Source organism: Eschrichtius robustus, chromosome 3, assembly GCF_028021215.1.
Source record: "Eschrichtius robustus isolate mEscRob2 chromosome 3, mEscRob2.pri, whole genome shotgun sequence".
In the NCBI taxonomy this organism is placed as follows: domain Eukaryota; kingdom Metazoa; phylum Chordata; class Mammalia; order Artiodactyla; family Eschrichtiidae; genus Eschrichtius; species Eschrichtius robustus.
Genome location: NC_090826.1, coordinates 41,866,235 through 42,003,567, shown reverse-complemented (window position 1 = coordinate 42,003,567; position 137,333 = coordinate 41,866,235). Strand labels below are relative to the sequence as shown.

General features: G+C 41.6%; 1 protein-coding gene across 3 annotated transcripts; it reads right to left on the bottom strand.

Moving 5' to 3' along the window:
* Positions 1 to 21,617: 21,617 nt before the first annotated feature.
* On the bottom strand, positions 21,618 to 106,954 carry ELAVL4 (ELAV like RNA binding protein 4). 3 transcript variants are annotated; one of them, XM_068537962.1, is made up of 7 exons: positions 106,838 to 106,954; positions 69,799 to 70,039; positions 45,546 to 45,649; positions 29,960 to 30,113; positions 27,513 to 27,738; positions 25,820 to 25,858; positions 21,618 to 21,945 (listed from the first exon to the last, which is right to left on the bottom strand). In XM_068537962.1, exons 1-7 carry the CDS (start codon positions 106,952 to 106,954, stop codon positions 21,618 to 21,620), a joined length of 1,209 nt encoding a protein of 402 aa, XP_068394063.1. The 3 variants fall into 3 exon arrangements, with proteins under 3 accessions (XP_068394063.1, XP_068394064.1, XP_068394065.1); XM_068537963.1 differs by lacking the exon at positions 106,838 to 106,954 and having other exon boundaries at positions 21,618 to 21,987; positions 69,799 to 70,033; XM_068537964.1 differs by lacking the exons at positions 25,820 to 25,858; positions 106,838 to 106,954.
* Between the last annotated feature and the right edge of the window lie 30,379 nt (positions 106,955 to 137,333).

The window sequence follows — 137,333 nt, the reverse complement described above, 5'->3', positions numbered from 1 at the left end:
ACATGGGCCTTCTCAGTGTTCTTTGGACACACTGGACCTTTACATTTGCTGTTCCTTCTGTCTGTATTTTGTCCACTAGATATCCACTTGGCTCCCTTCCTTTTTCTATCACTTTCTAAGTGAGGGTTTTTCTGACTATTCTACTTAAGTTTCTAGCCCCCTCCCCACTGGCCCTCCTATCTCCTTCCTGCTTTATTCTTCTCTCTAGTTTTTATGACCATTTAACAGTGTTTGCAATTTATGTTTGTATGTATATATTTTTAATGTCCTCCTCTTCTTTCTAGAATGTAAGGTCCATGAGGGCGGAGATTTTTGTCTGCTTTGTTTACTGCTATATTTCCAGTGCCCAGAACAGAAAAGTGCCTGGAAAATACTCAATAAATATTTGTTAAGTAAACTAATGGATAACTCAAGATCCAAACTCCCCCTTTATCTTTATCCATTTGTTCCTGCAGTGAACTCTAGGATACGTGTGGGATACGGGTTGGAGAGGGGCATGTAAAGAGGCAGTCTGAACAATTAGGATGCCCTTCTGATTGCTGGGCCTTTGTTTCCCCATCCATAAGGCAAAGGGGCTGAGCAGGAGACCTCAAGAGACCCTTCCAGCCTCACCATTCTACAAATCTAAGAGTATTTCCCTGGCAGAAATACTTGGAAGATAAAATTAATCCTCTCCTTAATCAGCAGTTCCCATCTCTGCACGTGACTTGTCAGGGGAACTTTTCTCCGATGCTCACATGACACGAGAACTTGTCACATCTTCCATCTCCAGGAACATCCTCACCTGAAATTGAAAGGTAAATATTTCAGTTGTGAGTCTCTCTGTCATGACTCAAATAATTTTAAAATTGCTTAGATGTCTTTGCCTAACAATGTTCAGATTGTTCTAATGCAGGGGAAAACGGTAGTTTTAGACACAGTAATATTGATAGCAGCTAGTAATTTCCATGTATTTCTCACGGTTATTGGCGCTGTGAGGATTACCAGGGAGAACTTTTTACTTATTAGAAAGACATTCTATGTCGAGGGCCTAGCATGGTGCCTGGCAATAGAAGATGCTCACTAGGTGATGACTTTTGCGATCATTATTTTCATTGAGTTGGGTTAGAAAATAGCCATGCTTATTTCCAGGATGCTATTTAATGTCTGCAGGGATCTCAGATCCAAGGGATTTTATCCCCAGTAGACCCCTTTAGAAACCAGGACAGGCCCACTGCAAGAGTAGCAGAAACTTTGTAGGGCAGAAAAGAATTAAAGGATTGAAAAGTATTGAGAAGAGTTTACGACTAGGGGGTCAGTGGAAAGACAGCCCAGGGTTGGCGCAATCCTTCTCTCATTCATTCAGCAGGTAGTCTCTGGTGCCTTCATGAAAATCAAACTCTGTCCCTGCCCTCAAGCAGCTACTGATCTAGTCAGAAGGACAAGATAATGTGCTGTAAATATCAGTTAATGGGCCTCAATGCAGTGCTAGGGGAAGGTACAGAGCATTTCTTTGAGTCTTTAGAACATCAAAGAAAGCTGTTTAAAACTATACATTGAGGGAATTCCCTGGCAGTCCAGTGGTTAAGACTTGTTGCTTTCACTGTTGTGAGCCCAGTTTCGATCCCTGGTTGGGGAACTAGGATCCCACAAGCTGTGTGGTGTGGCCAGAAAAAAAACCCAAAACCAACTATACATTGAATCAAGCACAAGTTTTGTTTTGCCACTTTCACTCACCAGTGCCAGCAAAAAGGAAAAAGGAACTAATATAGTAAGCAATTATCACCATTTAAATGACTGTATTGTTTATTCATGTGGTCATTTTAATCATCTGTTTCCTTCTTGAAGCTAGATAATTTTATCTGCTTTGTTAACTGCTTTATCCCCAGCCTCTAGAATCATGTTGAGTGCATAGCAAATCTCCAATAAATATTTGTTGGCTGATGGACTAGACCAACCCCACTGCACAGAAGAAATAAAACTGGCCCCTGGTCAAGAGAGGAGGTGTAGCCAGATCCTGGAAAGCTTGAATGCCAGACCAAGCATCTTGACCCTGTGTTCTGAGGCCCTAGAGAGACACTGAAGGATTTTTTGCTGGAGTGAGGTCTTCTCAGACTCCTGTTCCAAGGCCTCTTTCTTTCCAAGTTCCTTTTTTGTGTGTTGCTTGTTTTATTTGACTAGGCGAGTCTTACTTGGGAGTTCCCTAACAAAAGTCTTTCAGCGAGTGAAAGGGACCTAGTTATCTGTTCCTCCCTTTCCCAAATTCAAGCCCACGTTCTTCCTGTAGTTAAACCCAAACTCCAGCTAAATTAGGCAAACATTTTTAAATGGCAACTCAAGAAGGATGTTTTAGTAATTGTGTGATGAAGATGTCAGATCTTTGTCATCTTATTGCAGCCTGAAGGACAGCTGGTAGGGAAGTTACTTTGAGAGATTTTAATAATGAGTCCAATTCTTGCTGTGTATAAGAATGATGACAGCTGGATGGCAGCTTCAGAGGATGGGTCAAGCTTTGGATTTGTGTATCTGTGCTACTTGTCATGTATCAGCGTATTTTTTTTATATTAACAAAACAGTTCATATTGACAAATATTTCTTAACCATCTACTAGGTTCCAGACACTGCCCTAGATGCTGGCGCCAGGGATTCAATGTTCACAAGAAGCCATGTCCTTGCCATCAAGGATCTTTTAGTCTAGTAGGGAAGATTTAACACACGGTCATAAGATCAGCATAACAAAAATAGCTTTCTTATCTACTATGTGTGATTGACATACATTTTCTTATTTAACTCTCACAGCAACTCATTAAGGTTAATACTTTTATCTCTTTTATTAGATAAGGAAACCAACCATTGCAAAGTCAGTAAGTGACCCAGTCAGGGTTTGAACTTAGGTCTGACCCCAAACCCATGCTCTTTCCACAGTGCCTGTGTCTTACCTTAGAGGAGAGTTAGTTTATATATGTGGGATGGGGCTGAGAGAAGGGCAGCTACGCAGCATGTCAAGGGTTCTTAGAAAAGACGAAGGAAGAGATGGAAACTGGCTAGGACAGGGAATGGGAAATTGAAAGGGATAGAAGTGTTGGTCTGCTATGGAGGTGGGCAAATCACCAAGTTCCAGGGGTCCTTCCATATGGCCAAGTTCTACCATGGCAGACTTCCTGACCCCTCCTGCTAGTTACACCTCACATTTCTGATTCTCTGCTTCTGATCTACCACTTCCATTCCCTTTGATCCCTGGGAGAGGCCCCAGTGACAGTTCTGCTTCTGTCACCAGTGCCACCCCAGCACACATCTCCCACATACCTCATAGTGGGCAGGTTTCACTGCAGGTTTCAGCTGTTCCTTCCAGTGATAGGAGAGAAAGTGCCACTTGCAAATGGAAATGCTTTTCTTACCCAGTGTTTGCAGGAGTAATTCTGCTGTTGAAATTGCCTGGCCCTTGTTGGCCCAGAGTTTCTTCTTAGGCACTCCCTCCCTCCTCCATTCATTCAGCAAGCATTTACTGAGGCCAGTTCCGTGACAGGCCTTTGCTGGGCTCTGTGGACACACAAGGGTATTAGACTTTGCTGCTCCTTCCAGGAGTTCACATTGCAGTGAGGAGACAGAATGACTCTAAGGCGTACGTGGTGGGTGGGGTGGAGGCCTCTTCCAGGGCCTAGAGTGAGGGAGGACCAGACCCTGAGCAGGTTCACTGCTGATGCGAGTGGGAATGTGGGTGGAGAGGGCCAGTGAGGAAGGAGCATCCCAGGCAGGGAAACCGTACGTACGAAGGCATAGAATTCCTGGGGTCTCATAACACTTTGAGGACTTTGGGGTTCCAGAGTGAAAGGGGCCAAGACAGGAGATGAATCTGGAGAGATAAGCAGGTGTGAGGTCACGGAGGGCCTTGAATACCAAGTGCGGTCATTGCTGGGGTCACCAAAATCTCTACGTGTTTCCTCTTCTTCCAGAGCACAGAGCTTGACTGCATTCCCAGCCTCTCCTGCAGTTAGAGTGGCTCCACAGAAACCTCAACATGTGATCCTCTTTCTCTTCCCCTGTCGGCTGACTAGATGCAGAGGAGTCCAGGGCCACAAGATGGAAGGAGCTTGGGTCTACATATTTCCACTCAAAGGAGAGCTTCCTGCCCATGGGGAACACCCATTAGGACTCTGTGTGAATGAGAAGTAAACTTCCCTGTGTTAAGCTACTGGGTGGGTGAGCTTATCTGTTACAGTAGCTAGCAGATACCTTTACTCAGTGATCCTCAAATTCAGCATACACCCCAATCACTAGCAGAGCTTGTCAAACACAGATTGATGGGCCCCACCCCAAATTTCCAATCTAATAGATCCTGAGATGGGGCCTGAACACTTGTATTTTTTATACAGTTTATCAGGTGATGCTGGCGCTGCTTGTATGGAGACCACACTTTAAGAATCACTGCCTTAACTCTTCTACCAGGTTCCAGGGTTTCACCCCAATGAGAGAGGAATAACCTGGGGTATCCTGAGCGTAAAGGCACAGCTGCATAGGAAGGGATCTTGGTTAGATGATGATGATAATGAGAACAATGACGATGATGATTAAGGTCAACATTTATTAGGCACTCACTGTGTGCTCGCCTGTGTTCGAAGTCATTAAATCCTCCCGACAATATGATAAAGTAAGTATTCTGAAATTTCCACCTTGGAGGGGCAAAGGCTTCTGTTGCAAAAGTGCCTTAGCTGTCCCCTCCCTCAGGCTCTGTGAGAGGAGGAAGAAGCAAATATCCTGGGAGAGGTAATGAGATTTAGCAGAAAGAGTACATAAAATTTGGAGTCAGACTAGAATCTAGAATCCCAACTTCTCCACGGACAACCTGTAGATCCTGGGAGAGTCACATGACTCCTCTGCATTTCAGATTCCTCACCTGTAAAGTGGGAAAAATACTATGTACTTCAAAGGGGTGAAAGAAGATGACAGAGAATGTATGAAAGCTCCTGTCTCCTGGTTTGTACTCAGGAAAAGGCATCATTGTTATTAAGTCTGCTCTGAGCTCCCAGACCCCATGCCTGGGCTTGGCCTGGCCATGTTAGTGTGTGCAAGTCTATTCCTTTTCCCTGAACTGCCTCAGTTTCCTTTGGGCACCTGTGGGCAACTGTATGAAGATGGAGGGGAGGAGCTGTAGCTACCTTTAGCCACCACCCTGTCCAACCGGTGTTGAGCTAGAACTCCAGCCTGGCTCCCTTAGGTCGCCAGTGCACATAGGTCTGGCCAGCCTGATTCAGATGTCCTAATCCTTTTATAATTCTTCTTGGGGCTGTCCTGACTTCAAGGCAGTTTCATTAGGTTTATATTTGACCCTCCCTCAGCACAGAGATGGGGCCCAACAAGTCTTTGCAGAGGGAGAAGTTTGGGGGTGAGGGTTAATGGCCAAGCCAGAGCTGGGGGTAGGCAAAGCAAGCCCCAACTTTGTGGCCTTAACAGGGCAGAACTCCAGGCTCCAGGTACTTTCCTGTCAGTAGGTCACTTCTCAACCTGCCTTCTCAAATGCCAGGAACATAGCTGGCATCTTGGCTGGAAACCCCCAGGCATTGCTAGAAAATGCCTTTTCACTTGCACCATAGCAGGACAGTCCTTGCTCATTTAAACTATATTTAACCTCTTTAAATGCAATCCATTTCTAGCTTTCCCTTTTGCTTGGTCTGTGTCTTTAACAATCTGGTTAAAATGTCCTACAAGCTCTGGCAATGACACTTCTGAAGATCCCTGGCTAATCTCACTTGAACCTGAAAACAATGCTACAAAGTAAGCAGGTCAGAAATGGTTATCCTGAGGGAGAGATACTTGGTAGAGGTCGCATAGAGTAAGCCTGGCAGAACAGGGATCCAAATCCTCAGGTCTTAATATTACTCCATACTCTTTATTTAGAAAGTTGACAAGACATATGAAGTCAGTGATCTTAGAATAAAATCCACAGTCCTTACTCGGGTCTGCAAAAGCCTGCGTGATCTGGCCAGCTCTCCAATGTCTTCTGGCATCTCTGTCCCTTCCCTCCCTGTTCTTCTGCCCTTCTGGCCATCTGTTATTTCCTAGAATCTATTCAGCTCTTACTACCTCCAGGACTTCCCACTGATGTTCTTTGCCTGTCTCTTTCACAGTGACTCCTTCTCATTCTTCAGGTCTCATTTCAAAGTCCTTTTCTCAGGGAAAAGACTTTTACCCTGCCTAGGTAGAGCCCCTCTGCTATTTCTTCCATAGTATTTTCCTTCCCAGCCCTTATCACATTCTGTAATTATTTTAATTATTGAATGAACAGATGGATTAATGACTTGGTACCCAAGTCATTCAATTCAATTAATTTAATTATTAGGCAAACATTTATTGAGCACCTACTAAGGGCCACTCTTTCAGGAGCTGAGGTTACAATAGTGAACAAAGATACAAGTCTCTGCACGATGGGGAAAATGTCTAGGGAAGGGAAGGAAAACAAATGGAGTTAAGGGTCACTCCAAGGGTTTTGGCTTGAAAGACTAGAAGGATGGTGTTGCCATTTGCTAAAATGGGGAAGAGAGTAGGTTGAGTGGATGAGAAGGTAAAAAGGAATGGTGTTTTTGGCTATGTTAATTTTAAGATGCCCTTTAGACAGTAAGGTGGAGATGTCAACTTGACAATAGTATATATGTCTCCAGAGTCAAGGGGAGAGAGATGGGCTGGAAATATATTTGGGAATCTTCTGAACATTAATTATATTAAAAGTCATGACCCTGGATGAGTGATTCTGAGAAGTGAATGTAGTTAGAGAAAAGGTCCAAGAGCCTCCAATATTTAGAGTTCAAAGAGATGAGGAAGAAATTGAGAGATGGCCAGAAAGGTAGGAATAGGAAGCAGAGTCTTCACTTGAGAATGAAGATGAGGGAGGAGGTATTGGAGGTTTGAAAGAAAGAGGAGAAAGCAGGAAGACATCATCTAGGAGCGAGAAAGTGTGAATGAACTAGAGTGCAGTGAAATGAGGGAGGGCCCAAAAAAAGAATGTTTGCAAGGGTGGGATTATATGTTTGATCATGGATTTAAACTGAATAGGAAGGGAATTGGGGGCATGGGGGGTGGGAGGGGGACGGACAGTAAAAAGTGAATTGAAGGTCCCAGTGGGCTGAAGGGTTATTTTGAGTCAGGGTACTAAAGAGAGTGGGATAGGAAGTAGGCATTGACAAGAGAATGCTTGAAATTGAAATTCAGGTCTTAAGGCCTAAGGTATGAGCAGGAAGGGGAGTAATGAGGGGGAAGGAGAAGCAGAGGTTGAGGAATTCAGAAGCTAGGATATTGTAAGCATCATCTATGTGCATATTGAAATCATCAAGAATTATGACAGATTAGTTTTGGAGAGTCTTAGTGTGGTTTTGGGGAGTATTTATGGGAGATAAGGTGGGTGCCTGGCACACAGTGGGTTCTCAATCAATGCAATTTGATCACTTATTTGCTTAATATTTATTCAGGGCGCTGGGGCTTCTCCCTCAGGTGCTTCCAAGGGAGGGCCCCGTGGAGGGTTGCGACATTACATTTCAGGTTGGGGTGGGGGTTGGGAGACAAGGTTAGGGCACGATCCTGGCCTCAAGGGAACCTGTGGGTCCCTGCTGCGAGGCTGCCCTGTAGTCTAGGGTGCAGGCCCTTCTGCGGGCTTCAGGCTGGACTCCCACCACAGCCGCATGCCTTCAGCTCCGCGGCGGCAGCAGCAGATGGTGAGAAGTGGGTGGGCTGGGGGTATCTGCAACTGATCCCACAGTCGCTGGATTAATGAGGCCTCGTGCCCGCCTTCTTTTCTGCAGTGTGCCAGCCGACAGTAGCTTCCTTTGCTGGGGTGGGTTTGTTTGTGGGAAATTTTTTGGCAGTGAAAGCTCAGCACCTGATTGAAAACTTCCTCTCCCCCTCATTTTTCCCCCTCCCCCAGCTCCTAGACTTGTTCTAATGTATTCTGGGGCCTCAAGCCTGCCCCCGGGGTTCTTCCTGGTATCAGACTGATGAAGCTAAGATCAGGTAGTCCTGCTCCTGCATCTACAAATGGGGAAACTGAGGCCTCAAGAATTTAAATATTCATTCTGTCACAGGAGGCTCAGGACCCTGCACATATTCTAGGCCCTTCGGGTGTCTAGCTGCATCCCCAGGTTACCACAGATCCACAAGTAAGAACTTGGATTGTTCATAGTTGAGGTTCAGAGGTATATAAGCATATCTGATGGATATTGAGATCGTGGGGAAAGGAAGCATTGGAAGCCAGATCACAATGAGGACAAGGGGGTCCCGAGAGAAAGCATCACTATAAGTGTGGAGGGAGGCTGGCACAGAGGACCAGGTTAGTAAAGTGGCTTGCAGATAAGGAGCACTAGTTGTGGGCATAGTGTAAAGCTCTTCTTAGCCCACTTTGGTCTGGCCAAAATACTATTTCAGTAAGACACTCGGGGTCCAGCAAAGTGAGATAAGAGAAATAAAGGGTGCACCCCTAATGATAAGCAAGAGTGAGAGAGCAGGTGAGAAAGAGAGATAGCCCTGGGGATCTGGAGGTGAGCGAAGATGCTGAGTTAGTGGGATGGCAGGGATTGAGGCCACACAGAGCATGAGAGGTCAAAGATAGGTCAGTGCCACTGAATGGGTAGCCCAAGAGGAGCCCTGTCTGCACGGCAGACTGATGCAGGCAGCAATACAGCAATGACAATCTGGAGGTGAGTTGGGGTGGAACTCATAGCAGTGGAGACAGTAGGGGCAGTGGACATCTGGGGTGAACCTGAAGTCCAATATAGGCTTCATCAAAGTGGTCAAACTGAGAGACACAGCAACGGCCAAGTGGGACAGAGTAACAAGCAAACTTAAACCGCTGAGACAAAGTTTTCTAATCTTTGTCACATAGTGGTGTATGTACAAAAATATTCATTTGTCCCAGTAGGGTAGAGAGACAGACTGTTTGGGGCCAGAGATAATTGGGGGTTGTAAGAGCCCAGGGCTTGGGTTGTAAAAGCCCAACCCCCTGGCTGCTCAGAGGGTTGAGGAAATAAACTGAACAAATCAATAAGAATGTGTTCACTGGTTGGGAAGCTCTGCAGTGAGGAATGTATTTTTCTCAAGTAAGAAGAGGTCTTGGGGAGATAATCCAGGGTTGCTGTAGCAGCTTAGAGATACCACTGAGGACCTAGGCACCTCATGTGCTTCTAATCTGTTGTTCATAGTTTTTGACTATTGCCTTCATGGTTGCAACAAGACACTTGCAGTTCCAGACATCACATGAGCATTCCAAGTGGGAGGAAGGAAGAGGGGAAGGAGGGCAATGGCAAACGGAAAACACTGTGTCATCTTTTAAAGAGCTTTCCTGAAAGTCTCACCAAGGACTTGTTACATCTCATTGGCCAGAGCTGTGTGATGTGGCCACATCTAACTGTAAGGAAAACTGAAAGGTGTTTTGTAGCTAAGCATTTTGTTGCCCCAATAAAATCAGAGTTCTGTTAGAAAGGAAGAAGAAATGTGGGTAGGCCTGTGACAAATGCTGCATGTATTCAGGGAACAGTACATAGTATTGCATAGTTGGACCACAAACTGTGAGGCAGGAAGAGGAGAGGGATGTGGCTAGTTGAGCCATCAGAACCTAGGTAATGCAGGGCCTTGGAAGTCATTCTCAGGCTTCTGGACCATATCACCTTGGTGATGGGACTCCACTGATGGGTTGTAGGCAGGGAAGTGATTTGGTCAGATTAGTGTTTTTGGCAGATCATTCTGGCTGAGGGGATGAAAAGAGTGCAGATGTTGAGGAGGGGAGGTCTCCTGTGAGGTTAGTACCAGAATCCATGTACATACATAGAAGGTCTCCAGTTAATCTCTGAATGAGATGATAAGACTTAAACTAGGATATCAGCCATGAGGAGGGGGAGGAGGGGAAGAATCTGAGAAATTTTCAGGGATAAAAATGACAGGGTTTGGTAAATGATTGTATAGTTAGGGGAAGGGGGTTGGAGTTTAGAAATACCCCTGGATTTCCCCCATTTATTAGGATGAGGAATACAAGAGAAAAAGTAGGTCTGGAGTATATAGTTGACACTTGAACATCATGGGTTTGAACTGCATGGGTCCACTTATACACAAATTTTTTTCAGTAGTAAATACCGCAGTACTATACAATCCATGGTTGGTTGAATCCGGCATGCAGAGGGCTGACTATAAGTTATGTTCAGATTTTCAACTGCCAGGAGAGTTGGCGCCCCTAATCCCCAAGTTGTTCAAGGGTCAACTGTATAATTCGTTCAAAATCTCACAGGATGCTGGTGGCAGAGCTGGGAACTGAATCCAGCTCTCCTGGGCCAGTGTTCTTTCCATTACTCTATTCTCCAACCTCTATCCTCTGGAGCCAGGAAAAACAGTCCACTGATGTCATTAGATCCACTGATTCTTCTCCCCCTTCTCTACTCACCAAGTCATGAGAGCCCAGAGATGAAGTTAATATGACGGTGGCCCCTTGCTCCTGGAGGGCCCAGCTTGACGAGGATGTGCTAAGGGGGTGGGCAGATGGGGCCAGCATAAACCCCAGCCCTGCTGTCACTGATGCTGGGGATCAGGGAGGGCCTGAACTGAGCATTAGCTTCTCCCCACAACTATTCTTTCTCTAATCCCTGCTTCATGGTTGGCTTGTATGTTAATTTCCCATTGCTGCTATAGCAAATTACCACAAACTTTGTAGCTTAAAACAACATAAATTTATTCTCTTATAGTTCTAGAGGTCTGAAGTCTAAGATCAAGGTGAGGGACTTCCCTGGTGGTCCAGTGGTTAAGAATCCACCTTCCAACACAGGGGACGTAGGTTCGATCCCTGGTCGGGGAACTAAGATCCCATGTGCCACGGGACAACTAAGCCCGTGCTGCAACTACTGAGCGCACGCGCTCTGGAGCCCGAGCAACAACTAGAGAAGCCCATGCGCTGCAACAAAGAGCCTTCATGCCTCAACGAAAGATCCCGCATGCGGCAACTAAGACCCGACGCAGCCAGAAATAAATAAATAAACAAATAAATAAATATTAAAAAAAAAAAGATCAAGGTGAGGACAGGGCTGTGTTCTTTATGGAGTCTTTATGGGAGAATCCATTTCCTTACCTTTTTCAGCCTTTGGAGGCCACTTGTGCTCCTTGGCTTGTGGGCCCTTCTTCACATCACCAGCACATTTTGCTTCCATCATCACATCTCCCACTACTGACTGATCCTCCTGCCTCCCTCTTATAAGGACTCTGTGATCACATTAAGCTCATCTAGATAATCCAGATATAATAATCCAGAATAATCTCTCCATCTCAACAGAATCACATTTGCCAAGTACTTTTGACCATGTAAGGTAACATACCCTTGAGGTCCAGGGATTGGGATGTGAACGTCTTTGGAGGGGCCATTATTCAGCCTACCACAGCTGAGCACCCTCATTCTTTTTGTGCTCAGCCTTGTGCCTGACAAATAGAGCACAATCCTTGCCCTTGATGAACTCACGGTTTAGGGGCAAAGGCAGAGAAGTCAATAGCAAATTACTGTGCAGGGTGAGAGAGGGAAGAACAGGGACTTTGGGAAGCCAGAGGAATGGTACATAACCTGGTGTGGGCGGTCGGTGGTGGGGAGGGAGCTCCAGAAGAGACAGTATCCATGCTGAACTTTGAGGAATGTGTAAGAATTAACCAGATGAATAATAATGATAATAATAATAATAATAAAAGGAAACATTTATTAGTTACTGCTATCTGCCAGGCTGTGTTTTAAGCACTTAATGCATATTAATGCATTTGATCCTCTCAATACCATGTAAGGCGGGTACTTTATCATCCCTATTTTATAGATGAGTAAACTGAGGCTTTGAGAAGATGATCCATCAGCTGGAATTTAGGTCCTTCCCACTACTCTTTTTTTTAAAAAAATATTTATTTTTTTATTTTGGCTGTGCCGGGTCTTAGTTGTGTCATGCGGGATCTTCGCTGAGGTATGCGAACTCTTAGTTGCGGCATGCAAGCGGGATCTAGTTCCGTGACCAGGGATCGAACCTGGGCCCCTTCCATTGGGAACACAGAGTCTTACCCACTGGACCACCAAGGAAGTCCCCCTTCCCACTACTCTTAAGGTAAATATCAATGTCTTTCCACAGCTCATGAGGCCCTTGGTGATCAGGTCCCTTCTACCACTCCCATCCCAGCCCCATCCCCACCTCCAATGCTGAGTCACTGGGGGCTCCTTTCAGCTGAGCCTCGTTCCTCTCCACCTCTGGGCCTTTGCCCAGGCTATTACCCTCTGCCTAGGATGGGACATACTCACCTTATCCTTCAGATCTCAGCTGAAATGCCACAGTATCAGGGCATTCCTGTCCTCAGCGGGCAGATGTCCTTGTTACTCACTGTCAGAGTAGCCTGCACTTAACCTTAACAGCACTTACCCCCTACTGTATACAAACATCTCTTTTGTCCCCTCATTGTATTCTCAGTGCTATATAGTAGGTGGTCAATGAATATTTGCTGAATCAATAAAAAATATAGGGGAAGATGAGTCTAGGAGTAAGCAGGGGCAAGACTGTCAGAGAGCACCTAGTCCAACCCTTTCCTTAAAGCTTTGGGAAATTGAGGCCCAAAGAGGTGCAGTGACTTGCCCAATGTCACACAGTCAGTCAGAGGAAGAGCTGAAGATCCTGACCCCTGGTTCTGGGTTACTTCCATGGTTCCCAGTGTGATGCACCTGACCTTGCCCCAATGCCTGCCTGTCCAAGTATGATTCATCCTTCAAGATATAGCTGATTCCTAAACATCTCTAGGATGCCTTTCTTTTTACACCTCAATTTCATCCCACCCTGCCAAAGTTAGAATTGACTGCTCTTTTCTCTGTGCTCCTCAAACAAACGCCCTCTGGCTTTGATCTCGCCCTGCGATGCTCAGCTTACCTTTTTTTTTTTGGGGGGGGGGCTGTGTTGGGTCTTCGTTGCTGCACGTGGGCTCTCTCCAGCTGTGGCGAGCAGGGGCCACTCTTTATCGCCGTGTGCAGGTTTCTCATTGAGGTGGCCCCTCTTGTTGCAGAGCACAGGCTTCCGGTGCCCTGGCTTCAGGTGTTGTGTCTCGCGGGCTCTGGAGCACAGGCTCAGTAGTTGTGGTGTACAGGCTTAGTTGCTCCGTGGCATGTGGGATCTTCCCGGACCAGGGCTCGAACCTGTGTCCCCTGCATTGGCAGGTAGATTCTTAACCACTGCACCACCAGGGAAGCCCTCAGCTTACACTTGCGCTCTTCCAAGGCAAGCACTGTGTCTGATTCCTCTGTACAGATGTGATGTGTGAAGTGTGTTGTGATACAGGAAAGCAGAGAGAGGTGGGAGTGTCCAGGAATCCCTAACCCAGCCTGAGGGTCAGGGAAGGTTCTCGAGAGGCAGTGAATCAGGAGCTGAACAAGCTGGATTAGCCACGTGGGTGGTACATGTGTGTTTGTGTGTGCTTTGAGTGAAATGGGGCCTGGTGGTAGAGGGCAGGGCATTCTAAGGAGAGGAATCTTAATATCTGTGAGTTGGGATAATGAGATATCCACATGGTGGGTGGGTTGGGGGGCAACCCAAAGCCCCTTTTCTCTGAAGGATTCAAATAAGGAGGTTGAACTGACTTCCAAGGACTTTCCATAGCTAACAAAGCAGGCAAGGCCAAGACCAACTGGGTGACAAGTTGGGGAGGGCTGCCCTTTACAAATAGTCTGATTGGATCATCTTGGGTGAGACAGAACTTATGACTCTTGTGCCTACAGCCAAGAGGAGTAGGGCTTGGGGATAACAGTCTTTTCCCAGGTATTTGCTTATGAATGGAAGTGCCTCATCCTCTGCTCCAAAGCCTTCTGGCATCCTGCTTTTCTAAAGAAGTCCCCTGCCTCAGCCTGAGAATTCAACTCTTTTTCTCTTATTCTGCTGCCACCCGCCCATCACTGCCTACCTAAGCTTCTCAGCACCTGCCTTCATCCCTTCACCAACCCCAGGAAGGCCTGTCTTAGTTCTACCTTGCCCAACCACTCCCCACTGTACTGCACAAGCTGCTCAAGCTGCCTGCCCTGCCCAATCCATTCTTTACCAGCGGGCCATGTTGTGTAGCACATGACCCCAGCCCTGGCTTCAGCTATTTGGACCAGGTTGGGCTGTGAGATGGCGAATTAATGGTACCAGCAACTTGTAAACACCAACCAACCGGGGCCAATCCGGTCCCTCTCTCTGGAATTTGAACTGTTTATTCAGGGAGAAGTGGACCTCTGGTAAAGAGAAATCATTGAAGAGCCACAGGGAGTAAGGAAGTGAAATGGCTGAGTCACTGTAGTGGCCAGGCTCCAGAGGACGGACCGATTTGTTCTCTGTTTGCTGAGGAGCAATCAGAGCCTCTGCTGGTGTGCGGCTGGAGTTACTGTATTTCAAAAGCAGCTTAAGTGCCATGAGACCAAGTGAGATTTCCAAGAGCTTATTCCCACATGCATCCCTACTATTTTGTCCCTCCTTTACTTGAGGGTTTCTCTGTTCTTTACATCCAGGGGCATCCACCAACCTGGCCAGTCGGCCCTGTCCAAAGTCTTTTCCTCTGGGAATCTTCCTGGCTACAGTTTAATTCCTACTATTCTTCACTGAGTGCCAGAGACTTGATGTATTTTATCTCTGATCCTTCCTTCTCTGATCAGGAATCTCAGAGACATTAAACAATTTGCCAGGGAATTCAAACCCAGAACTTTCTTTCACCAGAACTCTCCTCTTACCTCCAGGTCATAGTCTCTTCCCTTTCTGGGCCCCGGAATACTCCTTTCACTCCCCACAGATTTTATAAAATTTCCTGTGATTCTCCTTTCAGCACAGAAACTATCTGGCATGGCTAACTAATTGTTTCATATGTCTTGTCTTTGTAACAGAATCCCAAACTTCCATTCCTGTTTCTTGTTTGTTTGTTTTCTGTCATAGCCTACTGCACACTGTCATGCACAAAATAGGTGGAAGAAAAAAAAAAGGCTGAATATGTTTACTCATGTGCCCCTAGCTCAGTGCCTGGCATGTGGCAGATGTTCAGGGTAAGGATTCTAGTGTAGACAAGGCTTAGGTGGGTTTCTCCCTGCCCCCCACCACCCTGCCGTACCTCACAGGTAGGTGGGTGTTCAACTGATGGTGGTGGTCACATTAAAAGGCTGTCAGTGTGCTTTAGTGGAAAGACAGTGGATTGGAGCCAGATGGCATGGGTGTAAATTCCAGTTCTGCCACCTGCTGTACAACCTTGGGCAAGATACTTAACATCTCTGAGTCTGTTTTGTCAGATGTAAAATGGGGATTATGTTATGTGCCTCCCAGGATTGTTTTGAGGATTTGGGGGCAACACAGGTAGTGAAGGAGCTCCCACCACAGTAATACTGGTTCACACAATGCTTTAATTTGTAGGGAGACTCATAGGGCCAGCTCCAAGGGCAGCTAAGGTGGCTTGTAAACATTCTTACCTTCTGATCCTATCCTTGACTCTTTTCTACCTCAATGACTTTTGGTGGTTTAAATAGATCTGTCAACAAATAATCATGTTTTTTGGCACTGCTGAGCAAACAGTGTTTAAAAACTATTACTTTTAGTTTTTCTTTGTCAATTTGCTTGTAAACCAATATTGTTGGATCTGTTTTTCCATTAAAGATTTGGGGAGAAGGTTAGCCCCAGGCACAGGGCATTAATGTTATTTCCCTTGTTCGTTACATAACAGGACTCATCTCCACCTTTAATTGAAATGAAGCTCTAATTATGACAGAATTGGATCATAGCCAGGGTGGTATAACCGGGGGCTTTGGGGCCAGATAGGCCTGGGTTTGAATTCTGTCTTCACCACCTACTCACTTGCACAAGATACCAAATCTCTCTGAATCTCTTCGTGCTCAATGTTAACCGGTGATGTTACCCTTCACTGGGTCGGCAGAAGGACAAAATGCTAAATGTATAGTGTCTGGCATATTGGAAGGATAATAAATGCTAGTGCTCTTTCTAGAAACCATTTCTTAAACCTCGAGGACTTTGCTGGAAACTTTTTAAAATAATTACATGGCATCTTGCAGTGGCATGTGAATCCACTTTGTATTTGAACTACTAGTAGATCAAGCTGGACTTGCATAGGGAAGCTTTTTGGTAATTAACCCGGGGTTGGGTGATTTTTAAGCCAGTTTTCATTCTGCTGCAGAAACAAAAAAAAGAGGAGACTGGAGAAATGCTATTCCTTTAATTGAAGGAACACTTTTATGTTCTCAGGTCTATTTTAATCTTAAGTGCCAATTATGCATCATTCACTCCTGTTAACAGACACTTCCGTAAGTGATCTGCACAGAGAGAAATATGATTCTAACATAAATACTGTACCATGAGAAATTATCTTATTACCTAATATGCCAAAAAGTTAATAAGATAAAGGAACAGTACGAGCCATTTTTGGACAATATTAAAACTTGATTTTAGCTCATGGAAATAAAATGTAATTTCCTGTTATTATTCTCTTTTTCAGGTAGAACAAAGGCAGTGAAGGGTGTAAGGATATTATACAGCTGTGTTCTGTGAACTCTTGTTAAGGCTGTGGAATGGATCCAGGAAGGATGGCCTCAAATTAAGATTTTAATAGCTCTTCCATTTAGAAATCACACTCTTGCTTTTAATGCTGTCTTGTTAGATCTGATTTTTGACTTTGCAGGTGAAAGTAGAAAACCCCATTTCCTATTCAACTGTACAAATGTTTGCCTCTGTGTGTTTGCATGTGTATGTCTGTTAGGGAACAAATGCATTGTGCCTACAGAAAGTCAGGACAAAACAATTTCAAGAACTGAGAGTTTCCTGAATCATCTACGGTAAAAGGCAATTAAATGCCGAATTTTGACAAAGATAAAGTAGCCAGACCCAAATACTGACTGAGTAGGGGCCCCAAGAGCCTTTGTGTCAAATGTACTTTTAAATGTTATTCTTTGGGGTTTAAATGTTTTATTCAATAAATAATGATTAATCTTGATGAAAGAAATTTAAACAGGACTCAAGTGGATAAAAACTGCTGGCTGCAACCATCATTTGGTCAGTGCTTGATCTTTGGTAGTGGATGTAAGTAGTTTTGATGCTGGTGGTGATGATGTGGGGTGGTTACAGACACTAGCATGTTGTTTTTGGCCCTCTTCTCTTCCTATCACTTTGACAGAAATAACACTAAGTAAATGCCCTCAACCTTCTCTGGCATGCAATTCTTCATCCAAGCAAAACATAATGTACCTAGGACCTGAAAGAAATGTAATAATCTCTGCATTCTTGTGGTTTGTTAGACCTTTCCTACAAACACTTACAGAAACTATACAATGTTTGCCTGGAGATTTGAGGTAACAGGCTTACACTTGCAGCAAGACGGATTTTTTATTAGATGTTAGGCAGACAAGTTGTGCTGATGATGGGAAGTGTTGCCAAGAGAGTGTATGTAGAATGTCCTTCTTTGGATACTTTAAAGATCTATTGAAACACCTACAGCTAATTGTGAAACTTTCAGGATAGATCTGTTGGAGGCTGGGGAATGAACTACATGAACTGGTAAGAGTCCATCAACTTCCAATATTCCAAAATAAGTATCCATTTGTTTAAAGTGCACTAAAATGACACCTTTAAGGAGCAGGGGTGGTGATGATTGGTAATAACTATCATAGGTTTGGCAGCAACATTTTTAGACCCTATGTACACATTTGTGAAGCTCTGTTATTCCTGGGGGTAGTAATTAGTTTGAATGCCCATTTCTCTTCAGAAAAGGAACATAGCAGCTTGTCTTTAAGACAAAACTAAAAGGAGAGTCTTTAAGTATGCAAAGTTCAGGCTGACTTAGAGTTTTAATATTTAGCTTGGTTAATTAAATCCTATTCTTTGCCCTGAATTTAATTATCCCAACCATTGAGGTAATTTAATATAATAATAAAAAAGGAGCTAATGAGAAATGGAAGAGACTCTGACTATTCCTTCATCTGGATCAGTGGGGGCATTTCTTCTTCAAGTGTCAGTTTGTGGGTGGTGATGTGATGTTTTATGGGGTATTATGAATTTTCAATTAGTGAGAAGATGAAAAAGACAGGCGGTAGATCATCAATGAATGATCATATCAGGAAATCACTGAAAAGCTCATCTGTAAAGTTCAGGGCATATTTTAATATGACTTCATGATACCTTAGGCAATCTTTTCCCCCTAGGCTGAGCTTAAATCACGTTCTTATACGCAGTATGAAAAAGTCCTTGTTTAAGGTTTCTATTCAAAGGTAAGAAAGTCAGATATTTGACACTTCTAAGCAAAAATGAGCTTAAATAAAGAGGTGACCTTTCTTTTCACTTCCAGTACAAGATGGTCTGTTTCCTTACTATTGCGCAAGCTCTGCCATCTCAATGCTGAGGTGCTGTGCAGTTGTATCAGACTTGGATTCAAATCCCAGCTGGAAATTTGCTAGCTGTTTCAAGTTAATCTCACTGAGCCTCAGTCTTGTCATCTGTGAAATGAGGATAGTGCTATCTCCTTCTTCCAGATGGCTGCAGGACCAAGAGAGAGAACGCAGAGGGCACCACACAGCCTGTCTGACGCATAATAGAAGCTCCGCAAATAGTGACTCCCTTTCTTCTGCACAAGTCACAAGTATGCTTATAAATGAATAACAGACACTAGTGCATCACAATGCCAAACACAATGCCAAATCTGTCGGCTCATTATCAACCAGGACAGTGCTCCTCACACTTTAAAGTACCAGTGATTCACCTGGGGAGCTGGTTAAATATAGATTTGCATTCAGCCAGAGATTCTGCATTTTAACAAGCTCCCAGATGACACTAACTGCTGGTTGGAGACCATACCTTTAGTAGTGTGGAACTAGGGCAATGACTTTTGAATACTGAGTTGACTTTGAGAGACTGGGCTAAGTTGCAAAACAGAAATTTACTCTACCTTTTTTGTTTGTTTGTTTAATGGTAAAAATATTGGGGAAATCTGAAGATGCTACAGAAAAAAAAGTGTGAGTGAACACATTTAAAAATCTGGGAAGCTCAAATCCATTCTACACACTTTCATTTATTGTCTGGACAAAGTACAAATAATTCAAACACAACAAGATTATGAAAAAAAAACATTTACAATACTTTCCCTCAGAAATCATCTAAACTAGCAAGATTAACATGAAGTCATTCATTATAACTAAAGTATACAACTGCCTGGTCCTAAGATTTTTTTTCCTTTTTTTTTCCCCCCCAAGAGTGAACACTTTATAGAGAAGAGATTTTGGCATGCCTTTCCCACTAATGCTTAGCAAATGCATCAAACTTTGCCAGCAAACTGAGTTCATTCATAGCAGGTGATGTAAAAAGGTTTCCGTGAATGTTGAACGAGTGTTCTCTGAACTGAAATCTGGTGTTTTTTTTTTTTTCTCAAAACCGAAAAGAGGAAAAAAACCAGAAAAAAAATTTAAAGGAGGAGTCTATAATGCAGCCGTGGTTTTCGTTACCTCTCTACCACTACGGCTACTACTACAAAGTTTGCCTCTTCAGTGTGAAAACAACAGTTCTGTCTACATGCACTTAGTGGGTTCAGCATGAGAAAAAAACGCACAAAATAAGCACAAGTTATAAATAACCATAACGTTTTATTACCATTAAGACTAAACTGGTATTGAAAAGATTGTATATAACAAGACAAGAAAAGCAATAGCAAATTTAACTATCAACTAGATTATGCATAGCGAGTAACTGTTTCTATTACCCAGGGAAGAGCATGAACCCTTGTATTTTTTTGTTTTGTTTTTGTTTTAAATATATAACCGTACAAAGCACAAATATACTAAAATGATCAGTGCACTGGACGTGGGAGAATGCTCCCTCAGTCATTTTGTTCCCTTAGCTCTGTTTTGTTTTCCCCAATCTGAATTACATTAAAATAAAGACCCAGTTGTTTTTATTTTTCTACTGTGCAGTAAGAAAAAATATTCACAACAAACATGACAATATATCAAACAATAGTTCTACACAAGTTACCTTGATACCTCTTTAACTGTCACTTAAATATCATAAGAAAACATTTTAAGACATATACAAACAAAACTAGCCAAGTGTTACAACTTATAATAAATTAACCCAAAGAAAAAATAACTTTATATATATATATTTATATTGTATATACACATACACACACAACAGAATGACACAATAATATGCTTCTTCCCATAGTTTAAGTAAACAAATAAGTAGTCTAGCCAATCTAGCTATATTTGATCTCGGCCATAGGCATCATCACATCTGCGATTAAATAAATAAGTGTTTCAAGCAACATAAACGTGTTTCAAATGTACCAACACAGCCCAATTCTATCAGCATGGGCTACAAAGTGAATTTGAAAATTCCTTAATGAATTTAAAGCAAATGTAGTTTTTGTTTTCCTCTCCTAAACACATTACATTTAACTATGATACTAAGATATGTAAATAATTTCGTAGCACCTACTGCTCAAACTAAGGAAGTTTTAGATCAAAAGGAAAAATTAATCTTTTTAATTTTTGTTCTGCTGACATCCCATACTGATGACTTAAAGAAAAACTGTCTTTCAACTCATCTCCTTGCTTTTGGGTTTTGACTGTGGGGAACTGTGGTACCCTGGGTAGAATGAACACTCCTTTCCCCTAGTAATTAATAATTTTTTAATTATTATTACATGCTATGAAAAGATATGAAGATCATCTGTTTATAGCCCATCCTTCAAAAAACAGTCTACGAATCCAGTTTAAAACACACATCTTGATCTCTAAAAAGTTACCAGTGCAGTATGAACGCGACAAAGTTGTCAATTTCCCCTAAATTAGCCAGTCAAAATATTTTTTTCTCAAATCCAGATTCTCTTGTAAAAATTCTTTATATTTTATAAAAATAGATTTTTCTTGAAACCCATTTTCAGCAAAGAGACCACCTCTTTGGCAACGTTAATGTTATTAAATTGTTAATGTCATCAGGTATCCCCCTCGCCCCCATCCCCTAACAGAAGACTGTTTTAGTTCACATGATATAAAAGAAAAAAGGAAAAATAAAAAAATTTGCAAAAGTTTTTTTAATTTTTGCAATTTTTATTATTCCTCTTTAATTTGTGTGGGTTTTTTTTTTTAACCAATCTGATTGGATCAACATTTTGACAAAAAAGAAAAATCTTTTTTTTCTTTCTTTGAATCCCATTACTTTGTAAAAATTGTTTTATTTTTATTATTTTTTTTTTGTTTTTTGTTTTTCTTCTTCAAATGAGCGAATGGTCATCTTAAAAAGACCCACCTTCAAGGAAGGTAGTAAAGTTAGCTGGCTGGGTAAAAATCCCTGCACGTCGCTATCTATGTATATTATAGTCAACAACGACAGCTATGAAAGAACATTCAATGCATCAAAGGTATTTTTTTGTGTTTTTTTCTTTTTTTCTAAGCATTATAAAATCCTTTCCTGGTACACCTCAGGATAATCCAATGTTTTAATACTTAGGCAACACTGGCTTATAAAGTCCATGGTTGAATATAAGCCTTGAAAAGTTTGTTTCTCTCTCTTTTGTGTGTGTGCGTGTGTATGTGTGTGTGCGCGCGTGTGTTTTGTTCGTATATATTTATATATATATTTTAATAAGTAAGGATGGGAAATTCAGGACTTGTGGGCTTTGTTGGTTTTAAAGGAAACTTGCAACACTCGGTCTCCCAGGCGGTACCCGTTGAGGCTGGCAATGGCCATGGCTGCCTCATCATAGTTGGTCATGGTGACAAAGCCGAATCCCTTGCACTTGTTGGTGTTGAAGTCACGGATGACTTTGACGTTGTTCACCGCACCAAAGGGGCCGAAGAGCTGCCAGAGGACACTCTCGTCGGAATCAGGGGACAGGTTGTAGACAAAGATGCACCAGCCTGTTCCTGTGTGACCAGGGATGTTCATTCCCACAAGGCTTGTCATCCCGTCAATGGTGATTGGGGAGAACCTGGGGGGACAAGCAGAAGGGGGGACTGGTCCAGACATCAGTCTGACCGTGGATAACACACAGATGCACAGACACAGACACGGGGCAGAGGCCTGAGTGAGTGTTTGCAGGAGAGTCTTCAGGGTTTAAAAACCAAAATACAAAAACTAACGTCTGTGGCATTTCTTCTAATGGGAACAGACTGGCTAAGGCACGTATATGCCAAGAGAAAGGCCTAGGTCAACTCCTAAAAACCACGAAGAACTCCCAGAGCAGGGTTCTGTCATACTATCAATCAAGTATATGTTCACAGGGTATCCCACTCTGACCCTCACCCTCCCTCCCCACAATAGATCGTGAGCTCTTCAGAGAAGGGGCCCTACTTCATTCATCCTTTTGCTCTACTTATTTATTCAGTGGAGCCCATATGGGAATCTCACAGACATGACACATAGAAAACACTCAGTAACTGCTTATTGATTGAATAGGTGAATAACACTGGTGGATGTCGATGCTTGGGACATTTCATTTATTTTTTAAGCCAGTTTAGGAGATGGCCCTAGAAGTGCTCAAGTCTACCATCTTTGCAGTCCCTTGACTTCACGGTTGTCAAAGATCTCTCAGTATTATCAGGCATGGAGATACATGAGATCTCTCGATATTATGGGGCATGGAGATACACCCATTGTTATTAATCCAATGGGTGGCTTATGTTTCATTTAGCATTTATTCAAAAGAGTTCCGAAAAAAACCCTGAGCAATAATAATAAAGATGTATCACTCCTTGATGCTATATTATCTGGAATTCATTTCTAAGCGTCACAGGAGTGAGATTTCAAGTGGTTTGTGCACTTATATATCTTGAATCACTGTACATTAGAAAAGCAGAAAACTGTTATTTGTCCTATTACAACTACTTTTGTATTAGGCTTCAAAATCTTCTTAGTTTTCACGTAATCTTGAAAAGAAAAACAATCCTTTAGATTCTATTCACCATCTGATAAAATATGTATGTGATTCATGATGGATGCATCAGATGAAAACAATTAGGTTACCAGTGCCTACAGCAGAAAAAATATTTATGAACATTTTACTTTATACCAAACTCATACAGGTATTTTGACTCTATACACTGACTAGTATCTTGCTTTTCATGTGGTTAGTTTTTGTTTTTTGTTTTTTTTTGAAGTGGGGGATAGGAGGAGAGGAAGCAAAAACTGGGGAAGTGAACGGATAAAGTGTCATTTAGGAATGTTTTTAAATTACGCATATATTATTAGAGATTCAAAAGTCCTATGAAAGAATAGTTGTGTATCTAACTAAAATTTAGATAATCAAATGGCTGCTGAAGATACGCTAAACATAGCGACTCAACAGATATTATTTTTGGTATTGTTCACTACGTCAGTCTTCCCTCTTACTTAAAAACAAATAACAGGACAAAACCAAAAACATCATGGTACAGATTCTTAGCAGGGCAAACCCATGTCTAATTGTTATTTGCATTATTTCTGAACATTGTCTTCTCAACCTTCTCTCCTCCAACTGAGTCAACTGACCTCTTTCGGTTTACAGGTAGAGAATGGCTAAATATTATAAGGCCAACGTCAGGGCCAGCAAAGAGGTTTCAAGTAGAGCCTCAACTCTAGATGGTAATGTTACCTGGAGCACTTTGGTAAGAAGGACTCTGGATCCAAATCTGGGTTTAACAGGAAAAGAGAATGCTCTTATCAACTTGTGAAGTTTACTATGGGTGGGGAACTGGAGGAGACGGCGATACGCTAAACATAGCGACTCAACAGATATTATTTTTGGTATTGTTCACTACGTCAGTCTTCCCTCTTACTTAAAAACAAATAACAGGACAAAACCAAAAACATCATGGTACAGATTCTTAGCAGGGCAAACCCCTGTCTAATTGTTATTTGCATTATTTCTGAACATTGTCTTCTCAACCTTCTCTCCTCCAACTGAGTCAACTGACCTCTTTCGGTTTATAGGTAGAGAATGGCTAAATATTATAAGGCCAACGTCAGGGCCAGCAAAGAGGTTTCAAGTAGAGCCTCAACTCTAGATGGTAATGTTACCTGGAGCACTTTGGTAGGAAGGACTCTGGATCCAAATCTGGGTTTAACAGGAAAAGAGAATGCTCTTATCAACTTGTGAAGTTTACTGTGGGTGGGGAACTGGAGGAGACGGCGATACGCTAAACATAGCGACTCAACAGATATTATTTTTGGTATTGTTCACTACGTCAGTCTTCCCTCTTACTTAAAAACAAATAGGACAAAACCAAAAACATCATGGTACAGATTATTAGCAGGGCAAACCCCTGTCTAATTGTTATTTGTATTATTTCTGAACATTGTCTTCTCAACCTTCTCTCCTCCAACTGAGTCAACTGACATCTTTCGGTTTATAGGTAGAGAATGGCTAAATATTATAAGGCCAACGTCAGGGTCAGCAAAGAGGTTTCAAGTAGAGCCTCAACTCTAGATGGTAATGTTACCTGGAGCACTTTGGTAGGAAGGACTCTGGATCCAAATCTGGGTTTAACAGGAAAAGAGAATGCTCTTACCAACTTGTGAAGTTTACTGTGGGTGGGGAACTGGAGGAGACGGCGTGTGCATGCCGCACTGCAGTTGTCTTTCCTGACCTCATCTATGTATAAGCGTCACTCTCTTCATAATATTTGGTGCAACCTCACAAAAGTTCAAGAGGAGCAAAGGTATTGGACAGAGCTGGGAAAAAGTGTAAAATGCGTGGGAACAGGCAAGCAGTATGCTAGACACGTGGAGATAATTCACAGTTACCCTCATGGGGGCCGGGATTGAGATTCAAGAGGCTGGCACCCTGACAGTGAAGTCTGCAGTCAAGTTACTTTCTCCACTGCGTGCCAGTTTCCAGAGCAGGGTACCTACCATGCACAGCAAGTGGTGAAAGGCCTGCCTCATACAGGGAGTGTGACTTGGACTCTTCAAGACCACATCTCTTTCCCTTGACTGCAGGAAGGGGAATTAAAGGGTGCAGGTCTACAGAGCAGGATGATGAAGATGTTATCTCCCTAGCAGCTCAGTGGGGCTTATCAAAAGTACACGTGGGAATCTCATGGACACAGTGACATAAAGCACCCAACCTCCCGAGATTCAGTTTCCAGACTAGGTCTGGAACACCCTTGTGACTACATTCAGAAAGTCCCCCAAACCTTAACACCACAAAAAGGTTTTAAATAAAAGAAACAGCAAGTTTAAAACATACATACATATATAACCAAGGGAGGATTGCTAATAACTGCTAAAACCTGTAACAAAAGAAACCCCTGGTTGAGGTGCACACAGATACACTTCATTCTCAGGCTGGGCCCTGAAATGCACTTTGAGCTGGGGGCGGGAGTCATAAGGTCGTCCACGCACTTATTCATGCTTTGGCCAGGGCTGGTAGTCCGAAATCTAATTTTTCCACTGACAATCATAAGATGATTAGCAAAATGTTCTAATTTTGATTTGCTGGAATCTGCCCTCTTAACTGAATCTTGGCATTGCTAATGTAAAACAGTTGCTTTGCAAGTTTGCAAAATCATCTGGCAAAGAGTCACAGCCTTCCCTCTTAGGGGAGCCGCTCAGAGGACCAGATTATCAAAGGCTTGGTAGCTGTGGCACCTGAACCATAGGAGAAGCCCACCTGCAAATAAAAGAAAAAGTGAAACACACAAACACACTTTGTGTGCCCTAAAAGAAACAAAACCAACTGAGGTCTGAAAGTAAAAGAGAATTTGACATGCTGGTGGAAGAAAAAGGAAGAATTAAAAAAAAAGTAAAGTTAGTGAATTAAAAAAAAATTCTAGCCCCAGTCTGTGCCAACACGGACATCTGGCAATCTGTGGAGTTTTAATTACCTCTTTACGCCATAGGCCATATTAAGCAAATTGTCCAGCCTGCAAAGAGAAGGAGGGTCTCTGGGTTAATGCCTCACAGATGGCAAGATCGCTCAATGGAACTATTAATAAGAATGCTCCATTTTCAAAGAAGAAAAGCTCAAAAACTTTCCCCAGTGCTTAGGAGTCTATCCGCTGGTAGTTTCCCCTTTTCCTGCCTCCAACTAAAGTAATTCATGTTCAGGTCAATGCTAGAGTTTAAAGCAAGTGTCTAATGAACCTTCCTTTCTTTCAAGGTCTCAATTAATCCCACTCCCCCCACCCCTCAGAACATTTGTGAGGATTTTATTTTACGTTGTGCTGTGAAAATTTTTAAAAAGGGGTGGCATCTTAAGTTGTTCACCTTTTACTGTAATGAAATTTATGAATAAAGGTCCCTGCTCCAGATTAACAATATAAGCACACACATCATGCATATCAGAATGGATCTTTTCTCTTAGCCTGGCTACTTTAAATCTTCTTACCACACACATCTTTTTTTTTTTGATGTGGGGGGAAGTTTGAGGGTTCAGATTTTTAAAAAATTAGCTTACTATTTACAACCTGAAAGCACCGCCCAGCAAACTGCCATTTTGTTATAATCTCCTTCACCTTCAGTATCTTACTTGGGGATAAGCTATTCACATCATGGGGCAGTAGTAACCATAGTTTCCACCATTAGAAGCCTGTTGGAAAGGTTTTTTACATAAATACTGCATGTACTCTCACACAAAATAAAAATTAGATGACTTGGACTCTTCATGAAATCATTAACCATTTCATGTTCAGGGGGCATGGGAGTACACTCCAGAGGCTGATTTTTCTCCTCATTGTGGCTAGATGGAAGGGCCTACTATCTTCCCATGTGACGTTTGAAAAAGAGAAAGACCTTTTCATTAAAGGGAAGTTGGGACATGGGTGGAATAAAATAATTTTCAGAATTATTATGGGTAGGTCAAGAATATTCTTATCTCTTGCATAACAGAGGTCAGACTGCCTACATGGTCAAGGTTGGACTGCCTACATGGAGAGAAATCTGCCTTTCAGAAATGTCCCAGGAGAAGGGGAATGCCCCGTTGCACCTGGAGCTTCCTGGGGGTTGGGTACCCAGAGGAAACACTAATAAGGCTTGGACGAAGTCTTCCTCCTTGTCTTCCCGGAGTCTGCTGACAATGTCAGAGTAAAGGTAACACAGAAGAGAGGATCCCCTCTACCCCCACCAACCCAACAGAGTTACCGGCAGAGGAAGGAGGAGGGCAGACCAAACCATTCCCTCTGGCAAGGATGTGCCTCCTGGGCTGCTCTTTTCTTTGACTTTACTAAAAGCCACTGCCTTAGCTTTAAGTCTAAACTGCTGAATGTGGTCACTTATCTGTGATTAACTCTTGTTGAAACTGAACCTTCTTATTTGGTTAAGTGCAGAAATTTTGTTTCAATCAAAGAATCTGAAGATTAATCACGGTCACAGCGGTAGTTTGAAAGGGGCCTTAGAAAAAGCATCTGGTCCAATCTTCAACATTTTACAGCAGTGGAAACTGAGATTTGGGGGCAATTTCCCACAGTGATTCCTAGAGGCAGAGGTTCTCACCCCACCCCATGCTTCAGGGCCGTGGGCTTCCCTGGCTCTTGTCCAGCACTCGTGTAGCAGGGCTCTTTCCCCCGTGGGCACGCCTACCTGAACCTCTGAGCCTGGTGGTGGAGTGGGCCGGGGTAGCGCCGGTTGGGGGACTGGTAGAGCTGGGAGAGCAGGGCCTGGCTGGACTTCTGGCTGGGGTTGTTGGCAAACTTCACAGTAATCGGTTCCGTAGCACCACTGGGCTTCTGGCCATTCAGCCCTTTGATTGCTTCTTCTGCCTCAATCCTCTTATCAAACCGGATAAATCCCACCCCTCTGGACACTCCTGGGGAAAGAGAAAGAGCCTTGGTAAAGAGTGAACAAACCAAACTGGTAAACATCTCCAGGAAGAGATGCGCTGGGTCCCATGGATTTCCCTGGGGAGTCAGCCCACCTGTGGGGCCAGGGCTGAGCCTGGCTTCCTGAATCCTTCTCACCCACCAAAGTGCACCTGCCTGCATTTCTGCCATCATGGCCCTGGACAGTGACCCCCACCCACAGAACACAGGCATCTTTCTCATCTGTCCCTTCCAGCCCCCCCCGCCACCCTGCTCAGTCCTCAGGTCTCCCTTCAGTTGCTGTAACTGATCACCCACTGTCCAGTTCTTAGTCCTCCAATGTGTCCACCACACCTGGCAACCAAATAATCTATTTGAAAAGCAAACTCTGACCATAGTATACCTTTTAAAAACATCTTTTATACTTTTTCTGCACCTTTTCAATTTTTTACCTTGTGCATGGTACCTATTCCTCATTGCTCCCCACTCCAAACACAGAAAAGCAAATGAACAAAACCCACAAAAAAACCCTTCCATAGCTCCATGCTGCGTACAGATGAATTCCGGACTTCTGGGCGTGGCATTTAATGCCCTTGATGATCTGGCCCCAACCCCCTGTTGAACCTCACGTCAGCCATGCTGAACTGCCAGATATTCCTTGAACAGGTTATGTTCTTCCTCAACTCCACGCCTTAGGGTATGTCCTATCCACCTATTCTACAGGATTCATCCTATCCACCCAGCATGCTCTGTCCCTCCTTCTTGCCAGATAACTGCAAGTCATCCTCCAAAACTCTGTTCAAACATCACCTCCTTGATGGAAACTTCCTTCCCAACAGTGCCCACCAGGCACAGCACGCCTTCTCCTGAGCTCTCGTTGGGCAATGGACAGCCCTAGCAGGTACTCATCACACTGGAGTCTTGTACGGGCAGGACTGTGCCACCTTCATCCCTGGTCGCTGGTGTCCCTCTGCGCAGCGTCTGGGGCAGAGCTGCCTTCAGTGAGGGTTTGTTGCAATAGTCAAATGATAAACACATGCTAAATGGCTCCCAGGGGGTGTTTTAAATTAGAGTAGGTGAAAACCTTCTGTCATCAAAAATGCAGCCTGGGGGTAAGTGGGGGGAGGGATAAATTGGAAGATTGGGATTGACACATACACACTACTATATGTAGTACAGATAACTAATAAGGACCTACTGTATAGCACAGGGAACTCTACTCAATACTCTGTAATGGCCTATATGGGAAGAGAATCTAAAAAAGGGTGGATATATGTATTTGTATAACAGATGCACTTTGCTGTACACCTGAAACTAACACAACATTGTAAATCAATTATACTCCAATTAAAAAAAAAAATGGGGGCTTCCCTGGTGGCGCAGTGGTTGAGAATCTGCCTGCCAATGCAGGGGACATGGGTTCGAGCCCTGGTCTGGGAAGATCCCACATGGCCCGGAGCAACTAGGCCCGTGAGCCACAACTACTGAGCCTGCGCGTCTGGAGCCTGTGCTCCGCAACAAGAGAGGCCGCGATAGTGAGAGGCCCGCGCACCGCGATGAAGAGTGGCCCCCGTTTGCCACAACTAGAGAAAGCCCTCGCACAGAAACGAAGACCCAACACAGCCAAAAATAAATTAAAAAAAAAAAAAATGCAACCTGGGTGCCTTTCTTACTGACAGGTGGTGGCGGCGGTTGCTTTTCTTTATGATGGCCAAAGTATCACAGCATCAGATCCTGGGTTATCCCTGCACTGCTACTAACTAACTGGACAGAAGTCACATGCCCCACTTTGGACCTCTGTTTCCTCATGTGTGAAATGAGGCAGTTTGAGGTTGCCTCTAACTTTACAATGCTATCATTGGAGCCAGAGCTATACATATAAGCTCTTTTCACATACAAAAGTAATGTTATATGGTTGAGGGTTGAAAGAGACTTTGAAGGTCATTCAGCCCCACTCCCAGCCTGATGGCTGAATCCTCTTTACAACTCTGCCAAGTAGTTTAGCTGCTGCTGGAACAATTCCCACGATGGAGATCTCCTACTTCCCAAGATGGCCCATTTTAAATTTCGGCAGTTGATTGATAAAAAGTCTTTCTCTTAGGTCAAAAATCTGTTTACTCATGACCCGTATCCTTTTCCCCAAGTAACCACTACCTCTCTGCTCCCAGGGGTCACAAGGCACTGGCTGGTGACACTGAGACACAAAATGACGACAAAAAAATACTTAACCTGTGACTTGATCCACCAGGATTCGTGAGGTGATGATACGGCCATATTGTGAGAAAAGCTGTTCCAGTTCCTTCTGGGTCATGGTTTTGGGAAGGCCGCTAACGTAGAGGTTAGCATCCCTGATTGAGGCAGAGCTTGGACGGGCGTATGAGACCTAGGAAAAGGCAAGAGGTGCTAAATCCATTACAGGCAACACCCTCTGAGTAGAGACTGAGTCGACAACTGAGATGACAGCCCCGCGTCTATCATTCTAACTCACAGTGTAAGTTCAAATAACTCTGTAGTTCAGATTTTTAGCTACTTTTGTAATAGTAATGAGAACCAGGAGAACAGCAATAGAACAAAAGGAGAGTTGGTGATAACTTAAAACAAATGCACAGATAAGGGTCTCTAAGTGCAGAACAAAATAGCTACTGTATGGCAGCTGTTAAATGCAGAACTACCCACGCATGGAGTTCTGAAGATGTACCTCCTGGATGTGGGTGTATAGATGATTTACTGTATCCAACACATAATAATCTTTGAAAAAACCAAAAAAAACCCCATGAAATTCTGCTCTGCAGATTTCTTTCCTTGCCAACCCCACCCCACCCCCATCCCCTTCTTGAACACATAAAAGCGATCAGGTTCTCTGCAAGATTTTTTTATGTCCCATCCTTTGCGTTGTTCCAATCTGTTCCCACAAGGTCTGCTCTCGCTGAATGACAAAGTGCTGGTGAAATGGGGCTGAATGAACATCTGCTTGCGAAACTGGATATGTGACCTTGTCATAACATCTGCAAGAACCAGTTGCCTTCTAACTTTGAGGCGGAGCAGATGAAACCACAATAAAAAAAAAATGAGGGCAGGATGGAAAGGAGGGAGGGAGAGGGCAGTGGAGAGAGAAGTGAGCCTCACCGATGGTTATAATAAGTTCGACTTTGTAAATTTGTCCTCCCGGATCTCTCAACTGCTTTTTTTTTTTCCCCAAAAAGCTAACACAGAAGTGTAAACAGATCTGAAATTCCATCTGCAAGAAGCCAAATCTGTAGCAGTACACATAAGCAAAGCAAACCCCAGCAGTCATTAATTTTAGACTTTCATTTACTTATTTATTTATTTTTTAAGAAAACAACATCAGACATTTGAAATATAATTTACAGCTAGTCTAACAAAAGCACTTTCCTGCTAAAGCTATTTCTGGGGCGGTTATGGCTCAGAATAGATGATGAAAACAGTCATTTCAGAGCACATCTGACAATGTTGGACAGGAAGGGACCTATATGCCTTATTAGCATTTTTTAGTTTTATTTAATTTGTATAACCAATTCACAGGACCTGCTAAGACTATAGGGGTGAGTGAGTGAGTATGTGTATGTGTCTGTGTGCTCTGCATACACAAAAGCATGTTTGCAAAAGGAATTATACATGTTAAACTGGACTTTTGGCATTAGGAACTAAACCTCCAGCAGGGAAGGAGACCTTGCATCTGAGAATGGGTGTAGCAGCGGATCACGCAAAGAGGCGTGAAGGATGAGCAGACCCCCTCACCCATGGCACTCTCTCCCTTTCCATGCAGAGATGCCAGGTCCCTTTCTGGGTTCCACACCTAAAAATAGATGTTGACTCAACAGATAAAATGATGTGAGTGACTAATCTGCCTTGCTGGCCTCCTCCTGCCGATGGAGCAAGGCAGCCAGTCTGAGCATTTACCTCTTCTAGAAACTCATGGGTGGCCTCTGTAGGCTCCTTCTCAGCACATGGATGACATGCACAGAGGCCATTTCATGGAGGGTCCCTGTGTGTGTATCTGGGGGTGGGGACTGAAGGACCAAGAATCCCATGTGACTGCCAGGACAGGGCATCACTCTACACAAGGTCCTCCTACCCCTGTCCTTTCAGGTTATAACTTAGCAGAAGTATTTTTTAGGCACGAGGAGGGAGCGGTAGGGAGAAGGAAATAAAAACATCACAGTGATATGTCTATGGTAATGAGGGTCACCCTTGTCTCACCCCTGCCAATTACTGACAAATTAATTATCTGAATGATCTTCATGCTCCCCCAAAACATACCTTCCCACCTCTATGCTTTTGTTCATAGGGAATATTTTTCCACCTACTTCCTCAGGTCCTAATGCCACTCTTTTTAAGACCCAGATCAAATGCCACCTTCTCTAGACAGCTTTTCCCTAATCTTACCTCCTCCTAAAAATCCCCCTCGAAGTGCTCTCGATGAAGCGCACCCATGGTACTTAAGCCATCTGACCTTGATTTTCCATCTCTCTATCTAGTCTGCTGATCTCCTTGAGGTCATGGGTTGTGTATGTGTGTCTTATTCATCTCTGTGGTTCTAGCTCCCAACACAGAGCCTGATACTCGCAGGGTGCTTAACACCCACTGAAAGAGTGAATGAACACCCACGGATCATAATGAATGACTTGGGTATTAATGGCTCTTTGGGTTAATTGCAGCTTGGATTCCTCCACTTAAGGGGATCGCTGAGAGTTAAGCATTCTGTGTTTTCCTACTAAGTCATAGCTGTGTTTTCCTACTAAGTTAGGAGCTAAGAGACATGTTTCCCATTCTCCAGTATCTGGGGTTGGAAGGACTGAATCTTGTTCGAGAACTAGATTTAGAGGCCTCTCTTAGCAAGCATTTTCTGAGGATCTACTATGAGCCAGGCATCGTGCTGTATGCTGGGGATACACAACAAGCAAGAACAGGTGTGGTCTCTTGCCCTAAAGGACTTCCAAGTCCAACAGGGGCAACAGACAACACACAGCAGGTAGTCAATAAATAAACTGAATGGAAGAATGGTGCATATATGGACCAATTATCATAATGCCGCAAGATGTGTGCCATTCCAGGGCTGCACATGTGGGGCTGGAACATAGAGAAGGGGAGGCTAGTCTCCCTTTTAATTAAGGGTTAAAAGGGCCAGGAAGGAGACAGAGCTGAGGTGAGACTGGTGGTGAGGCAGGTCGTATCACAGTGTGTGGTGGGGTCAGGGAGCCATGGCCTGATGATAGCCCTCCTCTGTTGTGAGGACAAAAGAGATGACGAAGGTCAAGGGCTTAGTGCAGTGCCTGCCTGGCACCCAATAAATGCACAATGGGTAGTAATGACCTTGATCCCCTTATTTTTGGGCAGCTAGAGCTGGGGTACAGGGGAGAGCAGGCTGGGGACAGATCTGCTAGGGAAAAGGAGCTGGCACTGGAAAGTCAAAGACAGAACCAAAACCATTTCCCCAAAAGAGGATTCTGACAGAGGCAGAATCTCAGCGAGGGAGTTTTACTGTGACAGACCCCAGTCACTGAGCAGTGACACATCCCTAGGGTGAACAGCACCTCAATCATTCACCAAGCCTAAATCCCGTTTAGTTTTTCTCCTCTATTTGGAAACTTAGGTCTATTGTTCTCTTAGTTCCCTGTCTAGGAAACCTGCAGAAGTGGGAGTGGGCGAAAAACAACAGGAAAAGGATCTTCCCACATTCAACATCCAAATGCTTGCCCTAGTATTGAAACTTTTCAAGTTTCTTCATACATTTATTAAACCCTAACTGAGTGACTACAGGTGTCAGGCCCTTTGTTAGGCTGAAACATTTCTAAAACAATCGCTGACTTTTAGCCCCTCCAGAGAGTCCGCCATTGCTGGCTTATTAGCCCCGCTAGAGCCCGAGGCTTCCAACGCTGGAGAAAGTGCCCTAAAGAACCCTGTGCCTCAGACCATCAGGATCCTGCTCACTTCTTTCATCCAGAACCTCTGAAAACAAGACTGGTATTTCTACGCCTGCACCAATCTTGCTCTGGACCTCAGGAGCTGGAGTGAGGAGATGACCCCTTTCTCTCTGGGTAAGGGTGGCCCAAAGGCAGGTGACTGTACAAATGATCTTGATGGAAGATTTGCAGTCACTCCAAACTCCTTATCCCTCCCCATCCCTGCAGGCTCACAGTAACCCCTACTCTCCGCAAGACTGACAGTACAGCACGGAGCTTATAAGACATGGGCTGGCTCCAGTACTCACTAGCTTTGTGACCTTGGGCAAGTAATTTGATCTCGATAAGTCTGTTTCTTTACTGGTAAAAAAGGGGAACAATTCTCCTTTGATGGGTTATTGTAAAGAATTAAGACGACAGACTTAACGTGTCTAGCACATACCTAGAGTTTAGTATCAACTTGGTAAATATTATTATGTGATGCCTCAGACAGGCTTTTGTGGGTCAGTCTGGGACTAGCCCCCATTGGGACACGCCTTCCAATTTTACCACACAAGCAAACACCCGGAACACTACCAGTAAGCGCCTGCAAAGCACTGCCCTCCTCCATCGGACGGGTGGGGGTCTGGATCATCCTTTACCACTTCGCAGCCATGAACTTCCTTTAGCACATTCCTACAGATTCCACTGCCTCACATCCACAAAGTACTTTCCACTTTCCAAAATGACTTCACAAGGCTGCTCTCTGCGGTAAGGCAGGCACTGTCATTCATCACAGATGGGGCAGCAGGACCAGGGCTGGGGCTGCCCCTTGCGACACAGCACTCACAGGTTCCTTCACCGGCTCACAGCCAGGGCTTGGCAGGGTGGGAGGAACAGCACGGCCTGGGGAAAAGCTTTCCTGAGTCATCGGGCAACACCTTGGTCCTTGTCTGACCCGCCATGGTACAGAAAAAGAGAACAGTTGGAAAGCATGATAAAGACATGATCTTGGGTGCTATGAGGAGGGTAAGATGAGAGGAAAGGGGCTTCTTGAGGAAAACACTGGTATTAGAAGATGAGAGTTCATTCATTCCTCCCCTTCTTGAACACTTACTGTGTGCCAGGCCCTGTGCTGGGAGAGTTTTTGCTTTAAGGGTTCCACAGTCTGGTGAGGGAAGTAATCAGACAAGTGGAGAGTGTCATACAGAGGGCTGCTCCTGACAGGGGGAGACTCGTTTCCCATGCCCGGCGTTTCCTCCCATGCGGAGGATATGCCCCCTGGAGTAACAGTCCAGGCCTCTTGGTACCCCTGCAGCCCCTCTTCTCTGGGGAAGTGGAGCAGTGGCTCTGAATAGGCTTCAACAAGGGGGATGAGCATGTGGGCCTCAGACTCTGCCTGCTTCCTCCCTCCCGGGAGCCAGATGCCAGCCGGAAGCCCACTTTCTACTCCAGGCTCTAAGTTCTATGGGAGCCGCCTATGCTCTCCTGTGGGGAGGCCTATGGGGTCCAGAGCACCTGTGACACAGTATGTCAATCTGTCAAAGTGTGGGGTTCCAGGTTAGGAAGCCCATTGTGTCCACGGAATCCATTTGGGCCTTAATCATTAATAAAGAACTTAGGATTCCATAAGTTTTTCTCTTTTTGTCTTATCTCTCAATTGGTTTAAAACTTGGATGTACAAAACAGGGGTGTCATTTGTTGGGCCCTTTTGAATTACAAGGATCTCTACCATTAACCGGATGTTTTCATGAGCTAGGCATTCTATTTCACAAAACTGCTAATCTCCACAACCATAATTCATGGTAAGTGGAAATAAGGGTGACAGGTGACGCTGGTGATCTCAGCAGAAAGCATTATCCTTGAAATCTGTTTCACAGAAACCTGATGTTGGAAGTGACCTCAAAAGTTCAGGGCAGGATGTAAGACAGCTGGCCAACCACCTTACACAGTTCCAAAGACAGGAAGCTCACTACCTTACGAGGCATCCTACACCATCACTGGCCATCACTGATTATTGGAAAGTTCTTCCTTCTGCTGAGTTCAAACCTGTCTCCCCCGTAGCTTCCAACCTTCTCCTACTTCTCTTCTGGCTCCACACACTAGGAGCGTCCTTCCTCAACACCCCTTATCTTGTGGGTCTCACTGATAGGCGATAGAGCATCAGGCAACTGTATTTTGAGACAGGTCACTCCAAGGAGTTTCTCGTTTATGTTACTTTAACTGAAATGGAGCATCTATTCTGGAATGGAGACAGGGGTTAAGAGCAAGCATTTTGGGGTTAGAGAGATGTCGATTTAAATCCTCATCACTTACTAGCTATAAATGGTAAGGCTTGAGGTAAGTCACTTACACTTTCTGAGCTATATCACTTGAATAACCTAGTTTAGAAGCTTTCTAATAGAGCTATTAGAGCGTTAAACAAGCTAATGCATATACGATCCTTAGGCACTATGCCCGGCGCACAGTAAGTGCTCAATAAATAGTGGCTTGGATACAATTGTTGTGTACTTAGGCCTTATGCCAGACACTGGGGGTACAAAGATGAATACAACAGTCCCTGACACGTAGGACTCTTAGTCTAGCAGAGGAGACACACTCCTTTCAGAAGATCAGGCTGCAGGTTTTCCCCAGTCTGTTGTAGCACCCCGTACTCTCTGAGCGAGCAGAAACTCCCTAGAGCAAACAGATCCCTGGGGACAGACATTCCAAAGAGACCAGGAGGATGGCAGCAGAGAACAGACTCTGGTGCTTCCAGGGCCTTCTAGGAGCACACCCTCCCTGGGACTTCTGATCCCACCACCAGGAGCTGGGAAAGAAGAAGGAAGCCAGCTGGCTCCTAGAAACAAGAGTTTTGATTGTGAGGATCAGCTTACCCCTGGTGCCTGTGGCTGCAGCCCTGCCCACAGGCAGGACAGGTGTCTGCTTATGTGGCCCCACTCCTCAAACTTCCCCCACCCACCACGTGATATATGATCTATGATTGATATGATATTCTTTTCTCATGGGCAACCTGATGGTAATGTTTCTAATGAGTTCTGATTGTGCTACTTCTTGCTGCTCAAAACCTTCAGTGTTCCTCCAGCACCTTGTGATGGAAGCTCAAATCCCTTACCTGAGCATCCAAGGCCCTCTGGGATCTGGCCCAGCCTCTCATCTCCTGCTAACCCCTCTAAGCACCCTATGCCTCAATTCAAACAAAATGTCTCTGGTTCTTACTATCTGTTCATCCTCGTGGCAAAATGAACTCCTGCCCATCCTTCCAGGCCCAGCCTGAATGCCACCTCCTCCCTGAAGCCCAGGCACAAATGTCTGCTCTCTCCTTGGACTCTACAGATGATACACATTTCAGTGGCAGCAGCTATCACACCCTGCCTCCCATCACAGCCATCTGTGCTAACATCTCATCTGCCCAAATAGTCTGAGCATTCTAGCGGTCTCTGCAGACTCTCTGTGGCATCTAGTCTCAAAGCCTTACGTAGGGCAGGAGCACACATTCTCTGAATTGAAACAAAATGTGTAATATACTGTATGTAATGCATTTTAGCTCCTTTCCCAGGCACTGACTCTGATGTGGAGAAGGAGCTAGAGGGAACCACAGATTTGAAGTGTATCCAAGAATATCATGAGAGTACTTCTGGCACAGAGTAGGCTGGATAAATAATTCTTTTAAAAAATGGTGTGGTGATAGAATTCGTGTGCCTTAAAACTTCTTTTAAAAAGTCCATCTAATTATCAAGGGGGATTATTGGTACGAGGACCTTGCTGTCTGTCTAGTGACCCCCAGAAGGGAGAGATGTGCTAAAGGTTTTATGGCCTGGTTAGCAGAAGAGCTGGTCTCAGACTCAGGGTTTAAGACACCGAGTCTCCTCACTAAACTTCAACTGCTGAATCTTGCTATACTGGTAAGACTGCTGTGGCCACTTGGAAGCTCCACGATACTTTCCACTATACAAAGTAAGACTTAGATTCATTCTTTATGTATCTCTGAAACATGTAGATGGGAAAAAGTCTTCCCCTCTCCCCATGTAATTTTCACCTTAGGGGTAACCCTATTCACTATCATCTTCATGCTGGGGAGCATTACTCAAGCAATCCACTATAAGCCAGGATTACCTATAAGTGAGATATTATTAGTTCCATTTTCCAGACGACAAACTCCGGCTCAGTGAGGTCAAGTACTTGTCCAAGGTCACACAGCTGAACTAAGACAAAGCTGGATATGACTAAGTTCTGGGATCTTTCCACTATGCCAGGCTATCACGGACAGTGAAATAGAAGCCGTGTACTTGGCACAAACTGCTACTTTCCCTGGAAAGTTACCAAGCTGGAGAGATCACGCTATAATATTTTATTAGTTAGACTTAAAGTTGGAAGGAACCATTCTGTAGATGAGGAAATAAGTCCAGAGAAATCAACTAAGTTGTCCAAGGTCATCCTAGTAGTTTCTAACGGAGCTGGACCGGACTCTCCATCTGAACTCAGAGCTCTTTTGAATGGACAGCAAGGGGGAAGGGGAGAGGGATGTGGCTCTATGACCTTTGACAGACCAGCTGATCTGCTCTGGGGCTTCATGGTAACCATGGAGAAGTGATCCTTTATTCCCCAGGGCTGCGGATGTTCTAGGCCAGCATTGTCCAACAGAACTTTCTGGGATCAAGAAAACGTTCTAGATCTGTGCTGTCCAACATGGTAGCCACTAGCTACAGGTGGTTATTGAGTACTTCAAACATGCCTAGTGTGACTGAGGAACTGAACTTTTCATTTAATTTTAATTATTTTAAACTCAGATGTAAATAGCCATATATGGCTAGTGGCTAGTAGACAGAACAGCTCGAGGCCCAGGAACAACACAAAGTAAAAGCATCTCAGAGCTAGAAGGAACCTTTAGAATCATTTAGTCAGACTCCAGTCTGGTATAGGAATCCCTCTAAGTCACCCCTAATGACTCCATTTGCATGTGTCTGACAATCAGGGACTCACTACCACCCAAGGCAAATGATAGACACATAGATTCTCTTTCCAGATTCTTGACATATAGGATTGAGCTTCAGAGTCACTTTTCTTTCCTCTAGAGAATGGAAAAGCAACCATTGTGGAGTGAATATGTGAGTGCAGCACCGTTTGGCCATCTTCCTCATTTGCCTCTGGACAACCCTTAGAGCATCTGGTCTTTTCAAAACGTGGAGCTGAGAAATGGAGACAAGACACCAGGGATGGGTTGACCGGAGTGGACAAGAAAGGACCACTGTTTCCTGGGATCTGGAGTCCACAATTCTCCTAAGACACCTGGGGTGTGCTGAATTTTTTTTTAAGCAGCTCACATCACACTGTGGGATCTTTTACACTTGTAGACAGCTAAAGCCCCCAAGCCTCATTCCACACACTTCTGAAAACTTAAGTGTCCTTGTAACCTGCGCCTGCCCAACTTTCTTTTGTAACCCAGACACAGGACACTGTGGATGACCTTTAATATACTGGGAACATAAGAGCCTCACTGGGCAGAGAGTAAGGGAACTGTATTTCCATCTCTCAAACGCCTACACCTGTATCTGAAATTAATCACTCAACGGAACTTAACAGGGCGCTAGGAAGCAAAGCAGCCAAACGGAATGTGTCACAGGAGAGAAAGTGCCTGGTACAACTGGGGTAGACGGGTCTCTCGTTTCCACTGATGTTGCCACCCCCTCTCTTCACTCCTCGGGGATTCAGTGATCCAGTCGCCCCTGCTGACCTTGGCAGGGAAGCACTTCCACACCGGCTCTGACTACAGCCATAATGGGGGAGGAGAGAAAATGCCTTTTTATTATTAATGAGACCGAGGGAGGTAGTCTATCATTTCTGGGTGGGGTGATATCTGCCAGCAGAAAATGATCTGCTAACTCTCCGGGAAGCATTAAGAGCAGTGATAGGAGAAATAATTGCTTATGCTGAGAGCAAAGAAAAGATGCCTCAGCGGAATGGAGACCTTTAGCAAGGCAGGTGGATTGCGGGCGGGCGGAGGGAGGGAGGTAAGGCTCCCTGATGACCCTTGGCAAGAGAAAGAAGCAGGAGGGGCAAACTGGAAACTGCAAAACTCAAGTGTGGAAAGATCCCCTGGAGGCACCGTTAGTGCTATTAGAAGAATAACGCGAAAATGGAGAAATGGCTAAGCAACATCAGAGCAAGAGGCTGAAATAAAGGAGCTGCTCTCCTTCTCAGAGAAGCGAGGGTTTTTCCCCCTTCTGAAAAGCCTTCACTCACACACCTTCCCCTCCTCTAGCTCTGCTCCCTCTGGAACCAGGCTGTTGCCTCGCGATAAAGCTTCTTTTTTACTCTCTCACCTCCTCTCCTGACTGAGTGCCAACCCTCCTGGGTTCAGTCAGAGTGGCAGTTGCAGCTTTTTTGTCCCCTCATCCCGACCTAATCCTGAAATCACTCACACCTCCAGTTTGCACAAGAGCTGCGCTCTGGGAATGCTTTCTTTAAATTCATATTTTTATAATTTGAGTAATAGCTTAATGCAATGATTAGGAAAAGAAAAGCCACAACATCATTTGTAAATGTAATGCAATGAGAAAAGGAAGGAAAAATATAAAAACGTTAATAGCATGGAGCTGGGAACGGCTGACATTGCCTTCATTACATGATAATGAATTTTCCGAATTATTTATAAATAAGCCTGTTTTGCTTTTAAAATGAGTCAAAAAGCTCCTAATAGAGCTGAGGAAAACCAAAGTCTAAGGGTGACAAAAACTTAGCACAGCAGCCTGCAAGCCGCTGGTTTCGTTCGTCAAACAACCTAAGTGACGCACCAGTGCCAGATGAACCTACTTGGAGCTTTACTTTGACCAGATCCCTCTCCTGCTCAAACCGTGCACAGCTCCCTACTCCGGCTCCTCTACCCCAATCAAGTGGGAACCCCTGCAGCCCTGTGGCAGCCCCCATCTCACTGCATTGGAGGTGCTCCTTCGCATGTTTGTGGCTCCCATGAGAGACGAGTTTCCAGAGGCAGAGCAGTGAACGCTTCTCTAATTCTGCTCCTCAAACTCAGGTTAAAACCCAAACAGGTGTCCCACTACACTGAAAGGTTTAGGATTCTAAATCCTCAAATTCCATTTTGGATCACTTTTTACTGAAGGCTCTCAGTGTAACTTGTATATCAATCCAAACTTTTGGTAAACATATCCCTCTTTTGAAGCTACTACAGAACCATCTACTTTTCTTTGTTCCTAATTAATGCAACACAGAGCTGGACTACTGCAACTGCATTCAACAGAGTGCTTCTTAGAAAGAGGCTGGAATTCAGAAGCTGCTCTTGTAAATGCCCTGCAGAGGTTCAGGACTGGGACGGGCATCCACTGTGGGGTCCAGGAGTACTGGGAATCATCTTCCAGAATCCACAGCCATTTTGCTCAGTGCTTCTCAGCATCTAAAGTGATCTCTGTTGGAGACAAACGGGCGGTGGGGTGGGGGGTTGGAAGCTAAACAGCACTTCCAAGGCCCTAAACAGGGCAAATAATCTCCACTGGGTTTATGGTTGAAATGCTGAGAAAAGACCCAATTTTGGGTCTTTGGCAGGCTAGTCAGTGTAAGCCCATGGTCCATACCCCATGCCTCTCTGACTCACATGGATGGAAGAATCTCCAGGGCACTGCCATCCCTAGGTCGCCGAAGTCCTAGGACCTAGCTCAGGGCCTGGAAAGCAGGGGTCTAAGAAGACATGATCTGAAGTCAGGTCTGTCTCCTGATTAATGGCAGAAGCCCCGAACCACAAGTCTGTTTACTGAAGAACCTGGAGGAGCCATGCAATTCATCTGTTTGCTTTTTATATATCTTCCCTCACCAGGGAGTATAACCCATGTGTGCACAGAGCCAAATATACACCCACACACTCACAGAACGCATGTGCTGCTGAGCAAGCAGGCAGTGAGACATTCCAACACTGACGACCTATTGCCAGTTATTTTTAAAACATTTTTTTCTTATTCCAAATCTCACTTACTCACTGTGTGATCCTGGATAAGTCTCTTAACCTCTCTGGGCCTCAGTTTCCTCAACTGTATAAAGGAGAGAATCACTATTTTAAGAATCAGAGCCGATGTGTGTAAAGCATCTAGCCCTAGGGAAGCTTCAAGGGTGAAATGTTATTAAACGTGCGTAGGGGTTAGAATACTGTTGGACACAGAGTAAATACTCAATATAAGGTATCATCACTATCATTATTATTATTATTTCCTTTCAAGGTCATGCTCACATATTAAGTAGCTCCTCTTCTGGAAGAATCTTTCACGGCACCTTTGGGTGCTAACTCAGCTCAACTGCCGGCCACTTGTGTGCCTTCGGACAAGTCACTTCATCTCTGAGCCTAAACTCCAAGACGGGTGGGAACCTGGCCACTTTCTCCCACTAAAGAAGTTATAATCCAAAGAACAATTCCTCTGCAGTCATGTGCTTGCAAACATGTACTAGATGGTTCCAAGGAGATCTCTGTAATGCATGCTTCCAATGAAGATACTTGTTTTTTGTCCCCAGATAGGCAAGTTATCTGCAGTCATCCACACTACTTAGAGGGGCTTATTTAATGAAGCATTCTCTTTCTCTGCTTTGATGCTGTGTCTACGCTAAGATTGTATTCTCCTTGAGGACAGGGGCCTGGTCTTGCCCTCCATGTGCCCTCAGTATTCACACACAGTCACATTACATCCCTCTTAATAAAGGGGAAACGAACATTTGTTAACAGGGAACCATCATTTGTGGGCACCTTCTACTAGCAGCCTAGTAATGAATCATTCACTTTCAAAATGCAAAATAGTGTTTGTGCATTTAAATTTGAGTTCAGAGGCTGCAAACTGCTTCTCCGTAAGTCATCTCTTAAGTTTTGTTTGGCTTGCCTACATAATGCTCTAAAATTTTTTGAGTTGGTTTTTAACCTTTAAAAATTGGGAGATTTGGCATAAAATATCTAGCTTTTGGTTTCTATTGAATAAGTGGAAGATCTGACAATGATCTGGGTTTAAATAATCAGTAGTAGCCGAAGAACAGCTGCCCTTTTTAGTGCTCTCCAGCTCACTATAGTCTCCACTACTCCCTCAGGGCTTTCTAGAACTGTCCCTGAATCTAGCTGTTCATCATTAACCTTCAAAGCTTAGGAATTAACTCTTGGTTTTCCTGCATCTACGTTGTACATTACATTTGAAGTCGTGTGTTTTGCAGGAAGCCAAAGGAGGGACAGACTTGACCCAAGTTTGCAAACATGTACTACATGATTCTGAGGAGATCTCTATGATGCACGCTTCCAAAGAAGATACTTGTTTTATCCAGATAGGCAAGTTATCTTATTCCTTCATGGGAATAAGAGCAAAGAGATAAATCTCATGTCACTTATCAAAGCAAACTGAAGCAGAAGAAGTAAATAGTGGCCTGAAAGGCAGAAAAGTAATTTAAAAAAATTAATAAATGATGAGACTATTAACAGCACACAAAAAGGGTTTGCTTTTTTCCTTCCCTTTAATATGATTTTTACCTGAAACACTGTGTCCCTTTAGGAAAGGGAAGAAAAGTTAATAAAGGAACCTATCACTCAAACTTAATTTTTAGTATGGCAAATAAACGCTTTAATGAAAGAGCTGAAATCCCCAGGTTTGCACATTAAATTTTCATTCATCGTAGAGAATGGAAATTATTGATTCAGCCGTGGCATCATGCATTTTGAATCCTACAGTGCCTCGGAAGCCCACGTTGCTGCTGGGTGCAAATGTGTTGGCAGCATTTTGATGCAGGGTGAGCACAGGGTGGGTGAGGGAGTGGGGAAAGGGATATAGAGATGGGAAGGAGGCTGACTGGTTCTTCACAGAAAGAAAATAATCAATGTTCCTTGTTTCTAAGATCCACTGAGACACAGCACTTCTTCTGATGGCATCATGGACCAGGGGGGGTGGCATTCTGAGATCAGAAAAGCCGGATCCACTCAGCCTTTTGGGAATCTCCGATGGCTTCAAGGAATACTTTATTTTAAAAAAGCAGAATGGATGGCTAAGAATTTGACCCTAAGCTCTTGGGGAGGTTTGGGTTTTAAGAAAACTGTAGAGGAGAGAAAAGCATCTTTCTCAGTTCAAGATTAGGGAAGAGCATCAAGGGACGAGCAGATGTCTGACATTCTAATGCTGAACTGGATAACACAGAAAAATCAACCAAACCCACAAAGACACCTCTCAAACTGCTGTGGCCTCATCAAAGAATCAGGTGACAAGAGCATCCCATCTCAAAGCATTTAAAATAGGTATGTTTTTCCTTTGAAAGAAATTAATGCTCCTGTCTCTCAGAGGACTACCCCATAATTAAACAACTCTCGATTATTTCTCCCTTAGAGAACTCACAGGGACTGATTCTAAGCTGAGACTGACGCAACCTGTGTCAAGCCCATTTTGGGGTCTTTGTGAAGCCCAGACTGTATGAGATCAGGAAAGTGATCATCTTTAGAAAATAAGCTAAACTAAACTGCAAAAGTAGAGTGGCTTAAAAGAAAGGAAAGAAGGAAGCAAGGATGGAAGGAAGGAAAGAAAGGAGGAGGGAGGGAGTGGAGGAAGAAAGAAAGAAAAAGAAAGAAAGAAAGAAAAAGAGAGAAAGAAAGGAAGAAAGAAAGAACAAAGAAAGAAAGATAGATATAAAAGAGAGAGAAACAGAAAGAAAGATAACCACGTAATATATTCCAAAAAGAGAAGGTTTCTGTTTTGTTTTGTTTTTGTTTTGATTACCTCCCAGCTAAGATTTTCTTACACCCGTAGCCTCCTGTCAGTCTGGATGTTGGAAAAGTAGCTCTGTTGAAACCAAAAGTTCTGGTTTTGTGTTTTCAAATGCTGAGAGCTGGTGCCATCTATAGCTTTCCATTCTGGGAGAGGTTTCTCTTTTGTCCTACTTTGCGTCAGACCTGCTGTCGTGAGGATAAGAGCGCCCAGGAGACACCTCCCCATGGTTTAATAGGCTATGAAGGATGGGACTCATTAATCAGCTGGCAGCTGCCCCCAAACCGGATGCTGCCTGGAGGTGGGGGAAGAAGGGAGAGGGAGGCTGAGGAAGAGGCAGGCTCCATCCAGGAGACCACCACTGGCTGTCAGGGGGCAGCGGCCAAAAGCAAACAGCACCACCTCCTCAAGGACCCTCCCAAGGTCAAGTCTGAACAGAGAGAGCGACTATCCAGCCACAGAAATGTCCATTTGGAGGAGCAGGCGCTGGGGGACTGTTTTTCTTTTTGGACTTGAAACAACCCCTCCTGAGATATTATCCACCAGCCTGATTATTTTTGGATTGCTAGAATGTTTACTTTTTCATTCCTCCCCAGATGCTGTAGTACCTGTCCCTCTTACACCAGTGCATTTCTTTTAAACTGATTTTTCCTTTTCAAGTCTTGTTTAGGAGGGTCCTCTTCACCTTTAGGTAAAACCAAGATGCTTGGCCTCGCATGTGAGGCCCTGCCCACCGCCTATCCTCATCTTTTCATCATCTCCCTGCTCAACCTCAGGCCATAGTGTGTTCTATAAGTCGTTCCCCACTCACAATGTTTATATACATTTTCACAGCTTTGCATGTGTTGTTCCCTCTGCCTGGAACAGCTTCTTCCCTTGGCTCTGCTCTGACCATCTTTGCAGGCTTGAGCTCACAGGCATTCTTGATGGGGGTAGTCGTCCCTGGCATCTTACCTGCTCTCTGGATTGTAGGTCCCACAGCTTGTGGTCCCCTCCCTCTACTCAACCCTCAGCTCTTTCTTCTGTAATGATCTGTGTCCCTCACTTAGTACAGTGGATGGTAAATGTCCTTTGAATAATAAATAAAGAACGCCACTGCCAGCTCCCTCGTAGCCTGAATTTATTAGATCAAAGGAATGAAATTTAACCAGTGCCTCCCAAATAAGGAGCTAACATGTAACCTCTTACCTTTATGGTTTTGGTCTGGAGTCTGAGTCCATTTAAAGTGTTGATGGCTTTCTCTGCATCCTTTGGATCAATATAGTTAACGAATCCATACCCTAAACTCTGTCCTGTGGAAACATTTTTTAAAAAAGAGAGAGAGAGAGCTCATTATCTTTATAGAGGTAACACTTCCCATTGCAGTGCGTCAAAACCCTCTAGTACATGGTTCCTTTTATACCAGGGTTTACTCCCAGGTTGAGAAGTTTCTAGTTCTTCCATCTCTCACTCTGGTCAGCCTTTAAACTCACAGGAGCTGCCCCAGCTGGGAATGGTTAAGTGCCCCTGCACGTCCACACCATATACACACAAGTGTCCACTTAATTGGGAAGAGGCAGGGCAGGGCAGTGGAAAAAGAGCGGGTGTGGTTTGTTAGAAGAGATCTGAACTGGAGTCCTGGGGCTTTTCCTATCAGCTGTGTGACTCTGAAGAGAATTCACTTAATCTCCTGTTTTCCCCCGACGTTTCTTCTCTGCAGATAACAGCACTCGCCACAGACAGGTTTGAGAGGGTTAACGAGATATTGAGCATGGAATGCCTACCTAGAACATAGTAGCTGCTCAACAAAAGACAGCTCTGCTATGCTCAGTCCTGTAAAATTGGGACAAGTGCTGGATGCAGTAGCAGTGTCTGCTGCCTCAGTCATGCCAGCCATGCCTACACTCAGAGGACTGTAGCAAGATCTGAGCAGCAAAGACTGGAGACATTTATAGTGAAGGCATGGCCAGAATTTAAAGCAGTTGCAACAAATCATTCATTGCCCTCATCATTCCCCCAGCCTAAGAAAAATAAAAAAAGGAGGGGGGGTTCTACTGGAAAGAACTGGGGAGCTCCTAACACAAAGGAGGGAGTGCAAATACACTCTGCAAAGAGGATTTAGCTACTTTAGGTGAAGATGGCATCAACTTGTCTGAAAAGAGAGGTAGCAAGTGACAGGGCTCCCCCTCTAAGTGAAATAAAAATAATGTGCTTGCGATCGTGCCACTGATTATAAATAGTCCATCAGCTCTGCCATGTGTCATCAGCCAAAAATATCATTAGGAAACTTTACATTTTCTGACATACTCTTTAAGAAATACAGAGCTTAGGGTGGCTGCAAAACCAGCTTGAACTTCCCAGGCAATGTTATTGATTTGTGGGCGGCAGCAGAGCCGAAGGGGAGGAAAATGGCAGGACGTCACATGTCAGGAAAGACTGATTACATAAAGCACTCTTTGGAGTACACTCAGACCAGGGCTGGGAGACAATACAGCAAAAAGTCTGCCATGTCCTGGTGACAGGAGCCCACTTCAGCAGCCAAAAAATCTTTCCAACAGCTTCTGTTTTGCTGGTAAATGTCTGTGTTTGTGTTGGTCGTAGGAGGGAACCTGGGAAAACAAGTTGGGTTCCGGATCAGAAAATGGGTGACTTTATTATCCTTTATAGGGTGGAAGTAAAGAGAATCATGAGGAAACTCAATTGCGTTTTTGTCCCCAAAATGGAAAACCCCAAATGACAATACATTAGGATATTCCTTCTGTTTTGGAATAACAGGGTTAGAACAGGAAAGACAGGGGCAAACTTCGCCAGATATGCCCTTCACCAGCCAGAATTAGTAAATGAAGAAGGGGGAGAAAATGTTGAGCACGCTGTAGCTACCGGGGCCCTTCTCTATTTCACTGTGTTATGTGTGGTGTGTGAGTGGTGTGTGTGTATGAGTGGCAAGTGCACGCGTGCACACGCACACACACACAGGAGAGTAAGAGTTAGAGAAAGAGGTGTGTGTGAATGCAAGACCCTGCTACATGTTCTCAGAAAATTTTTTGCAAATCCGAAAATACATGAGACTAATTCATTTGTTTAAAAATATCATTCATCCTAAATTCAGCTTCACCTCATCAAGCCTAGCTAAATTCACCTAATTAAATCTATTTTCATCATGCAAATTTATCAGTCCTATTTACCTTGTATATAAGAGAAGCCTTAAAAATTGCTGTAAAATAGTCTTACCGTTATTTCTTTTAAACAGTCATGCACCAAATTGAGGGGCTTTAGAGGGCATTTTTAAAGTAATAATCTCAATGACAAACCTTATGTATGAGTTCTAGGAAACAGGTCAGACAGAGTCAATCTATCCAACTAAATTTAATTTGTATAAAATTACAGTGAAATATGAAAAATATAGACAAAACACTCACCACTTAACTGCACTTAACCACTTATCAATGACTCATTGTACTGATGGAATATATGTGGAAGAATTTATCATGCCTACCAGTGGTGTATGTTCCCTGATATACTATCTTTCTTTCCAATTATTCATATATTTATGGAAATCTTAAATATATATAGTGGCTATGATTTTTATAGTCTATATTTTATCTTTATTTTAGAACTTTGCTTCAGGAGGAAGGAAAACACACTCAGATTCTAGGAAGGTTCTGAAGGTCAAGTGAAGGAAAGACTCCTGCCCAGCAAGATATGCCATATCTACCCACCTGCCTGTGTAGTCCCAAACCCACCATCACCTTAGTACCTGACTGCAATTAGCACAACTGTGTTATGCTCACCTGCTCTAGGTTTAGAGAGAGACTGCATTTAACGTCAAGAATGAGGGTGCTTTGGGGAAAACTAAAAACTAGATGAACACCGTTTCAGAAAGGAAAGGGATAAAAGATCAGAGATTTTCCTTGATATAAAATAATGAACTGCAAACTCTAAAACAGGACACTGCACTGAATAGGAGGAGGAGAGAGGTGGAAAGGCTTGCCTGTGAATTGAAAGATATGAGATAAACTGGCAGCACAATAAAACTACCTGTGGTTAGCCTAGTTCATGAACAGGCTTCTTTACTTGCTTCTTTGCCATCATAGAAGGAATACAGCCAAGTCTCATAAAAAATATTCAGTGGAGCTAAGCATATTCTTTTAAAACACTCTTGAGAGGGTTAAATCCCTAGGTAGAAAATATAAAAACCCAAGCCTCATTTCTTTCAGAAACTGTTTTAGTAGTGAGGGAGAGTAAAATGAGGAAGAATTTTATGTTTTAATTTTGGTGGCAATGTACTGGTGATGGGTTTTGGATTTGCATTTCTGTATTTAAATTGTACACAGAACATAGAAAAATACAAATGAAACATATTCACAAAGAATACCAACACTATTTCTATGAGGACCAAGAGAGCCACCATGCTGGGAAGGCCCAGGGGGCCCAGTCTGGAGCCTAGAACTAAGTGTGTCTATCTGCATCCCAGAAATGGATAAGGTTTTTTTTTCTTCTTCTTCTCAAATAGCTTCATCGTCTCCCTTTATCAGCAGCAGCAAGATTTGACCATACAGGTATGGCAACAGTAATTTCAGAACAGAAAATTAAAACAAACTTTATTTTGTTCCCAGTTTATGAGCTTATTTTGATAGCAAGCCAAACATATAAATTAAATCATTGAAGTTACGTTTATTGAATCATCAATAAAGAAAAAACAAAATCATTAAAGACAAGATAAAATATTATAAAATGAAGGCTACCTCCAATATTTAGAAACTATAGTGACTGCCTGCTCCTTGATGCCCAGGTGATCTACAACCCTTACTTGTGACCAGTCCTTGGCAGTCCTGAACAGCAGGTTTGGGTAAGAGGCCCAGTGACCATGAATGGGCAAGAAAGGCATTCTTGGCAGTTTGGGATAGAAACTTAAAATTAGAATGTAGTTTCCAAGGGAAAACTGTTATACATAATGGCTACATTTTTAAGGCGCTTCAGTGTATTTTGGATTAAACAGATTCTTGTTTTTAACAAGCTTTTCTTAAATCTGCACCTGAATATTTCTATTTTTTAAACTGCGCACATGTGCATATACACACACAAAGACACGACGTGTCCTCGTACTACAATGTGGCAATATTTCTCTTCTGTTATAATAATTTCTATACCTAACTTCTCCCCTTAGAAAGCAAACACTTCTCCCTACAAGAACGAGTTTATAAAGTCTGCGTACTTGAACATGGTAGGTACTCAACAAATATTTGATAAGGGAACAGATGGATACATACACTTGTACTAATTCTCCGTTGCTGGAAGCACATGACCAGGATGTGTTTATGTTTGGAGGGAGAAGAGGATGAGAGGGGCACCTGGGGAATTCATTTCGTATTTGTGAGAAAGGGAGAACAGGACAACAAGCTGACATCAGGGACTGGAAAACACAAACAAAAAATGTCCTGGTGGGTTCCCCTCCAGCACAGATCAGGTGAAAAATAAAAACCACCCTGGCTCACGTTTCCAAAGAAATCCTGAGTTTCCAAAGTGCCTTTCCACCCATTATGTCGCATTTGAGTCTCCCAACAACCCTGTGGGAGAGAGAGTCATCATTTATAGATGTGGAAACTGAAGCTCTGAGAGAACAGTGATTTGCTCTACTATCCCTGAATAGCTGAAACTGAGTCTAGATCAGGGGTTGGCAAACTGTTTTATGTTTAGGGTGAGACAGTAAATAGTTTAGGGTTGGTGGGTCTTCCAGTCTGTCATGATGACACTGCCATTGTAGCGTGAAGGCTGCCATGTACAATATGTAAACTAATGAGCATGGCTGAGTGCCAATAAAACTTTATTTAGAAAGAAAGAGGCAATGGGCTCAATTTGGCCTTTGGGCCATAGTTTGCTCACCCCTTGGTATAGATCTTTTGACTCCAAATCTAGTCCCCTTTGCCATTACCACAGTTACTCCACTGGAACTAAAGTGTTGTTGACAACTATACTGAGGCCCTGAAATATCTCTGAAGTTGTTTTGAACCACCTGAGAAAAAAGTAAATTACCTTCAATAGTTTGTGTTAAGCACTTTTATTGTATTCAAGTGCTAGGAAATGTCACCATCATAGCTGATTATAACCCCTCATTTCCCAGTCATTCTGGATAGAAGTTGCTTTCCCTTGCCTTTGGGGTCCTGGGGGTTATGACAGCAGGACCCTAAATATGACATCCTTATGGCTGATGGCAGCAGCCGAGAAGCTGTCCCCTCACAGGGCTGACCGGAAGGAGCCTCAGCATTTCTGCACTGCCAACCTGCACACATTGCTCTTTCTTTCTCCAAAGACCATCATTCTCCAGAAACCGAACAGCTACTTCCCTCATCTGCAAAGCCCCCAAGGGGGCAGCCAGATGGGTACCTGCTGTTGATGAAACCTTCTGAGTTGAGTAAGGAATTTTTGTGGATGTTAGAACCCCTAGCTCAGGCTGAAATTCTGTTCTCAAAGCACGTGATCAAATCCCCAGTCACCTCAAGATCACCTGCAGGGCAGTAATCCACATGCTGGGATAACCTCAGCCAACTTCAAATCCTAGGACTCCCTCCCTGCCAGCCCTGAGATGACTTTCCCTGTTGTCCACTGCCTTGAAATCTACTTCAACACACCCTAAAGAGGGTCAGAGAGCTCTGAGGCTGTTACTGCATGTACTCATGTATGTGTGGCCCAAAACTGTACTTGCTGTATATCCTTGCTTAATTCATTTAAGCTTCACCAGCCTGTTCCCTTATCTGGAAAAACAGGGATAATCCCTTATCTTCACAATCAAAGGATCACCGTGAGGATTAACTATATTAACATGTGGATGAACAGAAGCTACAGTTTATCCAGTGCCTACTTTGTGCCAGGCACTCTGCTAAGTGGCTTACTAAAATTACCTAATTTCATCCTGTTCGAAATGGGTACCATTAGGCCCATTGTAAAGATAAGGAAAGTGAGGCTAAGAAATGTTAAATAGCCTGCCCCAAGTCAACCAGGGAGTAGGCCTCCAGGCTAGGATTTGAATGAACTCAGGCCTGTGTGACTTCCCAGCTCACGCCTTTTCTCCACAGGGTTTGGTCTCTCTGCAAAGGCACAGCGGTGTCGGGCATCAGGCAAGAACTCAAGGGGATGCACACCCCTTGTGTTGGGAACTCTTCCCCTTCTTCACAGTGACTGGGATGCTTTGAGATTCTAGAGCATCCATGGCTCTGTTCCTTCCCAGCTCACCTCTGTGGGTGTTTACACTTGCTGGACAGTCTGAGTCTCGGATTTTCTCCTGCAAACTCAGTGTTAGTAGAGCCAACTAATCAGAGGATTTATTTTCTTTTGGTAGTTCACACAATTCCCTCAAATTAAGTATGGTTTAAAGTCTTGCTACTCTAAGTGTGATCCCTGTACCAGCATCACTGGCATCACTGGGGACTTGTAAGAAATGCAGCTTCAGCTTATTGCTCTGTGACCGTGGCTAAGTTAAGTGAACCTCTCCACACCCTGATTTCTGAGAAAACTACACACCTAACCCATAGTCACAGGGAAGGGAAGCTCTGACAGGAAAGCTCTCAGGATTTCTTAATATATGCTATTTCTTTTCATCCGCAGATTTTGCATTCTTACTTTGCCCCTTTTTGCTAGAGTAATCTCATCTGCAAAATGGACTTAATATTACTTTTTTCATGGTGTTATTAGGAGTATTGAAAGTGATAATGCATGTAAAGTGCCTGGTATATAACAGAGGCTCAATAGATGCTGGTTTCTTTTCTTTCGTCTCCCATGCCCTAGTAGATACTGCCTTACACCGTTGCGTCTGAGGATGCTATCTTCTGAATGAGGTCCCAACCTCCTCAAAGGTAGAGAATGTTTCTGATGCTTTTCTTTCACATTGGAGTACATAGCATGCAATAGGCATACTAATTCCACAAATAACTGACACCTACTACATGCTAGATACTACGAGTGTGCCTCCAATGACCAAGAAATTGTTCCTGCCTTCAGGTGACTTGTCTCACTCCCTCACCCCCCAATCAGAATATCAATTCACTGATGGCGGAAACCAAGTATTTTTTGTTCTCTGCTATGTTCCCAGAGGATGGTGGTAAGAGGTATGGAACCAGATCCCATGAGACACATCTGAAAGACCTGTGGGCTTTAACCTTGAAGGAGAGAAGATTCTAGGGGTGCTCAAAGCCCCTTCCAATACTTGAAAGGCTGCATGGGAAGTCAGGGGTAGGCTTGCTATGTGGTGTCCCAAGGGAAAGAATGAGAATCAGGCAATAGAAGAAAGTGAGGGAGTAGCTGTTTGCCTTGATAAGAGGAAGAACTTTCTACTAATGATTTTATAAGGATACAGGCTGCCTTGCGAGGTGGTAAGGGCCCCCTGACTAGAACTACGCAAACAGAGGCCAGATCTACATTTTATCAGGAGATGTTGCAGCAGTTAACAAGATCAATTCATAAGATACCTTCTAATGCTAAGATACAAAGGTTCTAAATTATATTTATTTGAGACCCCATGCTCACAGTTTATCCTGATTTCTAACTGAGAAAATAAAAATAATAGAGAATATTTATTAAGCACCTACTGTGGGCTAAGCACTTTACATATATTATTATTTAAATCTTTACAATCTCTGAAGCAGGCATTTCCATCCCTGTTTTACAGAAGGGGAAACTGAGGCTTCAAAAGGAGAAATAACATACCCAGGGTTATTTGGCTAGAGAATAGTAGCCAGACCCGTCTGACTTCAGAGCCTGTGCACTTTCTGCTGTGCCCTGGTTTCTTGAATATGTGCTGATTTGTGTGTTAAACACCTGCCCTGACACAGCACAGTGTGCCTGAGACTTTGAGAGAGCCTGGGTTTTCTAGTACTATCTCCAAGTCTTCATTCTTTCCATTTAATTTCAATATATACCCCAAAGTATCCCATTCCCATCTTCCACATTGGTTGTGTCTGTCAGACTGGATCTGGTAGGTCATAGAATGACAGTCTTGGAAAGGACTTTTAACTATCAATCATCTTTGAGTTTCTTCTACAGATTTGGCAACTGAGGATCAAGGAAGAAGCAAGCAGTTCATGGTCCAGTAAGAAAATCAGAACTGTGAATCAACAACTATAGTAGAGTGTGGCTAAGTGTTGTGACAGTGAGAAGGAGAGAGGGTTTTCTGGAGGATATAATTGAGCTGAGACTAATTTGAAAAGATTGATAGGCGATAGCCAGGCCATAGACAGAGAAGGGCATTCCAGGAGGAAGGGGACAGCTTGAGCATCTATCCCTGGAGGAGAGAAGACTGCTATTCAGTTTATAGCTATCACTTCCAGGAGGCCAGTGCTGCTGATGTCAACCTGAACTGTCAATATCGATTCTAAGTTGAGTGCGCAGATGTATACATGAGATCTCCCCATACCTCTGGCACAGATTCAGGAATCATTTAGACATCTGAAATTTTGAGTGCCTCTGCTCTCTGCCAACAACAAACACTAGTAAAAAAAACCGGACCCAGCCTTCTTATTCTGAATTCCCAAAGTATGTAAAATTACATTGAATCAGTACTTGGTTATTTCCAGAGGCTACATTCTGGCTTCCTAAGTAGATGAAATTTCCCAGTTGAGAACTCATCATGTGGCATCAAGATGATAACAAGCAAAGCACTTGGTCCATAGTGGGCATTCGATATAAACTTGTCGAACTAAATGTATTTCTCAGTGAACCCTAAGCTCCTTAGGGCAGGGACATGGGTCTTATTAATCTTGGTACAACCAATGTCTGGCACATAGTAGGCTTTCAGTAAATCCATGTTGAATGAATGAATGTATGAATTCAATAAGCAAATGAATAGTGACAAAATAGTTATCATTTTTTGAGTGCTTACTATGTATACTGAGTGCTTTATTTCTTTTCTTCCAGCTTTACTGAGGTATAATTGACAGATAAGCTTGTAAGATCATACACACTACCATATTTAAAACAGATAAGCAACAAGGACCTACTGTATAGCACAGGGAACTCAGCTCAATATTCTATAATAACCTAAATGGGAAAAGAATTTGAAAAAGAATGGATACTTGTATGGGAATAACTGAATCACTTTGCTGTACACTTGTAACTGTGTATCAACTATACTCCAAATAAAATAAAAATTAAAAAAATAAAATAAAGTGTACATCATGCTTTATATATATATATATATATATATATATACATACACATATATAAACACCATGTGAAAAGATTCCTCCCATCTAGTTAATTAACACATATTTATCTTTTTTTTTTTTGCAGTGAGAACATTTAAATTCTACCTGACTGCTTAATTTGTATCATCTCATCTGCTTCCTAAAACAATCTTGCAAGTTAGGCATGGTCACTGCCATTTACCATTGAGAAGTCATGTCCAGAGGCCTCAGATCCCAAGACACAAGTCCCTCTGACTCTAAAGCTCATACAGGCTTTCAACAGAGTTTCCTGATTTCAGAAACGGTATCAACCAAACTGTTCAAGTAGATGTAAAACAATACCTCTGTTACTGGGGTGAGGTACATGGAAATTCAGAGTATATATGATGATTTCCAGGAGTCCCGAAAGCAGGAAGGACCAGTTACAAAGCTACACTATTTCATAAAGAAAGCCAACCAACCAGTTCTCAAAGGAGTGTTTTTAAAAAAACTTAACTCTTTTGGTTTGTTCTATAAAGTAAGTTGCTCCAAGTGACAGATCTTCAAACATACACTTCAATAATAAGCCTCAATAAATGAAAAAACTGAACTAATCTGAACCTTATTTTTCTTCTGCCTGTTCAGGAAAGAAAGGAGATTCATAGGATAAAAAGCTAGTATCCAGTACTTAGACTTAGTTAAAAAAAAAACCAAAAGGAAAAAATATTCTAGGTAATGTACCGGGGAAAATAGAAGCCTCAGTGACAACTAGCTTACCTTCAGCATTTATCACACAAAAAGAGATGTTCAGACTGATGACCCTGGGGCAATAAGAGATTCTTAATAGAAGCAACATTAAATTAAATTATGTTCAGAATACTCTTACAGACAGGAAAGAATAGTCACATATTTAAATATTTTTAACAAGGGTCAAAACAAAAAGAGGAGGAATTTGGCAAACTCCCAGCTAGCCAGAGAAATGAACTAGAATTCTTAACTCTTGATTGGCTTACTCTCACATGAAACAGACTTCTCGATGTCAGACAGACAAGACCTTCCCCCTAGAATGGATGTGAACCAACAGGTGATTCCAGAACTGCAGCTGATGTCAGAGAAGGGTTTAGCAACAAAGGAAGAAGAGGCAGAAAAAGTTATCAGGTTAATACTAATTATATACACTGTAATCAGCCTTTGGGCAAAATGAGATTGTCTATGGGTGAAATGTCTGTGGGTGAAAGGAATTGCTGTATTTAGGCACAAAGAAAATTACTTCCAAAACTCCCATCAGACACTATTCTTATAAAGGGCAGGTGGAGGCTCCTGATATCATATTGGGATTTAAATTAATTAAGATAAGTTATGTGAGAGGGCTTGGCACAAGGGAGATGTTTCATAAATATTAACTGAATATAAATCTATTAAAATTGCCTTTATTCGAAGTAAAAGAAAATTCATGGCTCTCAGCGAAGGAGGTGAGATAAATAACTGGTCTGTGCAAAGCTAAGTCAGGATGTCAAATATGAGTTGTAAAGAATTTTGTCTGAAAACCTTTGCCAGTGTCTTTTCTGAACTAAGGGCATGGGGTTCTCTGGCCTTGGACTTAACCACTAACGGCTGTGTGGAACTCCCGGTCCCTACCATCAAGTTCAATGATAGTGAAGTACCATCAGGAAGCTCATGACTGTGGTCTGAAAGCTCAGTTTGGCTCCAACAAATGTTGAAAAAGAAAGAAATTCCCCAGATGCGTGAAAAACAAAAGAAATAAGAAGCAAAAGTGTATTTTCCCTTTTCTTCACCATTCAGCTTACAGTTAAGAAATAAGACAAAATAAAGAAATCAAAAGTCAAGAACAAAAGAACTCACACAGAAATGGGTCTGTGAAGTAAGAATGGAGGAGGGAAGCCATCTTCTTTTGTTATTTTTTTTTAAAAGCTAAGGGCTTCTGGGGGAATGGCTGCACCAAGCAGGTGTGACCAGCTTCATTACACCGAGTCAAATACCTGGGAGACGTGAAAATGAAGGAGTGCCTGGGATCTGTGTGAGAATCATCAAATGTAAACACCTTCTAGTGGCTCAGCTCTTTCAGGTGATGGAAAATGAAACGTCACCCTGACAGTCAGGAGACCAAACGAACCCATAATTTAAATAATTCCCAGAACATACCCAGTACTCAATAATTTTCAACAAAAATGCCTAGTGTGTGATGGGACTTTGCTGGTGCTAGAGAGATGGACCCATATGGCATCATCTTCCGTCCCTTTTGGGAGTCAGTAACACTTTCCTGGGACACCAAGGTCTCCACTTGCCCATCCACATGCAGTAGATGACCCCACCTCTTTCTTAACAAAAGAAATGAGGTCATCAGGTAGTAACTGGCTCAAACTGTCTTCTTCCCTTCTACCTGGAAAACTTATCCCTAATGGACCTCCATTTCTCCCTCCTGGCTAAGAATGTACAGTCCATAAACTGCTGGAGAAGAAAAGCTTCTTTGGGTAATGTTACATGTTATACACCATTCTTTTAAAGATTTATAACACACATTAGCACAGACTCAGAGAAGTAGTGATAAAAAGAAACCCCTTTATAACTTGGTTTACTTCAGTTTCCCAAACTCATGCGGTCACATAACCTATTTTAAAAAACATATTACCTATTAAATACCTTTGGGAAAGACTTTTAGATGGGATTCCCAAATGAACATTACTCTTTCAAACAGGACTGAATACTGTCTCAAGATATAATTACCCTAAGGTGGCGGGGGGGTGTGGACCCCGACTCTGAGCTACAGTTCCTAAGATACCAGAGGCGCCAGCAGAAAACAAAGAGACCAAGCTAGAGAATACCACTGTGATAGTCCATGATTCTGTTTCTCAGAAGACATCACACAGACTTGCTTCTGGGATAATCTAGACACAGGACAGAAATGCACAGTGGGGAGGGGGTCAGACATCTGTGTACATATTCACATGTTAGTACACATTGTACAAGTCTGGTTCTAGCTTGCTGTGTATCAGTAGTCAGTATGCGACCAGCTCAAGGTGTTTCACTAGGAGAACCAAAGATCCAGAGGAAAAACAAAACAAAATTGTGTGTGGCTATGTGGACCCCAAGCAGGAACACACACTTATAGGTACGTACATACAGGCACACACATGAACACTATCTATATTTAACTAACTAGGCATACAACCCTGGGAGGCAGTACAGTACTGTAGGTAAAAATAGAGATTTTGGAGTCAAACAAACATGGGTTCAACTTTTCCCTGCCACTTAGAAGCTGTGTGACCTGGGACAAGTTACTTAACCTTTCTGAGTCTGTTTCCTCACCTGTTAAATAGAGCAAATAATACCTACACCTCGCAGAACTGCTGTGAGAATTATATATGTCAGGTGCTGTTCTGAGTGTTTTACATATACTGATGCTCACAATAATCCTATCAATATCCCTATCTTACAAATGAGAAAACCGAGGCGCAAAGAGAGTAAACATTTTCCTGTTATACAGCTAGTAAGAGGTGAGGTTGGGATGCATACAGAGGCAACTAGCTCTTAATCACTAGGTCCTCCTGCCTCACACAATCCTGGATTATAGTAGGTCCACAATATTCCCCTGGAAGACACAGACACACATACACAAATATATAAACACCCTACACCTCCTCTTCCTCTCTGGCTTTTCAAATCTGCTGTTTTTGTCATTAGTTTATTACACGATGCAGTTCAAGTGGGCAGCATGCAGACACCAGCTTCCCAAACACAAGGATCCTGTGTGGCTGCTCAAGGAACAGAAGAACAAATTCAACCCTGAGAAATGTTAGTTCATTCTGAACGATGACTCACAGCCGCTATTTTCACAAACAGCCTGCTAATTAAACTTTCTTATGAACTCTGCTAACCAATTTTTCCAATGCATGGAGAAAAATCATTCATTATAGACCGGAATCCAAAATCTAATATTAAAGTGCAAGTAGGATCTGTGGCATTGTAATTTGATCAGCTTGAGCATTAATAACAGTTACACACTGATGTCTGAGAGAGGTAATCAGCTTTTGTTGAGATGTACGCAGATAACTGAGCAAAACATTTGGAAGGCAGACTAGAAAGCAAAGCTAGCTTATCACAGGGGTTTTAGTATTTACTTTGCCCTCAGAAATCCCCTGCCTACAATACTCTATCTTCCAGGTGACCACAGTAATAGCCTGAATTGGTAGAGCACTTTAACGACTTACTGACACATCAGCAGTTCATCTGATGTCACAACACACAGTAAGGTGGAAAGAGCCAGTGTTATCCCCATTTTATGCACAACAACCCGAGGCACCCAACGGCTTGATCCACTGCAAGCCCCAGAGCTAGAGCTAGAAAGAGAACTTGGTGGATCTTTCCATTTCTTCATGTTGCCACTCATAAAAGTGGCCTGATTTTTAAGACAATCTCAGAAACCATCCTGACATTTTCAAATATTGAACTAAAGGCTTTAATTTACAATCTTCCAGAACCACTAAAACTGCATTAGTAAAGTGCATTATTACTGTAGCTATTTCTGAGGCTTATTGGGATACATCCTACACAGCCACGTTCACAACTCAGGATGAAATAGCAGAATGCAGGGAACCCTCTCTGTGAAGGACTCCTATCCCAATTGGCAGCAGCATGTGGTCAGACAGACACAGGTACACAGACAGCTTGGCCACTTGCCAACTGTGTGACTTCAGATCAGTCATTTTAAACTCCATGAGCCTTGGTTTCCTCATCTGAAGAATGGGGTCACCATTACCTCTTGGGGGCAAGGTCAGGATTAAATGAGATAACAAACATAAAGTGACCGGCTTCTAGCAGTACTTAATAAATCTGAGCTCCCATTCCACCCTCCTGCCTTCTCCTACTTGGTCCTTGGAATTACATACTGGGGACTGAACCAGGACAGAAATCCACTTTCCCACTCCTCTCCACTCCTCTTCTTTTGTCTGTTTGCTGGCCCAGTGGTAGAACACTTAGAAGAGGGAAGGAGTTATGGGATAGAAGGGGCCCCTCACATTTACAGGTTGTTTTAGTTTACAAGTGTCTTTATCTGTCACCTGGTTTGAACTCACAAGTACTATCCAAAGAAGGTAGGGTAAGGATTTATCTTTTTACTGTATATTGAGAAAATGGAGGTCCAAGGGAATACAGTGACTTATGCAAGGCCATGCCTACATCTATTAAGTGTGTGTGTGTGGAGGAGGGGGGCTGTGGTGTAGGACTTTGACTGACATCTGTCTCACTTCTGGTTAGTCCAATGCACTGCATCTGGTATTTTTGACCAGGAAGTTTGTGTGTGTGTGTGTGTGTGTGTGTGTGTGTGTGTGTGTTGGGGAGTGTAGAGCTCTTGGGTAGTGCTCATTTCTTTTGTACTTAAAGGGTGGCCTGTCTCATTGGGAAGGCTCCACTGACTGGTGAGGGGCACTGGGAAGAGAAAAGGCAGCTGAGGACTAGTTGCAGTTTCCAGGGTCAGGACCAGGAAGTGAGAGTGACATTCGTTTTTTCCTCTTTCTTGTCCAGCTCAGGGTCCCGGACAATGGGGAACCTGCCAGGATTCAGTGTAGGAACCCTCACCAGGGAGATGGAAGCAGAGGACTGACATTCCTGTGTGCCCAACCTTGGGAGTGAGGGGGAGGGGGAAGACTGCGGAGACTCAGAAGCCACCAAGACCTCAGTCCAGGGCAGCAGGCAAAGAATCTCGCTTCAGGACGCCTCCTTTGGCACACGGTCTACACCCTATGTTAATGAAAACAGGGGCTCCACTCAGGCAGCTTCTCTGCGTGGCTGCCTGCTCTGGCTGTAAAAAACAGGTCGATCAATCCAACATGGATTTAACTTGAAAAAAGGAAAACTCTATGTATGTGATTTCAGGCTTCATATCCTATCCTGTAGTAGAGCTGGCAATGGGCTCCACGATCAGAGGCTCTAGTGAGTGTGGTGGGAAGGGGAGTAGCGCTGAGATCCTGGTTACCATTTGAGAAGGGGATCAAGGTTGTCACCATCCATATTTCCTTGACATAAAGAAAACACAGATTAGGGGGCCAGGTGGTCTGTTACTTCTCAGACAAGTCACCTAGTGACATATAATTTACAAATTTTCTCTCTGGTCTCCTTTTACCATTCTACACCCATTTCCCTTCTACCTTGTTTTTAAAAAAAATCTATGGCTATTTTAATTTTAGCTCTTTTCCATCTCATAAGCCAATTCAAATCCTTTTTGGATCAAATGGCATATAAATAAATAAGGAGGCAGAACAGGAAACAAGCCAAGAAAATAAAAAAGAGAGGAAGAAAAAGAAAGGAAAATAAGAAGCCAAATGTTTTCTTCTTTGGGGTGCACTGGCCTTATCTGTAAAGTAAGTATAGACATTGCCTATATTGGCTACTTTAATAGGGTCAGAGGAGGTACTGAATATAAAAATCTTTGAAAATAAACATGAAAGGCAAATATCAGGGATTATTAAGTATATATTTTATGCTCATACTACCAATAAAATGATTTAATCTGATTTAAGACGTTTGTGATGAGAAATTCTATTAGCAGCCATAGGAGTTAGGGTAATTACCCTAATTAGCTGCATCCACTTAGTGTAAATGGTGACTTGTTCCACCAGACATCCAACTACAAAACAAGGGCCAAGCAGAAAACCAAACTTATAAATCAGCAAGAAATTGAAGTAGGTGGAAAGAGCGTCACTCAGAGAACATGGCCCTGACCTCAGCAAGAAAAACAATGATTCTCAAATCACAGACACCATGGGAAGTCTGCAAGTCGTCCACCTCCTGTGTTAGGTCAGGTTATTTATTAGCAAAGTAGAAGGAACACACTTCGGAGTCTGACAGACTTGGGTTCAAATCATAGCTCCAGAACTTATTAGCTATGGCCTTGGATAAATTACTTAAACTCTCTGAACTTATTTCATAAACACAAAGGGGGTACTAACAGAGTAGTTCTGACTATTCTATTCATTATTCCTTGAAGATATCTCTGAAACTTGTCTCAGCTGTGTACTGGTCTGTGTATACAGACTACGATGTACTCTCTACCAAGTTCAAGGCTTGCTCCTATTTGATACTTGCTCTGAGAACCCCAGCCCACAGTGATCTTTTTATCCTTTGAACACCCATAGCTGATGTTTTCTTCATCTTCATTCAGCAGGGGCAGGTAAGGTAATAGAAGGACCATAGGTTTTGCACTCTCCAGCTAACGGACTCTAAGCCTTGGCTTTCTTATCTGTAAAATGGGGACAATACCACTGACCGTGCAAAACTGGTACAAAGCTTCAATGAGATAACATATACGGCATGCCTAGCACTGTAGCTGACACACAGTAGGCAAACCTCCAACTTCATTGTTCTGTTATGCATCCTTTTGTGCTATCTTTCCAATGAAATTAACAGCTAGGGCCAGGAAAGGTGAGTTTGGGCTTTGGTGAAAAACAAAACAACCCCCCCGCCCCCCCCTCCTCCCCACAAAACAGCAAGGTGGCACCACCTTTACACATCATAAGCAGGCTCCCAGCCCCTCCCAGACCTGCAGGCTGCTGTAGGGTCCTGTGATTTGTCCTGGCCTCCCCCACTCACTGGCCCTGCTAGCAGCAACATGTGGGCACAAACTATGTCTTACCCTCTTAAGCTTCCTCACAGAACCTGATACAGAATTTAAGAGAAGAGAAGGAAAGGAAATAACATTTATTTGGCCTGAGGGAGCAGACACTAAATAAATATAATTGGCCGATTGAAAATGTTTTACAAATGTAAAAGCCTTATACAAATATATGGCCTCCATCTGAATTTTATCTTCTTTCCAAACTAGAAATATCTTCTCCCATCAAAGCTCAATTTGGGGCCGTAGAAAAAACAAAAATGCAACTTAAAAAGATCTTTAGTTCTGACAAGGAATAAAAGACAGATAACAGAGTTCATCAGTTAAGAGCAGTAAGGGAAATGTGGAATGGGGGCAGGGTGGAGGCAGAGTGAAAAAAGAAATCACCACTACCACAGCTCACAGAAGACAAGAAAAAAATGAATTTCCCATTAACACATTTCAGAAAGCACTTTCCTCCTACCCTGAAGCTGACGAATTACATTTTTAGATAATGTGTGGAAATTTCAGTTTGACATTACCTTTCTGCTTAGTTCCTAGTCTCAATCAACCAGGTCATTTTACAGAGCAGGGGGAAGTGAGGAAGTGAGTGTGTGTGTGGCGGGTGTGTTTATGTGTTGGGGGAAGGAGGGGTGGTTAGTGAACAAGGAATTGTTCTTATGAACCAAACAGCTAAAGTACGGAAATAGAAAATCCTTAAAATACCCAGCCCTGATTCACATCCTAGGTAAAAATCCTTTGAGACATCTCTCTTGGGATGTGAGAATATTTTCCTACGGGTTATCTGAGTTCAGAAGCAGGGCAGAAACCTCTGATTTGGAAGGGAAGATGAAGGGGAAAGATAGCCAGGGGGCAAAAGGAAAGCATACCTGGTCTATAATCCTGCCTATTGCCGTCCTGGGGAAAGAAATGTGTCGAAAGAAACAGATTGTGCCTGCACAAACTCTAAACCTCACAGCTCCACTCAATTGCCAACCTGTCCTAATTAGAAAGGATGGGAGGTCTCTGATTGCCCTTGATGGGTGTGTAAGAGGCACAATGATTATATGGCTTACTGTCTGCACTTAACGTTCTGACGTTCTCTAAGTTCCCCTTAATAAAGCAGACCCCTATTCTCCTGTTCTGTAACTGCATTAGTTTGCCAAATCTTCTCCATACCTAAAAATTTTCCATTCACCTCCAATAATAATCAACCCCCTCCCCAAGTCAACAACTCAAAATTCTTTTATTCTTCTTTGTGGAATATGTATAAAATGACTGCAGGGAGGTGATAAATAAAATAACAGATGCAAATCTGCCTGATTTTCCTCTGAATTCGAGAGGCACATTGTACTGTACCAAGTACATTTTCAAAATCAGCAGCAAAATATGCTGGTAAATGCTACTATTTCCTCTACTCTTCCCATCGTTAACGAATATCCCTCTGATATGCATGTAGAAAAGTTCATTTAGCTAGCTAATCGATATCTTGGGATTTTCTTGGATATGCATAATTGAGGCCGGGTTTTAAGTATGCTTAAACTTAAGGCAGCATCCATTTCAATACGGCGCTTGCAAGATAAAAAAAAGGAGAACACAGTGAGGGGTATTTTGTGAAGAGAGAATCTGAAGGTAAAAACCACTCCAAGTCTATGCTTCCTTGTTCAGGTAAGCAGCAACCCGCTTAATTTAAAAACACTGGCATTAGTGAGAGAGTGGCATGGACATATATACACTACCAAATGTAAAATAGATAGCTAGTGGGAAGCAGCTTCATAGCACAGGGAGATCAGCTCGGTGCTTTGTGACCACCTGGAGGGGTGGGATCAGGAGGGTGGGAGGGAGGCTCAAGAGGGAGGAGATATGGGGATATATGTATACGTATTGCTGATTCACTTCGTTATACAGCAGAAACTAACACACCATTATAAAGCAATTATACTCCAATAAAGATGTTAAAAAAAAAAGGAAAAAAAAAGAAAAACACTGGCATTTATTTAATTCAATGCATAGCATGCTATTTTCCAAAACAAAAGATTTTGAATTCTAATTATATTTTCCCTGTACTAAAAGTTCATTCCCTAGGCAATATAAGCTGAATTGGTTTGTGAAGGGGAGATGTCAGTTTAGTATTTTCAGGGAAACTGCCAGAAATAAACTATAATGGGATAACTCACAATTAGTCAGACAGCCAAGAGTTTAAGTCCCAGCTCCCCTACTTGGGAGCTAAGTCACCTTGGGCAAATGACTCAATTGCTCCTAAGTCCGAGTTTCTTTGACTGTAAAATGACTGTCTTGTGGATTACGTGAAACTCCATTTATTGATCTCAGCACAATGTTTAGCACATAGTAAGTACTCAATAAACATTGGCTATGATTATGAATCTCCAAGAAGTCCCAATTTACTATTTAAATGAGCAACTATATGTAAAGCTTTTAATATAGTGCCCAGAACACACAGGAGGCACACAAAAACATACAAAAGCTGCTGCTATTATTTTTATTCATCTTTGCTGGGTGCTGTCAGAAATTATACTAATAAAACTTACCCTAGGGCTGAATTCACATTTCAGGAGTGAATTCAAAGCGCTTTCATATTTTAGGATTTTTTTCAGCGCCTTTTATTGTTTATAAAGTTATCTTAGAAGGAAAACAATTAAGTTCTCATAGTGTCCCTATTAGTCGTTCCTTGTAAGTATATGAGGTAACATGAGGTAACCCACAACCCTCACTCTCCTCTCCCTCTTTAACCCAAGGGACTGTATCCCATGTAATGCCTCTTGGCCTTGATGCTCTAACAGACACAGCCCCCTGCCCAAGCCCCCCACTGCTGTAGTCCACACTCCACATCTTACCTCCTGAGAGGGACATACAGGATTATTAGCACTTTCACAAATCCGAGAAAGACGAGAAGTTACCCAAGGTCACTGAATCAAAACTGAGATGGTTCCTTTAATTAGAGATGTGATTCTACATACAAAGCCTGTGGCAAAGAATTCACCCTGATGTCTCCAGTAGCGAAGCATCTTTTTTGCCTTATTCTGCTCTTTCCACTAAATGTTAATATTAATTAAGCCAAAGATGTGTTATAAAGGAAGAAATGAAGAGATGGATTAGAGGTGGGGTTTAGGAAATGTTGTCTTTGTCCGTTGGGGTGCAACTCTAACTGTCTTGATGTTTTTGTATGCTTAGCTTCACTTGGCAATGCTGCTTCAATATAAGACTACCGCTTCCAAAGAGGCACGTCCCGGCTCTACTTCCTTTGTCCAAAGCACAGAGGAATAAAAAAGGCTTTTGTTCTTAGACTGGAATTTTAGCTCCATTCCTTTGCTTTTCTTCCCTCTACCTAAATCCTAACCCCATCTTTCAACCACCGCTGCCCCACTCCGGCCAACAGCTCCAGCTAACACAGACTTCACCCTTTCTCAGCCATCCACAGCCCGCATAATCTATTCCATATAGCGGTCACTCCATATATTCAGTTTTATAATCGATAGTGTTCAGTTTGGACCACCTTGTCCTCAAAACCCCCGCTTCAGAGCTCTCACTTGCCTGAAATGGACAGAAAACTCCTCTTAAAAACTGCATTGTATGGGCACATGGAGAGTGACATCAAGTAAAAATATAATTCTTTTTTTTTATGTCTATGATGCAAATAATCACACAATCTAGACAGGCAGATCAAAACTATTTGTTGCTGTACACTGATTTATTTCTGGTGATTTTTCTTTGTTACTTTTCCCCATGCTTTCTCTATTCCTTTTGGAGAGAAGTGATAACAAGAGAGACAAATATAAAAATGCAATTTAGCATTCCAGCTGTTCTGGCTTTAAGACATACCCTGAGCCGCCTAACTCTATCCTGGTTCAGCCGTATGTTTCCTCCCCTAAAATATTGATCATCTAGGAACCTGGATTCAGAAATGCAATCTCAAAGCTTGAAAAGCAAAAAGGCAACAAAATAAAGAAAAAATAATATGAAACTAATTCAATTATCTGCAGTCCACGGGAATAACAGAATTTTTACCAGGGGTTTGGTGTTCTTTGCCTGAGTTCCTCAGTTGCATAAATCATTGTGGGCCACATGCCACTTTCCTTCCTCTCCAGCAGCAGAGGCTGCAGGTGGATGGAGGAGAAAAATAAAGGACATACCTTCCAGAGCCTCCTTGTGTTCACAGCTGCACACAAAAGCGACTTGGGACACACGTTTTCTCTCCCTGGTACCTAGATTATCCTGATAAGCAGCCTTTCCCAGTTGGAAAAAGAAAATCTAGTATCTCTGAGAAGATATTAACAGAGATGTCCAAAAGCACTGTGAGGGAATCTTAAACCTGGCACTTTCAGTAAATTTGGGTCTCCACTGAAGGCGGAGTTATATCCCCAGAGGATGATAAATATTGTTATCTTTGCCTCCCGTTATACACAGGAGTATTGTTTTAAGCCATGGTGCATTAGGTGCATTAGGTGCAGAGCACGGCCAGCAACTGGTACTCAGAGGAACCCAGTGTTTCATTGGGTTGTGGGGTGAGGGTTAGCAGGGATCTTCAGGTACCACAGGCAGGGGCACCCTGCACATGCTTCCACATAAGATCACGCTTTTGGAAATTGGGGGTGAATCCCGGTTCTACCACCTGCCAATAGCTGTGCTGTCTGGGGAAGTTACTTAACCTCACTAAGCTTCCGTGTTTTCATCTAAGAAAATGTAGGCTGTTTTTAATGTTAAGTGAAACAAGGTATGTTCAGTGCCTAGCAAGTACCTGGCATAGAGTAAGTACTTGACAAATAATAACAAGTATGTCCTCAGTACCACAACACTTAAGTCCATGCCCAAATTCGAACGGAGAATTCGTTGACAACCCATAGCCAGGAGTGAAGCCAGCCTGCTGGCAACACCATTAACAGTTTCTCTTTCCCTCCCTTCCTTCCTTCCTTCCTTCCCTTCTTCCTTCCTCCCTTCCTTTCTTCTTTCCTTCCTTCTTTCTCTCTCCCTCCCCCCACCACCACCTCGCCCCCTCTCTTACTCTCTCTCTCAATTTTAGAAGCCAGAACCTTCTAAGGGAATCTATTACATTCTCTTAGGGAGTGGTTTAGGCTGGAAAATCTTAATCTTGAATTCTTATCTCTTTGCCACTTCCCACCCCCCAACTCCTCCCACTGGATATTTAGAACTCCTTGTAAACTTCACAGGATCAAGATGCATTGAGATCTGTAGGAGGTGTTGGAGGAAAAGGGGGACTGGGGATGTTAAAAATCAGGGCAACAAAAATACCGATGACGTCACTTACCCTGACTTCTGAACCACTAGCAGCAGCCTTTTAACTTGGCTGGTGTGAAACCTCACCTCTCCCAGCCTGCGTTATCACTAAACCCCAAATGCAGGCCTCAGAGTGTCTTCCATCAGAGAGATCCCCACTCCTTCCCCGCCTCCCTACAGCCCTATCTCTCCCTCCTTCTCTGACTTTTAGCGTAGCCAATTAAACCTGAACAACGGGTGGATGGAGGAAATATGCTGCATCTATGGAATGGTACAGCAGGGACCAGTTTCACTGTTAATTTAAAATGCTAGAATTAATTAGGTAGTGTAAATGAAGAATTTAATAAGCACTCTTTACAACCACAAGTTCTACTTTTATTAAACCCTGCTACCAAATGAGGGCAAATATCTCTGGTCCCTCTATATTTCCCTGCCTCATTCCCATAAGTTCTCTGCAAATAAAATTTTTTTCCCCCCTGAATTTAAAAAAATGCATAATTATAAATTTATGCCTGCATTGTATTTCTGCTTTCAACCCGTAAGCTTCTTCTTTAAGCTCAGATGCTACTGAATGTCTCTGCTTGTGCTGGAGAGGGTGCTAAACATACCAAAGTTGACAATTTTGGTTTTGTATACCAAATTAAAGGCTGTCTTCGAAGCTGTCACTCTTATTCAAATACACTCAGTGAACTACCAAATTAGCATTCTTTCAGTAAAGGAATCTGCTTGTTTAAACATGTGTCTTTAGAAAACAAGGAACAACACCACGAATCAGTACTTCTCAAAAATCTTGCTATAGTTCTAAAGGAACTCTTTTGAAAAGGTGATTAATAATATTCACTAATATAGCTGGCAGAGTCCCTATTTAGAAGGTAAGGCTACACCAAAAATACATTTTCTATACAGGAGTGGGAGGAAGAATCATATGGTTAACTGGTTTTAATTTGGTTTGAATTATCATCCTATTATATAAAGATTCTTCAGGAATCTAAACATTGGCTTTCTGAGAGCACAGGCAGTTCTGTCAAAGGATGGATGATCCAGGGCTCTGGGATAAGAACACCAAAGCCCTGGCCCATTTGGAGACCTTGATAAAATTTCTCTGTTCTAGCCATTCTCCTTGAAACATACTAACTGTACCTATAATAATAACACCCTCCCCCATTACTGAGAGACTGCTATGCAATAGGTATTGTGCTAGGCAGTATATATCCAGTCTCTCATTTAATCCTCACAATAAGCCCTTTGAGATAAGTATTCTTTTCCAATTTTACAGAAGAGGAAATTATGTTTAGAGGGTTATGTGACTTACATTTTCGACAGTTATTTTAGTTTTATGATTTTGCAAAATACTTAATATAAATGGGGGACAAATTAACAAGTGAATTAGAAGAACTGGAGAATATATATAGCTACACGCACATAAATACACTGGATTCTCTGATTTAAAAATCAAGATAATGTATCTCGTATTTTAGAGTTTCCTTTTTCTTATATAGGTCAGCTGCTCTTCAATTAAACTGCCCACAGAGAGGGAAACAAAAGTCAACACCCAAAAATGACAAATACTCAAAGCTGAGTGTGAATGATTTTAGGACGGCAGCATCAGAGAACAGTAGCTGCACTGCCGTCACTATGTAGTCCAGTATTTTTCTAAGAAAACATTCCCACTTCCAGCAGGATTACAAGGAAACTGCCCCCAGCCCCAGCCCCAAAGGACAGTAGCGTCAGTATCTGGCAAACATTAAGTCCTCAATAAATGGTTGTCAGTTAGAAAAAAATCAGAACCTAAAACTTTCAAGTATTGAAGTATAGGGTATTGTTTCACTTTCAAGTAAAAAGTCTCTGACTTCTCAGAGAGTATCTTCACAACAAACAAATAAATAAGATAAAATACCTTCATCAAGCATCTCCCTCCTACTACAGGGTAGTTTTATTCCAGAATGATCTGCTACCCTTGGGGCTTATTTCTCCCAGGCACAATGGGCAGTTGTGACCACCATGGCCCCCTTTAAAAGACAGTCTCAGATACATGGAAGAACACTGGACACACGCAAACCAAATGTTTGAGAGGAAAGGGATAAATAGATAAAAACTGGTATAGGGGAGGGCAGAGGGCAGAACTGAGAACTAAAGAACAAAGGGTAGGGGTGGCTGATTAAGAATAAAAGAGGACACAGCCAAAGGATTATTTCACATAAACTAAAGCTGAGGAAGCTCCAAAATCTTTATCTGCTTCCCAGTCCTACCAATTTGCAATATGGTTTCGTGTAGTATACATACGCATATGAGTTTATGACTGTGTACCCACGCTGACCTTGAATGCAGGATACACGCTGCAGACACTCAAAAGGCATCACCACACATATGCATTTCTGCTAAGATCTGCACATCTAATGGAACAACGCAGCTGTGAATCCCAAGCCTAGAATATCGAAGAAGAGCATACCTGTAATTTTGTCTCTCACGAGTTTGCAGGATTCTATTTCACCAATGCTCCCAAAGAGACTCCTGAATTCCTCTTGGGTCATATTCTGGGGTAAATAGTTGACTATGAGGTTGGTTTTGCTGTCATCTGTGGCTGCCCCTGTCTGCATGGGAGAAGGACAGTTTCTATTGTTGCTGGAGGGTCCATTGCTTGTATTGGATGTCGGGCCATTTGACACCTGAGGCTCCATGGTGCTAATTATCTAAACAAAAATAAAAATAGTAAGCCTTTTGACATCTCAAAGACACAAAGTCTCTTTCAAGATTTTATTTTATTTTTTGTAAAGAAAGAGAACAAGATAAAGCAGGATGGAGCAAAGGAGATGGGGTTGTGAACACAGCCAATTTAGAAACATGCTTTTAACCAAAATGTTAAACTCCCCTTGCTATTTTTAGGCCAGCCCGTAGATTTTGAGCACAGACTAGAATGCAGTGGGAACTCTCCCATTATTTTGTTAATGAAAAGCTAATTCCTGTTTTCATTACACAATCACTCTCAGAAATGTATACTTAAACCACACCAAATTATAATTAAAATGTAAAGTAATAATCATGATTAAAATTATAGTTCCATTAAAGCTGAAAAAGCTAAATATAGAGGGCTATGCTCACAAGTTCAAATACAGTACCTGTTTATTAACTGTCTCATAAAGTAAAATGACATTAAATTAAGTGGGGTTGTTCCATATGGGAAGGGTTTAGATTTTCACTGATACTTAATACTGATCAAACTTCAGATTTCATAAAGGCATGCTGGGGAGCTACAAAGTTATCTAATAATTTTTCTCCCCAGCGCCTCTGTTACTATTTCTCCTGGATCTCAAATAAAATTAAAAACATGAAAGAAAAGTTCTCTCTAGGTCTCCACTTTAAGTCTAGCACAGCCCCAGGCTGTCCTCTCACACATTACTTAAAAAGGACTTTCACTGTATCTAAACAGTTAATAAAACAAATATTTCCACGAATGTGTGAACTGTTTGAGGCAGCATGCATGGAAATAAAAGAGATCAGTCTCAGTCTCTACCCACAAGGGGCTTACAGTCCACAGAGGACACAGAAGGCAGATGGCTACAGTAGGACAATGGGCCTGTAACAGAGGAGCAATTAAGCCTGCTTAAGGGATAGGGGCATTCAGGAAAGTCCCAAGAAGATATTGATAGAATAAGGTTTCACATGAAAAATGGGTTTAAGCTCATGGAGCCAGGTCCTAAAGATGCCTTGTATAGAATGACGAACATGGAGAATCAGAAAACTACAGAGCCAGAAGTCACTTCAGGGAATAAAATTCAGTTCAAAACTCTCATGTTTGAGATGAATTCCAGAGACATCCAGCAACTTCTCTGTCATCACAGGAAAGTGGGGCAGAGTCTGGGCCTGCACCCAGTTTTCCTGGCCTCGGATGCAGCTCATCAGTCCCACTTTTCCATTCTATCCCAGCACCAACCCTTATTCATCCTTCATGGTGTGGTTTCTGTCTTACGTGAAATTGACCATCAGCTCCTTGGAAATGGAATCATGCTCTGCCATTCCCTAGTTGTGGGACCTTGGGTAAGTGATTTAAATTCTGGGAGCCTTAGTTTTCCTCATTTGAAAGAGGAGAACAATGCCACCTGCCTTGCAAGGTGGTAAGAAGGATCTGGTGACAGATATATGTAAAGTGCCTGAATAGTGGTGGGAACATAACCACAATCACTGATATTTATTAAAGTCATTCTGCCGATCACCTGATGTGACTTCTCTCACTGACTCCCCACAAGAAAGCAGTGAGCCATATTCTAATATCCTCTACATTTTATAGACAAGGAAACCAAAGCTTAGCAGATACCTGATTACTAGTAGCTTCCATTACTACCATTTGGCTGCTCAGAGAATTTTGGGGAGATAAGCATGTTTATATAATATACAAGTAGCAAAATGCACAAATCTGAAGGGTGCAACTCAAGGAGTGTTTACCAAGTAAACACAACTCACACCTAAGTAACCACCTTTCAGATCACAATACAGAACATAACCAGCATTCCAGAAGCCTTTCTTGTGTCCCCACCCCTGTTATTCATACCACCCCCAAAGGTAACCACTACTCTTGACTTCTAATCCATAGATTTGTTTTATCTGTTTTTGAATTTTACATACATGGAATCACACAATACGTACTCTTTTACGTCTTTTCACACATTATGTCTGGGTGTCATCCATGTGCTGAGATGTAGTGGTAGGCTGTTCTTCTCCACTTGCTGTAGAGAATTCCATTGTATGAAAATATCACGTTTTATTTATCTCTTCTACTTTGATGAACATTTGCGTTGTTTCTAGTTTTTAACTATTGTAGATAATGCTGCTATGAGCATTATATACATGTCTTTTGGTGTACACACACACACACATTTCTGTTGGGAATATTCCTGGAAGTCTATTTTTTGGGTCATAGGGTGTATTCTGCTTTAGTACATACTGTCAATAGTTTTTCTAAGTAGATGTACCAATTGACACTCCCACCCGCAGCGTATGAAAGTTCTAGTTGCTCATCAACTAGAGACCGTTTTTTGCTTTTGTTTTGTTCTGTTTTTTGCTTATTTACTCATCTGAAACATAGTGGTAGTAAAAAGGGAATGAGTTTTTAGCCAAGGGAACAGCTTAAAATTCTAGTTCTATTACTGATTAGCTCTGTGATCTCAGGCAGGTTACTTCAGTACTCTTAAGCCTCAGTTTCCTCTTTGTAAACTGGAATAAAGCCTACTGTGCAAGGTTATAAGTTGCCTAGAACATAAAGCGGCTAGAAGCATCATAAATATTATTCCTCATCATGCCCTACATAGGTGAGCGTTACTGTAATCGTTTCTTCTTCTGATCATCACAAATGGGATATGAAACCAAAAGAAAAAAAAAAAGAAGTCTCAAGAGGAGTCATGGAAATAAGGCAGATTGAGGAAGGTGGGAAGCTTCTAAGATTCTTTGCCATCATGTAGGTAACGTAAGTGGCTCCACTTAAATCATCACAACTTTCTTGGCTTCAGGTCAACTGTGGGATTGCGTTAGGCTGGTCCAAACAGCAAGGAGAAAGCAAAGGGTTCCTGAGAGGAATCGTAAATCAAGCTCTCCTCAGCACTGATAGAAAATGCACCCAGTAAATCCTATTCAGCTGCTCTGCCCTTGAGGCAAGGGCCCAGGAAAGAATGAGGGCGATGCGCCCAGGGGAGGGGTCACGCTAATGGAGATGTTGTTAGGGAGCATCATTGAAACTCCTGGCTGAGAGGCAGGTTTCTGCTCTGCCAAGCCGTCGGCCTCCTGGGTCTGTGAGGTGCCTCCGTTTGCTGTGTCGTCTCACTGCTTCACTGAGTCAGGTGTCCAGGCAACAAACACAAGGAGCACTGCCAACTCAATAAGGAACTTAAAAAACAGAATTTATCCAATTCAGGAGGCTCGGATGGCAGAACCACAGAGCTGCCCAACTACTACATTTTGATTTAGTGGCAAAAAAGCCAGTCCCACAATCTACAGAACATCTTTGCTGCTCCACTTTCTTAGGTTACCCTTCTTACAGTTCGGCTCTTGCACAGACACCTAGAAAATATTCTGCAGCGAGGCAGCTTTGTGGGTGTTAATGATGGCGTAAGAAGAATGTAAGTCATACCTAAGCATGCTGAGATTCTGCGGGACCAAGACTACTGAAGGTTACCTGACAGCCGTGTTCGATGTTTGTTCACTGGATGCTCGACTCACAGACACACGTGGCAAAAGCCAGCACTTGTCCCTGTGAACATCTCCCTGCTCCAGAAAGGCCTAGGAAGTATCAAGTCTGCAGCAAAGAAATTTCAGTTCCCCAATCAGCTTTCTGGATCTCCTTACATCCTATGTGGATTTCCTAATTTATGTCGACTCCTGGAGCTGAGCCCCATCTGGACATCGGACAACCCGAACTGGGCCCAGACCCCTGAAAAGGAACCACGAGATACAATGTTCGGTACTGAGGTACTTTAACCAGACAAACCTATAAATTAGGTCAAGTCATTTCTCGTCTCATGGAGATGGAGCTCTCTTTGCTCTGCACACACACACTACACAGTTATCCTTTTGTGGACTCAGAAGGAACTGAGGAAAATACACATATGCACACACACAGAGTTTTCTCAATAAAAACGTACAGCTTCAAAGCTGAGAAACATTTGCAAATGTGTTAATATACATCGTGTAATAAGACCCCTTGCTGGTCTTAATGACGCATCCCAGGATGCAAGACAGGCTTAAAAAAAGAATCAGAAATGTAAAATGTCAGAATCAAATCTGATACACAAGTGAACCAAGAGCATTTTAAAACATTACTTGGAAAATAAGAAAGTTGCCAAGATGTAAATACATTGAATGCAAGAATATGAAACTGTGGCACTTTAAGGTTACATGATAGATCTTAAGGAGAGGACACTTATAATCTCTACTTGGGAAACAGACCAGAGGTAAACATGTGTATTAGTGGGAAGCATATCCTCCAATAAATTCAGAGGCCGGCTCGGCAAAATCAGAACGCTTGCTTCCCTACTCTAAGGCCTTTGATATTCTAACAGCACAACTGTCATTGCAAATAAATATATCAGTTACTCAAGTGTGCATATGGACTTCAATGAAGGATTCTGTGTGGGTCTCACAGCCAACTTCGTAGCTGACCAGGTTCCAAACCCCTGACTTGCCTTCCTTCCCTCCTCTGAATGGCAATTAAGAACAGAATTACAGTCAGCATCCAGGATAGAGCATTGAGGAGGTTCAGTTGACTTCAAACTCTAATGGTTGTACAAAGCACTGCATTAAATCTTTTATGTTCCCGTGATATATTTTAAGAAACATTATACAGGCAGAAAATTTCAGGGGTAAACTATTAGAGCAGTGCACAATGATGTAGGCACTCAAATCCTGTCATTGTAAATGTTGATGGTTTGAATGACTAATTACTCACACTCAAGGCATTAACCTCACCCCTCCCACTCCCCCTCTTTTTTTTTCTGCAAAATATACAACAAAAGCGAGAGGGAAGGCCTCAGGCATGCAGCTGCTGGATCATCACTCAGGGTCGTTTATCTCTGCGGAGGCAGTGGGGGTAAGAAGCAGAGGCTGGGCCAGGCTTCTTTCTTTCTCAGGATGTTCTTGAAAATAAGAGCCAACCCTCTCTGTCCTTCATGGCATCTCTGTCACCACAATTCTGGGTCCTTCCCAATGGTCCTAAATTAACTGTTCAATCACATCTTTTGCTATTGTCCACCCAAGGTATCTGTTACACTACTTCCTGGACATGCCCGGTTATATGCATTAAAAAAGGGTTCATTTCCGCAATGGCTAGATCTGGGAATGTTAGATGAAGGGAGATGGAGCCCTGGAGTGCCAGGCACTGTGCTAGGTCCTGGGGATACACAGACAACAAAGACAAGGAGCTGGCCCTCACTGAGTTCACAGTGTGGATGCGTGACAGATATCAGAGAACATTAGGGACCACCAAGCCCAACCCTGTAACTTTAATGAGGAAACTGAGGACCAGAAAGGGGAAGTGACTTGCACAGGTCACAGTGCTAGTTAGAGACAGAGCTAGGAGTTAAGCCTAGGCCTACAGGCTACCTCACTTGAGTATTCTTGTGACAATGCAGACATGGCCCCTTAGATGAGAGTTTACGTCTACTTTTTTTTCGGGGAGGGTGTGAAGGTGGCCATATCACAGAAATGCACTTGAATATAGGTGTGGAGACATGTCTACCTCCTTACTTTTCTGAGTAGAGTACTTTAAACAGTTCACAAAGAATGGCGACCTGAACTCTGAGCTCCATCGCACAGAGACCACATCTGTTCTGTTTATAATAGTATCTCCTGCATGTAGGACAGGGCCTGAGAATTGGTAGGTTCTGCATAAAGAACTACTGAATGAAGGAAAGTCCTCAAAAGTCCAATAGTTTGCTAGATCCCTCTTAATAACAACCCTGTGAAGTACAAGCCAATAATTTTATTAATGTCCTCTCCATCTGACATATAACAAGAGGACAGAATACTTATTGAGTTGCTATTATATGCCAGGCATACACTTAGATATTATTTAAAATGCAGATTCTAAGAGGCATTCATTCAAGCAGGAGGGCTGAAGCTTTGGCCGACATGGACCCTGTAGAGAAGCCGGTGAATGCCTTTGCTCTCAGAAAAATATATATGCACATAACATTTTAGGTACACTAAATATACATGCACATAACATTTTAGGTACACTAAATATACATGCACATAACATTTTAGGTACACTAAATAATATATATATGCACATAAAATATATATGTGCATATATAAAATATATATATATGCACATAACATTTTAATATATATGTGCATATATAAAATATATATATGCACATAACATTTTAGGTACACTAAAGCCAATCCTTTGTCTCAGACTGAAATCTCCCAATTGATTCTAAGAGTAGCAATATAATCAAAGGGCAAAAACTTGCCTTCCTTCCCCAATCACTCTTTTCATGTAATTTCTTGCCCTCAGAATTCATTCACTCATTCATTCATTCAAACAAATATTTATTGCTGAAGGGTCCACATGTCAGAGGAGACAGCAAGCACGTCCTGTGGCCAGAAAGTCCTTTAAGTATATTAAGCGAGACCCATTCTAAAATTCTGGAAAGTACTTAAGGCCTCCTTTAATATTTCTTCCATCGGCTCGTGAATCTCTTACAGCTCCCTCTGTCCCCCACGCTTCACAAGGCTTTCATGTGCTCAGGCTTGGGGCAAGTCAGGTAAGAGTTATAGGGCTGGTCCTACTCCTCACAGCTGAGGAGATCACTGTTCCAGACCCCAGGTAGGCACAGCAGGGGTCCTACCATAGCCCTCACACCAATCCGGTCAGCCACACCACCCTGGTTTTGCTCCAGTATTTTCCACAGAAATGGCACTCTGACAATAAATTGTATGGTCTTGCATTTACGTACCTTAACCTAGTTTACCCTTTCAGTATTTACTTCACAAGGCAAATAAAAGGTTCCGATTTTATATTAGAGGAACCTGTGTCGATGTAGAACTCACTACTGACATTCATCATCTGAGAGCCCAGTGCAGGGCCCTTGTACTCCCATCACGCCACTCTCGGCTGTCCTCAACTTCTGATTTTCTTGGGGGGTGGGGCGGTGACCTCGATACTCCATCATCAGTCAAAAGGATCAAGAGAAAAGAACCTAAGAAGGTCACAGGAATATGATGTTTCTTTTTCAAATACTCTCCCTTCTACTTTCAGCACCCTCTAAATGTCAGCACTCCCAGAAACTAGAAAGATGCTAAAGGAATTGTACTCATTGCAAACTTGCTTCAGGTGTGTACATCTGCGATCCACATATGTATTTTATTAAATATTGTAATGAGTATTTAAAGGTGTTTCCTTTTACCATGCTGGAAGGACTTTTGAAAATTTATGTATAAAGGCTAAGCCTTATGTAATAGAACAAGTGCTCCCAAGAGCATGAGGAATAATGTTTACCAAGGGCAGTCACTGAATCGAACCGTTAAAGAAATAGATTTAAATTATTCATGAGAACAAAAATAAAAGTCCTAATTCTCTTTGTAGGCATTTCCCACTTGACCCTTATAAAATTCTGACATGCACTATGTTAGACTCTGGTAGAGCAGCCCAGACTACTGCATCTCACCCACTTTTCAAAAGCCTGAAAAACAAATCCCCAAAGTTAGAAAATTACACAGCAGGCTCTGTGTTCCTGAAGACAGATATTATTTTTAGGAATAATTCCTCACTTCTCTTCTTGCTCCTTGAAAGATACTAAAAATGTCCTTACACCCCCCCCCCCAATTTGATATTTCTTTAAAGTTTTGTCCATCAGCTCATAAACTCCATGCTTTTCAAGAGGTTTTAATTTGCTCAAGTCCCTTCAGATTAATTTTTTTTTTAACGTAACATTTTCCTGGTTATGATTCAACTGGGAAGGAGACACGTTATTAACGGGGCCCACGAGGAGGGGCTGAGATCTATGATCTGATCAGTCTAGGAAAAGGGAACTTGGGAATATACACCCACCCCCAACCAAATTATAGGTGATGACTCACAAAGACCCCTGGACCAGGGGAATCTGGCTGAACACTGCACTCAGGTCCCCCAAAACCATTTGTACCAAGTTTCTGTAGATTCTGCTAGACGGTAACTAGAAAATTCTAGAAAAAAAAATTTAATTCCAACTGAGGAAAACATGCTGGCAGTTTAATAATGCCTTTGGGCAGATGCACAAATAACTTGAAAGACCTATTTACTCTAGGAAGTTATGTGGTAATAAATTCTCAGCATATCTTTAAAACAAGTGTTTTCAATTCAAGACAAGTTTATTGAATGCTATTATAGACCAAGGCATTGTTTGAGGAACTGGGAAACAAAAATAATTTGATCCCTGCCCTTAGAGGGTTCAAGGTGAGAGGATGGGAAAGGAGGGGAGGTAAACAAATAATTAAAATCAATCATATACACCCCTTTCTTTTAAGTAATTCCCTTCAGACTTTGTCTAACAATGCACCACCCCCTCACTAAAAGCACGTAAATGAAATTACACACAGACTAGTCATACGCCATTCTGATACTGAACTGACAATCCTGTTTCTGGTCTAAGTGCTTACGTCCTAAACAAGTGACTATTTGTAACAATGAGGTAAGCTTGAGGCATCACTCCTTTGAAACAGCATCTTCTTCACTGGAGATGAACACCAGGCATGCCAAAAGTATTCTCAGTGGTGACAGTCAGGGCTTTTTAAAAAAATCAGCAGCCGCTGGAGAGAATAAGAGGCATTAATACTTAAAATAGCAGGGCCAGCATTTAAATGAAAAACATCATCAAAATTTAATGTCTTTTAGGCATTATTCTCAAATTCACAGAAATCCAAGTTTTTAATCTTCTTCCCCAGACACATCACATACATTTCTCCTTCTAAATAAATACTGGCCTCCTTTATATCTTACAGTGTTTCTTTAGGGCTTCAGTTTGGGCCTAAAATGATTTCCTGGTGTGCCCATCTGGGGCAGTCCTGGTACAACCCCTGAGTATTTGGTTTTAACAGACTTTTACAGAAAACTCTCCAGAGCTGAGGGATGGCTTGATCGTCCAGTTCATTATAAAGACAGGGAAACCTTCAAACGACACCCACCCCCACGCCCCCATTCAGTCTTCTTCTCAGAAATGGCCAATAAATAAATACAATCCCAAACTTTCAATAAGATTTCTTCATTAAAGGCATATTTGAAAAAGACAAATGTTTTCATTTTAATATAAATGCGATTTCGTGGGCAAGCGCTCAGGCTTCCTGCAAAAATATCAGCTCTAATAAAAAAAATCAACTGGAAAACAACTCCTTTCCCATTCTACTCCCTAAGCCCCCAAACTCTGAATGTTTAATGTAGACAAAATAACCAAAATGCCTAATATTAAGCTATGGGTTCCTGTTGGGATGGGAACCAGTTGTGATGGAATATATGTTATCTTCATTTTCCATACAAAGAACATTAATGAGTCACTTGTAAAACTGTCCACAGACTAAATCGGACTTATCTTCTGATTAAATGCATAAACAGTAGCCAGTGGCACAATTCATGTAAACATAAGTACTGTATATTTACAAAATGCCTGGCTAGTGGCTCAGAGTATGAGCAAACTCACCAAGATTCAGCTGTAAAAAGCCACATGTTATTCTGCATCTATACCATGATTTAAAGCATTGGGTCACTGCTCTGAATTTAAGTTTTGTGCACACTCAGATTGAATTCTTCAGATATCTACATAAAATATTTTTTATTTTGAAAATTAATCTTGTTTTCTTAACACAGCTGGGGTAGAGAGGAGGAGGAGAGCAGAGGGGAGTAGAGGGAGTTAGTATCTAGAAAAATCTGCACAGAGCAACCTTCTCTTTGTTAAGAGGAATTGTATAATGCCAGCAGCCCTTCCAATTCGAAGGAGAGAGATTATCTGGGGACATTCTGAAGCCAAAGTTACTGAGAGAAACAAAACGGTTCTCAGCACCTCAGTGCATGTATAAGTGGCCGATGTATAAATTAGACCCATGGATGATTCACACAGCCTCATATTATATCTGTATGTTCACTAGTGAAAAGATCTTGAATGTCAATCTGATAGGGTAGCTTTAAATTTGAAAATTCCTGTATCACACTTGAAATTTTATTTATAATTTCCTCCTTCACTGACTTCGTTTTCTGTTTTTGTTTTTTGTTTTTGTATAAGAAAGAAACATTAGAAAAAGGGACACTCTCTGGGAAAGCAAGTGGGTGCAAGTAAAATTGGACTCTAGCAAACCAGGGTTGGTGAGAATGCAGACCTGGGCTGGGAGAAGTGTGGATGTGAATTGTTTGTGGACAAAATGTTTACAGAGAACATAGATAAATATTCAAAGTTTGCAAGTGTCAAGCTTTAAAGGGCAGTGAAATAGTCTCTCTCTCATCATTACTGGTGGAAATAAAAATTGGCACAACCTTTCTGAACCTCATGTTCATATTCTTGGACCGATGATCCATTCTGAAGCTCAGAAAAGAATCCAGAATTCTGTAGACCAAACGTATGCACAACAAGGTATATTAAGAAAAGTATACCCAGAAGTGTGAAAAAATAGAAACAACATGAGGGCCCAACAGAGGGGGTGAGCAAGTAAGTTATCATCTAATTTTATGACACGGTATTCCACAACTGTTAAAATTATGTTTATAATGGTTTTTATAACATGAGAAAATGTTTGTGAACAATGTAGAAAAAAGGTGAAATAAAAAATTGACTATGTCAATTATATAAACATGCACAGAGTAGGAGGGAAAAATTAAAATGTTAATAATAAGTAGTAGGATTATAGGTGATTGTTATACTTGTCTCCATCTCTATCTTCCAAGTTTTTTGGTTTTTTGTTTTACAATGAAAATATAGCACTTTTATAATCTGAAAGGAAGCTATTTTTAAAAAAATAAAGAAAATGTCAAATCCTTCAAACCAGTTCGGAGCCACAGTATTAAAAATGATTCCATCTCTCTAGAGACTGTCATACAGAGTGAAGTAAGTCAGAAAGAGAAAAACAAATATCGTATATTAACGCATAGATGTGGAACCTAGAAAAATGGTACAGATGAACTGGTTTGCAGGGCAGAAATTGAGACACAGATGTAGAGAACAAACGTATGGACACCAAGGGGGGGAACGTGGCAGCGGGGGTGGTGGTGGTGTGATGAATTGGGCGATTGGGATTGACATATATACACTGATGTGTATAAAATGGATGACCAATAAGAACCTGCTGTATAAAAAAATAAAATTCAAAAATTCAAAAAACAAAACAAAACAAAAACAAAACAAAAACAAACAAACAAAAAAGGATTCCATCTCCTTCCCAGAGCTGTCCTGCAGGATCTCTCCTTGGCCACACTCTGCTTGTTTCTACATAGGAGCCCAAATGAATAAAAATCGCATTTCTTGAAACAGTTTCTGATTTGGCCTCCCCTTCACCTACATCACTGCGCATTAGTGAGGTTACAATCTAAGTCTGCCTTATCGCCTGGCAGCAACCTTCATGAGGACAGCAAGGAGAGTGGATGATTTATAAGAAAACTGTTCCCTGGATCAGGGAGTGAAAAGTACTGATCTGTTCTAAAAGCTCCTGCTGACAAACTCTGATATTATGAACATTCTGCACTTGGACAAAAGCTCCCACTTTTCTTAATTACATGGTTTGAGCAGGAGCCTGCTTTCAGGATCTGCCCAATCACACAACAGCCATTTATTTTCCCAACTGCAGCTGCCAAAATTTCCCTGATCTCTGTTCTGTGCTCCATCTTCAAGGACATCTTGTGAATGTATGACACTGTCAAGCAGCATTCCACGCCATGCTTTTTGAGCTTCTCTCTCTCTCTTTCCTGCATATGGAGATCCTCCTAATACATATTTATAAAAATCTCATGAACAAGAAGCAAAGTGGAGAGGCAAAAAAAAAAAAAAAAAAAAAAAATCACAAATACCAAGTATCAGAATATTTCTATCTGCTTTGAGGCAAATACTTTATTATGGCAATGAACCACTAACATTCTCTATTATCGGTGTGATGGGTTTACTTTTATTTTATGGATGCTGCATCCTGTAATTCTTTGGGTCCCCTCTTTGTAATATTGCTAGGAAAATGAGTGCCAAATCTGTAGCCCTCTATGTGTAAAGAAAGAGCATAGGACCTCACTGCAAACTTGATTTTTTTTTTTTTAAGCACAAACCTTACCCCTGAGTTTATCTTATTTTTAAAATTCTCTTAGTTTTCCTTCATCTCAATCTCCTCATTGTTCTATTTTTTTAAATCTCCTACTGTATGCATTATGATTTGCTTCATAACAACAGAAAATTTTGGATTAGAACAGAGGATAAATAAGTTAATATTTCTGTCTTCACAAACAATCTCTTGTCTTTATCAAAACTTGCTTTTGAAATTTCACTAATTCATACTAATTGGGCAAGAGTCCAACTGGCATTTTAAAAATTGAGAAATAATAAGCCTTTTAAAAACACATGGTAAAGTTCAAAATTATTACCTTTATAATAAAATTCAAACTGCATAATATATAATTCTCAGATAAGACCCTTTTAGGACTAACTTAATATGTCCCTAAGAATAATTTAGATATGACACATCCAAATTATGATACACTAAGGTTACTGAAAAGAGTTGAGTAGGGTAACCATCTCCTTTGAAATCATAGACACAAAGTAAATTTGCTTGCAAACACTTCCAACTCTTGATATATTCTTTTTATCCCAGAAATTTACCTTTTAAAAGAGTGAAAGACTAACAGATATTCAGAATCAGCTGTTGTCAAATCAGTGCAACCTAAACTTCTTTAGTTACAGGCATATTTTAAAGCAAGGTGTAAGTCACAATTTACTAATGATAATATAGTGCTTCATTTGAATAGCCCCTCCCACAACTGAAGTTATCTTTTAAAAGAAGAAAAGCAGTATAAAGAAACAAAAGCCAAGCTAACTTCCTTAACATTAATGAGTTCCTTCGATGAGCCAAAAGCCATTATGTTAAATGCCAGGGATATAAAGGAAATAAAAGAGGTTCCCGCCTGCAAGGAAGTAAATAAATAAGTAAATAAGTAATTATTACATAATGTCATAAATGTGGTAATGGAGAAGCACATACAAAGTGCCTAGCAAAGTCCCTGCCTGGAATATGGCAAAGGCTCAATAAACGGAGATCCTGTTTGGTTTACACAGGAAAATGTCTAGGCAAGCAATTACCATGAAGTCCTTCCAATACTGCCAACAGTTAGCACACAATAAATGGTAATAGGTATCTTCACGTACGTTACTTCACTTAATTCTCCCACAACTTTGCGAAGTAGGTAATTGTCACTCCTCTCATTTACAGCTGAGGAAACTGAGGCTTGAAGAAGTGAAGTCACTTTACACATGACGGAGAAATGAGGCTTCAGGCAGTGTCCACTGTCACTCAGCCAGACCGCAACTTGAACTCAAGTCTGAAACCAAATTCTGTGCCCTTCCCTAAACCTCCACGTTTGAGGAAAGAATTCCTATCAGCATAAAATGCAACCCGGTAGTCTCAGAGAAAGTAAATGATCTAATCCGATTAAAAACATTCTAGGCTATGTGTCTGCTATTAGTCAGTAAATACTGCCAAATAAATTGTTGTTACTGGAAAGATCTTAATTCAAAATTCTACGTGGTATAATGGAAAGAGCATGAGGTTTGGAGTCTATCTGATCAGGGTTTGAAAACCAGCTCCAGCCTTGACCTTGGCTTAGCCACTTAAGACTCTCTGAGGTGCAATTCAAATTTACTCATCTGAAAAATGCGAACAATTTTCTGTCTGCCTTGCAGGGTTACTGTGAAGACTGAAAATAACAAATTTAAGGCATTTGGCTCAGAGCTCAGCACACCGTAAGCACTTAATGCATGTTCATTCTCCTGGTCCAAAACATAACATACTGAAAATATGTGCCCATTAAAATGTGTTGCAGGTGGCAAAGTTGACTAATCTGAGAGCTGGTAAGATTTATCCCTGGAATTTAATTTCTGAAATAGAAAAGAACACTTAAAAACGTTACTACTCATCACTATGTCAATGGCTATTTCCATTTTCAAAATGCTTCACAACATTCACTAATAAGTTCTCACAATAACACCAGTCAGGAAAATATAGAGCAAAGGAGGAGAGATTACGTGAACTTTTAAAAAAAGAATAATGCAAGCACCATATTTAACACTTACAGACACAATTTCTGGTACACTTTGCTCTTTTAAAAAACTCTCTACTGTGAATGGGTTAAAGTTGGATACTTCAAATGCAATAAGCAGTCATTACGGTTTCTGATTTCTCAAAATGAAAACCCTTTTGTTTTCACGGGAAATTTCAGGAAATTGACACACTGCTCTGTATACTGAATATGGAGGGCATTCCTGGCTTTCCACATGGACCTGCTCAGGGTGAGAGAGTGGGGGGTATTCTTGGTCCACCTGGATGGCTCCTCCCTCCTGTGGACCCCAAGGGGCAGCTACATGGACCAAATGCCCTTCAGGAGGATTTTCCAGGCCACCGTCGGAAAGGCGCGGTGGCAAGTGCAGAGATAACACAGCAAGTGTCATCTCCCTGCAGAAACGAGACGAACCCTTACAAAGCCACTGGAAAGAATTCATTAAATCACATGCTAGACGCAGGGGAGTTTGTAAGCACATTCACACCCAACACCCCTTTTAATCTTCATGAAGATCCTCAGAGATGGATGGGATATGTCCTCCTTCCACCCACCACTTGCATTTTATAGGTGAGCAAACTAAGAGTTAAGGAGAAAACGGAGGGTAGAATGACTAGCCTCTGCTCACAATGTTCAGAGCTGGGATCGGAATGGGGGTCTTCCTGTTACTGACTCCCATCTTCCTCCCTTACCCACCATAACCTCCACAAGCCCTTAGAAAGCTCACTCTGCGGCCAGCAATGACAAACCAGAGCACACTGTGTTCTGTCTCATGCCACACTCTGCAAAACACTCTTGCTGGCCCGGAAGGCCCTCCTCTCTCATCAACAGGCTTAACACACCCTTCCCCAGCACCCCAGCACGGCTCCCTCCTCTGTCCCTTGTACACACTCTATCACTGAACTGTGAGCTCCTTGAGGACAGGGGCTGTGTTTGATTCATTTGTAACCCCAGGGACCAGCTCCGGGTTTCGTTGGTAGAATAAACGAGTGAATGAGTGGCTCTCTGCTCTCCATAGTGAAATCTGCTTTCCTTGCTCTGTTCCCCACCATTCAGCTCTTATCATAAACCTCTCTCATCTCTCTTTCTCTCCTCTTCAAAATCAATTTAAAAGTAGGAGCACTTTCATCTTCTAAAGCTATATGTACTTATCATTATTGTTTCCCTCACCTTCTTTCAAACTGTCTCAAAAGACTCTATTTTTAAGGCCAGGGATCTTCCATTTTCTGTGTAAGGCCATCTTTACAGCCTCTGTTTCTTCACCTCGAGATTCCTTTGACCTCTGATTTCCTCTGTTTCAGGCCTAAACTCATATTTCATTTTCACTTTGGGTTTGAATCTGGCTAAAGTCTGGCGATTAAGAGCCCAGAGAACATTTCCATCTGTGAGAGTTTCTACATGTCACACAAGCCAAAGCCAAAGCCAAGGGGGCTTCTTATTATTTTGCTGCAACAACTATCAGAGCCTGGCATGCCGGCCACGTTATTTTTTTTAAACAAATGAGAGACTACATTATCATGTAATTACTTCTACATCCATCCAATTCAAATCAATTCAAATACTTACCTAATGCATAGCATAATGGTTAAGAACACAGGCAACAGAGCCTGAATGCCTAGGTTCAAATCTCTGTTGTGCTGTGTGACCTTGGGCATGTTACTTAACAGTCCTATGTCTCAGTTTTCTCAATATTGGTAGAGTTCATAGGAATGTGGCAAAGATTAAATATTTTATTATTATTAGATAATTGAGTTCCAGGGCATTTGATACCTGCCCTCTAGGATTTCAGGTCTTGAGTGATTAGTAGATAGATCTGTAAACAAAGTTCCAAAATGCAATAAGGCAAGTGCCCTACTCTGAGTGCCTCCTGCTGTATGTCCCTTCCGTGTTATGTCCCCTCCATGTCTTTGCATGTGTGCTCTCTCTCCCCCTAACTAAAATGCTTTTCCCACCACCATCTAAATAACCCTGCCATTTTGCAAAATTCAGTTGAAGCCAGCCTCCCTGACCCACACAATCTCGGGAACCCCCTCTCTGTCCTCTGTTGTGGTACTCACCACCCTGCATTCAGTCACAGTCTACCTGCCTGTCTCTCCACGGACTAGGAGCTTCTTGAGAGCAGGGCCTGAATTTTGGTTGACTTCCTGCTCCCAGCATGCAGTACAGAGAAAGAATTCAACCAAAGCCCACTGAATGAATCAGTAATCAGAGGCAGGGGTAGGGTGTTAGGAGAGTTTAGAGGGAGACAGCACAAGGACATCAGAAGAGACTTCCTTTTTCCCAACTCACCAGACTGCAGTGTGCTGAGAAAACCGTAAGAGGAATGTGTAGTTCTATATTTTTAAATCCTTTTCTTAAGCCTTTTCTTCACTCTTCCTGCTCTGTTTATTTTAGATGAGTGCAGGCATCAAAATCAAAACAAATGTGAACTAATGGCCAAGGGGGTCAAATAAATTATCTGAGAATCACGATACTAACTTGCCACTAACCACAAGAGGAGGAAAATATTTAGGGCTTCATCCAGTGCTCTGCACAAAAGGTGTGCTGTCAAACGCGCAGACAAGGATTTTTCTACTGTTAAAAGTGTTTAACGGAGAGTTTGCTGTAAGTAATTTTAAGTCTACACATTGCTAACGAAAACAAAGGCGCTTTGGGATAAGAATAAGCTGTATCTCTCTCTTTTTTAATCTTAAGATTTTAGTCTAATTTTATGCAATAGTATACACGATGGAGAGAGCAAATAAAAATATATAGAGGGTTCTATCTATATTGTAGAACTAATATTCTTCAGTTGCTCACACTGGAGCACCAAGTAGATTTATTTATAATTCCAGTTAGAATAGGATCCTTTGCCTGAACATGTTTGACCTACGACAACACACATTTATAAGGACTCAAACTTAAAACTAGAAAGTAGCAGACTCAAGAACTGAACTCAGGATTTCAGATCCCAAAGCCCTTTTATCAAGTGCCTTTCTTCACAGAGCCTCAGGCCTCTAAGGGCCTGTGACTCCAGGAGGATGGAGCCAACACAGCTTTGTGACAGAGACTGGCTGTTCCAGTCTCTACCATACTGATTTGGAGCAAATCAAATCTTATTTTCCTCTGGTGTCCACAATCCTTTCTGAGATGATATATCCTCGGTTTTGAGGTTACCTGCTCTTGTTTTTGAAGGCTGTACAATGGGAAGAAGCTCACATATTTTAGTCTACATCTCCCCCTGTGAGCCCCGCAATAAACAACCAATATATAAAATGCACACCCTGAGGGGACTGAACTTAACAAAAAAAATTCTTCTTTATTAAAAGCCTACTACATAGCCAGGCCCTGAACCAGGCTCTTTACATATGCTAACAATTAATCCTCGGAACAAGCCACTTAAGTAGGTATTATTAACCCCATTTTATAGACAATTAAACTGAGGCTCAGACAAGTTAGTGACTTTACAAGACCCCACTACAAGTAAGTAGGGAAGGAAAAAACCCTTGATTTCTCTGACTCCCAAGCTCGTGCTCTTGACCACTATAACACTCTTAACGAACATGAAGAATCCTATGATAGTGTCAATGACTACTTCACTTTTTAGGTCCAGGCTCCTGCAAAGAGCTATCAGGAGATCTTACAAAATTATTTGACAAAACATCCCAGCTGACCCCGTCCTTAGCTGAATGATTGGCCAAAACTTCCTTCTGACCATGTCAGGACATTTATTCCATTTCACAGCCTCAACTGTAGGGAAAGAGAGTGGAGTCTCTCCCCTATAGACTGGAGACCCCTGGCCTATTTATGAGTTCTCTATGTTGGGTTTTCCTGAGGCCCAGACACCTCAACCTAATCATTTAATTTCCTGCCACCCCAGGGATGACCACCCCACACTGAGTGCAGGTAAGGCGAGCCTGTCATCCCAAGAATCAGCAGCTGGACATGTAAAGCCCAGCCTTTCAGAGCAGGGCATGGACTGCTCCACCCCACCAAGCAGAAGCAAGACATTGGCTGAACTGCTGTGGCCTCCCTGTGTGTCCACAAACACGTACTCATTAGTGCCACTCTCCATTATCTGTATTTTTAAAATAGCATTCCAGTGCTTGCTTCGTCAGCACATATACTAAAATAGCATTTCATTATGTGAACTAAGATATCACAAAATATATATTATCTAGTAATATCCACTTATTTATTTACTCTGTTGTCTGTCTTCCCTCTCTAAAACGAAAGCTCCATGATGGCATGTCTTAGTCACCACTCTATCTCCAGCACCTAGAACGGTATCTGGCCAATAGCAGGCACCAAACAAATATTTGAAGAATGGGAAAAAAATTAATATTGTATGATAATAATAATGATGATGCTCATTAGCACTTTATATGCCAAACACTGTTTTTAGTCCTTAATATACATTGGTCCATCCAATCCTCACAAGAGCCCTAGTTTAAAGATGAAGAAATGGAGGCACAGGGAGGGTAAGTGATTTGCCCAAGGTCACAGCTGGTAAAGCCAGGATTTGAACCCTGGCAATCTTGATCAAAACGCCCACTAGGCTAAATGCTTCTTATTAATATTAATAACCACTAGGCTAAATGCCTCTTTCTAGTCCCCACCTTTTAAGAGGTGAGTAATAGATACAGGGAGACAGAATATGAGCTTTGGAATCAAACAGAGTAGGCTTGGAATTCCAAGTCTGACATTTCCTAGCCATGTGACCTTGTGTAAGTTATGTAAGCTACATGGTGCTCTTTCTTCAAAATGGGAATAAAAATACCTGCTTCCTAGAGTTGTTGTGAGGTTTAATGAGATAACCTAAGTAAAGTTCTTTTGCAAAGTCTGACACATACACAATAAAGGGCTCTATTATTGTGATATATCATTGTTAACTGCGTGGTACAGAGAGCAAGTGACAGAAGAATTACTGAGGAATCACAGGTGAGTCATGGCGCTCAGGAAAAGTTTCACGTAAACAGACATACTCAAGACCTTCAACTTAAAAGTTACAGAACTGTGGTTGGTAAGCAACAGGAGTGTCAAAACCAGTCTTCTTGATAAGGGGGCTTTGGGTCCAACACATCTCTCATAGGCTAGAGGTTAACAGCGCACCTGGTAAGAACCCATTTATGGACAATCTAACAGACATCCAACTATATCACTCAGTTAACAATTAATTACTGAGCACCTACTGAGCCAGGCAGAGAGATAAACCCAGTCCTGACTGTTGAGGTGGTGGTAAAACAGACAAATCAACAATTGATTATACCATGTGGAAGATGAATGATGGAAGGATGCCACAGTGCTAACAGAGGAGCTCTAACCCTGCATCACTCAGACAATCTTTCCTGGGTGAGAAGTCACCTCCGATTTGTCTCATGAAGTCAGGTAAAGAAAAGCAGAAGGATGTTGGAGACCCAGGGATCGTTTGCGCATAAGTACAGAAGAGCATGGTGCAGTTCCACAGTGGAGAATGAATGGAAGGCAGAGAGCTGCAGGATGGGAGGCTGGAAAGGAGGGAAGGGACCAGGCCATGGAGGGTCTTCTGGGCCTGGTGAAGGTGGCAGGGCTTGGTCCTGAGCCATTAATCTAAAGTAGCCATTTCTGTGATCGCATCTCAACTCTGTGCCGGTAGCAATACACTGGTTCCCCGTGAAATGCGAACAAAACAGCACTGAGAAACAGAAAGAATACATTATTTTTTTAGGCTCACTGCCGAATTTTCTTTGGGGCCCTATTTTCTTCCTTAATAGATCACAGGCATTTTTAGCACTAGTGTAGTTTATCACCACCTCATGATACTGTTCCCCCTTTGTGCTCTAAAGTCATTTTAAACTCAACTCTGTTCAGCAAATGTTACTCTCCCTTCCCCAGCACAGTACCCGAACAACTTGGTAAATATTTGCTGAATTGGGCTGGATTATTGAGTGACAACTGTATAAGGTAACATTGTACCACTGGGCAAGGCTGGGTCCCAGGGGGAGGAGGGGATAAGAAGATGACTGTCACAGCACCCTCAATAAACTTGAACTTCTAATGATGCAAATGAGGCATGCATGACAATAACATGCATGCAAAAGCAGACTTCAGGGTGTTGCGTTCTTTCAGTGGTGGCCTATTCACGGGGTGAGAGTCTGAATCCCACTCTCACAGCACTTTCACCAGATACTCAGTTCTTTGAGGGCAGTGGGCTATGTCTCCTTTACTAAGTCCTCAGAGACCACCAAATGGTAAGTGCTTAGTAAATATTTATCAAATGGATCTATTTAATCCTCACAACAACCCTGAGAGGGATAAATATTTTGCAGATGTGGAAACTGAGGCTCAAAGAGGTAATGTGACTTGCTTGAGGTTATAAGGTTAGTAAGTGGTATAGTAAAATTAACAACAACAATTATTATTGTTATTTTTAATTCTAAGGAAGCCCACCCTTCATTTATCATTCTCCAAATGTCTCTGTCACAGGATTCTCTTTTTTTTTTTTTTTAATTTATTTATTTATTTTTGGCTGTGTTGGGTCTTCGTTTCTGTGCGAGGGCTCTCTAGTTGCAGCAAGCGGGGGCCACACTTCATCACGGTGCGCGGGCCCCTCACTATCGCGGCCTCTCTTGTTGCGGAGCGCAGGCTCCAGACGCGCAGGCTCCAGACGCGCAGGCTCAGTAGTTGTGGCTCACAGGCCTAGTTGCTCCGCGGCATGTGGGATCCCCCCAGACCAGGGCTCGAACCCGTGTCCCCTGCATTGGCAGGCGGATTCTCAACCACTGTGCCACCAGGGAAGCCCCGGATTCTCTTTTTATACTAAAATGGAAAAAGTTCTCTCTGCCTGAATGAAACTTGAAGTTTATAATTTGAGTTCTTGAACTCCAGTTGGCTTTCCTTGCTGCCATTCTAAGAATTCCAAAAGGCACTGAATGGCTCTAGGACAGATAGATCTGCCACTTCGCAGGTAAAGACACTCTTTAGCACAAAGCTTCCCCAGTATTGTCCCATTCTCTCCCCAGTCACCAGGTAAGAATTAATCCAATTTCAATTCAGTTTAACAAATCTTTACTGAATACCTACTATGTGCCAGGCGCTTTTCCCAGTACTTCCAAAAATAAAATACTTAGTATGAGAGTCTTTGTGCCTGTCCTCTTAGGATTAAGTCACATTTTACTTACTTTCATGCACAGAAAAATCTCAAGGGCAGGTAGTAAACCCTTAAGGGTAAAGACCAATTGACCCACCTATTTTTGTAGAGGAGTACAGTGCTAATACTTAGCAGGCATCTTAATACATCTTCATGGAACTTTGAAATTTTGCTCTGGAAGTAGACAGACCTGGGTTCAAATCGAATCCTTGCCCAATCAATTATTGGCTATATAACTTTAATTTACTTTCCAAAACCCCAGTTAGCTCATCCCTAAAACAGGAAAATTAACGTTTACCTTTTAAGGTTGTTCTAAGGATTAAAAGGGATGCTGTCTGACAGTGCCTGACTCATAGTAAGCGCTCAACAAATGAAAGCTTATTTCGCTATTTCTAGTCTCACATCTAGGTCACCTCCACTACTTATTACTGTCATTATTATTATTACTTTGCAGGTTCAGCTAAAATAGCTCGACCAAGGAATGAGATTTGCTAGTTAATAAATATTGTAATTAATAGAGAGCCCCAACATATATCATGCAGACATTAACTTTCAAAGATTTAGGATACAATGTTCCACATTAAATCTAAAATTATCAGAAGTCATCCTTTCTTTAATAATTTGGAAAATACTAGAGAATTTGCATTGCATAGCTGTGAAAAAAGTTGACTGTTTTTTTTCCCTTTGGATAATTCAGAGATCATTATCATCTAGAACAGTGTTTTTCAAACTTTACTAACCATGATCCAACAAAGTAACAAAAAGTAAGTAATATATTGAACACAGCAACTTCATATCACAACTCAGAACATAGGTAACTGAAACAAAAGTTTCATGAAATAATACCCTTACTAAGTACCAGCCACTGAAATTTTCATTTCTATTTCATTTGTTGTTTTAATTTTTAAAAATTCTGGTCAAGACTCAGTAAAACAGTTTTAGGCAAACTAGAACTTAGTAATTTAACTAATATTGTTATCCTGTCTGTTCAAGTGTATTAAGGATATAGCTTAACTAATCCTCCCATCAAGCTATGAAGTTGTATTAATTCTATTTTACATATTAAGAAACTGAAACACAGAAAGGTCAGGTGACTTGGACTAAACAGACTCCCACAAATTGATGACAGATCCAAGATTCACAAGTTTTCTAACTCTGCAATTCAGACTCCTTAAAAAGATTATAATTCAATAAACATTTATTGTACCTATCACGTGCCCAACATTGAAGTAAGAGAGCATTTGACATGATCTCTACCCTCCAGGGCTCCCAGACTACCAGAGGAGACAAGCATGCCTCGGCACATGCACTTGGAAGTCTGAAGCGGGTACTTTTCTATTCTGGAGGAAATCAGGTTATTCCAAAACCACCACCATCTTCTCTCTGGCCACACATCCCACAAAATGAGCACTGGTACCTGTTGATGAGAGAATGCAGCAAACTCCTCTAATGGCACATTTCTTTACGATCTGAAATAAAGTCGATATCTTCCCCCCTACTGCTCTTTGGCATTGTAACCCTAAAAGCAGTCCTCAGCGTGACTGTACCAATGAGCAGTATCATCATAACATCATACCATGACCAGAAGAGTGCTTTAACGCTGATTCCCTCTAAATAACCAATATCTAATTTAGAAGCATCTTTATGGTGACTTCAACCTCTGAGAAATCATGATTCAATAAAGACAGGTCTTGACCCTGCTAAACCATCAGGAAACTCTAGTTTTCTGATCTAAGACATTGCATAGCTATCAATTAAAGTCAAAACCAAGTCAAAACACCCGAACCACCTTAAACCATAGCTTTTACCCGTCTCTCTAGTTTCACCTTTACACATCCTACGCTGCACTCATACCAGACTACTTATTCCTTAAGTAATTTCCCACCTCTGTGCTTTTACTCATACTCTTCCCTCCACACGGAATCCCCTTTGTCTTAATTCTTCTGCCTATCCATCTTTCCTGGCTCCACTCCAGTGGCATTTCCTCCAACAACAGTGAATGTCTCCCTCTTCTGCACATTGTACCTCCTCCTCTGCTGAGACAATTTTCACATTCTGTCATGTCCTTACCCACTATATTAGAGTATGTTTAAAATACTGTGACATTCCAGGAGGCACTTGGAGTGTGGTTTATATGCAATAGACACAAAATTGTGTTTGCTGATCCCACACTGAAAAACTTGATCTGAAAAAGGAATTGCTCCCCCTCGCTCCCCGAGAAGTAAACTTTGGCCAAGCTGGATGTATTCCCAAACACTCTGGATCTAGGACTGCTGATATTGCTAACTATGTAACCTAAGGCAGGCGGCCGAGCTTTATTTTCTATAAAAAGGGGTTAACAGTCCCTGCCCTAACTACATTAAAGAGATTAAACTGCCATCACAGGGTCAAAATTATGCAATGTTAAGTGAATATAAGAAATGATCTCCATAGTCACAGATCCATTACAGCAAAACTGTGCTGGGAACAGCTGACGTTCTAGAAATGCAAACTTGCTCCTCTATTCTTGAACAACTGATAGTTCAGAAGCAGTACTGTTAAGATTATACCAACTGCAAGTCCGTGTCTCCAAAGTTCACCTGTTCAAGAGTTGTTATTAAAGCTCTTCTAAGTTAGAAGTCTTTTTTTATCTTCTTGCAGATAACCTTAAGCCAGAGGTGTAAAGCAAGAAGGAATTGAGATTCAAATATGGGCTTAAATATGGGTCATTTTTAAATAATGCAAACCCTTATCTGGCAAGGAGATCCTAAGAATATCCACCTGCCCCTTCCCTGTCCATTCACCTGCTCAAATCACTCACCCAATCATCTCTTTTTGGTCTTTCATTAATAGGTATGAGATTTTCCTAGGACAAAATATGTGAAAACGTCTTCTATTCTACCTTCTCAAATTTAAGCCCCTTTCTTCCACTGATATATTTCTGCCTATATAAACACTGTCTAAAAATCAACTCAATTCTTCCAGAGAGCTTGCATACCACATACAAGGCTGCTTACAAAATCCTTTGATGAACCTTGTTGAAGCCTTGAAATAGATACATGTGGAAAGAGAAAAAGTTCAACTGTCTGTCTGTTTCACAGTAATGGGTCTTTTGCATAAAAACATAGGACCTGCAAAATGGCACCTGGGGGATCAGATCAATTTATAATCCCTTCCCCTAGTTTTAAGTATTAAATTGAAGGGAAGAAAATTGCTCCCTTCACATCCTTCCTGTGATCATATGAAGTGGAATTCAAAATCCACGACACTAAAACAGTAGTCTAAGGTTATATTTTCAGTTTAATTCTTGAATCCTCGGAAGGGACTACTTGTGTTATTTCTTCATCCTCACTGGTGACAGCAACAGGTCCCAATTTAAAACAGTTTGTGAATTTATTATGTGCCTATTTATTTCCCCCTTCAGAGCCTTGGGAAAAGGTATAAACTAAATTAGGCTTGGCCTAACACCAGTCCTGACACCACCCATACCCCTTCCCCCCTGTGTGTGATCAACAACTATGTCAAGGCCTTTGGGGTGATTTTCCTCCTTTCTCTTTTCTTCCTTCAAATGGGAGGCTAATAAATTGAGGGCCAGCATTCCGCTCCCATCTCCCACACCTCTCAGTCAATCCGATCACTTCTAGAGCTGTTTACACTGCCAAAGCCATCCATCATCTTGCCTCACCAAGCAGGAGAAGAAAAACTGATGGCAAGTTAGAAAAACCTCATTAAGCCGGTTTCTACCTCAACCTCTTCCCCACTCCTTGAGAAACAGAACTTCAGAATTCAGCCTACTGGGGAAAAGAGGGATAGAGGAAAAAAAGCTGATGTGGTGAAGGGGAAAAATAGGTCCAAAGTAAGTTGGTTTCGGTGCCAAAGTCAAATAACTCACTCACTCACCTTATCTATCTATCTTAGACAACAAAGATGAGACCATATCAATTAACCTTAACTTCTTTTTATTTTCTTTCTGGATGAGTTATGAAGTTCCTAACAGACTCTATCAAGAAATGGGAAAACAGCATCAATTAAAATTAATTTTATGTTCACCTTTTTTCTAATGACTAAATCCCAAGTTAATTCGAACTCCAAAGGAGATCATGGATGTACCTTGTAAAAACCTAGGAGAATATAGAAAACTTAATAAAGTCACACAATTCCAGGGAAGAACTGAGGGCTTGTCTATGTTTAAAAACCACTGTGTGTCAAACACAACCCCCATCCCCATGAGTTCTGGGGAGAGGATGGAGACCGTGAGGGTAGCATGCAATGTCACTTCTCCCCAGGACATCTGGCACGGATAGAACGACTACAGACTGAAAGAGAGTGAATGTCCTCTAGGCACCTTTACTTTTCAACTCCTGTGTGTGACTGGTGCCTTCAAATACTGTTTCTCATCTGATCTTCACAGAACCCCTGTGAGTCAGGCATTATCATTCCCATCTTAAAGATGAGGTAACTGAGGCTCAGAAAGCTCAAGTACCTCATCCGAGATCACTCTATTACTAATCGGAAAAGTCAGGATTCTAACCCAAGTTCACTTGACTCAGGTCCTTCGCACGTCCTGGTTTCTTAAGACAAAGAGCAATCTTTCCAGAGCCTTGCCTGTACAGGAGCCCTGTGAAGGTCCTCCGAGCCCAAGGCAGACTCGTGGTTCCCTGGCCTCTGCTAACAAGAACATGGGAATAGTGGTATCTAGTTAGAAACAAATCTAATTTTTCTACACGTGCACCAGTTGATGTAATATGTTTTTAGCCCCATCTGTACACTGGCCCTCTGGTTTCTAATCACAATAAACAGGTTGGTTTCAGGTCTGGAACCTTTTCTACCACAGAGACGATTAAAATATAATCAAGCTAGAAAGTTATCCTCCCCCAAAGCCACCTAAAACAGAGCAACTCCAAAATAAAACCAATTTACATATTTTAGCCCAAATTAAAAAGTAAAAGCTAAGGATTCCCTTTTAATATCCTGAATAATAAATGCATATTTACGTAAAGCTTCCTTTGGGGAATGGTTACTATGAGGACAACTTTCCCAATATTATTCATAAATATCACTTTTGTTTTAGTGTTACAGTAAGAATCTGGACTTGTGGGAATTGTACTGTCTGTACCCAGTGCAACAACAGAGATAATTAATATTGAAGACATGTACAATATCCAGAATTTTAGATGTGTGGTTGGCTGTATTACAAAAAGTAACATAAGAAAGGATGAGTTAAATCTGATCAAAATCACAAATTACACGGACTTAGTCGTTTACTCCATTTTAAGTGAGCACTTGCCTAATGAAGGTTTCATTAGTAAAGACTGCAAGTTCTCAGGCTTTCCACTACAGACTTTTAAATAGCACTTAGAACCAAAGTTTATCATTAAAGCTGTATTTACTACTGTTGTATCTTCAAATGGGGCACTAGAAAAAAAAGTTCAACTCAGTTATTTTTCATGTACAAATTAGAAAGCAAAACTCTAAAGGGTTTAGACTGGCAGCTTAGGAAAACACAGGTTACTTGAGAAGCCATTACTGATACTTCCCAGGGCACACCGGGGGTCATGGCCGTCTATCTATACCACACACTTACACACACTGCACACAGTATCTAGGTATGTATGACAAAGTAACTCTCCACTAGCAAATGTCAAGTTTGCACAGGGGTTATATCAACTCTACTTCTAGACAACTAAAAAAAGTTTGCACAGGGGTATGCCAAGGAGGTCACTATCTTCTCAGATTGTCCCTGGAGAGTAACATGGGAAAAGTTATTCTAAGAGTCATCTCTGTCAGAAGCAAGGCATTCTTATTTCTGTAAAATTAACAGGTTATCTAGCCAAGCTCCATGGGCAGCTGACAGCGGATAGACAAGTTCTTTCCAACTGTTCAAACTTTACCTTTTCCTAAGAGTGAACAACTGGATACATGGAACCTTATAGACAGAAATGCCCAGAATAGCTTTTATTTCTATCTTTTAGAGTCATGCATAGACTCTTATAAATACAAAAGGAAAAACACTTATGTACTTGAATGCTTCAACAGATCTTTTCCCATAATTTGACATAAACCTCATTGAATGACGTCCAACCTTAAAATCCCTCACCCAATTTTATCCCTAAATCACAGAGATTTAGCCTCTAATGTATCTTTTGATTAGTGTCAGAAGAAATGGTGACTTTGAGTTCCATGTTTCAAAGAAATGCACATAGTAAGTCTTCAACAAATATTTCTTCATCCAACAACAAATGATAGCCAGCCTCCACTATGGACACAGTTGGCAAAATAACGTCAAGGGCTAGTTGTTCCAAGAAAGTAGACAATAGAAGGTTTAACTGACTCAGAATGAGCAGGAGTAGATTCAGTGCCACAAAGTGCAAAACAGAGGAAACCTCCATGCTGTGGTGTGTTTTTCAGAATTTGCCATCTTGACTGGAATTGTTTCTCTGCTTCCTCATATCCTGAAAAAAGAACTAAACCTCTTATAGAAAAAATACTTATGAATTACTACATTTTTATAGCTTCAAAATGCATAATTAAGAAATGAACTTTGATTTTAAATGTTATTTTCAAACCCAGAGTCCAAGGAAAGTTATTTTCAGGAGAGACCTATGACTTGTAATTTTTGTCCATTAAAAAAAAAATCACATATGCTATTTTTGTGTTTTACTTTTGTGGTTAAAAATAAGGCTTTCCAAAAACAACAAAAAACAAAAATTCAAGTATAACAATTACACTGACCTTATTTCTTCAACATTTCACTGCTTTTTCAACCAAAATTTATTTAAGAATTCCTTTATGGCATTCAGCATTTCTTGATCCTTGTACAGGGGGATCCACATTGGGGGGAAAATATTTCTGGTGTTTGATACAATGAGGATGTGAATAATGCTCTTCCCCAAAGCAAAAATGGTCAGTGCTAAAATGGTCTGGCAAAAGGTGAAAATCTCAGGAGTGGGGAGAGGGCACGGGGAGAGACAGAGATAAAGAGACGGGGAGGGGAGAGAGAAAGAGAAAGAGAGAGAGAGAGAGAGAGCCAGCAGCCTATTAGGAGCACTGACACTGCATAAGTTATTGCTTAATGAATGTACAAGGAACAGCATAAATATTACCACTAAGCAGAGTGGATGTGAACATCCAAAGCAAGCTAGCTGGCTGATTGCTTTCTCATTTTTTGTTCTTTTGTAACAATTTCATTTCCAAAGTGCTTGATTTCTATGGCTGATGCTCCAAATCTATTGTGAGCACACTGCCTGAATGCTTAATGAACTAAACAACCAAATGGCTCATCTTTGGTGCCCCCAGCTAGTATCCCAAACTGGATATAATTAAAGGTGTGAACAAGCAAGCAAAGAAGTAATGAACCTGCAAAGTCAAGGTTCTGAGAAATTATTGGGCAACCTACACTGCACCAGTTCAGATTTATCACTCATTATCTCTTATACCGGCAAGGTGCAGGTCCACATGTTGGTACCACTCTCCACTCTTGTCCTCCAGCTTTCTTTCTTCTTTCCACTTCTAGATGGCTAATTTATGACAATTACTGCTTGTGACAACTCCCACTCACCCACAGATCACCTTTCTTTGTACACTTAAAAAGCTGCTGACCTATAAAAGCCCTCTACCCTTAAAGCACACTGAGACTTAAAAAATACAAGGATGTTCCTAAAAATACTTAAAAAATACAAGGATGTTCCTAAAACACACACACACACACACACACACACTCACAAAATGAAGTACGAGCCACGTACTAGCCACGCTACCTCCTCCTTGTTTTTACCAATGTTTAAAGATTAGGTGCAAATGCTCCCAAAGAAAACACAATTCTCCTTTCACATATACATATATTTTAATTTGAACCCAACCCCTTGATTGAAAGGGTATCTTCTAGTTCACAAATATTGTTATGGATTTACACATTTATGGTTTCTCAAGTGGCAACTAAAGAAAGGTGTTTGGTCTAATGGTCTGTGGGGTCTAGATATACCTTTTTGATGAATTTCTGTATTTTTCTAATAAAAGAACTTGGAATTTGTGAGGAGGAGAAGCCACTTCTTATGGGAAAACAGCCCAGTTTGGTTTTCTTTCCATTTTTAGATGCGCATATACTTGCAAGTATGTATACACATTTGGTAATACCAAAAGAGGAAAACCTAAGACAGGTGCAGGATTCCAGAAACACAAATGCTTACACTGATACACACACACACACACACACACATTCCCTCTCTCTCACATACACATATCTATCAAATGGATAGGAGATGGATAGTGGGCAATAAAAGGTTGACTTCACTTTCAAAAGGGGAATTGGCCAGCTCTGTACAACACAGCCCATTGACTGGAAAATAGTAAGATGAAAGCTTGAGATTGTTTATGTCCCCTCATACCCCCCAAATTCCTAATGACATTGGGAAAAAATACTGCATTGCAGCATTTGCCAGTGCATACTCATGTGTCTAGCATCCGCTGGCCAGCTCACCAACAAATGTACATATTAAGTGTCCAGGCATATAAATTAAGTGCCTGGTGGCCACAGATCATTGAAACTGATGAAGAAATTTGTCAAGGCCAAAGGACTTCTGTCTACGTACAATGACCTCTATCAAGACCGCCATTCCTTACTTGCGGTACACACTGATAATTTGTTTCAGCTTTTTTTTAAATTAAAATAAGGCATTAAGAAGCCAAGGGCTAACTGAAGCAGCATATCAACATATCTCCTCATGGAAGGAGTAGTTTTTGGTCTACATATAGGAAGAGAATCCACCCACAATAAGGAAATAAGAGCAAAGGGAAGAAATCAAACCAAAGAAAAGAACTTGCCCTGAGGAAACCCTTTTCATTGTCAGTGGTAACTCTTATTTGAGTAAAACACCTTGATTCACTTACAAATTCTTTTAGAGATATTAAACACACACACACAAAGCACCATTCATGCAATGATTTCCAGATTTAAAATTTCAAATAGATTATCCCCAAGAGAAATGCTAAGTTTAAAATATGTGAAGTCTAACATGTCTCAAACCCTATTTCAAGACAGAGTTTTAATACTAAAGTGTGTAGCTCATTTTCTTTCTCTTTCTTTAAAAAAAATTCTATTGTTATTACCTCACAACAATCTGGACTTCCTCTCACAACAAAATCCTTGAATATTCAAAGGACCAAGGAAGGGCTATAGGAAGAGAAAAAAGTTTTAAGGCTTTGGAAAACTATCACACAGAAGCAAGCTCATCTATACCTGGCCAGGAGGATGACTTGAATGAATGGCAGTTAGGAATGAATGGAACTGAGATCACAAATGAACGGTTAAGTTGCTTGTTAGTTTTTTTAAACGGGATATTAAAATTGTCCTATAAATCAATGATTCTCAAAGAAATTTTTCAGCTATTTCCCCACCTAAGTTCATTCAAAATTTTAAATATTAAATGATTTAACTATTATATTTCAATGAGATACAAGAATATTCTGATCATTAAAACTGGGATGTAGTCAGGTGTTTTTTGCAGAAATATTTCCAATCAGATTTTCATTTCTTAATAAATGCACACTCAGCCTTGTGCTTCCATAAAGACACACCTCCACATGCAGGTAGTAGGTATTAATATTTTTAAGACAAAGAAGCGAGAAAGGTCAGCAGTAGAACCACGTGTCTTTTTTACAACCCAAGCCAAGGTGACAGTTCCTACAGAAATTATTTTCCCCTTAACTAAAATATGCAGAAAAATTCTCAGAAAAAAATAAATTTGAGATAATCAGAAAACTATTCTATTTTTAATAACAACATATGTTTACACACTCAAGATATGAGAGTAAGAGGTTCAAGTGTATGACAAAAAATATGTTTATTTTATTTTTTATACCTCAACAGTCAAAACAAATTTTAAAAATCCCCCAATAAGAAGACAAAACAAAAAGAAGCATCTGCAAGGAAGAAAGAATGGGAGGGGTGCAGAGATTTGCAATGGAGAGAGTAAAAATTAAGAGTACTTTCAATAAAGCCAATTATATTTCCTAACCTTTTAGCATATTTCAGCGTCTTTTAATCTCTCATTCTGGGGCTTAAAATTATCATGTACTTAATTTGTCTCTCCAGAAGAAACCGAAATAGATCATCGTTTCAGTTGTTTCTATGCTACCTTCTATTCACCTAAGTAATATACCTTTCAGTCCTTCTGGTACCCACCATCATGAGAAAAAGAGACTACTAGTAAAGCACACTTTGAGAGAGAAAAAGCAAGAGATGCCTGTCACCCAGTGCACGCATGGGTCCCAGACGTTCAGAGACGTTGGAAAAAAAATCAGCTTTTCACTCAGTTTATGCCAAGACCAGGACCAAATGCTGAATGGAAGGCAGTGGTTGCAAGGGTACAGCCTGATGGATCTTGTGGCTGGAGGCATGGAGAGGGAGGCGAAGCAGAAGACTAGAATAGAGCTTTTCATTTATTATTTTAAAAAGTAATTTCTACTCGGGGTATAAAATGAGAGATACAATGAACACCCCGGAACTGTAGTATCAATATCTGATTTAGGAAAAACACCAATACCACCTAGCACAAGATCATTGCTTAGGGTAAATGTATTCTACCTATATTTCTCTTATGGATATTTGCTGGAAATTTCTAAGAAATCATTCACAGAACGTATCAGCTGTGGGAGTTCACTATTATGCTTCCGTCAACTTCATTCAATATAATTTACATTTTTTTCAAATGGCCTCAGAGGATTCCTTGCGATTTTTCCCAGCACAATTTCACAGCAGGGAAAAGGGGGAAAGAAAGAGAGGGAGAAAGAGAAAAACAAGCAAGATTCCCTACTTCCCTTCCCCCTCTCCTTCTCTCTCTGTTTTTTAAACCAAAAGAAAAAAAAAAAAAAAGCCACAACAGGGGAGACAGAACAGATGCTTAAAAATAGATTTCTAAAAATCACTGTAAACCAGAGTTAGAAATGTAATTAACACCTATTTATAAAGAATAATTAAAGTTGGGCCGGCCACAAAGAACAGCAAAGATAATCAAGGTCCTGTCCCCCCCCCCCCCCCCCCCCCCCCCCGCCTTTTTTACACTGTTTGCAGTGTGTTCTCATGATAGCCACCTGCTCCCTACCCGGCTTTTCCTCTGTTCGTTTCCCCGGCAACCTTTCATTGGGTTTTCCTCCCAGCTATCGCTTTCAGTTGGGCTGCTCGGTCTAATCTTATTTGTTTTACACCCATCAAAACAAGCAGCCAGACAAAGGCAATCCGCTAAGAATGGGAAAAAGACCACAGCTTTGTTATAACATCTATGCAGAGCGAAAAGTCCGCCCGAGGCTTTTCTAGCAAAAAATAAGTGAGATGGATATGAATTTACAGCCTCCCCCCATACCAAGCTTTGAAACCCTGTGAAAGCTATTGCTAGTGAAATTCAAAGTCAAAGTGGGCACTCGTGGCATCTGATCATGCCATTTTGTGCCATATCTTCAGGGTCAACATCAGGCAACAGGAGCGGCACTCAAGGAGTTTCCCTGCTTCTTTTTTTTTTTCAGAAAAAGATGATGCTAAAAATAGATTTACTACTTTGGCAGAAAGGTTTTCTACTTCCCCTTCTACATCCAAAAGTCCTGTTCCACAATTGCATCTGCTGGTACTGAGCCTCACCTCCTCCACCCCTCATTCCCAGCCTTCCCCATCACTCCGAGTAGGAGACTGAAAAAAGAAATGTGCCTTTAACTTTAACAGTCGTGCAATTCTGTTGAAAGCTCACAGAGGCGGTGGGCACGCCAGCCAACAGCGATGGTGACACTGTGATTGTCAAAAAAGACACCAACCTTGCTTGGCTAAAATGTGTGTTCGATAAAAGAGGCAGTGTGTGTGCCTTGTGTGCGTGCAGTGCCATTACACTTGGAGATGGATTCTGGTTTTCAGAAAAGAGAGACACTAATAAACACACACATACACACACAAACGATCTGCACAGTGATTTACGATGCACAGTCCACCATCCTTATGCGCGCGCACGAACACACACACACACACACACACGGCTGGAACCTCCAAGCTGTCTTCCTCTTTTCACTTACCATCTTCAAGCCATTCCACTCCATCTGTGATCAGAAGAAGATGGACCCTCACACAGTGTGTCAAAAGCGGAAAGGAACGTTATGTAAAAGCTGACATTCCTTCTTACAGAGCTGCTGCCCAGAGAAGGAAGCAACAACTCAACACGCCAGGCACCGCTACACATACAAGCCGCCTCCTCTTTTTTATGAGGTCATGACAGGAAACTCTTTGAAATACAAGATGCAGCATTTACTGAAGCCCAAATAAATCACTCTCTTTGCCGTTTTGAATGCGCAGCCCCCCGAAACACAACTGCCCATGTCAACGTTCAGTATTCAGGAGCTGCCTCTCAAGGTTTAAATTTCCAGCACGGAAATGGAGAGATTCCTAAGCCCGCGGCAGCCACCTCGAGCCCCACAAAACCGAGGAGGCACACAGACAAACCCCCTCTCCCTTACAAAAAGAAAATCCTTCTTTTGCCATTATGGTCTCAGGTAATATAACCTATTTCAACAAACCAGCAATGATTTCAGCCCACCTCCCCTTCCCCACCCCCACCTTTATGTTGAAGGGAAAATTGACAATGACCTGTTAAAAATGACAATCTATTTCCCAACTGCTTTTCAATAAAAGGACCTACCCGCACTCTCTACACAAAAGAGATAGTAAATGTAGGAACCAAACAGCAGCAGAGAACTGAAGTCTTGTGCAAGCATAAGACTGGTCAAGGTGGATATGCTTTTCTCCCCTCCAGCGGCACAAACAACAGATTATAAATCTAGTCATACCTACCATAACCATTCTTATTGGCAAATATTGGGTCTCGCAGAGCTTCGACTCTTCTCTTAAAATTTGCAAAGGTTTCAGAATATATTTTTAAAATGACTACTATTGTAATATATTTATAAAGATCCACAGAACACAGTGTGGATGACTGTAAAGTAAATCAATTATTTTGGGGGGGTGGGGGGAGAGAAAGAAAAAAAAAAAAGAAAGAAAAGGAGCAGTGAGCTGAAACCCCTGATTCTAGGATGTAGATAAGAACAACTGAACAGAGCCTTGCTGAAATTGGCTCGAAGCTTCCCCTTTTTACATCCATTTATGGGACCATCTGTCAGCTGAAGCCAGGATCTGATTGGCTGGGGAAACGAAGGGAGGCGTTGCAACATCAGGTGCTATTTAAATTAGCTACTGCCAGATTGACGATGTTAATGATTTGGTGACCTCTACAACAACAGAGACCAGATTTCTGAACTGCTTCTTGTGTCTGGTAATTAAGGCCAGGCTGAAGCAACACAGCCATACTTGTATATTTACCTTTTCCTTCCTCCCAGCTCAAAAGTACTGTAACAACTGCAGGTCACTGGCGGCTTGCAAACCTTAACAGTGGGAGTGTTCTCCCTGTCCCCTGTCCTGAGGGCGGTACCACCCCACCCCTCTGACGGAGCGCTTTTCCCTTATAGAATGTTTTCAACCACCTTATCTTTTTCGACACTTGCTTTCTAGCAAAATGCATATTTAATGACCTGCCTCTGGGCTTAAAGATACAACAAAAGCACTTTAATGTGCTAATATATCTACATTTTAACTTTATTATTCCCCAATATTGCTGATTTTTAGTGAGTAATGCTCCTTCTGCAGCTAATATGGCCAGCGTTTCAAAAGAAAGCAAGTTTGAGATCGGGCTTGCTCTGTTAACTAGGTTCATACAAGTTTGCTTCAGAAAACTACTTCCTAATAAACAAAAAAGAAAAAAAGCTGGGGGGGGGGAGAAGGGGGGCAGCTGTCAGCCTCTACCTTTCTGCCTTCTGCCTGAGCTTTTCAAAACAGAGAATGATGAATGATTTATTTAAATGAATTTATTTCTCAACTTGGATAGGAACATGATCTGAATTTTTAAAAATCCACTAAAATACATTCTCTCTTTGCTTTGTCTACTGCTTCAGAGAAAGGTAAAACACACTTTTGACAACAGCCTCATTTCATAACTGGTACAGGGTGTTCATCTTGCCGAACTGAACACGTGATTTTGCTTCTCTCCTTCAAAGGATGTCTTTTTTCTTTGGCCTCGTAAAAGACTTGCAAAGAGACATTTAGCAAGTGTGTGGTGATGTATACAGTTTGTCTGCCCATTTTATACATTTCATAACCTCTATGCTACTAAGCCTTCAGTAGTATAGTTTTTTGTTCTAGTTTGGGTTTTAAAGTGGCTTATCTCAGGAGTTTATGTTTTACTTTTACCCCAAAGGCTAATGTATCACTATTTATTTAATTCATAATTTAGTCAATTTGTTCCTCAATAAATACACAGAGGTAACAAATATTACTAAAGACATAATTTAACATAATTTTTCATCTTCGGCTGGAGCTGACAGCGGGATGGGATTGGGCCAAGTGGAAATATAGGCCGGAAATCATGCTATGCTCTAGGCTTCAAAGTCCAAGAATAAATGGGTCTGTGAAAAATTATTTTAAAAGAAAACAGCCTTTACATTAGAAAATTAAAGCTATTTTCTCCAAGCTACTATTTCATGAACACACATACAAATATACATATATATACACACTTTAAAAATACAGATACACCATAAAACAGTATCTGTTGGGTATACAACATGAGCTATTAGACTTGAATATAAATAAATTCAGCTATTAGAAATGAAAGTACGTGAAATAGAAAAGTAGAAATGTTAAAACTATGATCCCATCAAGTGGAACAATACTGAATTAAGTAAACTTTTAAAATAATTTCTTGAACAAATGTATAAAGCGTCCTACAAGTCACAATAGTACTACAGTATCCCTTGAACTGTGTATGAAGGACAAATTCACAGGTTAAGTGCTCTAAAGAGCTCAACACACGTACACCGGGCAGGTACAGGTGCCCCAAATCAACAACAGAAACTCTGAGTATGATCTCACCAATATCAAAATACTGTGAAAAGTAAACATGAACACAATGCTGACTAACACACAAATAAAAACAGCTCACTGGGAACAAAAATATTTACTGTGTATTTCTCTGGAGGTTATAAAAGTCGGAATTTCTTAAAACCCCTTTCTTCCATCCATACTAATCTCAGCACACTTAGTGAGCCATAAATTAACATTAGGTATATCAAAAGATATTCTGGCCAGTTTTCCAAAATAGTAACTGTATATTACAGTATAAACAATTACCTAGTTTTGCTAGGCTAAAAATCCATGCAGTTTGTATATTGATCACTTTTCCAAAAACCTCCACTCTAAAGCCTTTCAACGGAATCCTCAAACAAATGCACAAATGTCCTCAGAGGCCTTTTCTCTAAAGACAAAGGCAGAATCCTATTGTTGGGAAAAGTCAACCTTATTATTGCGTTTCCAGTAGTACCATTCATCTTTCAGAGTGAGGGGCTGACCGCTACATCAGTGGTGTGACATTTGTAAAGCAACAGATTCTTAACATATTATCTCAAGAATCAGGCAGGCGAGTCTCCCAGTCATGCATGATATTTTTTTTCCGCCACAATCCTCCACCACCACAGAAAGAAACTTGTCTCACTCAAGCAGCTAAGGCAACCTAAAAATGATATCCCAGAGCTGTGGGGCTGCCAGTGCTGCTGTATCCTTCTTACCATAAATGAGCAGTTTCTTGACTCATTAATAACAATTTCCCTTAAAAGAAGTAATCTCATATCAGTCAGCCCCTCGCCACCATGCACACATCCCAAAGGTTGCAGATATCTCAGCATCAGTCGCCGGCAGCCAGCTTTCCCACACAGAGTCCAGATGGACTGTACCAGAAGCCAATTCAGCGTTAATAACTACCTACTCCGCACAGTGGAGAAGCCTTACGTGGCACAATGGGCTAGGAAACAGCAGCCGGCTGAAACTGCAAATAAAAAAAGACAACCAAATTCTCCAAAAGCACCAAAAGGAAGGAACACAAATGGAAGCGTGAATTCTATTTCCTTGACTTCAATGAGAAGAAAAAAAAAAGAAAGAAAGAAAGAAAGAAAGAAAGAAAGAAAGAAAGAAAGAAAGAAAGAAAGAAGGAAAGAAAGAAAGAAAGAAAGAGAAAGAAAGAGAATCCTTCATAAACACAGGAAAAAAATGAAGGGGGAGGGAAACAGATGCTGCCCAGAAAAAAGTGACAAAATATTACCTCATTATTTAACAAAGCAGCATTAAGCGTCCTGCTGATTTCAAACATCTTGCCACAGATTTTGTTTTAAGAGAAACAGATAGAATCCTTTGCAAAGCACTCCGTCTGCAAAGGGTTCTTCAATTTTCTTGCGTGCCACGGAACAGTCAATATATTATTTCCCTAGAGTTCGCACATTAAAACCTCTAGTCAGTGAGCTGAATTTTCCCCTTATCTCACACACAGTAGACGCCTGTTATATGTACTGCTCTCTTTGCAAGAGCAGCCTGCCCCAAACATGGCTGGTGTTTCAACTACTCTTTAAAGTAACAGTTCACTGTATAACCACCAGGTGGGTAGAGTGCACAGATTCAAATGAACCATCTTAAAAGACTTTTTTTTTTCCCTTGGAACAGCTTTTGGGTGTAGGATGTGACATGAGAAACGCCAGCATCCTAACAGGCATCTGTCTTGTATCTCTCTCTGTATCTTGTCAAAATAAATAAATAAAATTCCCTCTCCTGACTTATAGTGAGGAAACAAAACAAAACACCATCACCAATTCTAATAAGAACTGTGAAGAATGAAACACAAACAAGCTTTGTTTCATTCAGCAAAGGATGAAAAAGGAAAATCCAATCAACGCAGAGCAAGGGGGAAAACCAAAAACTTCATGGAGATATTTTCTTTTAGCAAAAGGAGAGAAATATTGACAAGTGTGATAAACACCCAATTCAAAAGCAGGCATATGAACGAAGCACACACAAGATGGAGGCAAGAGTTTAAGGGTGTAACTTTTCTTCATAGTAATATTTGATATGATCTTTCATGATACGAAATAACCAAAAGCTTAAAAGTAAAGACACTGAAAAAAACAAACAAAAAAGCCTTGAGCACCTCTTTTTAAAACACAATTAAAAACAACCACAACAGCAAACTAATGATATATATTTCCCCAGTGCTGTTCTTTTCCCCTAAGATCTACCTCAAAGTGGAACATTTCTGTTGTGTACAATTTTGTCTGTATAGTTAACTTGGCGTCTCCTTTGTACAATTCTATTCCAATTAATCTGCTCCTCTGCCAGGAATAAATAGAATGTCTCAAGTTGAAAGCCCTAAGTGATGAAGGGATGATGTTAAAAGGATAAAGAACCACCCGGACAAAAATAAACCCCATCACTTATATCATTATATGACCTGTTTTTAAGGAGGCTTTTACTACTCACAGAGTACGCATGCACCATTCTATGTTCCCTCATATCTAAAAGAGAAACCAACATACACAGATACCTGGGATTTTGTTTTCTTGGCTGGACAAAATTAAAGCCCTGAAACTTCCACATCCTCTTGCAAACACGGATGTCGATACTAGTATTTTTCCAGCCCATCCGGCAACATTTAGCCATATACAACAGTGACTGTCTCCTTCATCTTTAAGTCAAGTCTGCATCACTTAATACCATTTAACCTCCTCAAATATATTAAGTTTCAAGTGACAATTTTTAACTGGGGAGTGAGAAGGAGGAGTTGCTCTCATCAAATTCTGGTTGTATGAAATAAGCTAATTTGTACACTCACCATATGTCTTAAACACTAATTTTAAAATGTCACTTTCTTCAAACATTAAAATGTAATCAGCCTAGTAAATAAAATATTCTCGAGTTTTCTTGCCTTGGTGATAATTTAAAGAGTGTTTATCTCAAGGTAACCTCTCTATTTTGGTTACCAAGGAAGGCTTTTGATTTGTAAAGGGAAAAAAGGAGATATTGGGGACTGGGGGAGTGAGAAGAGAAACCACAACTGTACGTAGCTGCACAAAGGAAAATAAGATGAAGCGGGTTTTTAAGGACCCATAGTCTTGCTACCCTAAGGCAAATCCAGCCAATCAATACCACCCATTGACGGTCTACCATCTGCCATGCTACCCAGCGATGTGGCTAAACAGACCTGTTCCATATGACCGTAGCCGGCTCATTTTCAGTCGATTAGAGCAGTTCCAGAGCATTCACATGCAATAGCACAAAACTCCAAGTCAGACTGAGCCTCTCTCTTCACACCAGTCCCTCCGAGCACAGCTGCAGACCTTTTCCTCCTGTTCCGGGTGTCTGGATTACCTCTTCTTACCCCTCAATTGAATTATCAAAATGGGGTGGGAAGGTAGAGTGAGCAGACACTCACATATCCACACACACACACAGATAATTGCTGGCCCTTCTTCACTGTCATGCAGAAATCGGGAATTCCATGTGCTCTGCCCTAATGTGATTATTGCAAACCATTTAAATAGCGTCATCAGTGACTATGACCTGACATTTTCGTGTGGTTCAATTTCTTTTTATCCTCTCTCTCTTCCCTTGAAAAATAAACCTGAGCTGCTGGCATTTCTTCTTTTAGGGAAAATACAGTCAGTATGCCCAGACAATGGTATACTATATTTAAGAGCTTCTGATAAAATTTAAAGCCTAATTTTCCTTTGATGAATTGTGGTGTTGGTTTTGTCTTTTTTTTTTTTTTTTTCCTGCAGAAACATTAAATCAAATTTTGTAAGAAAATGCAAACATACCACAGAGGAAAGAACGATGTGCCAGACTGACATGGCGTCTGTCAGTAGGATCAGGAATTCACTGTTGATGTGCTACTAGAGGTATATGACCTGACTGTGTCACGCCTTTCTCTTTCCTAAGTAGTTTTGTCTACTAAGGATTGTGGGAAAGGGCTAGAAGAGCGCTACTGTGTGGAGAAATATGACAAATGGGTGTATAGTCAACTTATATGACCAAGAGTTCACCTAGGCAGGTAAACTAACTTAAGGGTAGATCCACACTTGATCTGACTGTTTTCTTTCCATACTCCTAAGCCTGTGCTAGAACAGCAGCTGAAAGCAGAGGCTTCTTTCCAGAATCAATGCATGATTTTTCAAATGTGCCTTTGCTCGCACGCTTAAAGCACTAGGGTGTCTTTCTGGGAAAGAAAATTTAAAGGACAGGAAAACTGCCTTACTTACAAAATTCTAAAAAACAGTAAGTACACATTTATCAAAGAAATCTAATTTAAGGGAGTCCCTGTCTGGACTTTTCACTGATACATTCTCATCATAGCTTAAGAAAACTCAGCAGGGTCAATGTGCAAACACACAGAGATTTCTGAAGATCTCTATATTAAGGGATTTGAGGCCTTTTCATTTCAGTTCAGATGAGCTTTACTAAAAATAAAATAAATAAAATAAAAAACAAAGAAACAAACAAAAAAACTCCTTAGTATAGATATAAATCTTCACAAATCAAAGGCCACTGAATAAATGAAATATGGAGTAGCTACTCATACCACTAAAGGATGCAGTGTTTAACGAGATTAATACAGTATTGAAAATAATTCAATGTAGGGCCTTTTAAAACTCTGAACTCATTTATAATTCTGTAACTACAAATAAACAGATGTACTGTAAAAGGCAAGGAAGGTAATTTGTGGAAGAAGGAGGAAGAGGAGGAGTAGAAGGAAGAAGGAAAGGTAAAGGTAAAGGGGAGGAGAGGAGAGGGAGGAGAAGAAGAAATAAAAATAGTAGGACTTACAGTGTGAATAAAAACTGCTCTTTTACTAGGAGTCTACTGTACATCAAACACTGTACTAGGCACTTGACATGCACAATCTCACTCAAGTGACAATTGTTATAACTAAGAATTCTTCTAGAAAGGTGTTTGACTCATCTAAAAGTAAGATCTCCCCTCCTCATACCACAGAAGAATATGCTTAGTAAATATGTGTTGAATAAATGAGAAAGATGGGCACAGACTAGAAGAGAAAGCAGAAGGAAGATGGAAGGTGTGTTTGACTTTTCTCAAAACAAACGAAGTGAGAGAGAAACAAAGAATTAAAGCTACAAATCACAAAATCTTAGACGGCAGGATTAAGTCCCCAGCCCTATCCCCTACTTCCTCTTCCAAAACTGGCAAAACTCCTTACATAGAGTATCTGCTCAGCAAACACTGATTCATTTAACTTCTTTGTCCTCCGCCCTTTATAATACAGAGCATGGCTCCAGGCAGCACTCCAGTCATGGGGAATGAATGAAGATCAATAGTTGCCCTCATCACCTCAAATACTATCCCAAGGCCTATTTGTTTTGATTCAACTAGGGGTTGCTGAACACCTTCTCAGGGGGAAATGATATGCTAGGCTCCTTAATCTTCAGTTTCCCCATCTGTAAAATGGGCACAATAATACTTCTCTTAAGGTTTGTTGCCAGAATTAAGTAGATATAGGTTTGGTGGAGGCAGCACTCTAAATGGTAGCTATTATTATTAACGTGGAAAATAAGGAAAAACTGTATGAATTAGTACCTGGCTACAAGATAAGTCAATCTTGTTGAAGAAAAAACAATTCAAAGCCTCTCTAAACGATTAGAGCATAAAAAGACAATAATAACTAAGAAAGGCTAAAAGGTCTGTTCCTGTTCTAATGAAAAATGTCTGCTGCAGATAAACATTTACTTAGCCCTGTGTGCAAAGTTCAGTGCTAAAATCCTAACATGAAGAATAAAAAGAAATAAAAGTCACAGTGCTCACCAAGGAGCTTACAATCTGGCTAGGAAAGGAGCTTCATTTTTATGCATAAATCCTAATAGTATAAGGAAGAACGTAAAGAGAATAGTATCAAAATGAAATACTGACAGGCAGTCAATGCTGAGGATACCACCTGAGTGATGGGGAAGGCTTCTGGAGAGAAGCTGGAACTGAAGCTAGGCTTAAAGAATGATAGGATTTGTTCTGGACAGTGGAGGGTATTTCATACAGGAACAAAGGTCGGGGAGGAGGGCAGGAAGGGGATACTGGCAGCCAGCTCCTTCTAGCTAGACCCCCTCTGAGGTCTCCTCTGAACCTATCCCAACCTATTCCATTTTTAAAAGTTGTAAATAGAGGAATATTATGATATGATGACTGTGGGAAACAGGATCTCTTATACAGTAAGTACTTTTATGAAAAGAACAAGAATTAGCATTTATTGAGCATCCACTATGTGTCAAACATTGCATTATGTGCTTTGCCTATAAATCTCATTTAATCTCACAACTCTGAGATTCCCAATAAGAAAACTAAAGATTAGAGAATTTAAGTGATTTGCTCAAGATCACACAGCTAGTAAGAGGCAAATTTAGGTTTCAAACTTATATATGTTTAACCTCAGTCCACACTCTTTTTGCTATAAATTCTACCTTATATAGAAAAGTGTAGATCTAAAAAACTTAAATCTTATTCTCTGTTAGTCTGTAATCAGAAACTAACATTCAGAGTAATGCTGTTGCCATCTGCTGACATTTAAAACAATAACAATAATTTTAAAAAAAGAAAAAAGAAAAAAAATCCACCTAACTTACACCCGTAATTTTAGTATTTTGCCACCAGGTGATGATAGAATCCTGGTCCTGTGAAAATTACAAGGGTCACGCTTTTGTCTGCTATTATTTTGTGTGTGGGCTATTCCCTCCTCCATCTCTGAAAGTAAAGGTAAGAGTGCCTGATCTTCAGATGGAATCATCTACTAAAACCCCAAGACATTAAACTTTCCAAATATTTTCCAAATTTTATTTATCAAAAATTCAACTGTGAGCATAATTCTGAACTTCAACAATTTTCAAACAATTCTATTACAGATTGTTCTCAATGAATTATAGTTCTTTGTTACTCTCACACTGTACTGTGGGCTTGCAGGGTAGAAATTGTATGTTATTTGCCTTATATCCCCAGCATGTAGAATATCAGTACCTTGAACATACTGGGCACACAATAAAAGAACATAAATAATTGATTCCAAATATTTTAGAACTTTTGAACCAAATGCTTAGGGCACAATGATTTGGTACTTCATTCATTAATACATAATTTTCTTTTTCAAGTCACCCTTACTGTTTGCTGGGTTATTGTAAAAAGCCCTTTTCTGAGGTTGGTCATCAGCAGAAGCATTTCTCTCAGTGGTCAGGCACTTCCTTCTGCCTTAGTCAGGCACAGTCTACATTCATTATAAGCCTTGCCCTGCTCAGTAGCCTAGTTTACCGTTTCAACCCTCTTATGCCCAGGAAGGTCGCTTCCTTTCTCTACAAAAGGTGAAGGAAAAAAATGTGAAAAACAAGAGAGGCATGCTATATAACTGTCAGAAAAAGGCAACTCTCCACTTGACCCTTTTTAGTCCTTTCCCTCGCTGACTCTGAAGCTGGGGGAATGATTTAACTACTTTTAGGCAGAAGAGTAAAGTTACACATTAGTGCTGAGTAGCTCATTTCCCTTAGCAACGCCTTAGCAACAGCAGCTTCAAGTTCAAAATACCACCTTGAAAAGGATCACATCTTTAAGGAGGATGAGTATTTTTTTTAATGTAAGATTTTTGAACAGAAGTTGTAACATTATAACCCCCAAAGCCTTGTAGGCTACAAATACCTATTTCATGCTAACCTTCCTCTATGATATTATGTGGTAACCATAAAGATGCTGGGCTCCTGTGAAATTTCAGTGCCTGGAAAAGCCCTGCTCCTACTCTGAAATTATTCACAAATACATAACTTATATTTTATCAAGGCACCATTAATCCTAGGTAATTACAGAAATTATACTTAAGTTCTTTTAAAAGGGTTATTGTTATTGACCTCACTATTCAGTTTGCTCCCTTACTGAGAAGAGTGAATAACTAAAATCATAGTTTTAAAACCCACATCAGGATTTTACAAACTATGTTACATGTAACTTATGGTTCTGTGGACAGTTTCAAGAAAAATATAAAAAAGAATTCCAATTTTACCCCAAACTGGTACTTACTGATTTTGTTATTCAATACTTACCTTGCCTACTTTATTATCCATAAAATGGATCATGGGATAATCAAATAATCATCACATCTGATTTTTTTTTACACTGCCAATAAAATGAGAATGCTTGCAGAAGGCTTTGCTAGCCTTCAAAAACCCTAAGAATGTAAACTGTGTGGGTCATATATGTTATGTATATTATTAAAACTTCCACCTTATTCAAGAATTTTGAAACTCTTGTCGTCTTAAAGATTTCACAACTCAGATAATATACAAGCTACTGCTTGAAATTTGTTCCTTATTGTCTATCAGCATATGGGTACCTTGGGGTACAGGGAAACAAACTCCACAAGGGCGTGGAACAGTAATTTCAATGGAATTCTTCACTGTTAAAATTTATTATCAAGTAAGACTACACAAACTATGTGTGCCAATTACAAGACACAGATGGGTAAAGGACAGATTTTTCCCCTATATCTTTTACTTGGTATCAGTATATAGCCAAACTGTGCCATCCACCTAACATGAAATTTTACACGTGTCCATGTATAAGGGTATTACTGAAGAACATTCCTAGAACAATGCCTCTTATACACAGGAGGTGTTCAATGTGTGTTCTTGAAAGTAAGATCCATTTTAAATCACAAGGGAACAGAGAAGAGCCAGGAGATCTCAAAGTCAGTTCCATCTCTACCGCTAATAATTCTATGACTTTGGGCAAATCACTTCTCTTTGGGCCAGAATCTTCTTGAGTAAAGAAGAAATGAAACTGGATGCCAGCTCTAATATGTCAGGGTCTATATATAAATAGTTTTCAATTAGCAAACAAAATTTTTGGTAAGGCTAACTCAGATTTTCAACTGACATTCCAGTATAAGAATACTGGCTAAAGGGAAATCAAGCTTTTGAAGGAGATTTAAAAATCTGCCACAAATGAAGAGCCAGATTAGTATAATGTTCCTCCAATGTCCACCCTGGTCACTAGCGTTATTTTAATAAAATACAGAACTGGAAATGGTAGGTTAAAATCATAAAACCAACGGTTTTGACTAGGACCTTGATTAAGTCCAAAGATGCTCTCAAGTGTTATCATACTTAAAATGTGGACAACAATAATGCCTAGGGTTGTGAAGATTAAATGAGATAATGCATGTAAGGCATGTATTACAGGGTATATGGCATACGGTTAAGTACTCAAAAATGTTAACTATGTTTTATATTAGGTTGAACACATGAAATTGTTTTTACAGGTCAAAAGCAGTCAAATACTGTCAATTTCATATGATTCAATCTATGTTCTGTTACTTTTTACCTGAAAAACCTTCATGATCCTCACTGCTTAAATCAAATCCAACTATGCAGTATGGCGTTCAAGCCTCCTTATAATCCAACCTTCGCTTAAGCTTCCTGACTTCTCTGGGATATTCCCTTTTATATACACTGCTCTAAACATGCCACTCTATTCTCCTACATGGCCCTTCTACCCCATGCCTTTGTTCCTGTAGTTTCATTCCATTTGGAATGACTTCTCTCCCTGGAAAATATACCCATCCTTCAAGGCTTCAACCTCACTAGGAAAAATCAGCTGCTTCATTATCTGAGCTTTTATAGCAGCTTGTTCTTCCTGCCTCCACAGAATTCATGCCAGAGCATTACCACAGTTGTTTACAGGTCTGTCTCCCAGAGTGTGTTCAAGGTACTCCAGGGCAAGGATTGTCTGTCTTTGCTTCCCTCCAGGTGAGCACAGTGGCTGTCTCATAGTTGGCACTCAGTAAATATTTGTTCAAGTAAAATGAATACATTCACGTGGCAGGTTAAGATATGGCCTCTCTTAGAAATAAATGATAAATAGATGAATCCCAAAGATGACTCCAAAAAGAAAAATCTTTTGGAATCCACCCTTCCACAGAATCATTTTTTCTGATGTAAGAAATTCCTGCTAAAGGACAGTCTTTTTCCCTCTAAGAAATGTTCAAGTGACTAAAATCAGAAACTCCAAAGTGGAAGTCGCTCTTCAGAACAAACCCACGAGCTGAAGCCATGAGCTTTCAACAGACCATTGTTTTATTGCTAGAGGGGGGAGTGCTCTGGTTGCAACCTTCTTTAGTGAATATAACGTGAGGGTCTGCACACTGAATTCGTGCTTCTAGAGCTGGAGAGGTCTTCAGTCACGGAGAACTCCAGTGAGGCCTGGATGACATGGAAGGTATGGAAAAGAGGACGGTATGGCTGCTGTTGCAGCTTGGAGCGTGAATTCATCACCTGCCCACATTCCCACGCTCCATGAAACCACGACTCTGGAAGAACTCTAGGAAATGCAAGTGCTTAAGAGAATTAATACTGTATTCTAAATATTATCTAACGAATGTTACTAGCTATATAGACAGTAACATTAGTTAATATTTAATATGCGTATGTATGTATGTGTAAAGTTAAATCATTATATAATTGCATATAGATAGATATATAATTAGTTTAAAAGGAGAGAAACAGTTCTGCACTATAGGAATATCATGCTATTTATAGCCAGTTTGTAACTCCAGAGGATGTACTTTCAAACTTTTTTTCCAGCAAGTGATTTTTCGAAGTAAAATCTTAGGCAAACCTCTAACGTATAAACAAATAAAATAGTGCTGGTCTCCTGGTGGGGGGAAGAGTGGGCCCCACTAAACATTTACCCCACCCTCACATACTTCCTGGGGCACTCTGAGGAACTCAGCAACCAGTGAGGAAACCAATCTAGTCTAGTCTGAATGATACTGCAGTGGGTAAACGGTGAATTGAGAGTCAAAAGACTTGGGTGCCAGCACCAATGCTACCACCCTTAGGCCCAAGCCTCCTCGTCTATTATATTTAATTTAGAGCCTTTGGTAATTGCTATCCAAGATTCCAAATGGAATGTCTCAGCTTCTGAGGCTTCCCAACCACACAGGTTTATAGTGCTTACTCCTCTCATACTATCTACCTACGTTAAAGCTTCACAATTAATCCACTTCCCAATTATTCTTCACTTACAGAGACACAAACTTTAACAATTAATAGTGGGACAACACAGGTTTCACAAGAACCCAGTGAGGGCTTGGAAAATAAACCTGGTGTCTTTTTTTTTTTTTTTTTTAACATCTTTCTTGGAGTATAATTGCTTTACAATGGTGTGTTAGTTTCTGCTTTACAGCAAAGTGAATCAGTTATACATATACATATGTTCCCATATCTCTTCCCTCTTGCGTCTCCCGCCCTCCCACCCTCCCTATTCCACCCCTCTAGGTGGTCACAAAGTACCGAGCTGATCTCCCTGTGCTATGTGGCTGCTTCCCACTAGCTATCTATTTTACGTTTGGTAGTGTATATATGTCCATGCCACTCTCTCACTTTGTCACAGAAACCTGGTGTCTTGATCTTATCATTTAAGCTATACCTCTTTTAGTTGAGAAAAGCTGTCTGTAAGTTTCTCAAGAGTCCTGCCAACTGCTTAGTTGTGTAGATTATATCTCCTTAACTTTTCTTATACCCACTGCTACTGTCTTGGTTCAAGTCTCTGCGTCTCTTTCCTGGATTATTATCATCCACATATTCTTACCCCCAATTCTGACTGAATCCCATTTACCAACCACGGTGACCTTTCTAAAATTTCAATCTAACCACATTGCTTCCTTGATTAATATCAATGTCCATCTCCTCTTCTACTGTGCCCATCCCCTTCTCTACTGAGATTTTCAGTGAGTGGTCTGCGAAGGGGTACCCAGCAGACCTCTAACAGACTCCACAAATTTATAGGACATTGTTTCATGACACAAATACAGGTAAGTTCATAGTCTTTTTCATATCTGTTTCTCTTACTAGGCTTGAGCTCCTTAAGGGTGGGGTCATATCTGATTCATAATCAAATGGTTGAATAAATTAAAAAAATGTAACCTTCCTTAAGCAAAGCTTCCAAATAGCTGTTTTTCTCATTTTTAAGCTGTAGAAAGCTATAGGTAGCTCCGTTTCATTTGCAAAGTGCTTTCACATAATAACTACTGTCTATTGAGCATAAATGCTCAATAAATAATGTGTCAGGTACCAGTCTTAGCTCTTTACATGCATTAACTCACTTAATATCACAATAATCCTATAAGGTAGGTACTATTATTGTTATCCCTGCATTGACAGATGAGGACAGCTAAGGCAGAGAGAGGTTAAGTACACATACATTAACTCATTATAATCATTCAACAAACACTTTCAGAGTATTTATTTTGATATTCACACAACCAACCATGAGAAAGACAGGATATATACAATCATCACTTTGAAATAAGGGCCAAGGAGAAACCATGTCTTGGTCATCCTTGGAGATTCCTGGAGTATCCAGAATAGAATCACATTCAGTCAATATCTGTTGAATAAGTGTTGAATTAGTGCCCCTTTAATCTGGTAGTGGGGTTTTCTACATCAACCACTTTCCTTGACTGATGCTTGAGAGAAGGGACCCCACCTTCTCTTGGTCAAACCCAGACACTTTTGAGAGTGCAAGGAAGCTCTATTAATAATTACATGTAGACAACAGGCATAAACCAGTACTGTCCAAGGTAAATCAGGTTACATGGTCACATTACTATAACCAACTTAACCTGATACCTATTTATGATGTTGACAAAGTTCCTGGTGAATATGTGCTGGTATGGGCAACCTTGCTAAGATACTTAGCACAGCAATACGTGAGGAGCATTTGGTCAAAAACTGAAAATAAGACAGGCCATTATCCAGAAAGCCCACTGATAGTCACACTATACAAGAACACTCTCTGGAACTACATTCAAGGAAACAACATTTAGGTAAATAAAAATGTATTCTTGTGTATGTGTCTTTGTACAAGCTATTCTCTCTTCCTGGATCATAACTTCCCCTGCTTCTTCTGCTTGGTGAACACATACTCACCCCACAAAATCAAGTTCAAGTATTAAAATCAAGTTCAAGTATTAATTTCCATAAATTCATGCAGCATATATTTATTGACCACCTGCTACGTGCCAGACACTAGGGATTCAACACTAAACAAGGCACACAAATCCCCTGCCTTGAGAGTTTACGTCGGACTGGGAGCAGACAGTAAATGTTCCCAATTTCCCCCAGACAGAATTAACAGTTCCCTATTTGACATCTCACAGAACTTGTTCCTCAGACTATTCCATTCCCCATGGAATTGCAATTACTGCCTTCCATGTCTACCTTCCACTCAAGACTGTGAGCTCTTTTAGGGCAAGAACCAGTCTTCATCTATGTCCCCTGTGACTGGCACAGTGTGGGGTTACCTGATTGAACTGAAGGCCACATGCCTCCCCTCTCATGATGTTACACCCTGTGAACATTCCCTAGAGTTCACTGCTTGATTTCTGAATATTTAAAAATCACTAAGCAGTTCCTTGGCACCTACAATGTACTGTTCTTGGTGCCGGGATATGGGATGCAGCAAGAATGTGACATGGTTCAGGATCTTTGAACATTTACAATCAGACTAAGGAGTCCAGGTTTACTGATGAGAATAAGAACAGAATGAGACAAGAGAGTACATAATCAAGGACTAGATCATGTGGGTCAGATCCAAAACATTCCCCAAGTTCAGAGAATTGAGATGTCACTATGGGCCCAGGGACAAGGGTGAACACAAGCATTACAGAATATCATCCTTCATTTTTAGCCCAGCAATGCTGCCAGGTGCTCCCTGGGGTTCACCGCTCTCCAAAACCATCCCCAAATATGCCAGAATATCCTTACACGGGCCATATCCTCTCAAGATTTTATGCTTTTGCACAAGCTGGTGCCCTGGGTTGGGATGCCCCAATACCCCTAATGTGTCTGACAGTCACTAAGATTCAGCTCAAATGTCACTGCCCTTGTGACACCATCCTTGACCTTCCCAGGAAGAACTAACCATGCTTTCACTGTGTGTCCAATCCTGCTCCTTCTCCCACATACATACCCATCATACCCTGGGGTCTTCACATATAATTGTATCCATCACATTTATCTATGTGTCCACCTCCCCTACTAAGCTGTGAACTTGTTGAAGGCAAAGACTCTCATTCATCTTTGTATCTCAGGCACAATGCCTGGTACAGAGTTTGTGGATGGACAGATGGATGAATGAATCAACATACAGACGGAGTCAGTTATAAAGGGCTGGAGCACACCACCCTCTCCAAGAAAAAGCATCAGCTGATATAACCTCATGTGGTCTAGTGAAAGAGTTTGGAAGTGTAGATAATTGGGTACTAATCTTGAATTCATATCTCACAGACCTTAAGCAAGTCACTTAATCTCTCTGGACCTTAAGTAGTCTTACCTATTAAATGGGGATAAATCATGAAATCCCTACCTCACACAATAATGACTGGGAGTTCTAAATGAGATTATAGAAGTGAAAGTGCTTAGAAAAAAATGTTATTTCAATTTAACACGACTTCAGGGGAAAAAGCATCAACCATAGTAATGTTATCTAGAGATATTTTTAACGAAGGCCAATACTTTTTTTCCTTCCAAACTAACACATGGCTGTGCTTTTTCTAGGCTGTTAAGAGAACAAATAGGTGACAAACCTCTGTGCTGGCAGTCTCTGGGGTGAGTTTCTTTTTCTCTTGCTGGATAGGAAAAAGAGGATTTGTCCTTTTTATGGGTCAGGGGTTTCAGGTCTCAAGGTCTAAACATTTTTGATGGCCTTGAACTAATTTCAGCCACCATCGACAGAATGGGAGTGGAAAAATCCCCACCACATCTGCCTTGTCAGGTGGTAGAGGAAAGAACTTTCTAAATAGCCTCATTATTGGTCCCAGCTGAATTCTGCTCCTGTTCCATGATGCCAGCAAAAGCATTTTAGTAAGATGCTGCCAGCATCAAAAGCAGATCCACTTACGGCTTCCTGTAAGCGTATCTGCAATGGCAGAAGGTGGCGGGCAGCCAGGTGTGAGCGTGCGTGCTAAAAATCTCCAATACGTCAAGCTGGAAGAACAATCTATGAAATGAAATTCAACGTTCTATTTCTACTCCAAGAACTCAGTTTAAGGCACCAGAAGTTCAGTTGGGTAACTCAGCTCCAGTTCTCTGCTGCTTTACTGAATCAGAGAATCTCAGAAATGTCCTCTCATTCTTCTAGCTTGAATGCCCCCCACCACACCCCAACAGGACATTCCAAACAGAGGGTCACTGGGCTCTGTTTATATAGCTTAAACAAGAGGATCTTATTCACTTCTTTTCCAATAATTTGCCCAGTGTTCTGGCCATGGGGCAGGGACTATCATATGTCCACCAAATCCTGTCTCCTTTTCTGCCTGGCCACCCAGCTAGGCTACAGTGGGGCTGAGTAACTTGAGTTCTGGAATGTGGGTAGAAACGATCACTTCTACACCTGGTCCCTAAACAACTTCTGTATGATGTTTTATCTTCTCATTCTTTCCTGCCTACTCAGTAGATGCAGAGGGTCCAAGGGAGAACTCCGAGGCCCTAAAGGAAAGCGGAGCCACTAAATGGGAGGGGCTGGGTCCCTGAATGACAGCAGCACAGCCTCCTGCAAATCCATGTTGAACTCTGGTATGAATAAGAAGTAACCTTGTTAAGTCTCTGAGATTTGAGGGTTGTTTGCTACAATAATTCACCTATTCTGACTAATACAGACCGTCCCTTCCGTTTTTCAAATGGCAGAACCACACTAAGTGTCTCAGAAGTTATTGTATCGCCACCACCGTTAGAAGCCTGAGTGGCACATTTTGCATATAACATTTTAGTATAGCTCCATGTACTACTACCTCCTGAAAAGTGAAAAGGAGTAGTGCAGGAAGACAGGGGAAGGGGGTATGGGAAGGAAGGAGGGGTGGCGAAGGCTACATTTTTTTCAAGGACCAGTGTCCTTATGCATGTGAGTTTCATTTATCCCTTATAACGGTGGTCCCCAACCTTTTTGGCACCAGGGACTGGTTCCGCGGAAGACAATTTTTCCATGAACCGGGGCTGGGGGGTTGGTTCAGGGGGTGATGGGAGCGATGGGGAGCCCCAGATGAAGCTTTGCTCGCTCGTCCGCCACTCACCTCCTGCTGTGCGGCCCGGTTCCTAACAGGCCGTGGACCGGTACTGGTCCATGGCCCGGGGTTTGGGGACCCCTGCCTTATAACATCCTAATGAGACAGACAGAACTATCACCATTTTAAACAGGAGGAAAAGGAGACTCAGGCAGGTTGATGTACAGAACCTCTGACTGAGCCTGCTTGGCCTCTGCCATTTTCCACTGATCTCAGCACCATAATCATCCAACAGCCTCCTGTGGACAGACCTTCTCACAATCTCCACCTGCCTCTCTAATGCCCAAACACCAACCTCAGAACCCCTGTTGCCATGCTTTCCATGCTGGGACCCCAAATGCCAGGTTTTTACATAACTCTTAAAACAAACAACCGAGTCCCTTGGACACTGGGATTCCCCACTTGGCTGTTCTTCCGCAGGTGGCCTTAGCCAGCAGCTGCGTTCTCCTGCACCTGGCTTCATCCTTCCCATCCGGGGTAGCATCCACTGAAAACACACACCCACCCCTCCAGTTCATTCTAACTACAGAAAGGGTGAGAAAGATGTTTTTAAGAAGCCAACACTTGAGACAATGTTGAAATTAAATCAAAGTTAAAAAACCATATATCAAAAGTTTGTGTTTTTTAAATCACAATTAGAAACTATGAAGGTTATCTTGGAATCTAAAAGGAAAACCTTCCAAGGTAAAAATGCCTTATCTCTTTAACTTAATTTGGCCAGTTTTTAAGAATCTGCATTAGGTACCCTCCTCTCTACTCCTATGGCCTCCCGTTTCCTTTCCTCCATTACAGCACTTTTCACGCTGTAATGATGGGTTTATAGGTCTTTCCTTCCCGCTACGTTGAGAGCTCTGCAAGGCCAGGGACCATGTCTAATTCTCCTCTTTATCCCAGTGCCCAGCAGAGTGCCAGATAATCCTTGAGGAGCTAGTTGGTTTTCAGGGTGGCTTTGCTATGGAGTCCTCAAGCCCGCTTTGGGTCAGCACCATCAGCTGTTAAATAGGGCTATGGCTGCACCCTGTCTGCTTCACGGAGTAACTGCCAACCCTGTGTAGGAACCAAATACAGTCATCTGAATGGATCTGAAGTGTCACTGCGGCTCGCCAGGGTTTAAATGATTATTCTACTGTCTAGCATCTGGAGAACAGGATCTGTAGGAGGATGTGAGAGGTGCTCGTTGGCTATGTGGGTGGGTGCTCTTTCTTGTTTCCTGGTTTCTAGTACCCTGAGTGATCCAAGGAGCCTGTCCATCCTCAGAGGTGGAGGACATTTAGTGATTAACATTATGAAAGTAGCATTACCACTCTGCTAAGACCTGCAGACCAGGAGCTGGCTTTCTTTTATTTCAAGAACTTTATGAGGTACAAGGTCGTACATTTTTAGATCTCATACTTTGTCCGAGGTTGCATTGTTAAATATTTGTTTCCAATTTTGACATTGGCTGGATCCATTTGTGCGAGGGCACCAGATCTGCGATGGGGAAGACTGACGCTCAGAATTTCATTAGAGATGCTTGTGTTAGAGTTGGTCTACAGAGAGAAGCAATGACTCCTGAAAGGATTCTGTGATTCAGATATTTTATACAAATGTTAATGAATAACTCAGCACGGCAGGAAAGACAAAACTAGCACAGTAATGCTGTTCAGGTATTATGTGCTTTTGCCCTTAATTAAGTGATTTCAGGAGCCCAGAAGTGAGTTCCCAGCGTAGCAAAGACCTCTGGCTGCAGTGACATCACAATGCTAATGCATCCTTTACTCCTGGTTTAGTGGAGGATAGGCCACCTTCTACTCACCAGTCCCATTTGTGAGGATATTTCCAGTCAACAAAAAGCTATTTCTTACAAATAAAGCAAGTGCTCTGAAGCACTCACAACTCAAACCCACAAAAGGTACCCAGAGCATCAAAGGAACCATCAGAACAATTTTTCTAAAACATGGATCATGGGACTGCCCTGGAGGTCCAGTGGTTGAGACTCCGTGCTTCCATTGCAGAGGGTGTGGGTTCCATCCCTGGTCAGGGAACTAAGATCCCGTGTGGTCAAAAAAATAAATAAAACTCAATCAATCAATCACGGATCATCTTCAATGATCTTGTAATTTGCATGTCTACTGGCTCTAGGAACCAGGATTTAGTAAGACAGTAATTTAGTATATTAGTCAGCGTGGACTATCATAACAAAATACCATAGACTGTGTGACTTAAACAACAGAAATTTATTTTCTCACAGTACGGAGGTTGGAAGCCTGAGATCAGGGTGCCATGGGTTCTGGTGAGGGTGATTTTCCTGGCTTGCAGATGTGATCACCTTCATGTTGGTTGTGGACTCACATGGCAGAGAAAGAAAAATCTCTCTCTTCCTCTTCTTATAAGGCCACCAATCCTATTGGATTAGGACCCTACCCTTATGACCTCATTTAACCTCAATTGCCTCCTAAAACCCCCATCTCTAAAAAGAGTCACAGGACTTGAGGACACGGGGACAGGGAAGGGTAAGCTGGGACGAAGTGAGAGAGTAGCATTGACACATATACACTACCAAATGTCAAATAGATAGCTAGTGGGAAGCAGCTGCCTAGCACAGGGAGATCAGCTCAGTGCTTTGTGACCACCTAGAGGCGTGGGATAGGGAGGATGGGAGGGAGACACAAAAGGGAGGGGATATGAGGATATATGTACACATATAGCTGATTCACTTTGTTATACAGCAGAAAATAACACAACATTGTAAAGCAATTATACTCCAATAAAGATGTGAAAGAAAATAAATAAATAAATAAATAGAGTCACATTGGGTGTTAAGAGCTTCAACATATGAATTTGGAGGGACACAATTCAGTCCATAGCAACTTTCATGTAGAAAATTCAGCGTCTCCTTCAGGTGGTTACAAGTTACATCACATCACTAAGGTGAAATTCACAAAAATAAAAATATATTTGTCCTCAATGGGTTATTTTAGCAAAGAATTTGTAAAAATAGAATCTAGGAGATGTATTCTGTTTGTTCATAGCCGAAGTTGTAAAATATACTTCTTTGGAGATTGTGAGAAAAGAAGCAATAGAAAGTATTGGAGTGGAAGGCATGAACACCAAGCATCTTTACTCCATAACTATCTGTATCTAGTTAGTTACATCTTGGCTAAGTCCCTAGCCCTCTCTGTGCCTCTGTTTCCTCATTATACCAAGCTGGTTTAAATAAGAAAACACATTCATTTAAAATAAACCATGTTTCAGAGTTCCATTTCTGGGTGGCTGTTTTGAAGATCCAAATCAGTATAGTGACCGGGAAAAGAATCTCCTGCCCCAAAGGAGGTCTACATAAGGAAAATAATGGATGATAAAATAAATATCCTTAAAATTGTGGGCTCATTTTCTTCAGTTTTAAGCTGACAAGGTAATTGATTGCCCCTCTACACCCACCCTCTTCCTTGGTACTAGCATTCTCCCTTTGGAAAAATAGATAAGAACAATCAGTAGCATTTGGGAATCTCTCCCTTTAGCTGAAGAACAGCCAAGGCCAAGGAGTGATTTGAGGGCCCCAGAATGAAGGACTGGCCTTGGATCTGCAGAGCCCCTGAGACAATGCACTCACGCTACAGCAGCCCCCAGCCCTCTGGGATAATACACAACCTCCCCTCTCTGAAAAGCAAGCAACAAAGGAACACTGACCGCAATCCAATTATCTGGGGGGTGCACCACTCCCAGGACAGCAGGAGGGAGGGGCTCGAGAGCTCACAGCAAGACCAGCTCTGAAGATGTATCTCTTACACAGAATGCAGGCTTGAAAACATTAATTCCATTGCAGAGAGTCACTGCACAATTTCCCAAGGATTCCCAAGATCTCTTGAGTCATGAAAGGCATCCTTATTACGTTAGTATGCTAAAGGGTTCCCCTGCATATACTATTCCAGGAGATAGCAGGGAGAGCATAAAAAAGCTGAATGATTCCCAGGAACTAAACAAAGAAATACCTTTAAAGCTTATCTAGTTATACCTCTCTTTAAAATCTACTTTTTTTCAAAGCCAAATTGGAAAAAAAGTTTACACCAGTTTTGGGGAAGGTACTACAGAACAAGGTATTTACAACTCAAACAATTTCAATGTTCCCTTATACAACTAAAAAGCACCTTCTAAACTAGACATGCTTATCAAACCGTAAAATAAGAAAAAAATATGAGTAACCATTTATCTGGGACTTTTCTAAGCTTAAAAGCAACCAACAAGAAAAAATATTGATACAACGGACTACATGTAAATTTAAAACTTTAGTAAGACTAAAACACTAAAAATTATAAGAAAGATAAGCTAGAAAAACATTTGCCACAGATATAAAAAAGGATTACTGCTTTTACTACTTAAAGCACTCACATAAATATATTACAAAAGACATCAATATAGACTCAGAAAAAACACGTGAACAGTTACCTATAAGTGGACTTAAAACTGGCTAACAATGGGACTTCCCTGATGTTCCAGTAGGTGAGACTCCGAGCTCCCACTGCAGGGGGCCCGGGTTCAATCCCTGGTCAGGGAACTAGATCCCGCATGCATGCCACAACTAAGAGTCTGCATGCCACAGCTAAGAAGCCTGCATGCCGCAACTAAAGATCCCATGTGCCGCAACGAAGGTCTCATGTGCCGCAACTAAGACCGAGTGCAGCCTCAATAAATAAACAAACAAATAAATAATTAAATAAAAGAAAAAGAAAAAAAATAAATAAAACTGGCTAACAAACATTTGGAAAATATCTAACCTCATGACTAGTTTAAAAAACACGCACATGAAAACAACACTGATAAGGGGAGGTCTCAGTATCTATCTCCTCCTTCACTGCTCGCTTGAAAAAGAGGCTTGCAGGAATAAATCCAGTCAGGTTCAAGAGTTTTTATTGGCTCACAGTCTCAGAGGGTAAATTTTTTACTATGCCATGCATTAAATATTATCAGTTTTTAAAGTCTTTGTTCATTTGTTACATGTGAATAAAAATGTAACCTCATCTGTTAAGGAGATGATATTGAAATGACATTTGGACAGGTCTATAGCAGCAATGATAGGGCAAATAGTCTTCTTTTGCTCTGAACAGGTCTTTGCTCACCATTCTGATGCAGATGTAGGGAAAAGGGGTAGGGGGCAACCTTATTTTTAGGCTCTGGCTGCTTCTAGGCCCAGCAAAAGGAATCCTTTGCAAGGTCTAGCCCAGGTTACAGGGGCTGAAGACGGAGCCCAGCTGTGCACCTCTGCTTGCCGTCATCCTCTGCACTTACGTGTCTCTGTGTGACCCTATAGGAAAATGGGCCCAGAAGAGCATTCAGGTGTTCTTGGAACTCTGGCCATGTGTCAACTTTATATCATCCCCTTATCAAGTGAGATTCCTTTATTCATTCAACAAAAATGTCCTGGGCACCTACAATGTACAGGCATCATTTGAGTCAGCTATCAAAATAGCTAATGCTTTCTTTTTTTTTGTCTATTTCACTTTATTTTAAAACCACTTGATTGAGGTGATCGTTTTACAGATGTATACTTAGCTAAAACTTTTGAAACTGATCACACTAGCAAGGGTACCCTCACACAGAACTTGCAGTTATATACGTTTTGGAATGTGGGGATGAAATTTTTGCAGTAATATGAAGCAAGAGCCTTAAAAATGTTCCTACATTTTGACACAGTATTTGAACTTCTATGAAACCATCAGGATAATAAATTGTTTTATATACAACATGTTCAGTATAGAATCATGTATAGGCCCATGCTAGGCTAGACCTACAAAGATGAAGGTGACATGAGGATACAATAAAAAGGCAAATAAAATAAACTAATAGTAAGTTGTAACAGGTGCTATGAAGAAAACCCACAAGGGGCTAAGAAAGAGAACAGGACCTACTTGAGACAGACATTCAGGAAAAGCCTACACATTCAAGCTGGGACCTAAAGGATGAGAAAAAACTAACCATTTGAGAGCTGATACGTGAGCAGCTGATCCAGAGGGAGTGGCCAGTGCAAAGGCCCTGAGGCAAGAACATTCTGGACTTTTTCCAGGAACAGACAGGCCAGTGTGGCTGGAGTATGACACCCAAGGCAGAAGGAGGTATGAGGTGAAGTCAGAGAGGAAGGCAGAGCCAGATCATATAGGAAAAATGCTTATGCCGTTATGTTAAGTGAAATCAGGAGGGTCGAAAATTGTGTTCACAGTATGATCTCAGCCACGAAAAAATGTGCCCAAGAAAGACTTGAAAGAAACATACTAGAATGTTAACAGTGGTTATGTGGGAGAGGCACAAAAAGAGTACTGGCTTTGGAACTAGGAAAAAAAAGAATGTTATATCCAGGCTTCACTACTTACCACTTAGGGGGACAGTTATTTAACTTTTCTAAGCCTTAGTTAGCAAGTCTACAAAGTTAGGATTATCTTACCTATCTCACAACAGTGGCTGACACACAATAAGCACGTCTTACTTAAAGAGCATTTTTATTATTACTACCATTACTCTTGGATAAGAGGATTATGGGTGGTTCATCTTCTTTATATTGTTTTATATTTTCCTGATTTTAAACACTTGAACATGTTTCTTTCATAATCAGAAAAATATAAACTTTATTTTTCTAATGTTCTGAAGGCTAAAGGAAAATGCACTACACTGTGTTAAATCAAATGCCTTTCCACTGCAACAAATGCACTTCCACTGGCGTAAAAGGCATTCAAGGCAGCCCCAAACATTGAGAGCAATGCAACATTTATAAGGGACCTTTAGCAATAAAGGTTCAACTATGCAAACATGCAGAGACTCACAATTAACTTGAAATATCAAACAAGTTGTTATTGACCTTTTAGGAGTGTCAACAATGCCTCAGGTTCTCTACAAAATACAAAATTAAGAAACATGGCTGCCCAGTTTGGTCCTAAAACAACCTTCAGAAACCTCTTTAAAAAATCACAGTAAGCATTCTTCTTTTTGCTTAAATACAACTGATTTTTAGATTTCCCAGAAACTGGGAAGATGTTAGTAGCAGTGCCCTGGAGAAATTCTTGATTTGATAATTTACTTCCTTGAAAATGGAGCTTTCACCTAAAATTCTATGTTTAATGAGAAATAAACTGACTGATGGACCTAGAAAAGGCTGATGAGCTTTGGTGCCCACCTGCAGGTAGCCAGAGATATGTTCATCCAGAAAAAGCGAGCAGGGAGATTTGTAGTAGGACACAGCTGGATTCAAGTTACAGTTCAACCTTCATGACTCCAGATGACTTAAATGGTTACATAATCTCTTTTAAGTTTCTGGTTTCCTCACCTGTGAAATACTTTGCAGGATTAGTAACAATGTACCTAAGAAGACTTGTAGAGTGCTTGGCACCAGGTAGGTGCTCAAGAAATGGTAGTTGGTATTATTCTCCAGGGGAGGTTATTTCCTGGCCAGTTCCTTTCACCTCTTCTTATCAAAAATGCCCAAATCCTAGGGTAACCCTTGTTCCAAAAGGCTGACTCTTTCTGTGGTTCATGTTGGTTCAAGGCACAGAGAATAGGTTGATTCATAAATATGAGTAGGCAGGTACAAAGGCAAATAGGTAGTCAGGTAGAAAGGCAAGTAGGTACAAAGAAAGGGAGGAAGAGAAGAAAGGAGGTAGGAAATCTGTCCCATAGTCATAGATCAAATACTAATTCTAACTAGCAACCCCATGTATGGAAATGAATACCACCATGTCTTTCAAGCCAAAAGTCTGGGCACAAGGTCTAAAAAGCGCACTATATGGAATGATGGGTCAGAATATCTGAAATCATGACTTATACAGAAAGTTGTCTTAGTTGTGGAAAAGCATGTAAATGGCTCTGTAAAACCCATCTCCACTGAAAGATGTAGGGTACTTATTAAAATTCATATTCCTGGGTTCCGGCCCAGATTCACTGAATCAGAATCTGGATTAGAGGTTCAGAAATCAGTGTTTTAACATAGCTCAGCAGATGATTCTTGGGCATGGCTAGAGCCACTGGTCTAGGGGAAACAGAACTTAGTGTCCTTGCTTAATAGTACTTCCTTCAGCTTGTGAAGATATGCTAGTGAAAACTGGTGTGCATCTACACTTCATCCACCAGAGACTTCTCTTAACCTCTCTTTCTCCATGTGCTGTTCATTAACCTTCGTGCTGGGTATTCTAACATTCTTGAGGAACCGTCCGATTCACCAGAGACAAACTGAATTCAGTCTGAGGCATGTCTTGCTATACTCTAATTTTTGAAAAATCTGTAATTATCTACATATGGCAGCTTGAGTAAACAGAACAACGAACAATCCAGAACACTGCTCTCTCAACCTGGGGAAGGAGGTTTATGTTTTTGTCTATCATCTCTGGGCTCTTTCAGCACCTCCACAAGAGGGCAGTCAGGGGAAAGTTTTACTTGTGTCAGAAAGCCTCTCCTTAGAAGCTCTTCTAATCTTTGGATCAAAAGATGGTTCCTGGTTCTTCTTAAAACCAAGAACAAAATCAAATATCAGACACATTAAGTCACACCTTTAGAGAGATACATAATTGAGTACTGACTCTACAGAATATAAGTTTTAACTAAAAGGGCTTTGCATATAACTTCTCTCATTCTCTCTGCACCCTGACCCTCTCACCTCTCTGTCAGGTCCATGAATTAATTTCCCTCCCATCTGGTGGCTCACGGTCTGGAATGAAAGGAAATACAGAGAGGCAAGTGTTGTGGCATTGTGGGGAAGCCAGGGAAGGCTGCCCGGTGGAGGTGACATTTGAACTGAGACCTGAAGGATGCATAGGCAGTGACAAGGCTTTCTGAGGAAAGGAAATGGCATGCAAAGACACAGCAGCATAAAAGATCCTGATATATGCAGAGAACTAAAACAGCTTTGCTAAGACTTTAGATTTTGTGGTGGAGATGTTAGGGAGCTACAGAAGGTATTTTGGCAGGGAAGTGACACAATGAGATTTGTGAGTTAGAAATATATATACATACATGCATGTTTGAGAGAAATCATACAATGATGAAATTCATAGAATAACTGCCTGAGTACATCTCTCTCTCTCTCTCTCTGTGTGTGTGTGTGTGTGTGTGTGTGTGTGTGTGAAATCAACAATATATTATACCTTTGAACTCCTGTACACAGTTCTTTCTATAAGCAGCTGGTCCCTAGAATTGACTCAGAGCTGCTCAATATTCTTGATCTCTGGAACATTCATCTTTCACATTGATGGCTTTTGCCAAGGTGTTCTCATGTCTGAGCCCTATAAGCTGACAGAACTGACTCCAGGGTCAGTACAAAGTTGGGAATGCTAGGGCCAGCACTCAATTACGTTTAATTAACCTCGCTGATAGGCGTAGTTAATGTTAGCAATATTTAAAAACTGCACTAGGACTTAGAATTTCTCTGAGCCTATATGGGATATAAAGTGTGAAGATAGATAGATAGTCAAGAAAGTGCTTGCAGCTGCTCTAACCATCCTGGATTAAGGTCAGAGTTCAGAATAGTCATTTCAGTGGAAAGGAAATCAAATCAAACCAACCCTAGAGGTTTTAAAATATGATGGCATAAGCACTTTTAAGACAAGATTAATAACAAAAGAGAGAGGGGCAAGGGTGTCTTTGGGGAAGTGAGAGGAATAAAAACAAGGGTATATAATGACTTCACGATTCTTACTGAGAACCTACTCTGAGAAAATAGACTCAACTCAGTTGAAGAAATATTTACTGATATATATATATATATATATATATATATATATATATAATTACTATTAATATTCACAACTAAAACTTTACATTTGTTTAGCACTTTTGAGTATGCTTTTGTATGTATCAGCTTTCCAATAACCCTGGAAGTTGCTACTGCCATAGAGGCTGTGATAAGCCACCCAGATCTTCCTTCAGGACTGAAGGGCTCAGTCTCCTAGAGAGTCCTCAGCTGACTAAAGAGAGTTGTCTCCCCCAAGGTCATGCCCCCTTCTTGGGGCACCCCACATCCAGTGACTGGTCAACATAGGGTATGAAGACCTGACACCCTTACCCTGACTCAAGACACTTTTGAAGGGCTATCTCAGCTTCGGAGGTCCTCTTGGGGCTGACTGAGGCCTTCAGTGAGACTGTACTGCAGCCCCACTTCTCCCTCTCCCTGATCCTGCTTCTTCCCCTCTCCTCCCCTCCCATCCTCTCCCTGGTGATGATCACGAGAGCACTCCCTAATAAACCTCTTGCATGCTAGTCTACATCTCAGAGTATGCTTCCTGGGGAATCTAACCTGTCACAGTTATTATCCCCATTATGAAGATGGCAAACCGAACATCTCAGACAGTAAATTGATGGCCTGAGTTCACCACCTGATGAGATGTGTAAGACCAGACTCAGACCCAGCAGATGTTACTCAATGGAGGCCAGTGTGCAAGTGTGGCAGGGGATGAAAAGATGAATAAGGGCCCAACCCTTCTGAACTCGTGAAGGAGTGAGCAACACAAATACAAACACAGTCATAACCTGCATGGACATCAACAGAGGCTCCTGTGACAGGCATGAGAATGGAGCAGAGAGAGTGATGTCAGCAGGATGTGTGATTTGGAAAGGGAGGTCCCTGAAGACATTCCAGGGAGACTGCAAGGAACAAGGGCACCTTTCTTATTTTACTTGCCCTGCCTCTACCCCTGAGAAAAGCAGATCAGCAAGAGAGCACACCCATAAGGGAGTCAATGCTGACAGATGGACTGTAGGATGGACCTACTGCCCCAGTTCCACTCACCCAGCATCCTCTACACCGTACAGCAGGGTCAAAAGAGTACTACTGGCTTTGGAGTCGGGCCTCTGTTCCCTTTGTTCAGTCCCAGTTCCCTCTGGTACTTACTACCTGGCAAGTGAGTTTTGATTTTGACATCTGCAAAACAGACCACCCCGCTAACAGGACTGTTAAGGGAACTACTTGTAAAACACTCATTATGCAGCTTGGAACATGGCAGACCAGGGGTCAAAAATTGATGTTGGCCGAGCAGTGTTTTGTAAATTCCAAGATTTCAATATCTTTAAGTTAAGAGGACACTCTCTAGTTCTCCACATACCCTACTACTCCTTCCGACTTATTCTTGGCTGCTTCACACACTGATGTTACCTGACTGGCCCCTGAAGCCATGTGAGTTTGTGTAATCACTGTCACCACCACCACTACTACAACATACATACCGTCTATACATATATACATACTTAGTATATATTTTATATACTAAATGCCAGCTGTATTCTAAGCACTTTACAATTATTATGCCATTTCACAGAGGAGAAAATTGAGGCATAGAGAAGTTAATAACTGGCCCCTTGCAGGCAGTGAAAGAGTTGGGATTCAAGCCACAGCCGACTGGCTCCATAGCCTGTGCTCCTCTTCACCATGTCATAGTGCAGGCAGTCTGTGTGCAGTAACAATTATAGACATGGACCTCTCCAAGGGGTAAAAGGGGAGATAAGGTCATTGTGAGAATTAAATGAGATAAAATAAGTTAAACAGAACAGTAACTGGTACTTGTGAAGCACTAGATAAATATAAGCTATAATCATCAAGGAATACCTTTTCCCTCTGAATAAACAGGGACACTCCCTTATATTCATATAGTGTTTTTTAACCTCACACAGCATTTCCACCACAAGCATGGGAGATGTGATGGTTAATTTATATGTCAACTTGACGGGGCTACAAGGTGCCCAGATATTTGGTCAAACCTTATTCTGGGTATGGTTGAGGGTGTTTTAGATGAGATGAACATTTGAATCAGTATACTTAGTAAAGGAGCTTGCTCTCTTCAATGTGGCTGGGCCTCATCCAATCCGTTGAAGCTAGAATAGAACAAAAAGACCAACCCTTCTGTGAATAAAAGGGAACTTCTGCCTGACTGCATTGAGATGGGACAACAGTTCTTTCCTGTCTTAGGACTCCAGCTGAAACATCTTTCTGGGTCTTGAGCCTGCAGGCATTCAGACTGGAACTACACCTTCAGCTCCCCTGGTTCTCAGGCCTTTGGACTCATACTGGAACCACACCATTGGCTCTCCTGGGTCTCCAGCTTGCTGACTGCATATCTGAAGACTTAGCCTCTATAATTACATGAACCAATTCTTTATAGATACAAACATACATGGTATTGGCTCTGTTTCTCTGGAGAACCCTGACTAATTAACTAATACAGGAAGTATTCTCACCTTTCCCATCTTACAGATGAGGAACTGAGGCTCAGAGAGGTTGAATGACCTGCACAGTTTACATCTCATCTCCTTGTCCTTCATCCCCAGGACTTCCTGAATCCTGTAGATTGTACTTTCATTCATTTGGCAAACACTTATCAAGCAAATGTTATGGGCCAGGCATTGTACCCCTAAATAATTTTCAAATCCACACTCTCCCTCTCTATCCTACTCCCCCTGGCTCTACTGTGCATGGCATCGCTTGCAGCCATGACTGGCCAAATACTAGCTCACAGTCTTGTTCCCATGGTCCAATGAAGACGTCTGGAAGGCAGCTGGGGACACAGGAGTCTTACCTGGAAGTCGAGAGCATGGTCAGAGTTAGATCTCTACTTTCCTAAGCACCAAAGGCCTTTGGTACCTGTGGCCTGTCTAGTTTGGTTCTGGTCACCATTATATTCAGACAGGTCTCTTAGTATTTTCCTCATTTATAAAGCCACTAGATCTCAAACCCCAGTGGACGACCAAAAGTTAACATTGCATATTAATGTTTCATACATGTGTATGTATTCACTAAAAGGTAATGAGTTGTTTTATCTTTAATTCATCTTTTCATAAATTTTTCATGTATATTATTGATTTTGCATTGAAATAGTTTTGCAAAGCATTTTAGCTAGAATCCTTACTTAGCATCTTGCAGACCACAACACCTAGTAATAAAGATTTTCACAAAAAGAGGGACATGGGTTTTTGCTACTTTGCTTTAAAAAAATTAATACAGCATTTGTGCCTGTATTAGAGATTAAAATAGCTTCTGCCTCACAATTAGAGTAAGCTTATATATTTTTTTAAAGAATATAAGAGACTTTGTCAAATATCCTTGCCCCCATACACAAAATTTCTGTTTCTTAAAGGTTTAAAGATACAGAGGAGGTGAAATAATAAAATATAAAATTAAGGACCCTGAGTTTATATCCCAACTCCACTGCCTACTAAGAAGGACTGGGAGAATATTCCTTTCTCTATAAAGATGGAGTAATGCCCTCCACCCACAAGTGCTATGAGTCCTGAGGGAGACTGTGTGTCTGAGCAAAGGGCTGAGCTTAATGCAGACAAGTAGTACCTATACCTTCTAGTATCATAGAAGCATTCAGGTATAGGCACCTTCTATCCTGCAGCTCAAGATACATATTAGGGCATCATCCACACAGAGGGTATTTAAAATTTTTCATCTTAATAACCATTGACTGAGCTGGGCATTGGGGATGGATGGAAATGAAAGGTGAATAAGATTTGTTTCATCTCCTAAAGAGTTCACAGTCTGGCAGAGACAACAGACCACCTTAGAGAGTGATAACTCAGCTCAGGCTCTGGGATCAAATGACTTCACTTGACCTCCCAACTCCTCCATTTTCTAGCTGGGGTACTTTGGGAAAGTCATTTCATCCCTTGAAACCTCAGTTTCCTCATCTGAAAAGTGAATGAAGACAACAATAGTATCTATACCTTCTAATGTTGTAGAAGGATTTTACAGACAAGGAATCTGAAGTGCATAGGAGGTCAAAAGACTTGAACAAGATCACACCACCAGTAAGTACAAGGCCTTTACCGCTCATTGCCTATCCAGTTTGGTTACAGCCCCCATCATGTTCAGACAAAAATCTTGGTGTTCTCTTCATCTACTCATCTCCAGGTTTTACCATTCTACATTAGCTGCCTCTCTAAAAATCAGCTTCCAATGATAAGCCTGTACCTAACAATTTCTACCCAAAAGGCAGTCACCTAGTCCATAGGAAGCTGTATCTACAGTGAACCTCAACTTGACTCTGAGTCTCTTAATCAAATTGTCCAATAAACTTCTATTAGTTAAATTAGTAAAAATAAAAGATGTGTAACCCAGGCTGTTCTAGGAGCCAGCCCTGCTCACCAGCACCTGGCAGCCACCACAGACAAGCCTCCAGCTGTTCCAGGGGCCAGCCCCACCCACCAGCACACTGCAGACAGGTCCTGAAGCCTTTCTGGGGGAGCAGCCCTGTTCACTAGCACATCACAGCAGCAGTGGCAAACCTGCCACAACAGAAGGCACACACAGCCCTTATAGGGGACATCCTTTGAGCAGCTGGCTCTGGTGATCAGACAGGACTGTGCTTCTGAACTCCAGAGGACATCTCCTACATAAGACGACGCCTTCAAGATTGGGAGGAGCAGCTAATTTACCTAATGCATACAAACAAATAGAGAATTAAGCAAAGTGAAGAGACGGAGGAATATGTTCCAATCAAAAGAACAAGACAAAACCTCAGAAGAAGAACTAAATGAAATGGAGATAAGCAACCTGCCTGATAAAGAGTTAAAAGTAATGGTCATAAAGATTCTCGCTGAACTCAGGAGAAGAATAGATGAACACAGTGAAACTGCAACAGAGAGATAGAAAATATAAGAAAATATCAAACAAGTTATAACTGAACTGAAAAGTAAACTAGAGGGGTAAAACAGCAGATTGGATGAAGTAAAAGAACAAATTGGCAAGCTGGAAACAAAGCAATGGAACTCAACCAGACAGAGAAGCAAAATAAAAAAATAATTTTAAAAAGTGAAGATATCTTAAGAAACTTTTGGGACAACATCAAGTGGAAAAACATTTGCTTTATAGGTGTTCCAGAAGGAGAGGAGAGAGAGGGCCAGAAAAATGATTTGAAGACACAGTGGCTGAAAACTTCCCTAGTCTGGGGAAGGAAACAAATATCCACGTCCAGGAAGCCCAGAAATTTTCAAATAAGATGAACCCAAAGAGATGCACAGAAAGACACAATGTAATTAAAATGGTAAAAGTTAAGGATAAAGAGAGAATCCTAAAAGCAGCAAGGGAAAAACAAATTGTTAGATACAAGAGAAATCCCATAAAGCTGTCAGCAGATTTTTCAGCAGAAACCTTAAATGCCAGAAGGGAGTGGCATGACATATTTAAAGTGCTGAAA

Coding starts and splice junctions, on each gene's coding strand:
- ELAVL4 (XM_068537962.1), bottom strand. CDS start 106,954: ATGCTGAGATATCTGCAACCTTTGGGATGTGTGCATGGTGGCGAGGGG. Junction 70,040..106,837: donor CAAGAAACTGCTCATTTATG/GTAAGAAGGATA, acceptor ATTTTTGTTTAG/ATAATTAGCACCATGGAGCC. Junction 30,114..45,545: donor TCCAGACCAAAACCATAAAG/GTAAGAGGTTAC, acceptor GCCTTTTCCTAG/GTCTCATACGCCCGTCCAAG.